The sequence below is a fragment of the Camelus dromedarius genome, chromosome 11 (genome assembly GCF_036321535.1).
Source record: "Camelus dromedarius isolate mCamDro1 chromosome 11, mCamDro1.pat, whole genome shotgun sequence".
In the NCBI taxonomy this organism is placed as follows: domain Eukaryota; kingdom Metazoa; phylum Chordata; class Mammalia; order Artiodactyla; family Camelidae; genus Camelus; species Camelus dromedarius.
Genome location: NC_087446.1, coordinates 57,617,579 through 57,736,854, shown reverse-complemented (window position 1 = coordinate 57,736,854; position 119,276 = coordinate 57,617,579). Strand labels below are relative to the sequence as shown.

Here is a 119,276-nt window from a genome sequence, read left to right as displayed (position 1 = left end):
AGTGGGATTGCTGGGTAATAGGGTAAGTCTATTTTTAGGGGTTTTTAAAGGAATCCCCATATTGTTTTCCATAGTATCTGTACCAAATTACATTACCATGAACAGTGTAGGAGAGTTCCCTTTTCTCCACACCCTCTCTAGCATTTATTTTGTGGACTTTTAAATAGCGGCCATTCTGACCAGTGTAAGGTGATACCTCATAGTAGTTTTGATTTGCATTTCTCTGATAATTAGCTGTATTGAGTATCTTTTCATGTGCCTGTTGGCCATATGTATGTCTTATTTGGAGAAATGTCTGTCTAGATCTTCTGCCTATTTTTTTGATTGGGTTGTTTTCTTGTTATTGAGTTGTATGAGCTGTTTGTATGTTCTGGAAATTAAGCCCTTGTCAGTTGCATCATTTGTGAATATTTTCTCCCAGTCCATAGGTTGTCTTTTATACTATAATTGTTAATTATTCCTACTACCAACATGATTTATCACTGTTGATGTGAGCTGTGGTACTTTTTGTTAGAGTTCTCCAAAATAAAGTTGCTGTCTCCCCAGCCTCCACTTCCCACACTGTATTCTTTGGAAGGAAGTCACCATGTGCAGCCCACACTGAAAAAGTGGGAATATGGCTCTGCCTCCTTGAAGGGGAAGTATCTATGTAAATTATTTGGGATTCCTTTATAAGATGGGTAATTTGTGTACTCTTCCTCATTTATTAATTTATTCAGTTATTTATTTATATCGGTATGGATTCATGGATATTTATTTTATACTTTGATTATATCCAGTCAGTGCTAACTTACTTTGTTGCTAAATTTTTCCAGCTTTGGCCATTGGGACCCCTTTCAGTTGGCTACTGTTTCCTTTGATATACAGCCATCACTGTGCTTTTTAAAAAATTATTTCTTTATTTTCTGGAACTCTAAGATGCTTCAGGATCATCTTGTATCTTCCTTGCCACAGACTTCTAATCAGACACTTCTCCAGTGATACCTGGTTCCTTTTATTGGAGAATGGTATTAGAAACCAAAATCTCACCTCTGGATGTGTTCATAGTTGCCGTGGTGCCATTGCTTCTGGGTCCTCTAAGAGGACAGAACCAGGAAATATATGTGAGCCAACTAACCTCTATATAAATACATATGCATAAATATTCCTCTCTATTACCTTTTGGATCATTATTAAGCTAAAAATGAACCCATACTGTTATCTCCGTTACCACATGGATTGTAGTTTCCCTCTCTTGCTTCTCTGTCATCTCCCACTGCAAAAGTGAGAATCTTGGCTCCACGATCCATTTACTTAATTGTTAAATTTTTATATACATATATAGTGTTATCAAAATCATTGACCTATACAATGATGGGAAACCACTTTATTAGCTAGAGTGCAATACTTATGTACATTTTATTTGTTTTTAATCTTACATATTTCAATCATTTCTGAAGTAATTTAGGTCAGCAACTTTCAATTCTACTCCCTTCAGTAAGATAACTGCATACATTTAAAATACAGTTATTTGGGGAGATCATAGTCTGTATTCCACTCTGTGATCCCCTGACCTCTTAAATAATTTTTTAAACATTTGTATAAATTAAGGTTTACTCTTTGTAGTGTAATGTTCTATAAATTTTGGCAAATGCATAGTACCGTGAATTCACCATTACAGTAGTACACAGAATAGTTTCTTTGCCTTAAATTCCCCATTCAGTTCACCCTTGTAAGCTTCGCTTTCTTACAGTAATCTCGGGCAACCATGGATCTTTTTATATTATATATAGTTTTGCTTTTTCTAGGATATCATAAACCAGAATCATATAGTATGTTGCCTTTTCAGATTGACTTCATTAGATTAGAAATATGGATTTAAGCTTCACCCATGTCTTTTCCTGGCTTGATAGCTCATAAATGAGAGTATCAGAGTTCCTGTTGCTCTGCTTTATCTCTGACAGTTGGTGTTGTCATTGTTTTACAATTTAGTCATTACAGTGTGTGCATAGTGGTAGCTCATTGCTGTTTTAATTTGCAATTATCTAATGACAATGATGCTGAACATCTTTCCATATGCTTATTATTTTCCTTCTATGTATCACCTTTGGGGGGATGTCTGTGGGATCTTTTGCTCATTTTTAATTGGGTTGTTCATTTTCTTATTGTTGAATTTTAAGGGTTAAACTTTTTTTTTTTTTTTGGTAAATTTTGGATAAACAGTCCTTTATCAAGTATGTCTTTTCCAATATCTTCTCCCAGTCTGTGGCTTGTCCTCAACATATTGATAGTGCCATTGCAGACCAGAAGTTTTACATTTTAATGAGACAAGCTTAACAATTACTTGTTTCATAGATTATGTATTTATTGTTGTATATAAATATCATTTGGTGTTGTATTTTATAATTAGGTCTATGATCCATTTTGAGTTAACATTTGTGGAAGGTCTGTGTCTAGGGTAGTTTTTTATATGAATATCCATTTCTACCAGTACTATTTGTGAAAAAGATTAACTTTTCTCAATTAAATTGCCTTTTCTCCTTTGTCAAAGATTTACTGACTATATGCATGTTGTTCTATTTCTAGAATCTCTATTGTTCCATTGATCCATGTGTCTATACTTTTGCCAATATCACTCTGTATTCATTAGTTTATCTTTGTTGTGAATATTGAAATTGGATATTATGAGTTTTTGACCTTTGTTTCTTTTCTTCTTAAGTATTGTGTTGACTATTCTAGGCTATTCTAGGTGTTTGCATTTCCACCTAAACTTCAGAATCAGTTTGCTGATGCCTACAAAGTAGCTTGCTGAGCTATTGACTGGTATTGTGAAGAATATACAGAATAAATTGAGGAGAATTGATATCTTAACAATATTTATTTATATCTTCGATTTCTTTCATCAGTGTTTTGTGGTTTTCTGCATATAGGTTTTATACATATTTCATTTGATTTATACCTAAGTATTTCTCTTTTTGGCATTACTGTAAATAGTTTACTTTGTTTCAAATTCTAATTTTTTTTTTGTTTCAGATTCTAAATTTTGTTAGTTGCTGATATGTAGGTAGAAAAGTGACTTTTACTGATTCTTGTGTATTAACCTATGTCCCCCAGCATTTCTATAATCACATATTAATCCCAGGAAGGTTTTTTTCCAGTCAGTTCTTCAGGATTTTGCACATAGTTTTCTCTCTTTCAAATCTGTATGTATTTTTTTTTTCTTGCCTTATTTGACTAATCAGGCTTCCAGTAGTATGTTGAATAGGAGCGATAAGAGAGGAAATAATTGCCATGTTCCTGAACTTAGGGGTAAAGCATCAAGTTCATCAATATTAAGTAGGATGTTAGCTGTATGTTTTTTTTTTCTAGATGTTCTTTTTAAGTTGAGGACTTTCTTCTCATTCTCAGTTTGCTGAAACTTTTTACGATGAATTAGTTTTGTTGTTGAAGTGCTCTTTCTAGATCATGTGATATAACATAACTTGTTTTCTTTAGCCTGTTGATATGATGGGTTACTTGTATTGATTTTTCAAATGTTGAGCCAGACCTGGATATCTGGGGTAAATCCCATGTGTTCATGATGTTTAATTCATTTTGTACATTGTTAAATGTGATTTGTTAATATTTTGTTGAGAAAGCTTTCCTCCATGTTTGTGGGAGATATTTATCAGTAGTTTTTTATTGTCATGACTTTATCTGGTTTTGGTATTAGAGTAATGCTGGCCTTGTGGAATAAGTTAGGAAGTGTCCCCTCTGCTTTTGTTTTCTGAAAAAGATTTTTAGAGAATTAACATAGCTTCTTTCTTATGTTTGGTAGAATTAACCATTGAAACTGTCTGAATCTGGGGCTGGCTTTTTGGAAAGTTGTTAATTATCAGTGTACTTTTTTTTAATGAATATAGACCTATTCAGGTTATCTCCTTTTCCTTGTGTGAGTTCCATAGTTTTCTTTCAAGGAATTGATCTTTTTCATTTAAAGGTTTCAAATTTTTGAGCCTAGAGTCATTTTTCCTTTTCCCTTTTTAAAGTCTGTTTTTAAGAGTGCCTTTACGTTCATAGCAAAATTGAGAAGATACAGAAATTTTCCACATGCCCCACCAGAGCAGTACAATTGTCACAGCTGATGAACCTATAGTAACACATAAGTCACCTAAAGTCCTTAGTGTTTACTCTTGGTGTTATAGATTCTACACTTTAGACAAAAGTAAAATGACTTGTATCTATCATTATAGTATCACACGGAATATTTTCAATGCCCTAAAAATCCTCTGTGTCCCTCCTAGTCATCCCTATCCCCAACCCTCAAACACTGATGTTTTTACCATCACCATAGTTCTACTTTTTCTAGAATGTCAGATAGTGGTAATCATAGTGTGTGGCCTTTTTGGATTGGATCTTTTACTTAGTAATGTGCATTTAATGATCCTTTATGTGTTTTCATGATTTGATAGCTCATTTTCTTTTAGTACTAAATAATATTCCATTGTCTGATGTACCACAGTTTATTCATCCATTCACCTACTGAAGAACATCTTGGTGGCTTTCCAAATTTTGGCAATTAATTAATAAAGCTGTTATAAATATTTGTATGCAGTTTTTTGTGAGGACATAATTTTCAGCAACTTTGGGTAAATACTGAGGAGTGCGATTACTGGACCATATGTAAGAAATTGCCAAACTTTCTTCCAAAGTGGCTGTCCCATTTTGCATTCCTGCCAGCAATGAATAAGAATTACTGTTGCTCCACATTCTAACCAGCATTTAGTGTAGTTGTTCTTTGGGATTTTGCCCATTTTTTTTTTTTAAACGAGTTCACTTAATCTTTTGTTTCCCCCAGTTTTATAACTGATAAATAAAACTGTAACTATTTAAAATGTACAGTGTGAAGATTTGATGCACATATACATTGTAAAATGATTATCATAGTCAAGTTAATTAACATATCCATCACTTCCAATTAATTAGTGTGTATGTAATTTGAGAAGGCTTAAGATCCACTCTCTTAGCAAATTCCAAGAATACAGTATTATTAACTATAGTCACTGTACTGTATATTAACTCCTCAGAACTTATTCCTTTTACTGAAAGTTATAACATTTTCCTATTTCCCCGACCTCTCCATCCCTGGGCAACCACCATTCTGTTCTCTCTTACTATGAGTTTGAGTTATTTATTTACTTTTTAGATTCCGGATATAAGTGATGCCATACAATATTTGTCTTTCTCTAGCTTATTTTCCTTAGCATAATGTCCTCTATGTTCATCTATGTTGTTGCAATGGCAGGCTGAATAATATTCCATTACAAATATATGTATTCTTTCTTTATCCATCTATCTGTTGATGGATAATTAGGTTGTTTCCATATCTTGTGTATTGTGAATAATAATGCTGAAATGAAAATGGCAGTACAGACTGTCTCTTCAGATACTGATTTTGTTTCTTTCAGATATATATTCAGAGGTGGAACTGCTGGGTCATATAGTAGTTCTATTTTCAATTTTTAAAGGTATCTTCATACTGTTTTCTATAGTGACTACCAGTTTACATCCCAAGGACAGAGTACAAGGTTTCCCTTTTCTCCACATCCTCACAAACACTTAACATTTGCCTTTTGATAATATTCATTCTAACAGGTATGAGAAGATATCTAATTGTGGTTTTGATTTGCATTTCTTTGATGATTAGTGACTTCGAGCACTTTTACAATCTTTTTAGTGAACAGGTAGAAAATTTGAGCCATCGATGTGCTATAAAATCTATTTGCACAGTTCCTAGTTCATAGTTTCTAATAATTATTTTCATATAGAACTTTAATAGTATGTTTGACTCCATGAATGGGGAAAACAGACCATGCTTTGTCTAATATTCTCTGAGTGTTATTTCAAATGGTGATGAATTTCATTTGAGTAGCCAACCAAATCCCGTATTCACAGCGAAGACCGATACTTTCTCTGTGCTGTTAGGCGTTCCCTCCTCTGCCTTTTCATCCACTTGTACCTCTCTTCTCATAAACGGAACTGTAATGATTTCAGTTTAAGGAGGGATTTAAGATAGAATTGTCCTTTTTAACTTTATTTTTGTTTTTGAAATTTTATATTCATTTAGAAGTAATTATCTCTTTTCACATTTAAAATGTATTTGTTTATTTTTTAGTGCGGTATAGTTGATGGAAAATATATATTTCAGGTTAACAACATAGTGATTCACAATTTTAAAAAGTTATATTCCATTTATGGTTATAAAATATTAGCTATATTTCCTGTGTTGTATTGCGTATCTTTGTGGCTGATTTATTTTAACATACTGGTTTGCATCTCTTAATCTCTCACCCCTATCTTGCCCCTTCCCCCTTTCCTCTCTTCACTGATCACCACTGGTTTATTCTCTGTATCTGTAAGTCTGTTTTCTTTGTTTTGTTATATTCACTTGCTTGTTTTATTTTTTAGAATTCACAAATAAGTGTTAACATACAGCATTTGTCTTTCTCTGTCTTATTTCACTAAGCATAATACCCTCCAGGTTCATCCATGTTGTTGCAAATGGAAAAATTTAATTCTTCAGATAAGTTTTTGTCAATGGAGAGGATCAAGTTTCCCTTACCCTGTCTCTCTGCCGCTCCTGTCTACCTACATCGCTGTCATATATGTCATATATGTAGTGTTTACTCATTTAGTTAACATTTGGATGTTGTTTTCCATACTCCTAATTTTCCCTTTTGTATTTCTGCCTGCTTGTTACAAGTTATAAAGGCAATTGTTTTATTTCTTTACAAACTTCCCCAGTAACGAATTCATAAACAAATAAAGTTATCATTTAATTTTTATTTTGTGATAGTATCATGTTAAATCTATTTGAAAAAAAAAATGTAACCCATTCTATGAAAGTACAATGGTAAGAATAGGTGAGTGCCTACAGACACTCACACCCGTCTATAAGCAATAAGAAAAAGGGTTTCTATTGTGGACTCAAAATACATAGGGCTCTTTACATTAACTTACATATCAGACCAACCTGGAAATCAAGAAGCCAAAGTCAAATCCACTTAGCCTGTACGTAGTTAGACATAATACTGTCCCAAGACAACAAATTTTCTTAATGATACACAGCAGGCGAGGGGCTCATTAGCTATAGGAACTGGGCTTGGACACATTTTTTACAGTTGTCAAATTTTTCCTCCCGGGGTCATTTTCTTGGATATGAGTGAATGATGTAGGACCTTCTGTGAAAGAGACAATGGAAAGATCAAGACAGTATTGTAGATGTGCAGATAAAGGAAAGCTAAGACGTAAATTATGCTTATGTCATCTTTTCCAAGATACTCTCTAGAATGTCACTGTCTCACACCATTTTAGATTCTGAGTTTGTCATTTTCTTCATGAGTGTAAGAAAGACCATATTTGTATGAATTGAAAGAATCTGAATATAAATATGAATTTTATCAGGGTAGCTTAATTTACCTTCATAGACCATGGCTTTCCTTTTCCAGTATAATTGGTAAAAACAGCATAACCTTCAGTTAAATCATCTATTTTTAGGAAATATTTTCAAAGGGAAACTAAGGAAAATTCAATCTCTTCTGTTGCACAGAAAGTGCAATTATTTTCCGGGAAAACTAATACAAAAGTTAATGCAGCCTCATTTCATATAGCAAGTTTAATAATTCTTAAAACATATTTTACCTGAAATGTCTATTTAATTTTGCAACACATTTTACTTATATTTTATTGATAAGTTGAAGGAGATATTTTAATCATGCTTTTAGACTGTATACCATATTTTCGTGCTGACATAGAAGAAATTTTAGAGATATTAAGATACATATTTTTATTTCACATAAATTTTATTTTTGTATGTGGATTTTAGTAAGCTTCTTATAGCAATCTCTATTTTTGTTTGAATCCATAGTCAACCTTGCTTTGATATGAGAAACAATGTAGATTACTGATATCTAAATATTTGTTACATGGATGCAAGTTGATTTTTCCCATATAACTTAAAATAAGACCTTGTTTTTAGGCTAATAAGAGAAAGGGGCATTGAAGATATATACATACGTCTAACTGAAAGAATGAATTGAGGCGCTTCAAGAATTTATGTAGCGAAACTCAGAGTTTTTCATTTAGCTGAGTTTTCAGAGGTGCTTCTTTTAAACAATCACAGTCATTTATTTAAAGAGAAGGCCATTCTCTGGACCATGTTCTTGAAGGTTTGCTTCACTTGCTGATTTCGTAGTGTGTATATAAATGGATTCAAGAGGGGAGCCACTGAGGTGTTGAGCACAGCTACTCCTTTGCTTAAAGTCACTCTTTCCCGGGCAGAAGGCTTAATGTACATGAAGATGCAGCTGCCGTAAGAGAGGGAGACAACTACCATGTGGGAGGAACACGTGGAAAAGGCTTTTTTCCTTTGACCTGTGAAGGGAAACGTCAGAATTGTCCGGATGATACAAGTGTAGGAGAGAATAACTAGTGTGAGGGTGACCATGAGTGTTACCACAGCTAAAAAAAATGCCATGAGTTCTAGAAAGCGAGTGCTTGTGCAAGAAAGCTGCAGAATTGGAGAAGAATCACAGATAAAGTGATCAATTATATTGGAGGCACAGAAATCCAACTGCAGCAGCAGGATTATTGGTGGAAAGATGATCAGGAATCCTGCGAGCCGTGAGCTAAAGACTAGAAGTATGCAGACTCTGCTGTTCATGATGGTCGTGTAGTGCAGGGGTTTGCAGATGGCCACGTAGCGGTCATAGGACATGGCGGCCAGAAGGTAAAATTCCGTCACCCCCAAGAAGATGAAGAAAAACAACTGCGGCACACAACCATTAAAAGAAATGGTTCTGTCCCCCGTCACGACAGTGACAAGGAATCTGGGAATGCAGACCGACGTGAATGATATTTCTAGGAATGAGAAGTTTCGAAGGAAGAAATACATTGGAGCCTGCAGATGGGGATCTGAAAGGGTGAGGGTGATAATGATCAGGTTCTCAGTCACACTCAGCATGTAGGTAACAAGAAGAAATATGAAAAGTGCAACCTGCCACTGTGGGTCATTTGTCAATCCAAGAAAAATAAATTCTGTTACTTCTGTGTAATTTCCTTCTTTCTAATGACATTCTTTGTTCTAGCTGTAAAATAGATGAAGATAAAAGAAAGCTATGGCACCAGCCAAGAAACACACACACATGCATGCACGCACACTTGAAAATATTGCTGCCTCGTGCTTTTAGAGAAAAATTGTTTTGTAGCACGTAGAAACAAAATACTTAAAAAACTCTGTAATTCATTATGATATATATTAATTCACTATTCTATATTTCCTTCATTGTATTCTCACACGTTTCAGTATAAATGTCTGTCTTCTGAATGTTTGAGTATATTCCTGAAAACAACAACAAAAAAATAGAGATTAAAGCCCCAAGTAAAATTCTTATTTAGAGCTTCCTTCCAACTACCACAATATTCTTGAAGATACTCTTTTGTTGCTTTCTTCTTCATACACATTGTAAATATTTCTACTTTTTGAATAAGCACTTCTCTCTCCTTACCCATATGAACTTTCATAATCCTCGGAGACAACTCTGTTGTCCATCTGATAGAGTAATGCATCCCAGAGAATAGTATATAGAGGTATTTAATGGATGAGAGGGTTTTCCCAATTATCTCAATGTCTACACTGCAAGACACTCTAGTTTTAATTACTAATCTATTATAACGGTGTCTTGTAAGACTGTAAATATACTCTTCTTGAACATATTTTTCTTAACTGCTTATCTATCATGAGTCTACAATGTCCAATATCTGAATATATTTATATGTAAATATATGTGAAAACATACAAAGTAGTACTTTTACTTAAGTCCTAATTTTATTTTTATAAACTGCCAGTGTTTTTACTTATTTCCAAAATCGTTTTGCACTTCTCCACAGTATTGCTTATTTTTTCCTTCAGGGATAATAAAAGGGAATAGTTGACATTCAAGGTAAGTTTTGGAGAGGCAAAGAGTCTTTCTTTTCTTTTTTCCCATATTTGGTATCTAATGTAATTCTTGGTAGTGTACAGGATTTATTTAATTGTTTGCTCCCGTTTTAAGTTATTCTTTTCCATTGAAGCTTTAGATGTGCTGTCATCTAAGATACTATTTTTCAACACTTACATGTCCAGAAAGCCTGCCTAAGTGTGTAAGGCCTCATTTGTTTTGTATACTCTTCAGAGGTTTAGTGATACTATTTTGTCAGTATCAGCCAATTAATAGGATAATGAACTTACAATGTTTGCCTGCGTAATTACTGAGAGGGATATTTTCCCACTTACAATCATCTGTTCTCTTTGTGGTCATAAGCTATGCATCTTCTTTTTGTCTTTTACCTTTATATGATGAATGCTAACCTTCACTATGTATGAAATTCATATTCTGCAAAAGTAAAACATAAATATCTCCTCCGGATAAAATACATCAAGAAGATTATTTTGAATATTCTACAAAAATGATTACAAGGTGTCCTAATACTAATTATATTAAAAGTGATTATGAAAAGATATATAGGCAAGAACACAAAAATCATAGACGTCCTATTAATCACAAAATATTTATATTATAATAAACAAAAATGTTGCAAAAAATTAAATTGTAGTAGCTTTAAAAGTTTCTTCATTTATATATTTCATACACATTGTGTAGTTTATTAATTCAGTGTGCATAATTGAGATTACTTGTGTAAAGCATAAATACACACTATTACAGCAAAAAATAAGTTCCTAAAAGAAACTGTCAAAAAATACTTACTCTTATAGCAAATGTGACTGGTTTAGTCAATATCATTTCTAATGTCTTCTTTAATTTCTGAAAACTAAGTGCTTTGGGATTTTTAAAAGCCTTCGCAATCTGTTTCTCCCCTGTCATCTTATATTTATAACCAAATATCCAAAATATTGATAATAAAGACTAATTCTCACAGCTCCTCTATGGCTTTTACAAAAAGGCCATTTATCAACCCATTTCTGAACAGCAATCCAAGTTTCTCTGAGGGTTTGCGTTCCCACTTATCCTGCCTGTAGGTGGGTAGGTGGTATCCTACCTATTGTCACTTGGAGAAGTATCACCTTGGTACTTGAAATAAGTTATAATTGAAAGGACAGCTGATGTAATGTCTTTCCAAGCTTCGTGGGCAAGATGATATGATCTTTTGGGCAGAAGTAAAGTTACTCAGTCTAGCCATAATTTTATCTCCATTACAATGGACTCGGGGGGATTAGCTGATGAATAAACAAAAAAGGCACGGTGGAGATTGGTGTTCTCAAGACACTAAGCATTAAACAATGGTCGGAATTAGTACACAATTTAGAACAAAATATTTAGGTGATAGTGGCCTGATATCAGAGCAGAAAAATATATAGAAAGATTTACATTTTTTATAATAATTCATAACTTCCCAAGGAGTAGAAACAGTAACCAAGTGGTATTCGAGATTAACAGTTTCTAAGTGGTGGCAGACTAAGTTGTGAAAAAGTGGGTTTTTCTCCAATCATAAGGAAAATATGAAGACTTCATTGTGATGTTTTAGACTGGGGCTGAGATCTCCATTATTCTACACCGTAAAAGATACCAGACTTGCCCTAAAGGTTTTATATCTTGCCCCTGAATGATGACATAGAAAACCTGATCGTGACTAGAATCACTATCAGTTACTCATTCCATAATTAATTTAGTATGTGTTGGGCTCCAGCTTACTTTCTGAGAATACAAAGATGACAAAGACAGCTCTTTGCATAATTTTGACTTCTTAGAAAAATTGTGAGAATTCGACATTATTTTTGAAATCTTAGATTCCCTTTCTCTTGTTCAGTACAAGCAATATTCTCTCCCAGCATTATTTTACTACTCACTACTTTGATCTGAAAAGACATATATAATATTCCACTTACATTAATTATTCAAGACATATTTTGTTGCTATTTAATCCAGGAGTTCCATAAAACATACATACAGTTTAAATTAAATGGAAATTGGGACTGTTTAATGATCTTAAAATAAAAGAAACTTTCTGAACAAAGATTTTTAAGTTATTCTTACTGTTTCTTTGGGAGACAGATGAAGTTATTCATGGTATATGATTAAGCAAAATGCAGGACATATTGAAGAAAGAGACTATTAAAAAGAACTTGACTAATGTGACATAAACATGCTCACGTTTAATTGCAAACATCGCTATTGTATTTATCTGATGTTTATCTGTAGGCCAAAATGTTATTTAAAATTATGCATCTTGGACAACATTTTATTAAATAAAGCTGCATGGAAAATTACTTTAATTAAAATAATCATCAAAAATTAACTAAACTGAGCAAATCGTCTTAACTTGATTACATTTGCAAAGACTCTATTTCCAAATAAGATCGTATCTAGAGATTCCAGGTGGACATGAATTTTTTGAAGAGCACTGTGCAAACCAGGGCAGTGCTGAAAACGAATCCTTCTAATAACAATCTTAAACAATAACATATCTCTCTTGAGCATAGCAATTCATGTGCTTTCAGTTTTTAGTAGAATCTGCTTTTATGTAAGTATATTCAATAATGGATTATAAGAACATACACGTTTTTAAGAAAGTTCTTTGAAGACCATCTTAAGCAGTAAAAACACCAATAAAAAACACAAAAATGTAAAAAATGTGACATTAAATAGGCCATGAAAAGGGCATTTGTTTAAGGTATGACAATTGAAAAAAGAAAACAGAGCATCACCTCGTCTAACCTCAGCTGAGACAGTGTATGAAGGATAACAGTTTTTTTTCTTCTCTGTGTATGTTCTCTCTGGGAAAGTGCCCCCTGTATGATTTGGGGCTTATTAATACATTTTAGAAGACACATTTGCAAATATCAGGTCCATTAATGGATCAACTTTATGTAAAATACACAAAAGTTCATATGCTACTTCTAACTTCAGTCCTTTAGTCCAGAGTTTATTGTGATACTGTTCATTTGCATTTGTATAACTTCTTACCTGATAGGGAGAAGCCTTGCTCATGTTATGAAAATATATACATTTATTTATTCAAATCTAATGAACATATAGAGTAATTTTAGAATTGCTTTAACCCATATGCCTATGAGAAGCAAATTTGTCACTAGAATTACAGTGTTTGTGATTTTCTTTAAATCAGCCTCAGATTATCAAGTTAAAGCAGTTTTCCAAAATTACTTAGGCCAATACATTTCTTACGTGCCCCCTTTAGTATTGGTCATGTCATTAATTTGTGAAACAGTGAGATTGTTAACAAACTCAGGTTTGGCAGCTCACTGCTCAAAAGCCAATAAATTCGAGAGGCAAGTGTCAGTAGAAAGGAAAGGTTTTAATCAGAAAAGCTGGCAATCTGGGGAAATGGTAGACTCATGTCGGGAGATCAGCTTGGAAGATTCTGCTCAGCCATGACAGTTTCTAAAAGGAAATATGGAGGGGAGGAATCTGAGTGAGGGGAGGAATCTGAGTGACTCATTGAGGCAGGAGGTTGGTTCTGCCTCAGTGTCCATCACATGCAGACTGGCTGACTATTCAGATGCTATCTTGCCCCGTGATCTGCCTAAGGGGGCTGCTGGGAATAGAGGGCTAATCATTCTTTAACTGCGTAGTTCCTCATTCTGACTTCTTTTTATCCAGGCAAGAATCAACAGTTTAGACAAGGTGTGGTGTGCATTGAGGAGAGTGTAAGTCAGGAGTTAGTTTCAGTTGCTTAGCGGTCACATTGCTGTAATTAGGCTCTTTTAAGGTCATAAGGGGGACAGAAATAGGAAAGGGGCAAAAAAGCTGCTTTCAAGATTTACTTGTCACAGTATGGGTTCCTCTTCAGTTTCAGCAACATCCTGGGAGATATTTTAAAAAAATTTTCACTTAGCGAAAGTCACTTCCTGTGGGCTGTTTACTGCTCTGTGTGTGTTTGAAAATGCATGGAGTCATGTTTCCACCCCCACAGAACCACACAGGAGAGCTGTAACATCTCACAAAGTCCCTCATGTTGCCCCATTGCAGTCAACCCTTCATCCCTCTCTCAACCCTGGCAACAACTGATTTGTTTTCTATCCTGATCGATTTGCTGATCCAGATTGTCACACACATAGAATCCTATAATGCTCAGCCTTTGAATGATTCTTTCACTTAGTAAAATGGACTTACGTTTCACTCATGTTGTCTGTGAATCAATAAGGGGCTCTGGTGCTAAGCTTGTTTCTGGTGGGAGGGATTTTGACTCCCAGCATTTCAGAGGCCAAAGGTAATTTTGATGTTTCTTTGTTGTTGCTGCTTTTGGTTTGGTTTGGTTTCATCATCACCACCAATGATTTTTTTTTTTAATTAGCAAAAACTTGTAAAACTTTTCATATGTAAGGCTCTTCCTTCTTAGCTTTTCCATGGCTTACCATCTCCTGGAAAATGCCAGACTTGGATACATGCTAGAGGTTTGAAAATAGTCTGTGAGCAGTGAATGCATATGTGAGAAAAATTACCTCCTTTAAGTGAGGTAATTGCAGAGTCTCTAGAAATGCATGACCAATTTCATGAAGCAGAGAAGCAGGATCCTTCTGTTGGCAAGGGAGTCTAGGTGGAGCCTCCATGTTCAGATGTTCCGAGTCATCTGAGTCCACAGATGCCTTCAATCCGATTCTCAGTCCCTACTCTTTCCCAATCAACACCTTAACATTCACCTAAGACACATGGAGAGGTTGTGAATTACATCAGTTTTACTGTTACGGAAACTGTAGGAACAGGATTTCATATTGGCTGTGCCATCTCTTTGGTTACGAGGTAATTGATACATTGAAGTTGCGTTTTCTTTCTTTAAACTGTCAAATGCATTTGGAAGCAGCCAGCCCTCTGCATAAGCCAGGCATTCATGATGCAGCCTTCTTTAATCTGTTTTAGTAGTGATTTGATCCTAGGTGAGCTCTGCCTTGCTAGTGTGTAAATGCAGACTACCAGGGTTTCATTGTCTAATGAAATCATTGCTGACTTCAGACCGCACAGGTTGATTATTGGTTAGATTCTAATTGCTTTGGGAGTCTATTACTTGGATATGCTCTCCGTATATCAAGTGCAAATTAGACTGAGTTCTGTTTTTGTAAGATGTCACATCTATTTTGATTATTCTTGAAATAGTCAATACTTGTGGTTAATGGAAGTGATTATTTTGTATAAGTCAACGTTTAGGTCCTCTATGGGATACAAAGATGAACGTAACCATTCTCAAGGGAGATGCACGACAGAGACGAGTTAGGAGGCTACTGAAAATGCCAAGGGTGACTTCCCCAAATCCCTCATGGTCTACATTATGGCAGAGATGTGCTCTGACTTTGCCTTGTTCCCAAGAGATGAATGCATGACTCTCTTCATGGGTTAAAACAACTAGACTTGAAAATTTATTAGTACAACCAGAGGGACACCAGATTTAAGAATCTGTACTCATAATACCCAATAGTGTCATATCCCTGTCAGTTCTCTCTTTAAATATGACTTTCTTAAACTTCTAGAGCAACATTATTGAAGAGGACTATAGTATATTTCCAGATCTTCTTAAGGTTTCTGACATTCCATTTTTATTTCCTAAACTATTTCCCTTGAGTGTTCATAAAATAGAGAAAGTTTAATCAAACTTAATTAATATGACTTTGCTAGTGTCTGGCAGAGAAGCAGTGATGTTCCAGTCTATTATGCACAGCAGAACTGTGGCTGTCTGAAATATGTAGAAGATAGCTGACGTGATTTTAGCAATCCAAATACAGAGAATGGTGTATCCAGCTCAGCTGGGGATGAACTGAATAGGTTAGGATGAAGGAGAGGTTTTCCTACACATTTCTGGAATATCCTTATGGATAGGGTGTCACATGTGAAAATAAATGTGAGGCAGAACTCCAAGTCAGTAAATCATTTTTTCATAAAGCTTAATAGCTGTGAATGAAGAATGTCCAGACAGAAAATGCACTGGGCTACAACCTGGGTGACAGAGCTGCTATGATCTGAGGCAAGTAGTTATTTTTCAATTTGTGCTTCAGTGCCAAATGAAAAATGAATAAATACTGCATATCCCTTTAAGCTCAAAAATAAAAATGTTTCCATATATACATTTCTTGCAAGTTATAGAAGATGTCAAACATTAATGATTTCTATGAAATTATAAAAAAATCATCAAGTGATAAGGTAATATATTCTCTGTTAAATAAATGTTAGATTATTTATTCTATTTTTTACTAAATACATACATATATTACTCTATAATATGTATGCAGTGTTTTCATTTTATCTGAAAAGCTACATCAAGAAATATTAGTATTGAAATAAAATGAGTAATTAAGTTATGTAGTAAATAAACATTTTAAGTTTATTTTATATCCTAAGAAAATCATTCATTGAGTTCTTACATCATAAAAAGTAATGGGTTGATGCCTTAGTAATCTACTTTTATTTGTATCTTTTAATGGAATTGAGATCATCTATTCCTGTCTTTAACTGGTAGTATCTTCTAATAAATACATCACATAAAAAAGGAAAAATGTGTATTTTATATGATTGTTTTGAGAAAAATGCAATGATTTGCATAAATTGGACAAAGCAAAAAGTATTGATTGAATTTGCCACCTCTCAATAATGTGACTTACTTTATGAAGATTTCCTAACTTCTACTAGATTTAAATAAGAGAACGAGTAAATAAAGCAGGACTCACAAATATGTATTAAGATATAATGCAAATAAAATAGTCAAGGGAAAATAACATCAGCATGGATTCTAGAAAATGTTTTAGAATTGTATCAATGATGATGATATTGATCATGATGAATTATATCCTCATGTCTTCCCTTTAATACACTTTCCACCTAAATGTCTTAAAGAAGGAAAAATGAGAAAGAGAGAGGGAAATGAACCACACAGGGATCACAGAGTTTGTCCTCCTAGGCCTTTCTGATGATCCTGACCTTCAGATTGTGATTTTCCTCTTTTTGTTTATCACATATGTATTAAGTGTCACTGGAAACCTCACTATCATCACCCTGACTTTGCTGGACTCCCATCTACAGACACCAATGTATTTCTTCCTCCGAAACTTCTCTTTCCTAGAAGTCTCCTTTACCACTGTATGTATCCCTAGGTTTCTGGGGACAATTATCACCAGAGATAAGACTATTTCTTATAACAGTTGTGCAGCTCAGCTATTTTTCTTTGTTTTTATGGGGGTGACAGAGTTTTATCTTCTAACTGCCATGTCCTACGACCGCTACGTTGCCATCTGCAAGCCCCTTCATTACACAGCCATCATAAGCAGGAAGGTCTGCAGCCTGCTTGTGCTGTGTGCATGGCTGGGTGGCTTTCTGACCATTTTCCCACCCGTTGTGCTTCTCCTCCAGCTGGATTTCTGTGCCTCCAATGTCATTGATCACTTTGCATGTGACTATTTTCCCCTTTTGCAATTATCTTGCTCAGATACGTGGTTCCTAGAAGTAATGGGATTTTATTTTGCTTTGGTTAGTTTGCTGTTCACCTTGGCATTAGTGATTTTGTCTTATATGTACATCATCAGGACTATTTTGAGAATCCCATCTGCCAGTCAGAGGAAAAAGGCTTTCTCCACGTGTTCCTCTCACATGATTGTCATTTCCATCTCTTATGCAAGCTGTATATTCATGTATGCTAATCCCTCGGCCAAAGAAGAGGCATCTGTCACTAAAGGGGTAGCTGTTCTCAACACGTCTGTTGCCCCCATGCTCAACCCCTTCATTTACACCCTGAGAAACCAGCAAGTAAAACAAGCCTTCAAAGACAAGGTCTATAAAGTAATATTTTCTGCCAAGAAATGAATTTTTTGACAAAAATAAAGGACACTCTGAAGAGCTATTACGTTAAATCTTGGAATTTCTGAATGTCATACAACTATGCTTGCTATTTATAGTCTCTTTAGTTGCTTTATGCCCACGGTACAGTTAATGTATTTTCCCAATCCATTTCTTCCACTTCCGTGCCTTAAGTTTCCCCAGTGCATTGTTTATTGACATTTAAAAATATATTTCTCCTACAGAATTTTCTGGGGATGAAATGTATTTCTTTAAGTCATACTTTACAGCAGGAGGTAGAAAATAATTTTAATTCTCTTAAATATCAGTCCCTAAAAGGATCCTATGATTTCACATTGTACTTCAAATATAGAGTTCCAGAATTAATGTCTAATTTGTTGTGTATTTTGAAGATGAACAGTGATAATTTCTTGAGGTGTAAAGAATCTAGATGTTCATATTATTATATATTAACTTCAGTCCAAAGAAATAATATGTACTATTCTATTACACATTAAATGGAGACATTTATACTTTGTGAAATTTGGTGCATATTTTCATGATAAATGTTGTTCATGATATTATGTTATATTTATATAATTTCTATATTTTCTGTTTTCTATCATTTTTAGAAAATAGTTATATTAGAAAATTCAAAAGAAATGCAATAAAACTTAAACACTGGCACTTTCCTGAACTCAAGGACCATCTTTATAAGTTATTTTGATTTCTTTGTCAGGTGTTCATCCATCTCCATTCCTTTAGGGTCTGTTTTTAGAAATTTATTCATTTGTTTCATTGGGACATTTTCCCCTTTCACCTGTTTCTTTATGTTTCTTATAACGTGTTGTTGTTGCTTGCAATTTGACAAAACAGCCACATCTCTCAGTTTTTTTAGACTGGATTTGTAAAGGCAAGACCTTCCCCATTCTGTCCACTAGAAATTCTGGGGACTGCTCAAATCTTTTGTGAGGATGTGTCTTCTCAGATTTGTGTTTGGAGATTTCTAATCGGAAGATTTTTGCCCATTTTATGCAGCAGTAACCTATAATCTCTTGCTCTGTTTCTGTCTGCTGTAACTCAGTTGCTTGAAGAAGTCACACAGCTCTTTTTGTTCTCAGCAGCCTCTGGGCATCTAGAGCATGTGAGGTACCATAAGGGCCCCAAGATGGGCTAGAGAGACAGCAGTCCTCCAGCAGGCCCTGAAGAGCCCAGATGTGGGGCACGTGCTCCACATTTCTTCCTTACGCTGAGGGAGAGGCCACTGAGTGTTGTTTGCCTCAGACTACTAGAAATCGGTCTGCTGGTTGTACGATTTTCAAAAGGATCCTCTTATACTATTATAAAACATACTTTCTTTAAATTAAATCATTGTAAATTACTTGAGCTTCACTTCATAGCCTAGAATATGGCCAGAGTTTTGTAAACACTTCTTGTGAATTGGAAAATTATATGTAATGGTGAGTGCAGTGTTCTATTTGAGTCCGCTCGCCTATTTGAGTCCATTAATCACGTGATTTAAATATCTACTTCTACTGTTTGTGTTATTAATGAGTTCTTTAAATCTTCCAAAGCGTCTCTGTAGTTCTTTTGTTCTCTTTGTAGTTATTTTTTCCCATTGTAGCAATGTTTTTATTTTTAAAAATATTAACTCTGTTTTTATGCAGACGCAAGTTGGAGTTGTTACTTTTTATTGGACATAACTTTTTATCATTAAGAAAAACCATTAATTCCTCTCCATGTGAAGTGTACTTTTTTCTGTAACATTTACCTTGACTAATACTGCTATAGCTCTACCAGCACTTAAAAATCTATGTTGTTTACATGGCATGTATTTTCTCTATCAGTCATTTACTTATGAGTGGATGCTAGCCTATTGAGCAGAACGTCTGTCACCAGGTGCATATCTTTGTACGTTGGTCAGCTAGTTATTAGGTACTCTCAATAGTGCCGTACGTATGGACAGAGGAAGAGGATGTAATGCAGGAGAAATCGGTTTTGAAGACGTCTGAGTCATCTGTTTCTAAGCTTTACTTCTGCCTTCTGGACCTGCTCAAGTCTGAGCTCCCAAGTACTATCTCCCTTTGATGATAGATCGCTGCTATAAATTACCAAGTTTATAAATTAGAAAGTCCAGTAACACTCTGTTGACTATGGGAACTCTAATGTAATGGTCAGTTGATGCTCTGTGGTTTGGCCTTTAGTCTCTACTAAGACCCAGTGGCAAGCTCAGGTTTGTTGTTTCAAAGGAGAATGTTTATATGTAAAAGATTTTTCCATAATCAAAGTTTGCAGTTTGAATCTCCACCTGTGGGAAAGCGGAAGTGCCTTATAGCATCCTCTTTGTCACTGAGACTTTAAATAGCACTGGAATTGCTGGGTCATTTGCCAAGGTGGAAGAGCACTAATACTAAAACCAGCACTAAATTTCATGTGGGAAACAGGCATGCAGTAATGATCAAGAGATCTTGAGAAACAAGGCCAGTATGAGAGGTTTAAGCATACAGATAAAATGTAGTATAAGGCTTGTATAGTGAAAACAGGTACTGAGGTAGGAAAAGAGAGAGAGATTATTAGAGTAAAATAAAGTAAGAGACACAATTCTCAGTATACCTATTTGCATAGTATTAACTTTTGAGATATTCTCATTGTTTCACATATTTCAAAGATGAAATTAAATGGTCAAAAATGGGGAAAAACCTTAACATTGAAAACACACAAGTGAATATAATTTTAAAATAAACATGAGCTTGTTGGGTGAAGAACAAAAAATTGATACAAGTAGGTTTCCAAGATAGCATTTTGAACAGACCATCAGTAAGACAAGGTTTGCAAAGAAGAATGACCTGTTTTAGTAGGTTTCTTTTTATAATTGTAGTGTCAGAATTCAGAAACTGTATGTGTTGTAGAATTGAGTAACTGACAGGAGAATGGGTTTGTTGGAGCCAGGTTTCTCACTGCAGAGAAAGAGACACAATGTGGTATAAGAGAGGAAGTGAAAAATCCTGTGTTATTGGACTGGAATAAGAATGTTGTGAGTCCATTCCTTTTCCGAATATATTTCCTTTCTCTATTTCCTGCAAGCTCCAGGGAATAATGATAACTCAATAGGAAGAACCACACAAAGCATCCAGATCTTGAACTCAGAGTACTATTTCTCGCTGAAAATAACTTCTGAGAACTGGAGAAATGGTTGACTCCAGGTGGATTCCAGGACTTAACATTGAAGCGACAAGAAGAGCTGAAGTATCTTATCGTTCCAAAATATAAGTGCTCTGAAAATGTAGCCACATGTCAAAAGATAAGGATTCACTTAGAAGTTGTTCTCACTGACAATATCAAGACATTTGGAGCAATGAACTGAATAATCATAAAAATAGACAATAACACATTATGTAGAAAAACACTATAAAAAGTGCATAAATTGATACTAGGATTAGAGAATAAAATGCTTTTCTTTATGGTAAAATTCTAATAAATGTAGAAAGTGTAATGGATTTAGAAAAATCACCTTTGTTTTAATGTTATACTATTATATATTGCCATCAATAAATAGGTTAGAGAACAAATAATAAGGAATGATTATAATAGATAAAAGTTTCTTAGGCAATATAATATTTATACAGTCAAAATATCCCTGCACTACAGTGTAATTTTTAATTTCTCAGGGGAGAAGGTAGCTTTACATTGGAAAACTTTACAGTAGAGAACTACATTAATAAATAATAAATATTAACATTGCTGACAATCTAAAGCTGATATGAAATACCTCTTACTATGGTGTACTGAGATGCCTCAGTCCCATTGACTATTTGACTGTCCATGGACAGCTAAGGCACTGTCTCAGCTCTGTCTGGTAATGTAATTTGCCCTCCCCTTTTCTTCAAGATTGCCTTGGCAGTATTGTCTTTGGCTCTTTACTTAAGTTATGTGCCATCAAGTAGAGTCCAGAGATAATACATGTTTAACAAATTTAATTTTATATCAAAAAATGTAAACGGAACCAACAAAAAGAACAAAAATCGATTATTATCTGATACCCAGAAACCCTAATCATGCTCCTATACTCAGAATATTTTCTGTGAATTCCTTTTTACTTAGGAGTGATACTGATTTTTAACTAAGTAATTTTTTAGTCAGAAATTTTTTCAATTCTTTGACATTTTTGATGCTTGAATTATGAACCAGTTTATGATCTGGCATATGGTTAGTTTTGGTAGCTATTAAGTGTTCCTGAAAACAAAATAATATAGTGGAAGAGTGACATCAGCAAGGTGGGAGAATAGGGGGCTCCAACCCCCAGCCTTCATATTCCAACAGAAACACCAATTTAATAACGGTCCATAGGAGAAAATACCTTTAGCAGTGCTGCAGAATCCAAGAGACAGGATAAAGCACATTGGTGGAGCACAAAGAAGCATTGACAAAGCTGTGAGAAGAATAGTTCCACTGTTTTTGTGAGGACTTGTCTTTAACTCCCTTGAGTAAATACCAAGCAGCAAGGCTGCTGGATTGAAGGGCGAGTGTGCTTACTTTTGGAAGAAACTGCCAAATTGCCTTCCAAAGTGGCTTTCCCATGTTGCATTCCTGTTAGTAGTGAATGAGACTGCCTGTTGTACCACATCCCCATCAGCACTGGATGTTGTCAGTTTTAGAATAGATTTGGCTGTTCTGATAGGTGGGCAGTGTAGTCTCCTTGTTTTAACTTGCATTTCCCTGATGACTCATGGACATCTTTTTTTTTTTCTTCCAGTTTTATTAGGTAGAATTATTACAGTTTGACTGCACATATACATTACATTGCATGTAAATACATATATACAGTATACTGCACATATTTTTTTAGTTTACATATATGTACTGATCATTGCTTCTAAGAACAGATTAGAGCTTTAGCTTTTCAAACTTAACTAGTTATCAAAGGAATAAAGCCAACCACAAAGTAAGAATCAACACAATGCAGTAATTCAGTCACAGAGGACACTCAAATGTGCTTACACATATTCAAGAAATCAATCATCTAAATTGTAAATCATTAGTTCATTTGTCATCATCTTTTTCTTCTCCTCCTCCTTCTTTTCTACATATAAGTGATATCATATGGCATTTTTCTTTCTGTTTCCAACCCACTTCTGTTAAAATGACAGTCTCCAGGGCCATCCATGTTGCTGCAAGTGGCATTATTACATTCTTTTTTATGACTGCGTAGTGTTCCATTGTGTATATGTACCACTTCTTGTTTTTCCAGTTATCTGTTGATGGACATTTGGGTTGTTTCCATGTCTTTCCTTATTGTAGATAGGATTCATGGACATCTTTTCATATGCTTATTTGCCATCTGTATATCTTCCTTGGGTAAGTGTCTGCTAAGATCTTTTGCTCCTTTGTTATTTGGGGTGTTTTGTTATTTTATTGATGAGTTTTAAGAATTCTTTGCATATTTTCGATAATAGTTCTTTATGAGATGTTTCTTTTTACAATACTTCTGTGGCTCTTCTTACAATTCTCTTGTCATTCCCTTTCACAGCAGGAGTTTTAAATTTCAATGAAGTTCATTTTATCCACTGTTTATTTTGTGGATGACACCCTTTGGTGTTGTTTCTAAGAAGTCATTGCTATCCCCAAGATCATAAAGGTTTTATCCTATGTTATCTGCTTACCTTTTTCTAGTTTCCTGTTCTTTTTCTAGTTTCCTGAGGTGGTAATTTAGATGATTAATTTTAGATTATTTGTATGTTCTAATATGTTTATTCCATGTTATAAATTTATCTTTAAGCACTGTTTTTACTGTATCCCACAAATTTTGACAAGCTGTGTTTCCACTTTTACTTACTTCAAAATATTTTAAAATTTATTCTGACACTACTTATTTGTTCCACGTATTATTTAGAAGCATGTTGTTTAATTTCCATGTATTTGGGGATTTTCTAGTTATGTTTTTGTTCTTGATTTATCGCTTAATTCCATTGCAGTTGGGAGCAGACATTGTATTATTTCTATTTTAAAATTTTGTTTGGTGTGTTTGATGGCCCAAAATGCAGTCTCTCTTGGTAAATATTCCATGTGTGCTTGAGAAAAATGTGAATTTTGCTGTTACTGGGTGAAGTACCCTATAGATGTCAATTTTAACCAGTTAGTTGATTGATGACATTGCTGAGTTTATCAATGTCCTTAACTAATTTTCTAGTTGCTGCTGGGTATGTTCATTTCTGATGGATGAATGTTGACTTCTGCAACTGTAGTAGTGTATTCATCTATTTCTTTTTGTAATTCTATTATTTTATACCTCACATAGTTTGATTATCTGCTGTTAGGTGCATAGTCATTAGGAATTTTTAGGTCTTCTTCAAAAATTGACCCTTTATCAAAGAGCCGCTTTTATAGAGACATTTTTTATATGAGAAAACAAAATATAATATTTATACATGAGATTCACTCATCCTAGGATTTTAGTCAGCAAGGAAAAAAAAAAGATCTATTCTCAGAGAAATCTTGGTTTAGGAATTTCAGGAAACCTCTTCTAAAACATTTCCATGTTTAGCTATTTCCTCATAGATAGTATGCAAATATTCCATATGCTTCTGGCCTATTTCTCACACCCTCTTGTCTCAATGGACATTGTCCCCCAAGTTTCTTGTTTCAATGTTGGTACAAATGTTGATATCATGTTTATAATCCTTAGTGTGTTTTCCTCTTGGCCCCTGTTGACAGACTGAGTTCACTGGAGTATTTCCCATGAGCCTGGGCATACAGGGTGGATAAAATAACACGTGGCTTATGCAGGTTATAATCCTTGCAGAAATCATGTCCAGAAAGGCTCAAAGTAACCGCATAACTTCCTTCTCTTCCCTATTTTTGCTCCCATGGCTATAATGGAAAACGTATCAAAGAAAATTAGCCACAGAAATAAAATAATTCCAAATGTATTGATAAACTGTGATTTTTAGAAATGCTAGATTTCTTAACCTAAAACTGAAATACTTGACAGTATTTTTTAAAAGTAATTTCAACCAGCTGCTATGATGTCTCTGTACAAATAGAGGTAAGATTATGAAGTTAAAGCCAGTGAAAACTTTGCTTTCCTTAGCTCTGATTTATTAATTCTTAGCTTAATTTTTCATCAAATTGACTCAAATAATGTGAGGTTGTTATTCCTTTCTGCATTATGAAAATTGAGCATGTTTATTTCCTGTTTGTCATAGTAATTGATTTCTTTATTAATTTTCAGAGAATTAATCTGTGAGTTTCAGCCTCCTAATTGCATGTAGGTTTGATAAGCAGCATGTGATTCAGTTTCAGGCAGGAAGAGTTTAGAATTCCAGTTTCACCATAACTAGCTGCATGATCTTGTTTATGTTATTTAACCTCTCAGTGTCAAAGTTTCTTCAAATGTAACAGTGTTATCATAATGAGTAGATGAGATAAGTATGTAAAACCTTAGCATTGTCTCTCAGATGAGTTTCTTCAAAAATCCTTATTATCATTTTATAGTGGAACTATCTGCCTCTAATGTGATAATTGACTTTATTTTTAGGAATAAAGAAGATAATGGGTTTACTGTGTGGGAGTATGTGCTATAAAATTTTTATATAATTTAATTTTACTTTATAATTAAATTAGCTCTCACAATAGTTCTGTGAAATATTCTCATTTTCACGATGGAAAAAAAAAATCCCCCCAAAACCAAAAAACAAACCTAAAACTCAGGGAGAGTTGTATTTTTAATCCATTTCTCTTGGAATGCAAAGCCTGCAGGCTGTCCCAATAATCACACACATTATAAATTAAAATTAAGTCCTGATGCCATAATTCATATGAGAATTGCTTTTCCTTTTGAAGTTATACATTATCTTCAATTATAGATACTATTTACAAACTGAGACAATCAGGAGAGAAAGAGAACATCTCTTTGAAAACCTATGGATTTTGAGAGTGATTTAGGTTACAACACTTTTTCTTTCGTTATTCTTATTCATACTGGTTGGTACTTTGATCTCACTGACTTGATCTGCCTCCCCCTTCCCATTAGGCAAAAAGCAAGGTCATTTTTTTTTTCCAGAAGACTCAGAGAAACAGAATTCTAAATTACAAGATTATTCGAAGATAATCTTAAAGTAATAATTTGAAAATACTCTAAATTGATTCTTCTGAAATTTTTTTTCATGCTGTCATAATGAAGTTCTTACATGATGAGTTCTTACTCAGCAAACAGAGTCAGAAGTAGAATAAATCATTCTAGAAAAAAAAATTAGGGTTGTTATAAAACCAAACCCAAAATATCAAAATAATCCAACACTCTGTTCTAGTCACTGACAAGTTAACCTAGCATACAGACCTAACACCAAGAAAAAGATCGTCAGGGGAAAGACAGAGAATTGGAAAACTGTATAGTAATGTTGAGGGTGAAGATTGTATTGAGGATATATGTGTTCACAAGCTCACTTATGGCTTCTTAGGAGTTTTAACATAAGAAGAGAAAATTCAGTACACATAGAGAATGTGGGAAGATAATCTAAGTTTCCAGTTATATTGTGGAATTTAGGGAGCTTCTCACAATTTATATAAAATAAGAAAAGACAATCTCTTGATCTTTGACAGACATTGAAATATAGTTGCTTTTTAAATTGAACAATTTGTAGAATGCTGTTTCTTTTCTCCTTATGATTTATTGTGAAGCCATCATTATGATTTATTATGAAGCCATAGTTATGATTTACTGTGGAATGGCAGAAGTTTCCTGAAAATCATTTCTAGTTGTTTTATTTAACACAAGGGCAAGCATTTGCTTGCTGAATAGGTTAATTTTCACTTGCAGTGAGCTACAAGCTTGATTCAATGATGAGATTTCCAAGATATGAGAATTCATTAAAAAGGAAGGAATAGAAAGGAATATGAAGCTTGTTATCATAAATCACATAGGACTAGGAAAAAATGTGAATGAATAGTTAGGAAGGAAAGTCTGAAAGGATGTCTTACTGACTTAGATATAGCATTGATTACTTTACCAGAAACATCCCAGAAATGGTTTACAGATCAAAGAGTCACACACAGCTATTAATCCCAGAAGATTGTTCATTGAGAACAATGAATTTTACATTTGTAAGTATCTATCATTCTTGAATGGCCATAAATTTATTCACAGAATATGTATTTATAATGTCTGTTTTTCTTCTAAGTGCTGTTAAGACTTTTTCTCTAGTCTCTGAGGAATAGTGAAAGAATAAGTTCATTTTCTTGTGAACTTCACATGCTCTCGCAGTAGCCTTGGCCACCATCCATTTCAACTGGAATTTTCCTTAATTTGAAAGCAGCAATACTTTTTTGCTAGAAAGTGAAGTAAGTGAAAAGAAAGCTCACGTATGTAAGGGAAGAAAACAAAGTTGAGAAATTTCATAGTATTACGATGTATCACATACCAGAAATCAACAAACGTGTATCTTGAAATTAAACATTCTATTGTAGAAAATTCTCTCCTGACATTGGAATGTAAACTTGACCATGTAATGCGAATTCACAGAATTACTGATATGAAAATGTACTGAGGAAATTTATTGAGGAAACTTAGTTTCTTTTTAAAATAAATGCATTATTATTACTACTGTTATTTAGGAAGACAAAATCAAAGGTTTTCATTGCTATTTCATGATTACTCTAATGTGCTGACAAAATAGAACTTCTATTAAGTGAATCCTGATGTAGATAAAAGGCAAAATATAAAAATATATGAGATAGTAGAATATATATAGAGTGAGAGAATACTAATATCACTTAGATGTGAGAAATTTTGGAGAAAAAATGTTTGATGGAGGGTAACATTTTATTTTAGACATTTGTACAGTTTGGTGTCCTTGACCCATAATGCAGATCCAAAACTCAGTGTCTAGTCTACATCCTTTCTCCCTTGGACTCGCTAAGTCTGAGGAAGTCATGGCAATAAATCCATTATCTGTGGCTTCAGAGGAGGAGCAGGAGGTTGGGAAAGTGACCGTGAGAGTGGAAACTCAGAAAGCTGTCACGTTGTTAAAGATTTAACTCCAATGACTTTCAGATTTGGGAGACATACCCATTTGAGTGACCTTTTTCCTGACACATCTGGCTTTTCTATATTACACTAGTAAATAATATTACAGGAATTTGGGTGACAAAAATTAGGAAATCAGATGCTTTTATTGGAGTGGAAGAAAAGACAAGGTGTTTCCCATTGGGAAGGGAGTCATTTAGGGGGAGGCTTTTAAGAAGTAAACAGGTAGCATTTGTATTCCAGTATTCCTAGGTTTTAGAAAAACCGAGGTTAAAATCCCTGCTCTTCCCATTTAGGTTCTGTGATTTGGATAGGATTTTTAAAAATCATTTTAACCTGTTTCCACTCAGTCAAATAGGGATTTTATAAAGAAACATTATATTTGAAACAGACACTGACATATGGTAAAAATCTCAGTTTATTTTTTTAATTAATTAATTAATTAATTCATTCATTCATTCATTTATTTTTTGAGAGTTATGTTTTATTTGGCAAGAGGACTCGAGCCGGGATGACAGCCCCTCAGATTGCTCTGAGGGACTGCTCTGAAGAGGTGGGGGAGGAGGTTGGATATATAGGAGCTTTACAACAAAGACCAGGTATTTTGAACAATAAAAGAGTGCTTGGTATCTAAAGAAAACCAGACATCTCAAGTTAAAGAATTTAGTGCTTTTCTATGTATGGGAGGAAGGAAACATGTGGGCTCATTTAACTCATTCCTTTGACAAGCATCTGGCTATCTAGGGCCAGTATCCTGTCCTTTCTTATTCTGAGTCCCCTCAGAGTTGCACCATTGTGAGTGGCTGCAGAGGCTGGGCTGCAGGCCTGTTCTCACTGGGGGGTGGTGGCAGCCGCTGATGACTTGGTTTCAGCATTCTTTGTTTACTGATATGATTGCAGTATTTTAGTTGACAGTGCTCCCCCTTGGTCCTAAATTCGACCAATATTTTGGGAGACATTTCATGACCAATTTTGTCTCATGGTGCTAGGAAGGCTCATTCCTATATCTGGTGAAGTATCTGTTGACATGCCACTCAAAGTGCTAGTTTTTGGATCAGGCCTGTTGATACTAAAAATTCTCTGGATCACCTGTCTTACTAGTGTATTATGATCCAGGAAATGTTTACCCCTTGTTGCTCATTCCCATACCTAGAATCACACTATTAAAATTATTCTATGCAGTTATAAATTTATAAATTTTATCGTTTTCCTCAAGATGTTTAGCCATCATCAATCTTGTTGGAGGCCTAGTTACACACTGGAAAATGTAAGAGAGAACAATCTTATAAAATAGACAGGGTATCAATAATACAGCTAGTAATGTTAATAAAGTCACGAGTAAGAATTTAATAGTCGAGAAGTTACCTTTTTGGGTTAAAATTTTCCTTGTGTTTCTGATTGAGCTTGAGTGATCTTATAAGAAAATTCATATTCATGGTCAGGCTCAGAGCAGGTATTATTAATTGGCCAGGTGAGGTCTCCCACCTTGTAATGTCAACAGTGGCCTAAACAGAACTATAATTTCTTTTTAGAATAAATTTTCTGAGGGCTATCTTGTGAGAGCCTTGGAGTAGGGAAACCCGCCAAGGTAACACAGAAGTACTAGATATAGGTAATTTACCATAAACCTAACAGTTGGATTAGTTCATAATCAAAGGTATGAACAATTATCAAAGTAATTGGTAAACAGGCCTGGTCTGGTGTCTTCGGTCAACTGTCTACCTCAGATGTTGTCGTCTTCTCATCGTGGCCTGGTAGCTTCTTCTCCATTTGAGCATTGTTTTAAGGTGAGCACTACTCTGTAGGCCAGTGCAAGGGCTCTTTCTGACTGGAAATTAATCCAAAAGTCAATTTCCTTTAGGTTTCACTGTGCATGGTCTGGTTAAGAGTACCTGATAAAGGGTCCTTCCATCCAGGTTGGAGACAGTTCTTTAAGTCATGCCTGTTCCAGTATGTATAATCCCCTGGTTGAAGGTGATGGGGCATCAGATCTTCCACCAAGGATAGATTACTGAGCTTCAGAAATAAACCTAGAGTGTCTTTAATAATTTAATTAAACTTTGCCGCAATGTAACAACAGCAAGCAATGATTTGGGAAGTGAGTCTTAGTAAATACAGACCTCAATTAACAAAACTGGAATTTAATATCCACTAAAATAAAATCTTTTTCTCTTTAATGTTACCTTCATTTTTATTAAATATAGCCAAATCAAGATTAATTTTGTTTACAGGTTAAGTTTGATTATTTGATCATATAGGCTCTTTTATAAAAATCTTACTTTAAAACATGTCATCTATGTTCATGAACTTGTTTTAAAAATCTCCTAAATTAAATTAGCATGGCATAATAGTTGACTTCCAGAGGCAAATTCCAATGCTATCTGTGGGTAATCCTCTTTTCTTTAAGTCTTCTCTTTGTGTTTCCTCTTGTAGTTGACACAAGAGAAGAGAAAAAAAAAAATGAGGAACTACACAGTAATAAGAGAGTTCATCCTCCTGGGACTGTCCGATGACCCACAGCTTCAGGCTGTCATCTTCATCTTTCTGCTCATCCCCTACATGCTCAGCATCACAGGGAACCTGACCATTATCACCCTGACCCTGCTGGACTCCCACCTCCAGACCCCCATGTATTTCTTCCTCAGAAACTTCTCCTTACTAGAGGTGTCATTCACAACTGTCACTATACCCAGGTTCCTGAGCACCATTGTTACAGGAGATAAAACCATTTCCTTTGATGACTGTATGGCTCAGTTATTTTTTTTCATTCTCCTGGGAGTCACTGAATTTTACCTGCTGGCTGCCATGTCTTATGACCGCTATGTTGCCATCTGCAAACCTCTGCATTACACAACCATCATGAACCAGAGAGTCTGCATACTGCTTGTCTTTGCTTCTTGGCTGGCTTCATTCTTAATCACATTCCCATTACTTATGATATCCATACAGCTTTATTACTGTAAGTCCAATGTCATCGACCATTTTACTTGCGATTTTTCCCCCTTATTACACCTTTCCTGTTCAGACACCAAATTCCTGGAGACAATGCTTTTTTCCTGCGCGGTGTTCACTCTAATGTTCACTTTGGCACTGATATTCCTGTCCTACATATATATCATCAGCACAATTGTGCGGATTCCTTCTACCAGTCAGAGGACAAAGGCCTTTTCCACGTGTTTTTCCCACATGATTGTCATCTCCATTTCTTATGGTAGCTGTATCTTCATGTACATTAAACCATCAGCAAAAGACAGACTGTCTTTGAGCAAGGGTGTGGCTGTGCTCAACACCTCAGTAGCCCCCATGCTGAACCCCTTTATTTACAGCCTAAGGAATCAGCAAGTGAAACGAGCCTTCATGCACATGGCAAGGAAGATTGTATTTTTCTCAAGCAAATGAAAAAACAAATGTGCTGTTCCATAAATTAGAGGCATAAAGTAGAGAAATTAAATGAAAATCAGGGTTCTCAACATCTATTAATTTCCTCACAGTCTCCCAAGAGTTATTTTTCATTGCTTATAATTTTATTGCCAGTGTGTTATCAAGAATATTTGTATATGTATATATTTTTCTTTTTTTCCTTTCAAATTCTTCATCTATATATATATTTATTCATTTTCCTTTTAAATTCTCTTCCTTCTCTCATGCACTTCCCTTCCTTTGGGCTGGTCTTTCCACTCAGTAACTATGAGACTAAACTCAGTGCATTTTTGAAATCTTTTTTAATTCCAATTTTTCAGAATAATTTTTAGAAAATGAAAGAAAGACAGAAAGAGTTGGGGCAAGAGCACACAAGAGAGAACTGCGTCTTATGGTTCACCAGGACACACCCTTTCTAGAAATTGAGGAAATATTAAATCACGTTTAACATTATTTTTAATTTAGTACCCAATGACCATAAGCAAAATCTGACAGTCTTCCTAGAATGTAACACATACTATCCCCACCACATTGTGGACCGCTTAGTAACTATGTGAAAAACAGGACAACTGAAAGAATAATGTAATTATATTTTTTGAGAAATGAAAAACATTTCTCACTACTAAGTTTAAAATTTTCTGTGCCATATAATTTATCAATGTTTTGAATACACAGTTGCTCAGGGAAAAAGTATGAAATGCCCCATTTTTTTTTGTGGAACTTCAAAATTAACTTACATATATAACAATTCTTAATAGAAGCCTGGAGAGATAAATATTACTAGATGCCAAATATGACTACATTTGCTGTGGCTCAGTAGTGCATTTAAACAAATGCCTGATGTTAAGCTGGTCTTTGGATAATCAGTAGCTAAGAGTTTTGTAACTTTCTCATATTTGTGGCTATTTTAATATAATAGCTTACACATACTATTTACGTAATTGCTTACTTAAAAGACAAGCCTAGTTAAATCGGTAGAAAATAGCTAACAATGGCAAAGTTTCACTGTATATAAAATTAAAATTAAAATTAAAAAAAAATTTATGTTCTTTTTTAAGCATCAGAATATGGCATCATATTGGAAAACATGCTAATTAGGATTTCTGTGATGATCATAGTGGATCATGCAATTCTGGCCCAAACTTTTCTTTTCCCATTTTCCATGAATTCAAAACCTGAAATAATAATAATGTTGCTCAAAATCATCCTAAATTTTTTTAACCATTTTTTCTGCAAAACAAAGGCTGTAATTGTTAATTCATTGAACCAGATTCTCCTTGATAGTCATGTAGTATATGCAGTTGACAGACTCAGGTCTATGATATGCTGAAAAACAAACAAAACAACGTATTTTAAAAAAGTGACATTTCCATTTTGCAGAGAGGTAATGGAGTTATTATTTCCTTCCTTCATACTGAAACTACAGTTCCTAAACTAAACTGGAAACATTCAGAAATAATGAAGTTTAGACTTGATTGATGATTGTAGGTTCTTAAGTACTCAATAAAAATATACCATAAAATTCAGACAAGTATAGATCTGAGAATTAAAAGAACTGTAAAACTATTACAAAAGATATGAAGGAGTTTATGCTGGTCTTAGGAGACGATGCATCCCTCTGTAACACTCTATACGGCCTCCTTAGTGGTTATTGTAAATGTTTGGAATCTGAGCATTTTGATTATCGATATGAGAGGTTAATAAACTTTCTCTGTAAAGGACAATACATTAATAATTTAGATTTTGCAGGTCATAGTGTCTCTTATGCAACTACTCAACTCTCCCTCTTTGTAGTGTGAATACAGCTATAAACAACGTGTAAATGAACGGGCTTAGGTGTGTTCTGATAAACTATTGAACACAAATATATGGTGGGCCAAATTCGGCCCGTGGACCATAGTTTTTCAACCCCTGTCTTAGATTTTTCTATAAACATTGACCCACATGTTCTCATTTAATGTAATGTAGTTTGACTAAAATGTGAAAATTCAGTAATAGATGTAAGATTTTTAAATTTAACACCAACTTTAATTTTTTTATAATGAGCGTGAACGAGAGCAATCTTATAAAACAGTTCCAGAAGAAAAGAAGAGGTAAACATTTCTAACTCATTTTTGTTCTTTTATGTCATTCTTGGTATCCAAAGATAATCTGAGAAATGAAAAATCACCAGCAACTTGACTGTTAAATTAGGAGATAAAATACTGAAGGAAATTAGCAAACTACTATTTCATGTTCCATATGATTTTATCCCAAAAGTAATTGATATTTAGAAAGCGTTCTTGAGGAATTTAAACATTAAAAAATTAAAGATTAAAAAAAGTGAAAAAAAGAAAATCACACCTCCTTTGATAAAATGTAATGGCCATTCATGATTTTTAAAAATCTCTTAATAAAATAGAACAGAACATTGTTTCAGTAGCATAAAAGACATGACTCAATCATCACAGCCAGGTAGGCTGTATGTTCCTTGTTTGGCTCTAATTTGAACAAGTCAAGTATAAAATGATATTTTGGAACGACTGGGGATATGTCAGTATGGGCAAGGTGATAAATGACAACAAAGTTTTGTGTGTGTGTGCATGTCAATTTTCCTAGCTTGGAAATTGCACTGTAGTTAAGCAAGAAAACAAGCTTGTATTTTAGGAATTTCATACTGAAAGTATACAGGAGTGAAAGATATGTTTAAGTTCTGGTTTATAATATGTCAACAAATTTTTAAGAAATTTTAAAAAGACAGTTAAAGCAAGTATTTTTAAAAATCTTCATAGTTTTTGAATCTGCTTGATCTGTACATGAGATTTACTTTTCCAGTTCTCTATCCTAGCATATGATTTAAAAATTACAGCAAATATGCCTAATTTATTTAAACAATAGTAACAGCCTTGGTAAAATCAGCTACAAGAAGAGAATGACCACTGTCACTGCTTTTATTCAGTGCTCTGCTGGAGGTTCTATTCAGGGCACTAGCATAAGAAAACAAATATATTTAAAGTTATTGGAAAGAGGGAAACAAAAAAAATCTTTCTTTGCAAATGACATGATTTTCCTCCTAAAACCTTAGTGTATTTACACTAAATGTTCTTACACTGGCAAGTCTCCTCTCCCAGGTATCTGCATGGTTAACACCAGAAGCCAACTGTGCAAGTCTCTACTCAATTTTGTGGTCAGTCAAGGGCACATTTGTAGCTTGAAATCTGCTATGGTGAGAGACCATCATAGAAACTGACAAACTCTACAAATCAGCTCCTCTTCTCCATCTGCCAACAGGCAGTTGTTAAACATTTACCAGAAGTCACTAATCCTCCTTGTGCAGAACATGCATCTACCATGTAGTAGATACTCAATAAATTTTTTTTAAATAAATAAATACTTTAAAATAATTTAGAATGGTTCCAATGTCACGGTAATCAGCAGCTTAACTAAACATTTTACCCAAAATAAACACATATAATTTATATAATAACATACACAACATTGATTTAGCTTTTAAAATAGTGTTCAAATAAATGTGTATTTTCATCATGGCTAGACAACTTAGTATGACAAAGAAATAATGAATTGGATATATTTAAGGTATTTTTTTTTAGTGTTCATTTTTCTTTTTTATTTTATATTATGCCACTTAACAACTGTTTTTATTTATTTATTTGTTTGTTTGTTTATTTATTAATGAAGGTAGGGATAGGACCTAGTACCTTGTGCATGCTAAGCACACAATCTACCACTGAGCTATACCCTCCCCTCCCTGTTTTTTGAGGTATATTTTATTTGATCATAGTAATGCCAGAATGAGAAAACCCTTTAACAGTTCTAATATTTAACATGAATTTCTATTCATAAATTGTTACAAATGAAAGTCATTGTTCAAGTGACAGTACCCCTACTAGTCTTGATTTTGATGTTAAAAAAAAAAGTAGATTTAAATTTCAGTTCAGAAAGGTATATCTCTGTGACATTGAACTCTCAACCTCAGTTTCATTCTATACACCTGTGTAGTAGGAACTGTAACACTCACTCTCTAAGAGGTTTTGCAAAATGAATATTGCATATGACGTATCTAATACTGTTCAGAATAGTATCAACAGATGCTGTTTTTCTCTGCTTCCCAAAACCCTAAAGGCATTTCTAGACTCTCAGATTAAAACTTGTTTCTCCAGAAAGCTGAACTCTCACCATTTTTCATCCATTTTACTTGACATTATTTTACATTATCTGTTCTCTGTTTTTAATTTTTTGAGATATTAGATCTACCTAAAGAAAAACACCTCTCACTGAAAGAGAATAACAATTATAGGTACCTCATAAAGTTGTTGGCAGAATTCAATGAGCCAACATGCAGAAAACAATTAGAATAGATCTGGAATATGGTAATTGCTGAAAAAATGTTATCTTCTACCCCTCTACCTCTTCCTTCTCCTCCTTCTCATTATTATCATAGATACTATTAATAGCATAAAGAACTTGAATATATATGAGTTTCTGATCTTTTAAAAATGTTTGAGTAGCTACTTATATTTTATTTCAAACCCTCTGGTGATCGTGGTTATTTGATTTCATGGAATTGCCAAATAGAATAAAAAATTCCTAATAACTTTCCTTTGTATTACCTAGTATGAATGAAAAGTTCAAAGATCCACTTCTATTCTAACACTCTTTCCATCAAACTAAATGGCCTATGTCTCGTCAAAAGCAAACCACTTCTACTCAAAACTGTAACATTAACCTGTGCTTTTCACTTCATCCAAATGCATATAAATAATACAATTTACAGAGGCAATATTTAGCTTTGTCAAATTTATTGGGTTCATAATGGGGGAGATTTTATATGGGAATAAACAAGAGGGAAAAAATACATAACCAAATATATATAATGTAAATAGTGAAGGAAAGAGAGTTTGGAGAGAGTGTGAATAATAGAATGCATTGACAAAATTTTATTCTTTTAATGCTACAAATACTTTCATTTACTAGAATAAAACATGACCTTTTGGATGGTATCCTTAAATGCTTGCTTCACTTGCTGGTTCCTCAGGGTATATATAAATGGATTCATCATAGGAGCAACAGAAGTATTCAAAATAGCTACTCCTTTTGTCAAGGATGCCTTTTCTTTTGCTGAAGGGTTGGCATACATGAAGATGCAGCTTCCATAAGAGATGGAAATGACGATCATGTGAGAGGAGCATGTAGAAAATGCCTTTTTTCTCTGACTAGCAGAAGGCAGTTTCAGAATTGTCTTAATGATGAACATGTAGGATAGAATTATTAAGGCCAAAGTGAAAAGCAGAATCACGATTGCAGAGTAGAAACCAATCACTTCTAGGAGCCACGTGTCTGAGCAGGACAATTGCAAGAGGGGGAAATAGTCACAAGCAAAGTGATCAATAATATTGGAGCCACAGTAATCTAACTGGAGAAAAAGAATAACTGGAGGGAAAATATTTAGGAATCCTGCCAGCCAAGCAAAAAAGACAAGCAATATGCAGACTCTTTTATTCATGATGGTTGTGTAATGCAGGGGTTTGCAGATAGCCACGTAGCGATCATAGGACATGGCAGTTAGAAGATAAAATTCAGTTATACCCATGAAGATAAAGAAAAACAACTGAGTGGTACAATTGTTGTATGAAATAGTTTTGTCCCTGGTGATAATTGTGCCCAGAAATCTAGGGATACAGACAGTGGTAAATGAAATTTCTAATACAGAGAAGTTCCTGAGAAAGAAATACATAGGGGTCTGTAGATGGGAGTCCACCAAGGTGAGAGCGATGATGGTCAAATTTCCAGTGACGCTTAATATATATGTGATGATTAAAAAGAGAAAAATCACAATCTGAAGCTCTGGGTCATTGGCTAGTCCTAGAAGAATGAATTCTGTGGGTACTGTGTGATTTTTCATTGCTGATCCTTCTCCCCTACTTTAGAACAGAAAATTTACCTTCCCCCTATAGAACATAAAAAAGTTAAAATAAGTCTGAGGATAGAATATAAAATTTTTAAAGTATCAATGATAATGAATAATCTATGCAATTTAAAAATGTGGGTCCCCTTCAATAACTCTTTCCAATTTCCATTCGACCTTTCATTTGAGTAATGAAGTTAACTATTGATCTCTCACCTTTGTAAATACATTATCACAGGCTGTGGATAAAATAAAAACTTGTGATAACATTTAAGCAGAAGCTATTTCTTCTAACGTTTCTTTAAAATTAAGCTTGAAATTATTCTTTAAAATATTTAGCTTCTTTTGTAAAAAAATACAAAAATATTCTCATTGATTCTTTTTCTTTCCTCAGTATTATAAAAACCAATATGGATTGCAGATAACCTAAATATAGAGTTTGAAAGTTTACAGGAAGTTGTGCAGTCCTCCCTCCACACTTTACATTTTGAGAAACTGAGGCCCACATAGTTTAGGATACTTTCACAAGTTTAAACAAGTCAACATAGTAATCATCTCACTTTAGAACTTATGTACTTATCCATGGGAATGTTTTGCTGGCATTCTTTCCTAAATTTCTTTCTTAAGGCTTTGATTGACATCAAAATTTTTTTCCTTTTCTGATAAAAAGGCCAAAAGACAAGAAAGGGCAGCTTCTAATACTAAAATAAATAGTTGCCTAGAAACAACTTAATTCATACAATGCATAATGCAGTTTTTTTTTTTTTTAAAACAACATTACTTTAGCAAATGAACAAGTAAATGGTCCAAATAACATTTACTGGGAAGCACATATTTTTCCAGTGGAGAATGTCTTTTTTATAATCCTATTTCTGTAAGAGCATGCCATTTAACTTAGAAAAAAAATTAATGACCAACCCAAGACTTATTGCTGTGCTGCCTCTTTAGGACTCCATTAATAGTCTTCTTGGGAGGAAACAAGCATTTAATTTTTAATATGAAAAGAGTTGAAAGTTCACAAACACATATGTGAATAATACTTTAAACATTTAAATGAGATAGAATAATGTATATTTTACTGAATAATAATAACAATAATAATAACAAGTTTACTTACGTCCTGGTTCTTCTTGATGATTCAGTCTCAAATTTTATTATCTGATTTGTTTCCATATTTATATAATTTCAGGGCTGGTAAATTGAGTTAGCGATGTTTTTGATTTCTGTCATACTCTCAAAGCAAGTGTGGTGGTTAACTTTGTCATAGCTCTCTAGGATTATAGTTCTCATTATTAGACTGATAATTGACCCACAATATCCTTCATTCCTGTTATTGCAAATTTTGGGGCATATTTTCTTATAATAGAATTCATACTTGCTTTTTGTCTCCTACTGAAGCTCCATGTACAAATTCATTAATACCTGAGTGAACTAGTATAGTACTCTTACATTTGACCCTTTTCATATAACACAAAACACTATTTATTAAGACATGTTTCTTTGTATTAATATAAATATTTTAAGTGAGCTTTTGCAATTCTGTGGTTATACAGGTATAAAATATAAGTAATATTTTCCTTAGGCTTCAAAAACTATTATATTTTTCCCTAAATGCTTCTTCAAAAAATAGAAAATAGGAATGTTCTCTGTGTATGTCATACATATGGAACTGGCCTTCTTTTATCTGTGTTTTTCTTGCTCGCTCAGGGGAATTCATTAAGTAAACAGAGTGCCAATGAGGCATCATTAAAAGACACAGATAAATCATTTTATAAATATGGTTAAGAAAATATAAAAAAAGCAAAATGATTGAGGTAAATGAGGCAAATTCATAAACAACCTGTGATGCTGAGTGTGTGAAAGTTCGATTTAGAATCTGACTTTTCTATGATTGTATAACAAGTCCCTATTTTTCTCCCATAAATGCTGGACTCATCCTCAGTTTCTATTTGTACGTATGACATCTCTTTATGGGAATATTTATGAACCAAGAATATAAATATTTGGAAGTCTGGCATTGGATATTGGATATTTTTAACTTGATTTCCACATTTGCTTCTATGAGAGATGGAAATTTTATTACTAAAAGAATACAATACACATCACATATACTATATAAACACATATATGTAATATAAATTTAACATTTTACAATTTATTTTCTTCACAGTTATAAATATGGATGTAAAGCACGTATGCCTTCATTGCTAAGAGTGCAGATTAGTTATAGGATTGAAAGATGAAAGTATTTGAAAGTAGGACAGAAAAAAACAGTAGGAAAGGATGAATAAAAAACTAGTTAACACACAGGGCAATACATAGATAGACATTGAGGTGGGCTGAATTTGTTTTACAAATTGATACATGTTAAAATACAGATTGAAAATATTTATTCAACACATTTCACTGAAACTGATTTCCTACTGATGAAAATTCTTATCCTTTGCCTTTATTTTTATATTCAAATAGTGATTCTTTTCATATTTTGTTTCTTAAACTCTGTAACAATAATACATGTAGCCATCAGTGTTTGAGATTTTATTGATTACCAGATACTGACTATATATCATTTATCTCATTTTTCTAAACAAACAGCAACCAAAAAACCTGTATGAGGTGAGTATTATTACTATTCAGATAAAGACTTTGAAGCAGAAAGAAGTTAAGTATTTAATCTCCAGCACATGTGTATTTGTGAGCAATGTGGTTTTTATTGATTTTAGAGAAAAAGGGAGTTGATTTCTATCTTACAAAGCTCTGCATTTCATTTGAAAAATCCTTAGTTTCTTCTCCATTATATTTTTTCTTAGCCTCCCAGGTGCTGAATTGTCTCTTTTCTTTCTTTTCCCTCCCTCCCTCCCTTCCTTCCTTCTATCCTCCCTTCTTCCTTTCTTTTTCTTTCTTTCTTCCTTTCTTCCCTCCCATCCCTTCCTTCCTTCCTATTCCTGGATCCTAATAGCTCTCTAGCTTTTCTCTAGGCCTCATATTAATTGACTTTTAATTTAGACTGATTTATCTCTATTACACTCCTATCCACAAGCTAATAGGACAGCTGCTTTTTAATAATGTGTCCAATTATTTCGAGTATTCTGAGGTTGATGAGTGATTATGTTTTAGGCTAACGAAACATACATAGTTCAGCTACCAGCTTTTACTCTCCTTAGAGAGTGGAGGAAGAATTCAATTACAAGTATATTTTGCTTTAACATGTTTAGAATCCCAAAATAACATTTAGTACATCAAAGTGTTAAAGATAAGAATATTTTAAAACTTTAAACCTGAATTGGCAGAATATTACTGAATAATCCCAATGTATGTTTCTAATTAATTCCAGTGATATTATCCTTCATAGGTAAGCCCCTCAGCATGATGTCTGATTGGCTTGCCACTTACTGAATACTATCACTTAATTGTGTTATTATTCTATCAACTGAATCTGTAATTTCAGAAGTGTATTTAACTCATAGATGATGTTGGATCACATACGACTCTGGGCATAACCCAGATAGTTAAAATAATTCTTTAGGAAACAAATAAATGTTCATTCAGATCCTTTAGAAATTCCTGCCATTAGAAAGCTTAGCTCAAAATGCAAACCATAATAAGAATTATTACTGACTTCAAAAAATGAGTATAAATAAAAAAATTGTCAAATGGCCTAATGTAAAACAAAAGAAGAAAAATGAACCCCAAATACCATAGAAAAGATGTAAATAATCACTTCTTTGTTATACAAAATTATCCAGCTATGATGAAACATGTTGTATTTGAACATTATTTAAAAAGTTAAACCAATGTTATGTACATTGTCCTATAAATTTTATGTGTTTATTCTGGATAAAATATTTAGTTAATGCTTCTGATTGATGTGACATTGGAAACATTCTAAATTATTTCAAAATATTTGTTTATTCAAAAATATTTATTGAGTACCCACTACGTGGCAGATGCATGTTCTACATGAGGAGAATTAGTGGCTTCTGGTAAATGTTGAACAACTAACTGCCTCTCAGGAGGGTGGAGTAGAGGGGCTGAGTTTGTCAATTTCTATGATTAAAGTCTTCCCCACCATGGCAGGCTTCCAGCTCCCAGTGTGCCCTTACTGACCTCAGAATTGAGGAGAGACACGCACAACTGACTACTGGGAAGTGTTCTGGGTGGGCTCCAGCACACCACTGCTGGGAGTGCATCACTTTGTGCAGGAGACAAAGATTCCTGCTTCCATGGGGTAAGGGCTGTGAGAGGTTATAGACAATAAGCATGAACATCATTGACTAGTGAATTATATGGTATTTTATACATTAATAAGTATTTTGTGAAGGAGAAGAAACTGAAGAGCCTTGGAAGTGGAGAGCTGGTATGATTTTCAATAGTGGGTGGGCATTATGGAAGTGACGTTTAGACAGAGACCTGAAGAAGGGGAGGGTGTTAACCATGCAGATATCTGGGAGAGGAGATTTGCTGGTAAAAGAAACATTTAATGTAAATATACTAAGGCCCTGGGAGAAAAATCATGTTACTTGCAGAGAAGGCTTTTTTTGTTGTTGTTTCCCCCTTTCCAATACTTTTGAATATATTGTTTTCTTGTGCTAGTGCCCTGGATAGAACCTACAGCAGAGCACTGAATAAAAGCAGAGACAGTGGTCATTCTCATTTGTAGCTGATTTTACCAAGGCTGTTGCTACTGATTAAAAAATTAAGCATGATCCTTGCTGTAATTTTTATTATGAATATTTTCAAATATACACTAAGATAGGAAAGTGGAGAAATGAATTTCTCATACAGATCAAGCAGATTCAAACAATATGAAGTTTAAAAAATTATTTATTTTAGCTGTCTTTTTAAAAGTTTATTTTTCTTTTGTTGGTGTATTTCAAAGCAAAACCTAAACATCATACTTTTTCACTCCTGTGTATTTTCAGAATGAATTCCTAAAATACATGTTTGTATTCTTGCTTAACCACAATGCAATTTTCAAGCTAGCAAAATTAACAAAAAATCTTTGGTATTATTTATCACTTTGCTCAAACTCTTATGTCCCCAATTATCCCAAAATACCATTTTATAGTTGACTTGTTCAAATTAGAGCCAATTAAGGAGCATATAGCATACCTGATTGTGATGATCTAGTCAGGTCTTTATGCTACTCAAACAATGTTTTGTTCTATTTTACTAAGAGATTTTTTTTAAATGATAAATGAGCATTTGATTTTAACAGAATGTGTGATTTTCTCTCTTTAACCATTTTTTCCCCATCTTTACTCTTTTAATGTGGTAAATACCACAAATAGACTTTTTAGAGATAAATTACCTTTGGGATAAAATTGTTCTCAACATGACATAGGAGTTTTGCTAATTTCTTTTACTATTTTATCTTCGAATTTATGAATCAAATTGCTGGTGATTTTTTCATTTCTCATATTATCATTTGACATTAAGAATTATACAAACATCCAAAAATGATTTAGAAACATTTACCTCTTTTTTTCCTCTGGACATGTTTTGTAAGATTACTTTCATTCAAGTTCAAAGTAAAAAATAAAAATTGGAGTTAAAAATGTTAACATCTTACATCTATTATTGAATTTTCGCATTTTAGTCAAATTATATTAAATGAGATAATATGTGGACCAGTGTTCACAGAAAAGTCTAAGACAAGGGTGGACAAACTATGGTCCATGGGCCAAATTTGTCCCACCACCTATTTTTCTTCAACAGTTTATCAGAAAACACTTAATCTCATTCATTTACAATTTGTTTATAGCTACAGAGATACTACAGAGGGGGAGAGCTGCATGGGAGACACTATGACCTGCAAAATCTAAATTATGAATATATTGCCCTTTACAGAAAAAGTTTGTTGACCTCTAGTATTGACAATCAAAATCCTGATACAGATTCAAAACGTGTAATAACCACTAATGAGTTTGTATAGAGTTATACAGAGGGCTGTATCATCTGAAAATACCAGCATAAACTCCTTCGTATCTTTTGTAATAGTTTTACAGTTCTTTTAATTCTCAGATCTATACTCGTCTGCATTTTATGGTATATTTTTATTGAGTACTTAAGAACCTACAATCTTCAATCAAGTCTAAACTTCATTATTTTTGAATGTTTCCAGTTAGTTTAGGAACTATAGTTTCAGTATGAAGGAAGGAAATAGTAATTCCATGACCTGCCTACAAACTGGAAGTCTCCACAGTACTTTTTCTATAAGTTGTTTTGTTTTATTTTTTTGCAAATCATAGATGTAGGTCTCTGAATTGAGTATAGTATATTAATATCAAGAAGAATTTGGCTCAATGAGTTACAATTACAGCCTTTGTTTTGAAGAAAAATGGTTAAAAAATTTAGGATGATTTTAAGTAACCATCATTATTATTTCAGCTTCTGACTTCATGGAAAACAGAAAAAAAAAAGTTCAGGTCCAGAACTGCATGATTTTGTAATGATTGTCATATAATTTCTAATCAGTAAATTGTCCAATGCGATGCTTCAAATAGACAGAACATAAGCTTTTTAACAAAAAAACTCAGTTTTAAATACAGTACAACTTTGCCATTGTCTGCGCCTTCCTTTCTATTAATTAGGTGTGTCATTTAAGCAGGCAATTAAATAAATTGTATGTGTAAGCCATTATAGCAAAAGAGCCACAAAGATGAGAAAGTTATAAAACTCTTAGCTATTGATTATTAAAAAACCAGTTTAACATTAATCATTTATTTAAATATACCACAGAGCCACAGCAAACATAGTCATACTTGGTATCCATTAATATTTATTTCTTCAGGATTTTATTAAGAATTTTTATGGTATATAAATGAATTATGGAGTTCCAAAATGGAGGGGCTATTTCATAGTTTTCCTTAAGCAATTATGAAGTCATAATTGTTTTTCGAATTGATAAATTATACGGCACAGAAAATTTAAACTTAGTAGTGAGCAATGTTTTTTGATTTCTCAAAAAAATATAATTACGTTATTCTTTCAGTTGTCCTGTTTTTCACATAGTTACTAAGCGGTCCACAATGTGGCGGGGATAGTATGTGTTACATTCTAGGAAGACTGTCAGACTTTGTTCATGGTCATTGGGTACTAAATTAAAAATAATGTTAAACGTGATTTAATATTTCCTCAATTTCTAGAAAGGGTGTGTCCTGGTGAACCATAAGACGCAGTTCTCTCTTGTGTGCTCTTGCCCTAACTCTTTCTGTCTTTCTTTCATTTTCTAAAAATTATTCTGAAAAATTGGAATTAAAAAAGATTTCAAAAATGCACTGAGTTTAGTCTCATAGTTACTGAGTGGAAAGACCAGCCCAAAGGAAGGGAAGTGCATGAGAGAAGGAAGAGAATTTAAAAGGAAAATGAATAAATATATATATAGATGAAGAATTTGAAAGGAAAAAAAGAAAAATATATACATATACAAATATTCTTGGTAACACACTGGCAATAAAATTATAAGCAATGAAAAATAACTCATGGGAGGCTATGTGGAAATTAATAGATTTTGAAAGGCCGTGATTTTCATTTAATTGCTCTCATTATGCCTCTGATTTATGAAACAGCACATTTGTTTTTTCATTTGCTTGAGAAAAATACAATCTTCCTTGCCATGTGCATGAAGGCTCGTTTCACTTGCTGATTCCTTAGGCTGTAAATAAAGGGGTTCAGCATGGGGGCTACTGAGGTGTTGAGCACAGCCACACCCTTGCTCAAAGACACTCTATCCTTTGCTGATGGATTAATGTACATGAAGATGCAGCTGCCATAGGAGATGGAGATGACAATCATGTGGGAGGAACACGTGGAAAAGGCCTTTGTCCTCTGACTGGTAGAAGGAATCCGCACAATTGTGCTGATGATATATATGTAGGACAGGAATATCAGTGCCAAAGTGAACATTAGAGTGAACACAGCACAGGAAAAACCCATTGTCTCTAGGAATTTGGTGTCTGAACAGGAAAGGTGTAATAAAGGAAAATAATCACAAGTAAAATGGTCAATGACATTGGTCTTACAGTAATCAAGCTGTATAAATAGCATGAGTGATGGGAATATAATTAAGAATGAAGCCAGCCAAGAAGCAAAGACAAGCAGTATGCAGACTCTCTGGTTCATGATGGTTGTGTAATGCAGAGGTTTGCAGATGGCAACATAGCGGTCATAAGACATGGCAGCCAGCAGGTAAAATTCAGTGACTCCCAGGAGAATGAAAAAAAATAACTGAGCCATACAGTCATCAAAGGAAATGGTTTTATCTCCTGTAACAATGGTGCTCAGGAACCTGGGTATAGTGACAGTTGTGAATGACACCTCTAGTAAGGAGAAGTTTCTGAGGAAGAAATACATGGGAGTCTGGAGGTGGGAGTCCAGCAGGGTCAGGGTGATAATGGTCAGGTTCCCAGTGATGCTGAGCATGTAGGGGATGAGCAGAAAGATGAAGATGACAGCCTGAAGCTGTGGGTCATCGGACAGTCCCAGGAGGATGAACTCTCTTATTACTGTGTAGTTCCTCATTTGTTTTCTCTTCTCTTGTGTCAACTACAAGAGGAAACACAAAGAGAAGACTTAAAGAAAAGAGGATTACCCACAGATAGAATTGGAATTTGCCTCTGGAAGTCAACTATTATGCCATGCTAATTTAATTTAGGAGATTTTTAAAACAAGTTCATGAACATAGATGACATGTTTTAAAGTAAGATTTTTACCATATGCCAGAGTCTGTTTCACATAGAATGTTTCTTTATAAAATCCCTATTTGACAGATTGTAAACAGGCTAAAACGATTTTTAAAACTCGTATCCAAATCGCAGAACCTAAATGGGAAGAGCAGGGATTTTAATCTAGTTTTTTTCTGAAACCTAAGACATACTGGAATAGAAATGCCACCCAAATTTCCCTTCCCATTGGGAAACACCTTGTCTTTTCTTCCTCAATCCCAATATAAGTATCTCATTTCCTAATTTTTATCACCCAAATTCTTGTATTATTTTTCTCTAGTGTAATTTAGAAAAGCCAGATGTGTCAGGAGAAAAGTCACTTAAATGAGTATGTCTCCCAAATCTGAAAGTCATTGGAGTTAAATCTTTAACAACGTGACAGGTTTCTGAGTTTCCACTCTCACGTTCACTTTCCAACCTCCTGCTCCTCCTCTGAAGCCACAGATAATGGATTTATTGCCATGACTTCCTCAGATATTAGCGAGTCCAGGGTAGAAAGGAGGCTGAGTGGACATTGGGTAGGTTGGATCTACATCATAGGCTAAGGACACCAAATTGTACAAATGTCTAAAATAAAACGTTATCTTCCATGAAACAACTTTTCTTCAACATTTCTCCCAGCTAAATTATTTTATTATTCTCTCCCTCTCTCTATCCCACATTATATTTTTATATTTTGCCTCTTATTTACACCAGGATTCACTTAATGGAAGCTCCATTTTGTCAGCTTATTGGAATAATCCATAAAATAGCAATGAAAGCCGTTTGCCTTCCTGAATAACAGGAATAATAACAATGCATTTATTTTAAAAGGAAGCTAAGATTTCCCTCAGTAAATTGAACCAGTTTATTCATTTTCATATCACTCATTATGTGACTTCTCATTAAATGGTGACGTTTACATTGCAATGTCAGGAGAGAAGCTTTGTAACAGAAATATTTGTAACAGAATATTTAATTTCAAGGTATATGTTTGTTTATTTGTATTATGTCATGCATCATAATGTTGTGAAATTTCTCAGGTTTTTTTTTATTTTCTTACAAGTGTGAGCCCTCTTTTCATTCATGTCTTCTGTATAGCAAAAAGTATTGCTGCTGTCAGTTTTAGGAAAATTCCAGCTGAGATGGATGGTGGCCAAGGCTACTGGGAGAGCATGTGAAGTTCACAAAAAAATGAACATTTTCTTTCACTATTCCTCAGGGGCTAGAGAAAAAAAAGGCTTAAGAGCACTTACAAGAAAAGCAGATATCAGAATTATATATTCTGTAAACAATTTATGGCAATGTAAGAATGATAGATATTTATAAATGTAAATAAAATTTGTTGTTCTTAGTGAACAATAATCTGAGATTAACAGCTGTGTATGACTCTTTGATCTGTAAACCATTTGTGTGATGTGATCTGTAAAGTATTTCTGGAATGTTTTTGGTAAAGTAATGAAGCCTATATCCAAGCCTCTAAGACATCAGTTCAGACTTTCCTTCCTAATTGCTCATCCACATTTTTCCCTAGTTCCATGTGACTTATGATAACAAGCTTCATATTCCTTTCTATTCCTTTCTTTTTAATATCTCATTGCTGAATCAGGCTTGTAGCTCACTGAAAGTAAAAATTAGCCTATTCAGTAAACAAATGCTTGCCATTGTGTTAAATAAAACAAATGGAAATGATTTTCAGGACACTTCCTCCATTCTATACTAAATTTTAAGGATGGCCTCTTTCAGAAAAGAAAAATAGTACCCCCAAAATTGCCCAATTTAAATAAACAACATATTTAAATGCACATTAAAGATTAAGATATTTTTCTCCTTATACTTTTTAATAAGTGTTGAGAAGTAGGTGGGAAGCTCCCTGAATTCCACAATATAATTGGGAGCATAATTTATCATCTCCCATTCTCTATGTGTACTAGTTCTCTCTTCTTAAATTAAAACTCTTAAAAAAGGCAATTTGCACCCTCAACATTACGACACAGTTTTTTAATTATCTTTCCCACTTACTTGACAGTCTTTTTCTTGATTGTCTTGTTAGGTCTATAGGCTAGGGTAATTTGTAAGATAAGAGAACAGAATACTGGTTCAATTTCAATACCTTCAGTAAATTTTGGTTTTATAACAACCCTAATTTTTTTTTTTCTGGAATGATTCATTCCACTCCTGACTCTGTTTGCTGACATCTAATACTGTGTAAGAACTTCATCATGACTACATGAAAAATAAATTCATTAGAAGTAACAATTTAGATTATTTTCAGATTATTATCTAAGACTGCTTTAGGATATTCTTACAATTAGTTCAGAGTTTTATTTCTCTCTGTCCCTGGGGGAAAAAAAATGACCTTGCTTTTTCCTCCAATAGAAAGGTAGAGTCAGATCAAGTCAGTCAGATTAAAGCACAAACCAGTATGAACTGGAATAATCAAGGAAAAACATTAACCACCTAAGTCACTCTCAAAATCTGTAGGTTTTCACAGACATGTTCTATTTCTCTCCTGATTGTTTCCATTTATTAACTACTATCTATATTTGAAGATAATTTTTTAACTCAAAAAGGAAAAGAAATTCTTATAAAAAGTATGGCATCAGGACTTAATTTTTTTTTATAATGTGTTAGATTATTGGGACAACATACAGGCTTTGTATCCTAAGAGAAGTGCATTAAAAAGGCAATTGTCTCCAAGTTTTTAGGTTTAAAACATTTTTCCATTCTGAAGATGAGAATAATATTTCATTGAATTATTGAGAGGGCTAATTTATATAAAAATTAAAATCAAATTAAAGTTTTATAGCATGTAGTCCCACATAGTGAGCACTGTTATCTGTATTATTTCTAAAAATAGTTATCACATTTAAGGAAGATAGTCCCACTATGAAATAATAATAACCATTTTTGAGGAAACTCATTTGAGAGACAATGCTAAGGTTTTATGTACTTAACTGATTTACTCATTACAATAGCACTATGTTAATTTTGAAAAAAATAACACTGAGAAGTTAAATAACATAAACAAGATCATACAGCTAGTTAACAATAAAACTGGAATTTTAAACTCTTTCTGCCTGAAACTGAATCATATGCTACTTATCAAACCTATAGTCAATTAGGAGTCCCAAACTCAGAGAGTAATTCTCTGAAAATTAATAAAGAAATAAATTATTACTATACACATGAAGTGTAAACATGCTCATTTTTTATAATCCTTGATGTATACAGAAAAGAATAGCAACCCCAGATTATTCCACTCAACCTGATGAAAAGTAGAACTAAAAATTAATGAATCAGTGCTAAGAAAAAGTTTCATTGGCTTTAACTTTACAATCTTACCTCTATCTGTACAAACCCATCACATCAGTGGTTCAAATTTTTAAAAAAAGAAATACATTGGCAACTGTTTCAATTTTAGGTTAAGAAATCCAGCATTTCTAAAAATATTCCATCTCAATACATTTGAAATTGTTTCATTTCTGTAGCTAATATTCTTTGATACATTTTCCATTGTAGCCATGTGAACAAAAATAGTGATGAGAAGCAAGCTATGGAGCTACTTTAGGCCTTTCTGGATATGATTTCTACATGGATTTTAACCTACATAAGTCATTGTGTTATTTTATCCACCATGTATGCCCAAGGCTCATGGGAAATACTCCAGTGAATTCAATGTGTCAACAGGGGCCAAGAGGAAAATACAATAAGGATTATAAACATGTTATCAACATTTGTACCAATATTGAAACAAGAAACGTGGCAGACAATGTCCAAAGAGATAGAAAAGCATGAGAAATAGGCTAGAAATATATGGAATATGTTGCATACTATCTAAGTGAGAAAATATCTAAATGTGCAAAGGTTTTAGAATAGGTTTCCTGAAATTCCTAAATCAGGATTTCTCTGAAGAATAGATTTTTTTTTTTTAATCTTATTGAGTGAACTATTGGGATGACTTGATCTTATGTGGAAACATTACATTTTCTTTTCTTTTATCGTAAAATGTCTCCATAAAGTGACTCTCCAACCTATTAAGTATCAAGTAAATATTCAAAACAATGAATACAGAACAATAAAATCAAGAATGAGATACAATGTGGTGTTCAGTAAGTTCCCATCAAAAGGCATGAGAAAATTTGGATTAAATACCCATTAAACTCTGCAATCTCTTCTAAGAATCTTTTCAGGTCATTTTTCCATAATAGTAATGGTGGCTAATTGTTGAGAGGGATCCACTATCCAGAGATCCCTTTCATTTGATTACTGTACTGGGTTTACCCCAGTAATTAATGGGATATACAATCTATTGCAAGAATTTACAATTTAGATTCCTTTTAATTTCATTTTAGAAATGACAAAAGAGAAGTCTTTTGACTCAATCACTATTCATTCAACAAATACTTCTTGAGAATCTTCTATATTTTGACACTTTATAAACACTAGGGATACAACATAATCAAAATAGAAATGAATCCCACCTTCTCTCAGCTTACCAAAAGACAAGGGTAAATCAATGAGAGAAAATGGCCTGAGCAGTGTCACCTAATAAAGGACAGAGTTCTGAATGGATGTAAGTAAAGCAACCTGTCTCTCAATTCAGGACTTTTACCACTATGTCAAAACACGTATTATCAGCAAACTTACGCTATTGTACTAAGTAATATACTCTATTGATCCAATTATTTTTTTGTTATTTCTTTACTATGAATTTATACTAAAATAATATTTTCACCATTTTCTAACTTGTCAGCTGAATTACATGTTCACCAAAAATTGTCCAAAAAATAATGTGTTAAAATACTTGTCAAATATTCTAAGTTACTCTGAGTCATATACAGTATTTAATAAAATTATGTTTGGAGATTAAACTAATTTGAAATTGATGATGATGCTAATTTTTTATATCACTACTAATCAGTATTACTAGCATATCTATTAAAAGAGCCATTTTTATAGATATCTTTTAAGTTTTCAGCTATAGGTAACTTTTGTTACTTTCAGGGGTCAAAAGTTTCAAAAACTATTTTTAGTGTGATATGTAAGTGCTTATGTTATTACAAGAATATTAGTGGAAGAGAGCATATCATGATTTTAAAAAGTGGAGTCTTAGATCTAAGAGAAATAGGTTCAAGCTTTGCTATTATTCGTGTTGTAACACTGGAAAACTTACGAAAAGCTTTTAGATTTCTAAATCCAAAAAAGATTTAGAAAATCCATCTTCAAATTTTGGGAACAATTAACTGAAATATAATACGTAAGTCTTCTGTTTCTATGACGTGGTGCAGCTTGAGACAGATCAGTACTCGTGCAAAGAACGTGTAGAAATGTGAGATTAAACACAAAAATAATGTGATCAAAGATATCTGATACTTCCAGTTTCCCAGTTATGGATGTAAGAACTTGGAAGCCACCACTCCGTTCTAACAAGAAGAAAATAGCTGGACAGATGGAAAAAGCAGCAACTCATTTTGGAGCCATAGAGCAGGAAGGAGGCAGGGTAGATGACTTCCTCCCGTGCGGAGAGTCAGGTGAATACATCAGGGTCCGCTGGCGCAGAGGCTCATGGGTAGACACTGTCGTAGGCACCGGTGCGAAGTGGGAAAACCTGAACCATCACTGACGAGTGGCAGTAGGGCCAGTGTGGAAAACTTGGAGAGTTAAAAGCTCTAAGGAGACCAAGATAAAGTGAGACCTCCATAGTATTGTGAGATTTGCCTCCAGAGCTTGACCAGGATGAGACAGTAAATAGCAGAGAAGTATCACCTTATGCCTCCTGCATGGGGAGGGAGAAAGGAAACATTCTGAAAAACGTCGGAACATTCTGTTCCTTAAAAAGTCCTGCCCTCAAGGAAACTAGTTAACCAGCTGGTACATTGTCAGAGCCTAACTGAACTGGGGGAAAGGAAATACCCAACTCTAGTGGCTCTTAGCCTTCCAAGTGAGAGAGGGAAATACCCAAATGAAGCGCACCCTAACTATTCTTTTCCAGCTAAGCAGGGAGAAAAAAAAAAAAAAAATGAGAACCACTTGTGAAGTTCACAGTCCAGAGGCGTGGGCTGACTAAAAGACTGAGATCTCATCATAGGACTGTAGCTCTGTAGCTGCTCCCCGTCGCTGGTTCATAACAGACCAAGCATCAAAAATTTAGAAGAAGAAAAAAATTCTGAACAGAGAAGGATTTAGTTAAAAACCAGTAGCAGCCCTAAGTAAAAAGGAGTTCAAAGAAAATAGTCCATGTGAGTACAGGCAGCATGATAGGGCTTCTGGGTAGCCGATAATAATCTGGTTTTGTTCTTCCTGTTGGTTACATATGTTTACATTTTCTGTGGATAATTAAATTTGTTATGCATTTATTATCTATGTACTTCACTTGATGGCACATAACTTAAATAAAAATCCAAAGACAATACTGCCAAGGCAATCCTGAAGAAGTGGGAGGGCAGGAAATCTGAGTAATTATAACACCAGATAAAGCTGCCATAACTGAGATTGTGTGTTGTCCATGGGCAAATAGTCAGTGGGACTGAAACATCTCAGGACATCATGTTATGAGATATTTCATGTCAGCTTTATATTATCAATGATGATAACATTTATTACTTGTGAATATGGTTCTCTATAGAAAAGTTCTCCACTGTAAAGGCACTTTCCCCCCTGACTAATTAAAAATTACATACAGTAAAAATTATGTACAGTGCAGGGATATTTTGAGACTGTATAAATATTATGTTCCCTAACAGACTTTTATCTGTTTATAATCATTCTTATTTGTTTTCTAATCTAATTAATAGAAATATATAATAGTATAACATTAATATTAACACAATGGTTATTTTCCTAAATCTGTTTCTCCTTTTACATTTATTTGTTGGAATTTTATCATAAAGAACAGCATTATCTTCTCTATTCCTATTATCAATTTATTTCATAGTGTTTTCCTACTTAGTGTGTTATTATCTACTTTTATCATTATATTTCAGTGCCCTGATATTGTCAGTGAGAGCTCCTTCTAAGAAAACTCTATCATTTGACATGTTGCTACACTTTCTGAGGACTTATTTTTTGGAACAATGAGATACTTTAGCTCATCTTGTTCTTTTAATGTTTAGTCCTGGAATCAAACATTTCTACAGTTCTCAGAGGTTAATTTTCCCAAGAAATGGTATTAGAACCCATGATGCCTTGTGTGGCCTGTGCTATTTAGTTATTGCTATTCCTTGGAACTTTCATAAAATGGAGAAAAGAAATACATTTGAAAAAGTAATAGTCTCACACTGACATTTCTTATTCCAATCTAGTAACACAGGATTTTTCAACTTCTCTTATACCACGTTGTATCTCTTTCTCTGCAGTGAGAAATCTGGTTCCAGCAAACCCGTTAAGCTATCAGTTACACAATTCTATAACACACACAAATAGTTTTTGAATTGTAACACTGCTTTTATAAAAACAAACCTACTAAATAAATTTCATTTTTTTTCAGTCCCTGTCCTACTGATGATCAGTTGTCAAAATGCTACTTGAAAAACTACTTGTATCAGTTCTTTGTTCTTCTCCCTATGTGGTAATCAATTGATTTTAAAATTATGTTCACCTGAGTGTATTCACTTGTAAGGGTTCCCCCGTTTTTGCTCATTAAATTTTATCTTTGAAATATGTGAAACAATAAGAATATTTGAAAAGTTAAAACTATGCAAATAATCTCTCTTCTCCTGCCTGAGTACATGTTTTAGTTACACAAGCCTTATGTTATATTTTTATATCTGTATGGTTAGTCCTCTTATATTGCTCTTGTTTCTCAAGATTTCTTGATTCTTATTGCATGCTTGCTTTTCCACATGAAATTTAGTATTTGTTTTAGTATTAGTCCTCTTCCACTGGGGCCAAATGACCCAGCAATTCCAGTGCTATTTGAAGTTTCAGTGACAAAGGGAATGCAATAAGGCACACCTTCTTTGCCACAAGTAGAGGTTCAAAATACAAACTGTGATTGTGGAACAACCTTTTGCAGATAAACATTCTCCTTTGGAACAACAAACCCTGGCTTGCTACTGGGTCCTAGAAGAGACTAAAGGCATCAATTGACCATTAGATTTAGCTTCCCAGAGTGAACTGTTATTGGACCTTCTGATTCATAAACCTGGTCATTTATAGCAGTGATCTGTCATCAAAGGGAGATAGTACTTGGAAGATCAGACCTGAGCAGGTTCAGAAGGCAAAATTAAAACTTATAAAGAGGTTTCTCAGAGTTTTTCAAACCAGATTTTTGGTGCTTGCATCCTCTTCATCTATCCATATGTATGGCCCTATTGAGTGTACCTAATCACTAGCTGACCAAGATATAAAAATATGTACCTGATGATACATGTCCTGCACAATACATTAGCATCCAGTCAAAGGAAAATGACAGATAGATAAAATACAAGCCCTGTAAACAACATATATTTTTCAAATGCTGGCATAACTCTATCAGTATTAGTCAACGTAGATATTACGGAGAAAAGTGTACTTCATATGGAGAGGAATTGGTGGCTTTTCATGATAGAAAGTTATGACCAAAAGAATGTAACAATCGCAAATTTCTGTCTGCATAAAAACAGTGTCAATATTTTCAAAAATAAAAACATGACATAACTACAAAGAGAAACAACTCCATCATTGTTTTATAAAATTCAAATAACTCGGGAATAATACAAACAGTAGAAGTAGATATTTAAATCATGTGATTAATGAACTCAAATAGACGAGCGGACTCAAATAGAACACTGCACTTAAATACCATTACATACAATTTTCTAATGTACAAGAAATGTTTACAAAATTCTGGCCATATTCTAGGCTATGAAGTGAAACTCAACTAATTTAGAAGGATTTAATTTAAAGAAAGTATGTTTTATAATATTATAGAGGATGCTTTTGAAAATCTGTGTACCAGTGGACCGATTTCTAATAGTCTGAGGCTAAAACAACTGAGTGGCCTCTCCCTCAGGGGAAGGGAGCAGTGTGGAGCATGTGTCCCACATCTGGGATCTTCAGGGCCTGCTGGAGGACTGCTGTCTCTCTAGCTCAACTTGGGGCCATTATGGTACCTCACATGCTCTAGATGCCCAGAGGCTGCTGAGAACAAAAAGAGCTGTGTGACTTCTTCAAGCAACTGAGTTACAGCAGACAGAAACAGAGCAAGAGATTATAGGTTACTGCTGCATAAAATGGAAATCTCCAAACACAGATCTGAGAAGATACATCCTCAGAAAAGATTTGAGCAGTCCCCAGAATTTCTAGTGGATGTAATGGGGATGGTCTTGCCTTTACAAATCCGGTTTAAAAAAACACAGATGTGGCTGTTTTGTCAAATGTGTAAGCAACAAAACCACGTTATAAGGAACATGAAGAAACAAGCAAAAGGGGAAAATGACCCAAAGAAACAAATGAATAAATTTCTAAAAACAGACCCTAAAAAAATGGAGATGTATGAACACCTGAGAAAGAAATCAAAATAACTCATAAAGATGATCTTTGAGTTTAGGAAAGTGCCAGTGTTTAAGTTTTATTGCATTTCTTTTGAAAATTTTAATATAAATATTTTCTAAAAGTGATAGAAAACAGAAAGCATGGAAATTCTGTAAATGTTACATAATATGAACAATGTTCATCTTGAAAATATGCACTAAATTTCACAAAGTATAAATGTCTACATTTAACGTGCAATACTCTAGTACATATTATTTCTGTGGATTGAACTTAATACATAATAATACAGAACATGCAGATTCTTTACACCTTAAGAAATTATTAAGGTGAATCTTGAAAATACACAAGAAATTACACACTAATTGTTAAACTCTACATTTGAACTGCAATGTGAAATCATAGGATCCTTTTAGAGACTGATATTTAAAAGAATTACAATTATTTTCTACCTAATACTGCAAAGTATGTCTTAAAGAAATACATTTCATTTCCAGAAAATTCTGTAGCAGAAATAACCTTTCCTATATTTTTAAATGTCAATGAACAATGAACTGAAGAAACTTAGGCACGGAAGTGGAAGAAATGGATTGGGAAAATACATTAACTGTACCGTGGGCATAAAGCAACTAAAGAGACTATAAACAGCAAGCATAGTTGTATGACATTCAGGAATTCCAAGATTTAATCTAATAGCTCTTTACAGTGTCCTTCATTTTTGACAAAAAATTCATTTCTTGGCAGAAAATATTACTTTATAGACCATGTCTTTGAAGGCTTGTTTTACTTGCTGGTTTCTCAGGGTGTAAATGAAGGGGTTGAGCATGGGGGCAACAGACGTGTTGAGAACAGCTACCCCTTTAGTGACAGATGCCTCTTCTTTGGCCGAGGGATTAGCATACATGAATATACAGCTTCCATAAGAGATGGAAATGACAATCATGTGAGAGGAACATGTGGAGAAAGCCTTTTTCCTCTGACTGGCAGATGGGATTCTCAAAATAGTCCTGATGATGTACATATAAGACAAAATCACTAATGCCAAGGTGAACAGCAAACTAACCAAAGCAAAATAAAATCCCATTACTTCTAGGAGCCACGTATCTGAGCAAGATAATTGCAAAAGGGGAAAATAGTCACATGCAAAGTGATCAATGACATTGGAGGCACAGAAATCCAGCTGGAGGAGAAGCACAACGGGTGGGAAAATGGTCAGAAAGCCACCCAGCCATGCACACAGCACAAGCAGGCTGCAGACCTTCCTGCTCATGATGGCTGTGTAATGAAGGGGCTTGCAGATGGCAACGTAGCGGTCGTAGGACATGGCAGTTAGAATGTAAAACTCTGTCACCCCCATGAATATAAAGAAAAATAGCTGAGCTGCACAACTGTTAAAAGAAATAGTCTTATCTCTGGTGATAATTGTCCCCAGAAACCTAGGAATACATACAGTGGTAAAGGAGACTTCTAGGAAAGAGAAGTTTCGGAGGAAGAAATACATTGGCGTCTGTAGATGGGAGTCCAGCAAAGTCAGGGTGATGATAGTGAGGTTTCCAGTGACACTTAATACATATGTGATAAACAAAAAGAGGAAAATCACAATCTGAAGGTCAGGATCATCAGAAAGGCCTAGGAGGACAAACTCTGTGATCACTGTGTGGTTCATTTCTCTCTGTCTCTCTCCTTTTCCTTCTTTCAGGATATTTAGGTGGGAAGTATATTAGAGGGAAGAGATGGAAGATAATTCATCATGATCAATATCATCACTGATACAATTCTCAAACATTTTCTAGAATCCATGCTGATGTTATATTCATCAGACTCTCTTATTTGCATTATATCTTAGTATATATTTGTGAGTCCTGCTTTATTTTAAATCTAGCAGGTGAAGTTAGAAAATCTTCATACAATAAGTCACACTATTGAGATATGTTAAATGAAATCAGTGCTTTTTTCTTTGTCTACTTTATGCAAGTCATTGCATTTTTGTTGAAATAATCACATAAGTATGCATTTTTTCTTTTTTTCTGTCATGTATTTCTTAGAAGATACTACCAACTAGAAACACAAGTGAATCACCTTAATTTCATCGAAAGATAAAAAAAGAAACATTGAAACTGAAATAATAAAGCGTTATATTTTATATGAGAAATTACTATAATTTTCTTAGGAAATGAAATAAACTTTAAAATCTTCAAATATTAATTAAATTAATTACTAATTTCATTTTGATATTAATATTTATGTATATAATTATCAAGATAATATGAGAACATTCTGTACATATTATATAGTACTCTAATAGAGAACATATTCACTTACTCATTTAATGATATTTTAAAAATAATTCAATTGAAATCACTAATTTTTGATGTCTTCTATAACTTGTTAGGAGTATATATAGCGAGAAACATTTTTGTTTCTGAGCTTAAAGTGATATGCAATATTTATTCATTTATTACTTTACACTGAAGCACAAATTGAAAAATAACTACTTGCCTCAGATGTTAGCAGCTGTGTCACGCAAATTGTTGCCCAGTGCATTTTCCATTTGGACATCCTTCTTTCACAGCTACTAAGCTTTATAGAAAAATGTTTTACTACCTTGTAGTTCTGCCTCACATTTATCTTTCAAATGAGATGACTGATCCATAAGGTTATCCAGAGATGTGTAGGAAAACCTCTCCATCCTAACCTATTCAGTTGATCCCCAGCTGCACTGGATACACCATTCTGTGTATCTGGTTTGCTAAAATCAGGACAACTAATTTCTCCATATTTCAGACAGCCACAGTTCTGCTGTGAATAATAGAATATAAAATCATTGCTTCTCTGTCAGACACTAGTAAAAGTCACACTAATCCAATTTGATTTAATATTTTCCTTATTTTATGATGACTAAAGGAAAATAGTTCAGGAAGTAAAACTGGACTGTCAGAAACCTTAAGACGATCTGGAAACATACTATAGTCCTCTTCAATAATGTTGATCTAGAAGTTTAAGAAAGTCATATTTAAAAAGAGAACTGAGAGGGATATGACAATATCAGGTCTCATGAGTATAGATTCTTAGATCTGATGTCCATCCGTTGGCATTAATAGCTCAAATTTTCAAGTCTAGTTGTTTTGAGCTATGAAGAGAGTCATGCATTCATCTCCTGGGAACAAGGCAAAGTCAGGGCGCATTTCTCCTATATTGCAGACCATGAGGGATTTCTGGAAGCCACCCTTGGCATTTTCAGTAGCCTCCTAACTCTTCTCTATCGTGAATCTCCCTCTTGAGAATGGTTATGTTCACCTTTGTATCCCATAGAGGACCTAAACGTTGACATCTACAAAATAATCTTCCATTAACCACAATTATTAGTATTTCAAGACTAATAAAAATAAATGTGAATTCTTACAAAAGCAGAACTCAATCTAATACTATTTATTCATCTTGGTATGTATAATTTTTCTACATATACACTTTTTGTTTATCTCGAGGTTTTATTGTTGGGGCTTCAAGAATTAAAGGTGTTTCATAATTCTGAGATAAATAATAACTATTATAATGCACATACTGTGCTCACAATTTTTAAAAAATGCTGTTCCATAGGTTAACTAATAATTCTCCTTATCAGTAGCAATATTTAATTACAGTGTCAATTTTGTTCATCTTTCTTTTCATCTTGGTCTTGCATTTACTTACCATGTCATTAACATACTAGTGAGAAGTATCACAAAATACAAATCTTTTGTTTATTTTAGTTCTGGTTACTGAAGTTTGGTTAATTATCTTTATTGTTGTTCTTATTTTTCTCAAATATCTTTTAGTTAAAATTATATATAATCAGTTAATAACAAGTCACACATTCATTATATAATTACATAAAATAATAATACATATCACATAATAACTACTTTATAGAATATAAATGTTATATATTTCATCCAGTTGTACTGAGGTGTAATCGACATGCAGCACTATGTATAAACGGAAGGTTTACAGCATAATGATTTGATTACAAACATCATGAAATAGGTTTATTGAACATTTGCTATCTCATATAGATATGAAATTAAAGAAATAGAAATAAATTTTCCTTTAATGGCAACTCAGGATGGACTCTTTTAACAACTTTCATACGTAACATACAGCAGTGTTCATTATCTTTATCATGTTGTACATTACACCTCAAGTATATCATGCTAGTCCCTTCTGTCATGCAAAGTTTCTGCTGAAAAAACAGCTGATTATGGAGATTGCTTTTTATGTGCCTTTTTTTCTCTCTCACTGCTTTTTTAAATTATCTCTTTATCTTGGACTTTTAACATTTTAATTAAGATATGTTTTGGTTTGAGTCTCTTTGGATTCATCTTGTTTGGGACTCTCTTTGCTTCCTGAACTTGGATATCCATTTCCTTCTTTAGGTTAGAGACGTTTTCAGCCATAATTTAACCAAATACATTTTCTGCTCCTTTCTCTCTCTCTTCTCCTTCTGGGACCCTTATAATATAAATGTTAGTGCACTTGATGTTGTCCAAGAGGTCCCTTAAACTATCTTCATTAGAAAAAAAATTTTTTTTTTCTTTTTGCTGTTCTGATTGGGTGATTTCCAGTATTCTGTCTTTTGGGTTGCTAATGAGTTTGTCTATAACTCATAATCTGTTAATTCACTTCAGTGTACATTTTATTTCAGTTATTGTATTCTCTAGCTCTGATTGGTTCACCTTTATTTTTTCAAGTACTTTGTTGAAGTTCTCACTATGTTCTTCTGTTATTTTCCCAAGTCATGGAGTGTTTTCTGTTACTATTGCTTTGAACTCTTTATTGTGTAAATTACTTATATTTATTTCATTAGTTTTTTTTTTTTCTGGGTTTTTTTCTTTCCTTGGAACATGTGCCACTGTCCTTGCATTTGATTTGATTTTCCTTGTTTGTCCTATGACATGAGGTGAAACAGTTACCTATCTCAGTCTTGAAGCCATATCCTTATGTGGGCATCTCTGTGCAGTCTGCCTGTGCACAGTGGCTTTGATAGGAGAGCTGGATCTGAAGTGAGCACTGGCCGAGTGTTCTCTTGGTGTGTGCTGGCAGCCATCTCCCTGGGAGGTGTGGCTGGAGGCAGAGTGACTAGAGCCATAGATCAGTGCAAGCCAAGCCTTCTCCCAGGATTGAGGATTGTAGCCACCTTGGCCGGGAGTGGGGATGGAGGGGTCAGGGGCCCCGAGGGGCTGGAACAGCAGTCCAGAGTGAGTTAGGCTTCTCCCTAGCACAATGACAGTCTGTGTTTGGGTTGGGGCTGGGGCTGGGCCCAAGGGGCTGGAGGATGAGCCAGCATGGGCTGGGGGACATGCTCGGGGGATCTGGCAGGCTGATCAGGGCACCAGGCATTTTCCAGTGTCCGAGATAGGGAGCAAGCAGGTCTGTTTGTCCACTCCTCAAGAGCAGAGCCTCAGTTTCTGCAGCCCTCCAGTAAGCCCCGCTGGTCTTCAGACCAGCCAAGGGGGCTTGTGCTCCAGGTGCCAGACCCCAGGGATAGGGTGCCCAAGCTGGGGGCCGAGGGTTTAGTTGCACTGAGACTCTTCAAAATTGGTAAATATAATTAATTTTTAATAAAAGTGATTGGTTTTTCCTTAGGCATGTAACACTCATCTTTTCCAACTCCTGCTACTACCTCACCTGAGGTGAGATACACTGAAGCCACTGCCATGAGGAACCTGAGATGTTAGGGGGAAAGGGAGAAAATAATGTAACTGGAAGGGCTTAAAAACTGAGTTTCCTTGCATGTGAATTCCTGGCAATGTTTCATGACAATTCAGCCTACCGATGTGTCATCATGGGCTTTATTCTAATACAATCTGTTTCCCTTTCTGTTTAAAATAATAAGTATCGTTATTATTTCAGAAGAATTTCCTTCAGTCAAAGAGATGGCTAGGTGCTTTTCAAGAAAGCAGACATTAATATGTTTATGTATTTATATGTGTTAAATAATAGTAGGTTTTAATTTTTCTATCATAGATATTTCCATAAGGAAGAGTGAATCCTGGTCATTTACTATTTTAAAAATCCCTGAATTCCTCTTGCCTGAATTACATCATCCGTAAATTCCTTTGAATACCTGTCTATCTCACAGAGTTGAGCTTTCAATGACTTCACTGTGTAAAATCTTTAGAAAAGTGCCAAGCATGTAATAAAAGTCATAGAAGGCTTTGCTCTATGAAAAATATGCTTCCTGACCATTAAATTAAAAACCTTCAGCTTAAAGATGTTATCTAATGGTAAAGGCTATGTTAGGTCTAAGTTAAAATCTGCAGTAAGAGAATCACGTAGAAATAATAAAAATTGTACATAGAAATAAAATTGTACATAAAAATAAAATTGTACTTAAAGTTGTACATAAAAATGTGCATAAAGTTTCAGTTATACATGATGGGTAAGTTCTAGAGATCTGCTACACAACACTGTGCCTGTAGTTAACAACACTGTACTGCGCCCTCAGAATTTGAAGTGGGTAGATCTCATATTAAGTGTTCTTGTCTTAAAAATATAAGCCCTACATATTCATAAATATAGCAGTTAGATATATAGAACAATATTAATATTTATTACAATTTATTGATAGCTAATTATGCTATATGCTTTATAGATTTATTTCCCTCCCTGTAGTAAGTTGTTTATACCTGATTTATCTGAACTTGTAACTTGACTTACCAATGGGGAAATATATGCTTAGAGGGTATAGAAACCTCAAGTTTGTCAACTATTTGTCTTATTTAACATAGAAATTATACTTCAGATAGGATGAAATGAATTTAATTTTCCTCTAATATTTTGAATCCCCTTCAATTTTTTTTTCTTTCTCAACAAATCCTGTGTTTTATGTCTGCAGTAAATGTAATGAGTATTAGGAATGTTGCACCACTAATTAGGCTTATTTTTCTATTACCAAAAATTGGTTTTTGTTATTTAGAATACTTTTTACTATCCATAATCGTTATTTCAGTTTATACACACACACACACACACACACACACACGCACACCCCTTTTCAAAATACTGTAGGCACTTATTAATGCCTCAAGCAGAATAAATGTTAGAGTGTTTTAAAAGATGAAATCCTAATTTTATATAAAATGGAAGATTTTGCTTTGATACGAAGATTTTATTTTCTTCAAAACTTGAATGATTTTATTTAGGTATAAAATAATCTGGATAAATGCCCTGTTTCAAAATAGTCCAAATTTTGAGAAGGTTTTATATATGAGTAATATATAAATAAATAATATAGAAATATATATTTTATATATATATATAAATATATATATATTTCAGCAAAATCAAAAAGGGGAGCTTACCTTCCATGGAATTACAGAAAGTGAATTTATCCTACATATCTAAAGTGGCTATTTCTTCACTATTTTCTAGTATGGGATTTGGAAATATGGAGCTCTATGTAGCACTATCCCTACAGAAGTACATATTGTTAAAAATCTATAGTTTTTATTTATTTATTTGTTTATTTTAGTTTTTAAATTTTTTTTCAGTGGGTAGGTAATAATGTTTATTTGTTCAGTTAGTTTTTTGCTGGAGATACTGGGGATGGAGCACAGGACCTTATGCATGTTAAGATTCACTCTACTGTTTGACCTATACCCTTCCCCTATATCTATACTTTTAAAATCAAAGAATAAGTTATTTAGACATCCTCTATTAAATTAAGGAACAAGTAATGTTTCTTTGTTTTTTTTAAGACATTTTTTGTTTTGTTTTTATATTGGTTGGGGGGAGGTAATTAGGTTTATTTATTTTTTTAATGGAGGTATGGGGATTGAACCCAGGACCTCATGCATGATAGGCAGGCACTCTACCACTGAGCTATACCTTCCCCCCAATGTTTCTTAGCTTTAAAAAAAAACTTTCAGATTTTTTCAGTAAATTACGTGGCATTTAAAAAATGTTTCCTGAGAAACTGCAAGATGGTAAAGGGAACTTCTGTCAAACATAAATGAAACTCACAAGATTATGTTTTCTGTAACTAAGTAAGTGAAATATCATAACCATCTTTATACAATGTCCTCCATTCCTGGTGATTATTTCTTTCCTAAACAAAATGCAAAATACAATTTTACTTTAAAAGTTTTTAGTTTAAGAAGTTGCAACTAACAAGTGTTCAGAAGAATGAGAGTCAGAAAGACTTAAGAAAAGTTATGCAAATTGAATGAGAAAGATACTAAACAAATATTTTTGTAAACTACTAGAAAAAAGACAGAATAAACAAGGATGGCAAGGAGGCCATTGTGATTTGAATATGCTATTGAAATTTTAAAATTTCCCAGCAATGTGTCTCTAATTCATTACACCACATCATTTCATTTGCTTTTGAAAAATAATCATCCTTGTCATGTCCATGAGGGCTCGCTTCACTTGCTGATTCCTTAGGCTGTAAATAAAGGGGTTCAGCATGGGGGCTACTGAGGTGTTGAGCACAGCCACACCCTTGCTCAAAGACACTCTCTCATTTGCTGAGGGTTTAATATACATAAAGATGCAGCTGCCATAAGAGATGGAGATGATAATCATATGGGATGAACATGTGGAAAAGGCCTTTGTCCTCTGACTGGTAGAAGGAATCCGCACAATTGTGCTGATGATATATATGTAGGACAGGAATATCAGTGCCAAAGTGATCATTAGAGTGAACACAGCACAGGAAAACCCCATTATTTCTAGGAATTTGGTGTCTGAACAAGAAAGTTGTAGGAGGGGAAAATAATCACAGGCGAAATGGTCAATAATATTAGACTTGCAGTAATCAAGGTTTAAGAGCAACATGAGTGCAGGGAATATGATTAAGAATGAAATGAGCCAAGAAGAGAAGACAAAGAGTATGCAGACTCTCTGGTTCATGATGGTTGTGTAATGCAGAGGTTTGCAGATGGCAACGTAGCGGTCATAGGACATGGCAGCTAGTAGGTAAAATTCAGTGGCTCCCAGGAGAATGAAAAAAAATAACTGAGCAATGCAATCATTAAAGGAAATGGTTTTATCTCCTGTAACAATGGTGCTCAGGAACCTGGGTATACTGACAGTTGTGAATGACACCTCTAGTAAGGAGAAGTTTCTGAGGAAGAAATACATGGGGGTCTGGAGGTGGGAGTCCAGCAGGGTCAGGGTGATAATGGTCAGGTTCCCAGTGATGCTGAGCATGTAGGTGATGAGCAGAAAGATGAAGATGACAGCCTGAAGCTGTGGGTCATCAGACAGTCCCAGGAGGATGAACTCTCTTATTACTGTGTAGTTCCTCATTTTTTTCCTCTTCTCTTGCGTCAACTACAAGAGGAAACACAAAGAGAAGACTTAAAGAAAAGAGGATTACCCACAGATAGAATTGGAATTTGCCTCTGGAAGTCAACTATTATGTCATGCTAATTTAATTTAGGAGATTTTTAAAAGAAGTTAATGAAAATAGATGACATATTTTAAAGTAAGATTTTTACCATATATGCCAGAGTCTGTTTCACATAGAATATTTCTTTATAAAATCCCTATTTGACAGATTGCAAACAGATTAAAACAATTTTTAAAACTCGTATCCAAATCACGGAACCTAAATGGGAAGTGCAGGGATTTTAACCTGGGTTTTTCTAAAACCTAGGAATACTGGAATAGAAATGCTACCTGTTTACTTCTTAAAAGCCTCCCCTAAATGATTCCCTTCCCATTGGGAAACACCTTGTCTTTTCTTCCACTCCAATAAAAGCATCTAATTTCCTAATTTTTGTCACCCAAATTCTTGTAATATTATTTACTAGTGTAATATAGAAAAGCCAGATGTGTCAGGAAAAAGGTCATTCATATGGGTATGTCTCCCAAATCTGAAAGTCATTGGAGTTAAATCTTTAACAATGTGACAGGTTTCTGAGTTTCCACTCTCACAGTCACTTTCCCAACCTCCTGCTCCTCCTCTGAAGCCACAGATAATGGATATTAGCGAGTCCAGGGGAGAAAGGAGGCAGACTAGACACTGAGTTTTGGATCTGCGTTATGGGCTAAGGACACCAAACTGTACAAATGTCTAAAATAAAACGTTATCCTCCATTAAAATTTTTTCTCCAAAATTTCTCACATCTAAGTGATATTAGTATTCTCTCTATATATATATATTCTAATTTCTATCTCATAAATTTTTATATTTTGCCTTTTATTTACTTAAAGGAAGTTCTATTTTGTCAGCATATTGTAGTAATCATGAAATAACAATGAAAACCTTTGATTTTGTCTTCCTAAATAACAGTAGTAATAATAATAATGCATTTATTTTAAAAAGAAGCTAAGTTTCCTCAATAAATTTCCTCAGTACATTTTCATATCAGTAATTCTGTGAATTCGCATTACATGGTCAAGTTTACATTCCAATGTCAGGAGAGAATTTTCTGCAATAGAATGTTTAATTTCAAGATACATGTTTGTTGATTTGTAGTATGTAATACATCGTAATACTATGAAATTTCTCAACTTTGTTTTCTTCCCTTACATACGTGAGCTTTCTTTTCACTTACTTCACTTTCTAGCAAAAAAGTATTGCTGCTTTCAAATTAAGGAAAATTCCAGTTGAAATGGATGGTGGCCAAGGCTACTGCGAGAGCATGTGAAGTTCACAAGAAAATGAACTTATTCTTTCACTATTCCTCAGAGACTAGAGAAAAAGGCTTATTAGCACTTAGAAGAAAAACAGACATTATAATTATATATTCTGTGAATAAATTTATGGCCATTGAAGAATGATAAATATTTACAAATGTAAAATTTGTTGTTCTCAATGAACAATCTTCTGAGATTCATAGCTGTGTGTGACTCTTTGATCTGTAAACCATTTCTGGGATGTTTCTGGGAAAGTAATCAAGGCTATATCCAAGTCAGTAAGACATCCTTTCAGACTTTCCTTCCTAACTACTCATTCACATTTTTCCCTAGTCCCATATGATTTATGATAACAAGCTTCATATTCCTTTCTATTCCTTCCTTTTTAATGAATTCTCATATCTTGGAAATCTCATTGTTGAATCAAGCATGTAGCTCACTGCAAGTGAAAATTAACCTGTTCAGCAAACAAATGCTTGCCCTTGTGTTAAATAAAACAACTAGAAATGATTTTCAGGACACTTCTGCCACTCCATAGTAAATCATAAGGATGGCTTCATAACAAATCATAATGATGGCTTCAGAATAAATTATAAATCATAAGAAACAGCATTCTCCAAATTGTCCAATTTAAAAAGCAACTATACTTCAATGTCTATCAAAGATCAAGAGATTGTCTTTTCTTATTTTGTATAAATTGTGAGAAGCTCCCTAAATTCCACAATATAACTGGAAACTTAGATTATCTTCCCACATTCTCTTTGTGTACTGAATTTTCTCTTCTTATGTTAAAACTCCTAAGAAGTCATAAGTGAGATTGTGAACACATATATCCTTAATACAATCTTCACCCTCAACATTACTACACAGTTTTCCAATTCTCTGTCTTTCCCCTGACGATCTTTTTCTTGGTGTTAGGTCTGTATGCTAGGTTAACTTGTCAGAGACAAGAACAGAGCATTGGATTATTTTGATATCTTGGGTAACAGTTTGGCTTTGTAACAACACTAATTCTTTTTCTAGAATGATTTATTCTACTTCTGACTCTGTTTGCTGAGTAAGAACTCATCATGAACTTCATCATGACAGCATGAAAAAAATACTTGAGATGAAGAATCGATTTAGAGTATTTTCAAATTATTACTTTAAGATTATCTTCGAATAGTCCTATAATTCATAATTCTGTTTCTCTGAGTGTTTTGAAAGAAAAAAATGACCTTGCTTTTTGCCTAATGGGAAGGGGGAGGCAGATCAAGTCAGTGAGATCAAAGTGCCAACCAGTATGAATAAGACGAATGAGAGAAAAACTGTTGTAACCTAAATCACTCTCAAAATCTGTAGGTTTTCATAGAGATGTTTTCTTTCTCTCCTGATTGTCTCAGTTTGTAAATAGTATCTACAATTGAAGATAATGTATAACTTGAAAAGGAAAAGCAATTCTTATATGAATTATGGCATCAGGACTTAATTTTAATTTATAATGTGTGTGATTATTGGGACAGCCTACAGGCTTTGCATTCCAAGAGAAATGGATTAAAAATACAACTCTCCCTGAGTTTTAGGTTTTTTTTTTTTTTTCTCACTATGGAAATGAGAATAATAATTCACAGAACTATTGTGAGGGCTAATGTAAATATAAACTAAAATTAAATTATATAACAATTTTATAGCATATACTCCCACACAGTAATCCCCATTATCTTCTTTATTCCTAAAAATAAAGTCAATTATCACATTAGAGGCAGATAGTTCCACTATAAAATGATAATAAGGATTTTTGAGGAAACTCATCTGAGAGACAATGCTAAGGTTTTACATACTTATCTCATCTACTCATTATGATAACACTGTTACATTTGAAGAAACTTTGACACTGAGAGGTTAAATAACATGAACAAGATCATGCAGCTAGTTATGGTGAAACTGGAATTCTAAACTCTTCCTGCCTGAAACTAAATCATATGCTGTTTATCAAACTGACATTCAATTAGGAGGCCCAAACTACGAGAGTAATTCTCTGAAAATTAATAAAGAAATCAATTACTATGACAAACAGGAAATAAACATGCTCAATTTTCATAATGCAGAAAGGAATAACAACCTCACATTATTCAAGTCAATTTGATGAAAAATTAAGCTAAGAATTAATAAATCAGAGCTAAGAAAAGGAAAGTTTTCACTGGCTTTAACTTTATAATCTTACCTCTATTTGTACAGAGACATCATAGCAGATGGTTGAAATTACTTTTAAAAAATGCTATCAACTATTTCAGTTTTAAGTTAAAAAATCTAGCATTTCTAAAAATCACTCTCTATCAATACATTGGAATTAATTTCTGTCTCTAATTTTCTTTGATATGTTTTCCATTATAGCCATGGGAGCAAAAATAGGGAAGAAGAAGAAATGCAGTTACTTTGAGCCTTTCTGGATACAATTTCTGCATTGATTATAACCTGCATAAGCCACGTGTTATTTTATCCACCATGTATGCCCAGGCTCATGGGAAATACTCCAGTGAACTCAGTCTGTCAACAGGGGCCAAGAGGAAAACACACTAAGGATTATAAACATGATATCAACATTTGTACCAACATTGAAACAAGAAACTTGGGGGACAATGTCCATTGAGACAAGAGGGTGTAAGAAATAGGCCAGAAGCATATGGAATATTTTGCATACTATCTATGAAGAAATAGCTAAACATGGAAATGTTTTAGAAGAGGTTTCCTAAAATTCCTAAACCAAGATTTCTCTGAGAATAGATCATTTTTTTTCCTTGCTGACTAAAATCCTTGGATGAGTGAATCTCATGTGTAAATGTTATATTTTGTTTTCTCATAAAATAAAATGTCTCTATAAAAGCGGCTCTTTGATAAAGGGTCAATTTTTGAAGAAGACCTAAAAATTCCTAATGACTATGCACCTAACAGCAGATAATCAAACTATGTGAGGTATAAAATAATAGAATTACAAAAAGAAACAGATGAATACACTACTACAGTTGCAGAAGTCAACATTCATCCATCAGAAATGAACATACCCAGCAGCAACTAGAAAATTAGTTAAGGACATTGATAAACTCAGCAATGTCATCAATCAACGGGTTAAAATTGATATCTATAGGGTACTTCACCCAATAACAGCAAAATTCACATTTTTCTCAAGCACACATGGAATATTTACCAAGAGAGACTGCATTTTGGGCCATCAAATACACCAAACAAAATTTTAAAATAGAAATAATACAATGTCTGCTCCCAAACTGCAATGGAATTAAGCGATAAATCAAGAACAAAAACATAACTAGAAAATCCCCAAATACATGGAAATTAAACAACATGCTTCTAAATAATACGTGGAACAAATAAGTAGTGTCAGAATAAATTTTAAAATATTTTGAAGTAAGTAAAAGTGGAAACACAGCTTGTCAAAATTTGTGGGATACAGTAAAAACAGTGCTTAAAGATAAATTTATAACATGGAATAAACATATTAGAATATACAAATAATCTAAAATTAATCATCTAAATTGCCACCTCAGGAAACTAGAAAAGAACAGGAAACTAGAAAAAGGTAAGCAGATAACATAGGATAAAACCTTTATGATCTTGGGGATAGCAATGACCTCTTAGAAACAACACCAATAGGTGTGATCCACAAAATAAACAGTGGATAAAATGAACTTCATTGAAATTTAAAACTCCTGCTGTGAAAGGGAATGACAAGAGAATTGTAAGAAGAGCCACAGAAGTATTGTAAAAAGAAACATCTGATAAAGGACTATTATCCAAAATATACAAAGAATTCTTAAAACTCATCAATAAAATAACAAAACACCCCAAATAACAAAGGAGCAAAAGATCTTAGCAGACACTTACCCAAGGAAGATATACAGATGGCAAATAAGCATATGAAAAGATGTCCATGAATCCTATCTACAATAAGGCAAGACATGGAAACAACCCACATGTCCATCAACAGATGACTGGAGAAGGAAGTGGTACATATACACAATGGAACACTATGCAGTCATAAAAAAGAATATAATAATGCCACTTGCAGCAACATGGATGGAACTGGAGACTGCCATTTTAACAGAAGTGGGTTGGAAACAGAAAGAAAAATGCCATATGATATCATTTGTATGTAGGAATAGGAGGAGAAGAAGAAGATGATGACAAATGAACTAATGATTTATAATTTAGATGGTTGATTTCTTGAATATGTATAAACACATTTGAGTGTCCTTTATGATTAAATTACTGCATTCTGTTGATTCTTTCTTTGTGGTTGGCTTTGTTCCTTTGATAACTAGTTAAGTTTAAAAAGCTAAAGCTCTAATCTGTTCTTAGAAGCAATGATCAGTACATATATGTAAACTAAAAAAATATGTGCAGTATATTATATATATGTATTTACATGCAATGTAATGTGTATGTGCAGTTAAACTGTAATAATTCTACCTAATAAAACTGGAAGAAAAAAAAAAGATGTCCATGAGTCATCAGGGAAATGCAAATTAAAACAAGGAGACTACACTGCCCACCTATCAGAACAGCCAAATCTATTCTAAAACTGACAACATCCAGTGCTGATGGGGATGTGGTACAACAGGCAGTCTCATTCACTACTGACAGGAATGCAACATGGGAAAGCCACTTTGGAAGGCAATTTGACAGTTTCTTCCAAAAGTAACCACACTCACCCTTCAATCCAGCAGCCATGCTCCTTGGTATTTACTCAAGGGAGTTAAAGACAAGTCCTCACAAAAACAGTGAAACTATTCTTCTCACAGCTTTGTCAATGCTTCTTTGTGCTCCACCAATGTGCTTTATCTTGTCTCTTGGATTCTGCAGCACTCCTAAAGGTATTTTCTCCTATGGACCGTTATTAAATTGGTGTTTCTGTTGGAATATGAAGGCTGGGGGTTGGAGCTCCCTATTCTGCCACCTTGCTGATGTCACTCTTCCCTACATTATTTTATTTTCAAGAACACTTAATAGCTACCAAAACTAACCATATGCCGGATCATAAACTGGTTCATAATCCAAGCATCAAAAATGTCAAAGAATTGAAAACATTTCTCACTAGAAAATTATTTAGTTAAAAATCAGTATCAGTCCTAAGTAAGAAGGAGTTCAAAGAAAATATTCCGAGTATAGGAGCATGATTAGGGCTTCTGGGTATCAGAGAATAATCGATTTTTGTTCTTTCTGTTGGTTCCATGTGTTTATATTGTTTTGATGTAAAATTAAAATTGTTACACATTTATTATCTTCGGATTTTACTTGATGGCACATAACTTAAGTAAAAAGTAAAGACAATACTGCCAAGGCAATCTTGAAGAAAAGGGGAGGGCAAATTACATTACCAGACAGAGCTGAGACAGTGCCTTAGCTGTCCATGGACAGTCAAATAGTCAGTGGGACTGAGGCATCTCAGTACACCATATTAAGAGGTACTTCACATCAGCTTTAGATTGTCAGCAATGGTAATATTTATTATTTATTAATGTGGTTCTCTACTGTAAAGTTTTCCAATGTACAGCTACTTTCCCCCCTGAGAAATTAAAAATTACTCTGTAGTGCAGGGATATTTTGACTGTATGAATATTATATTGCCTAAGAAACTTTTATTGTAATCATTCCTTATTATTTGTTCTCTAACCTATTTATTGATGGCAATATATAATAATATAACATTAAAACAAAGGTGATTTTTCTATATCTATTACTCTTTCTACATTTATTAGAATTTTACCATAAAGAAAAGCATTTTCTTTTCTTATCCTAGTATCAATTTATGCACTTTTTATATTGTTTTTCTACATAATGTGTTATTGTCTATTTTTATCATCATTCAGTTCATTGCTCCAAATGTCTTGATATTGTCAGTGAGAACAACTTCTAAGTGAATCTTTATCTTTTGACATGTGGCTACATTTTCGGAGCACTTATATTTTGGAATGATAAGATACTCCAGATCTTATTTTTTTTTTAACATTTTTTATTGATTTATAATCATTTTACAATATTGTGTCAAATTCAACTGTAGAGCACAATTTTTCAGTTATACATGAACATATATATATTCATTGTCACATTTCTTCTCTGTGAGCTACCATAAGATCTTATGTATATTTCCCTGTGCTATACAGTATAATCTTGTTTATCTGTTCTACAACTTTGAAATCCCAGTCTGTCCCTTCCAACCCTCCGCCCGCCTTGGCAACCACAAGATTGTCTTTTATGTCTATGAGTGTATTTCTGTTTTGTGTTTATGCTTTATTTTTTTGTTTTTATTTTATTATTTTTTTTTTTTTAGATTCCACAGATGAGCGATCTCATATGGTATTTTTCTTTCTCTTTCTGGCTTACTTCACTTAGAATGACATTCTCCAGGAACATCCATGTTGCTGCAAATGGCGTTATGTTGTCGGTTTTTATGGCTGAATAGTATTCCATTGTATAAATATACCACCTCTTCTTTATCCAGTCATCCGTTGATGGACATTTAGGCTGTCTCCATGTCTTGGCTATTGTAAATAGTGCTGCTATGAACATTGGGGTTCTGGTGTCATCCTGAAGTAGGGTTCCTTCTGGATATATGCCCAGGAGCGGGATTCCTGGGTCATACAGTAAGTCTATTCCTAGTCTTTTGAAGAATCTCCATACTGTTTTCCACAGTGGCTGCACCAAACTGCATTTCCACCAGCAGAGCAGGAGGGTTCCCCTTTATCCACAGCCTCTCCAGCATTTGTCATTTGTGGACTTTTGAATGATGGCCATTCTGACTGGTGTGACTCCAGCTCTTCCTGTTGCTACAATGTTGAGTCCTGGAATCCACCTGGAGTCAACCATTTCTCCAGTTCTCAGAAGTTATTTTCAGCGAGAAATAGTACTCTGAGTTCAAGATCTGGACGGTTTGTATGGTTCTTGCTATCGAGTTATCATTATTCCCTGGAGCTTGCAGGAAATAGAGAAAGGAAATATATTTGGAAAAGGAATTGACTCACACCATTCTTATTCCAGTCCAATAACACAGGATTTTTCAACTTCCTCTCTTATATCACATTGTGCCTCTTTCTCTGCAGTGAGAAACCTGGCTCCAACAAACCTATTATCCTATCAGTCACTCAATTCCACAATACACACAGTTTCTGAATTGTGACACTGCAAGTATAAAAACAAACGTACTAAAAAAGTTCATTCTTCTTTGCAAACCTTGTCCTACTGATGGTCTGTTCAAAATGCTATCTTGAAAACCTACTTGTATCAATTTTTTATTCTTCACCCAACAAGCTCATGTTTATTTTAAAATTATATTCACTTGTGTGTATTCAGTGTTAAGGTTTTTCCCCATTTTTGACCATTTAATTTTATCTTTGAAATACGTGAAACAATGAGAATATCTCAAAAGTTAATACTATGCAAATAGGTATACTGAGAATTGTGTCACTTACTTTATTTTACTCTAATAATCTCTCTCTCTTTTCCTACCTCAGTACCTGTTTTCACTATACAAGCCTTATACTACATTTTATCTGTATGCTTAAACCTCTCATACTGGCCTTGTTTCTCAAGATCTCTTGATCATTACTGCATGCCTGTTTCCCACATGAAATTTAGTGCTGGTTTTAGTATTAGTGCTCTTCCACCTTGGCAAATGACCCAGCAATTCCAGTGCTATTTGAAGTCTCAGTGACAAAGAGGATGCTATAAGGCACTTCCGCTTTCCCACAGGTGGAGATTCAAACTACAAACTTTGATTATGGAAAAATCTTTTACAGATAAACATTCTCCTTTGAAACAACAAACCTGAGCTTGCCACTGGGTCTTAGTAGAGACTAAAGGCCAAACCACAGAGCATCAACTGACCATTACATTAGAGTTCCCATAGTCAACAGAGTGTTACTGGACTTTCTAATTTATAAACTTGGTAATTTATAGCAGCGATCTATCATCAAAGGGAGATAGTACTTGGGAGCTCAGACTTGAGCAGGTCCAGAAGGCAGAAGTAAAGCTTAGAAACAGATGACTCAGACGTCTTCAAAACCAATTTCTCCTGCATTACATCCTCTTCCTCTGTCCATACGTACGGCACTATTGAGAGTACCTAATAACTAGCTGACCAACGTACAAAGATATGCACCTGGTGACAGACGTTCTGCACAATAGGCTAGCATCCACTCATAAGTAAATGACTGATAGAGAAAATATATGCCATGTAAACTACATAGATTTTTAAGTGCTAGTAGAACTATAGCAGTATTAGTCAAGGTAAATGTTACAGAAAAAAGTATACTTCACATGGAGAGGAATCAATGGTTTTTCTTAATGATAAAAAGTTATGTCCAATAAAAAGTAACAATCCCAATTTGCATCTGCATAAAAACAGAGTTAATATTTTTAAAAATAAAAACATTGCTACAAAGAGAACAAAAGAACTACAGAGACGCTTTGGAAGATTTAAAGAACTCATTAATAACACAAACAGTAGAAGTAGAGATTTAAATCATGTGATTAATGAACTCAAATAGACGAGCGGACTCAAATAGAACACTGCACTCACCATTACATATAATTTTCCAATTCACAAGAAGTGTTTACAAAACTCTGGCCATATTCTAGGCTATGAAGTGAAGCTCAAGTAATTTACAATGATTTAATTTAAAGAAAGTATGTTTTATAATAGTATAAGAGGATCCTTTTGAAAATCGTACATACCAGCAGACCAATTTCTAGTAGTCTGAGGCAAACAACACTCAGTGACCTCTCCCTCAGCGTAAGGAAGAAATGTGGAGCACGTGCCCCACATCTGGGCTCTTCAGGGCCTGCTGGAGGACTGCTGTCTCTCTAGCCCATCTTGGGGCCCTTATGGTACCTCACATGCTCTAGATGCCCAGAGGCTGCTGAGAACAAAAAGAGCTGTGTGACTTCTTCAAGCAACTGAGTTACAGCAGACAGAAACAGAGCAAGAGATTATAGGTTACTGCTGCATAAAATGGGCAAAAATCTTCCGATTAGAAATCTCCAAACACAAATCTGAGAAGACACATCCTCACAAAAGATTTGAGCAGTCCCCAGAATTTCTAGTGGACAGAATGGGGAAGGTCTTGCCTTTACAAATCCAGTCTAAAACAGCTGAGAGATGTGGCTGTTTTGTCAAATTGTAAGCAACAACACCACGTTATAAGGAACATGAAGAAACAGGTGAAAGGGGAAAATGTCCCAATGAAACAAATGAATAAATCTCTAAAAACAGACCCTAAAGGAATGGAGATGGATGAACACCTGACAAAGAAATCAAAATAACTCATAAAGATGATCCTTGACTTCAGGAAAGTGGCAGTGTTTTAAGTTTTATTGCATTTCTTTTGAATTTTTTAATATAAATATTTTATAAAAATGATAGAAAACAGAAAATACAGAAATTATATAAATATTACACAATATAATGAACAGTGTTTATCTTGAAAATAAGCACTAAATTTAACAAAGTATAAAACTCTACATTTAATGTGCAATATTATAGTACATATTATTTCTTTGGACTGAAATTAATATATAATAATACGAACATATTCAGTCTTTACTCCTCAACATATTATCAATGTTCATCTTCAAAATACACAACAAATTAGACATTAATTCTGGAACTCTACATTTGAACTACAATGTGAAATCATAGGATCCTTTTAGGGACTGATACTTAAAAGAATTAAAATTATATTCTACCTCAGACTGTAAAGTATGTTTTAAAGAAATACATTTCATTTCCAGAAAATTCTGTAGGAGAAATAACCTTTCTTATATTTTTAAATGTCAATGAACAATGCACTGGAGAAACTTAGGCACGGAAGTGGAAGAAATGGACTGGGAAAATACATTAACTGTACCGTGGGCATAAAGCAACTAAAGAGACTATAAATAGCAAGCATAGTTGTATGACATTCAGGAATTCCAAGATTTAACCTAATAGCTCTTTAGAGTGTCCTTTATTTTTGTCAAAAAATTCATTTCTTGGCAGAAAATATTACTTTATAGACCATGTCTTTGAAGGCTTGTTTTACTTGCTGGTTTCTCAGGGTGTAAATGAAGGGGTTGAGCATGGGGGCAACAGACGTGTTGAGAACAGCTACCCCTTTAGTGACAGATGCCTTTTCTTTGGCCGAGGGATTAGCATACATGAATATACAGCTTCCATAAGAGATGGAAATGACAATCATGTGAGAGGAACACGTGGAGAAAGCCTTTTTCCTCTGACTGGCAGATGGGATTCTCAAAACAGTCCTGATGATGTACATATAAGACAAAATCACTAATGCCAAGGTGAACAGCAAACTAACCAAAGCAAAATAAAATCCCATTACTTCTAGGAACCACGTATCTGAGCAAGATAATTGCAAAAGGGGAAAATAGTCACATGCAAAGTGATCAATGACATTGGAGGCACAGAAATCCAGCTGGAGGAGAAGCACAACAGGTGGGAAAACAGTCAGAAAGGAACCCAGCCATGCACATAGTGCAAGCAGGCTGCAGACTTTCCTGCTCATGATGGCTGTATAATGAAGGGGCTTGCAGATGGCAACGTAGCGGTCGTAGGACATGGCAGTTAGAATGTAAAACTCTGTCACCCCCATGAATATAAAGAAAAATAGCTGAGCTGCACAACTGTTAAAAGAAATAGTCTTATCTCTGGTGATAATTGTCCCCAGAAACCTAGGAATACATACAGTGGTAAAGGAGACTTCTAGGAAAGAGAAGTTTCGGAGGAAGAAATACATTGGCGTCTGTAGATGGGAGTCCAGCAAAGTCAGGGTGATGATAGTGAGGTTTCCAGTGACACTTAATACATATGTGATAAACAAAAAGAGGAAAATCACAATCTGAAGGTCAGGATCATCAGAAAGGCCTAGGAGGACAAACTCTGTGATCACTGTGTGGTTCATTTCTCTCTGTCTCTCTCCTTTTCCTTCTTTCAGGATATTTAGGTGGGAAGTATATTAGAGGGAAGAGATGGAAGATAATTCATCATGATCAATATCATCACTGATACAATTCTCAAACATTTTCTAGAATCCATGCTGATGTTATATTCATCAGACTCTCTTATTTGCATTATATCTTAGTATATATTTGTGAGTCCTGCTTTATTTTAAATCTAGCAGGTGAAGTTAGAAAATCTTCATACAATAAGTCACACTATTGAGATATGTTAAATGAAATCAGTGCTTTTTTCTTTGTCTACTTTATGCAAGTCATTGCATTTTTGTTGAAATAATCACATAAGTATGCATTTTTTCTTTTTTTCTGTCATGTATTTCTTAGAAGATACTACCAACTAGAAACACAAGTGAATCACCTTAATTTCATCAAAAGATAAAAAATGAAACATAGAAACTAAAATAACAATGCATTATATTTTATGATATGAGAATTTAATATAATTTTCTTAGAAAATAAAATAAACTTTAAATATTAATTAATTACTAATTTCATTTTAATGTTAATATTTATGTGTATAATTATCAAGATATATGAGAACATTCTGTACATATTATATAGTAATATATTAATATTACTCTGATAGAGAACATATTCACTTACTCATTTAATGATTTTTTAAAAATAACTCCAATGAAATCATTAATTTTGATGTCTTCTATAACTTGTTAGGAGTATATATAGTGAGAAACATTTTTATTTCTGAGCTTAAGGTGATATGCAGTATTTATTCATTTTTTACTTTACACTGAAGCACAAATTGAAAAATAACTACTTGCCTCAGATCTTAGCAGCTGTGTCACCCAGATTGTAGCCCAGTGCATTTTCCATTTGGACATCCTTCTTTCACAGCTATTAAGCTTTATGGAAAAATGTTTTACTACCTTGTAGTTCTGCCTCACATTTATCTTTCAAATAAGATGACTGATCTAGATGGTTATCCAGAAATGTGTAGGAAAACCTCTCCTTCATCCTAACCTATTCAGTTCATCCCTCGCTGTGCTGGATACACACAGTGTATCTGGTCTGCTAAAAATCAGGACAACTAATTTCTCCATATTTCAGACAGCCACAATTCTGCTGTGAATAATTGAATATAAAATCATTGCTTCTCTGTCAGACAAGTAAAAGTCAACTAATCCAGTTTGATTTAATTTTTTCCCTATTTTATTTTTATTTATTTATTTATTTATTTTTGTTAATTTTTTTTCTTAGAGGAGTTACTAGGGATTGAACCCAAGACCTTGTGCATGCTAGGTATGTGCTCTAGCACTTGAGCTATATCCTCCCATTTTCTCTATTTTATGACTAAAGGGAAATAGTTCAGGAAGTAAAACTGCACTGTCAGAAATCTTAAGATCTGGAAACATACTGCAGTCCTCTTCAATAATGTTGATCTAGAATTTTAAGAAAGTCATATTTAAAGAGAGAACTGAGAGCGATATGACAATATCAGGTCTTATGAGTATAGATTCTTAGTTCTGATGTCCGTCTGTTGGCATTAGTAGCTCTAATTTTCAAGTCTAGCTCTTTTGACCTATGAAGAGAGTCATGCATTCATCTCCTGGGAACAAGGCAAAGTCAGGGCACATCTCTCCTTACTGTAGACCATGAGGGATTTCTCGAAGCCTCCCTTGGCATTCTCAGTAGCCTCCTAACTCTTCTCTATCATGAGTCTCCCTTGAGAATGGTTATGTTCATCTTTGTATCCCATAGAGGACCTAAACGTTGACATCTACAAAATAATCTTCCATTAACCACAATTATTTAATATTTCAAGAGTTATAAAAATAAATGTGAATTCTTACAAAAAGAGAACTCAGTCTAATATTATTTATTCATCTTGGCATGTATGATTTTTCTACATGTACACTTTTTGTTTATCTCTAGGTTTTGTTATTCTTTGGGCTTCAAGAAATAAGGCTGTTTCATAATTCTGAGATAAATAATAACTATTATAATGTACATACTGTGCTCACAATTTTTTAAAAATGCTGTTCCATAGGTTAGCTAATAATCCTCCTTATCAGTAGCAATACTTAATTATAGGGTCAATTTTGTTTTCTTACTTTTCATCTTGGTCTTGCATTTACTTATCATGTCATTAACATACTAGTGAGAAGTATCACAAAATACAAATCTTTTGTTTATTTTAGTTCTGCTAACTGAATATTCTTAATTATCTTTATTGTTGCTCTTATTTTTCTCAAATATTTTGATAGTTAAAATAACATAATCAGTTAATAATAAGTCACACATTCATTATATAATTACATAAAATAATAATACAGATCACATAATAACTGCTTTATAGAATATAAATGTTATATATTTCATCCAGTTGTACTGAGGTGTAAATGACATGCAGCGCTATGTATAAATGGAAGGTTTACAGCATAATGATTTGATTACAAACATCATGAAATAGGTTTATTGAACATTTACTATCTCATATAGATATGAAATTAAACAGAAAAAATTTTCCTCATAATGGGAACTCAGGATTTACTCTTTTTACAACTTTCATATGTAACATACAGCAGTGTTAATTATCTTTATCATGTTGTACATTACATCTCAAATATATCATGCTAGTCCCTTCTGACTTGCAGAGTATCTGCTGAAAAATGAGCTGATTATGGAGATTGCTTTTTATGTGCCTTTTTCTCTCTCACTGCTTTTTAAAATTATCTCTTTATCTTGGACTTTTAACATTTTAATTAAGATATGTTTTGGTTTGAGTCTCTTTGGATTCATCTTGTTTGGGACTCTCTTTGCTTCCTGAACTTGGATATCCATTTCCTTCTTTAGGTTAGAGACGTTTTCAGCCATAATTTAACCAAATACATTTTCTGCTCCTTTCTCTCTCTCTTCTCCTTCTGGGACCCTTATAATATAAATGTTAGTGCACTTGATGTTGTCCAAGAGGTCCCTTAAACTATCTTCATTTCAAAAAAAAATTTTTTTTTCTTTTTCTTTTTCTGATTGGGTGATTTCCAGTATTCTGTCTTTTGGGTTGCTAATGAGTTTTTCTGTATCTCATAATCTTCGGTTAATTCACTTCAGTGTACATTTTATTTCATTTATTGTATTCTCTAGCTCTGATTGGTTCACCTTTATTTTTTCTAGTACTTTGTTGAAGTTCTCACTATGTTCTTCTGTTATTTTCCCAAGTCATGGAGTGTTTTCTGTTACTATTGCTTTGAACTCTTTATTGTGTAAATTACTTATATTTATTTCATTAGGTTTTTTTTGTTTTTTTTTTCTTTCTTTGGAACATGTGCCACTGTCCTTGCATTTGATTTGATTTTCCTTGTTTGTCCTATGACATGAGGTAGAAACAGTTACCTATCTCAGTCTTGAAGCCATATCCTTATGTGGGCATCTCTGTGCAGTCTGCCTGTGCACAGTGGCTTTGATAGGAGAGCTGGATCTGAATGAGCACTGGCCGAGTGTTCTCTTGGTGTGTGCTGGCAGCCGTCTCCCTGGGAGGTATGGCTGGAGGCAGAGTGACTAGAGCCATAGATCAGTGCAAGCCAAGCCTTCTCCCAGGATTGAGGATCATAGCCACCTTGGCCGGGAGTCAGGGTGGAGGGGTCAGGGGCCCCGAGGGGCTGGAACAGCAGTCCAGAGTGAGCTAGGCTTCTCCCTAGCACAATGACAGTCTGTGTTTGGGTTGGGGTTGGGGTTGGGGCTGGGCCCAAGGGGCTGGAGCATGAGCCAGCGTGGGCTGGGGGACACGCTCGGGGGATCTGGCAGGCTGATCAGGGCACCAGGCATTTTCCAGTGTCCGAGATAGGGAGCAAGCAGGTCTGTTTGTCCACTCCTCAAGAGCAGAGCCTCAGTTTCTGCAGCCCTCCAGTAAGCCCCGCTGGTCTTCAGACCAGCCAAGGGGGCTTGTGCTCCTGGTGCCAGACCCCAGGGATAGGGTGCCGATGCTGGGGGCCGAGGGTTTAGTTGCACTGAGACTCTTCAAAATTGGTAAATATAATTAATTTTTAATAAAAGTGATTGGTTTTTCCTTAGGCATGTAACACTCATCTTTTCCAACTCCTGCTACTACCTCACCTGAGGTGAGATACACTGAAGCCACTGCCATGAGGAACCTGAGATGTTAGGGAAAAGGGAGAAAATAATGTAACTGGAAGGGCTTAAAAACTGAGGTTCCTTGCATGTGAATTCCTGGCAATGTTTCATGACAATTTAGCCTACCCATGTGTCATCATTACGGGCTTTATTCTAATACAATCTGTTTCCCTTTCTCTTTAAAATAGTAAGTATCGTTATTATTTCAGAAGAATTTCCTTCAGTCAAAGAGATGACTAGGTGCTTTTCAAGAAAGCAGACATTAATATGTTTATGTATTTATATGTGTTAAATAATAGTAGGTTTTAATTTTTCTATTTTTAATAAAATGAAAAAAATGACATCATAGTTATTTCCATAAGGAAGAGTGAATCCTGGCCATTTGCTGTTTTAAAAATCCTGAACTTCTCTGTGCCTGAGTTAGTTCATCCATAAATTCCTTTGAACACCTGTCTGTCTCACAGAGTTGTGCTTTCAATGACGTCTCTGTGTGAAATCTTTAGAAAAGTGCCAAGCATGTAATAAAAGTCATAGAAGGCTTTGCTCTATGAAAAATATGCTTCCTGACCATTGAATTAAGAACCTTCAGCTTAAAGATGGTATCTAATGGTAAAGGCTATGTTAGGTCTAATTTAAAATCTGCAGTAAGAGAATCACATAGAAATAATAAAAATTGTACATAAAAATAAAATTGTACTTAAAGTTGTACATAAAAATGTGCATAAAGTTTCAGTTATACATGATGAGTAAGTTCTAGAATTCTGCTACACAACACTGTGCCTGTAGTTAACAACACTGTACTGCGCCCTCAGAATTTGAAGTGGGTAGATCTCATGTTAAGTGTTCTTGTCTTAGAAATATAAGCCCTACATTTTCATAACTGTACCAGTTAGATACGTAGAACAATATTAGTATTTATTACAATTTATTGATAGCTATTTATGAAATAAGCTTTTAGATTATTTCCCTCCCTGTGGTAAGTTGTTTATACTTGATTTACCTGAACTTATAACCTGATTTACCCATGGGAAATATGTGCTTAGAGGGTATAGAAACCTCAAGTTTGTCAACTATTTGTCTTATTTAACATACAAATTATACTTCAGATAGGATGGAATGAACGGCAGAAACCATTCTTAATTTTCCTCTAATATTTTGTATCTCTTTCAATATTCTGTCAATTTTTTTTCCTTTCTCAACAAATCCTGTGTTGTATCTCTGAAGTGAATGTATCTCATAATGATTATTAGGAAAGTTGCACCACTATTTAGGTTTATTTTTCTGTTACCAAAAATTGGTTTATATAATTTAGAATACTTCTTAATATCCATAATCATTATTTCACTTTACACACAAACACACACACGCATACGCACACGCGAGCACACACACACCCCATTCCAAAAATACTTTAGGCACTTATTAATGCATCAAGCAGATAAAATGTGAGAGTATTTTAACATATGAAATCCTAATTTTATATAAAATGGAAGATTTTGCATTCATATGAAGCTTTTATCTTCTACAAAACTTAAATGAAATTTTTTTAGGTATAAAATAATCTGGATAAATGCCCTGTTTCAAACTAGTCCAAATTTTGAGAAGGTTTTATATATACATGTAATTCAGCAAAATCGCAAAGGGGAGCTTACCTTCCATGAAATTACAGAAAGTGAATTTATCCTAAATATCTAAAATGGCTATTTCTTCACTATTTTATTCTATGTATGTATCTGCCTGCATCTACTGTGTTTTTATGGGATTTAGAAAAATGGAGCTTTATTTAGCAGTATCCCTACAGAAGTACATATTGCTAAAAATCTATACTTTTTAAATCAATGAATAAATTATTTGGACATCCTCTATTGAAGTAAGCAACAAGTAATGTTTCTTAGTTTTTTTTTTTTTAAGACTTTTTTGTTTTGTTTTCATTTTTTAGGGGGAGGCAATTAGGTTTATTTATTTAATGGAGGTAGTGGGGATTGAACCTAGGACCTCATGCATGATAGGCAGGCACTCTACCACTGAGCTATACCTTCCCCCCAATGTTTCTTAGCTTAAAAAAAAAGTTTCACATTTTTCAGTAAATTATATGGCATCAAAAAAAAAATGTTTCCTGAGAAACTGCAATATGGTAAAGGCAACTTCTGTCAAATGTAAATGAAACTCACAAGATTATGTTTTCTGTACTAAGTAAGTGAAATATCACAGACATCTTTATACAGTGTCCTCCATTCCTGGTGACTGTTTCTTTCCTAAACAAAACTCAAAATGCAATTTTAAACTTAAAAGTTTTTAGTTTAAGAAGTTGCAACTAACAAGTGTTCAGAAGAATGAAAGTCAGAAAGACTTAAGCAAAGTTATCCAAATTGAATGAGAAAGATACTAAACAAATGGGCTTGTAAACTGCTAGAAGGAAAGAGAATACACAACGATGGCATGGAGATCATTGTGTTTTGAATACCCTATTGAAAATTTTAGCTTTCCCAGCAATGTGTCTCTAATTCATTACACCACATCATTTCATTTGCTTCTGAAAAATACTCTTCCTCGCCATGTCCGTGAAGGCTCGCTTGACTTGCTGATTCCTTAGGCTGTAAATAAAGGGGTTCAGCATCGGGGCTACTGAGATGTTGAGCACAGCCACACCCTTGCTCAAAGACACTCTCTCATTTGCTGAGGGTTTAATATACATAAAGATGCAGCTGCCATAAGAGATGGAGATGACAATCACATGGGATGAACATGTGGAAAAGGCCTTTGTCCTCTGACTGGTAGAAGGAATCCGCACAATTGTGCTGATGATATATATGTAGGACAGGAATATCAGTGCCAAGGTTATCATTAGAGTGAACACAGCACAGGAAAACCCCATTATTTCTAGGAATTTGGTGTCTGAACAAGAAAGTTGTAGGAGGGGGAAATAATCACAGGTAAAATGGTCAATAAAATTAGACTTGCAGTAATCAAGGTTTAAGAGCAACATGAGTGCAGGGAATATCATTAAGAATGAAATGAGCCAAGAAGAGAAGACAAGCATTATGCAGACTCTCTGGTTCATGATGGTTGTGTAATGCAGAGGTTTGCAGATGGCAACGTAGCGGTCATAGGACATGACGGCCAGCAGGTAAAATTCAGTGGCTCCCAGGAGAATGAAAAAAAATAACTGAGCAATGCAATCATTAAAGGAAATGGTTTTATCTCCTGTAACAATGGTGCTCAGGAATCTGGGTATACTGACAGTTGTGAATGACACCTCTAGTAAGGAGAAGTTTCTGAGGAAGAAATACATGGGGGTCTGGAGGTGGGAGTCCAGCAGGGTCAGGGTGATAATGGTCAGGTTCCCAGTGATGCTGAGCATGTAGGTGATGAGCAGAAAGATGAAGATGACAGCCTGAAGCTGTGGGTCATCAGACAGTCCCAGGAGGATGAACTCTCTTATTACTGTGTAGTTCCTCATTCTTCAGTTGCTTATTTGTATCTCCTCGGCCAGACCTACAGGAGAAGGCACAAGGAACAAACCTGAAGAGTAGATTGCCAAATAGCCAAGTTTGGAGCTAGCATCTGGCTGAATAGTATGTCATCTCACTTCAGGGGACATTTGAAGCAAATAAATCACAATGATAATCACAATGATCTTTTAGTTTCCTCTCTTTTACAGGTGAAAACTCTTTGGCTAAGGCAGGTTTAAAATGGTAAATATCCCAGAATTTTAAGTCTTAGAGACGGGATTTGTGCCTAGACTTTTCTGACTCCATAGACTACCTGTGAACTTTCAGAAAGGTGCCCATAACCCATGAGGTTTCCTGAGAACCACCTTTGTGCTATTCCAATCCCTACGTATGTCTCCCATTCTCTGTAACTTGAAAGTTTGATTATATTGAGAATTCTCAAAAGTGGGAACGATGCCATAGTTTTTTTAATAAATGGAACATTTTGTCCTTAGCTATCTATCAAATTTGCTAACACTCAGTTTTTCCAACTCCTTCTATTACCTTATTGGAAGTCAGAAAAGCTAAAGTCATTGAAACAGCTGCAGATGTTAAGAGTAGAGGGGAGGAAGGTAGAAAATACTGTAAGCTGGCGCTTCATTACATCTGAAACCCTGGTAACATTTTGTAATAGTTCAGCCTAACACTGTGTCACCATTATGGACTTCATTCCTATACAACCTATTTCCCCTTCTATTTAAAATATTATTTAAAATAATACTTAAATATGATTATTAAAGAGTTAGATAAGTGCTCTTTAAGGAAGCTGAGGTTAATAGTTTGTGTCTTTGTGTGTTTTTTAAATAGTGAGTTTTAATTTTTCCTTTTTTTAAAATAAAATTTTAGTGATATTACCATAGATATTTCTATAAGGAAGAGTGAGGATATCTAGGTATGAATCCAAGCGACTTAGTAGGTCTGAAATTCATTCAGTCCCTCAGTGCTTCGTCTATAAATACATACTTTATTCCACTGCATGGAAACCTATCTCATAAAGTTATTGTGAGCATTAAATGAGTGAATATATGTGAAGTACTTAGAAAAATGCTTAGCATTTAACAATACCCATATAAGGCTTTGTTCAATGGAGAAAACACTTCCTGACCACTGAGCTGAAAACATTTGGGATTTGGATGTTGTCCTATGTAGAAAGCTATGTCTAAGATAAGTAGTAATGAATAAATTTAGCACCAAGAGAATCATATCAGAACAATAACAATAAAAACACAAATGAAGTAGAATCACATGATTGTACACTACCTGTCAGGCATTCGGGGAAAGTGACTCTTAGCCTTTGTTCTTCCCACTGTGTGTACGTGGTGACCTCTCCCACCACGGTGTATCTGCCTTCACCGCCTCATCACCACTCCCTCGCTTTCCACAAACAAGTCACTTCTCTCATCTTCAGCTGGGATTTGAGCGCCGCATTTGAGGCATATTAGATATTTGCAGCACATCAGCGTTGCTACCAGTGGCCACTTCGTTTCTCCGCTCCTCATTAGTAATCGTAATCTTTCTCAGAAAGGTGGTGAGGTTTGCATTAAATATATGCATGTGACTAGCATTATGGGTAGCAGATTTCAATGATTTTCAAATTGGCTTCTTCCTTATTCCCGAAACACCAGGTTTGATACCCATTGTAATGAGGACTATAGAACTCTTAATTCTCAATTCATCCTTTGAAACCCACCTCACAGACTACAAATCTCCTGTGAACACCTCTCTATAGTATAGTATAGTAATAGTAGGTTTGAAATAAACACTTGTCTAATTAATTGATGAATGTTGAGTTTGTTGCATGTCTCCACTTTATGCCAAATTCTAGGCTGTATATCACATCAGTTCTATCTTTGTTTTACAAGATGTATTTTGCTACTTTACCTACTTTTTTCAAGATGTATTATCTGCTTGGTTTAAATTCTCTGTATTGAGTAAATTTATAACAAAAAACATGTAAAGGAAGCTAAATTTTTTGATATATAACTTAAAAGAAAACTGTAAAATGTTATTTCAAAATTAATGTCCTTAATTTTTTACAATTCATCCTTTTAATTAAATTTACTCCCTCTCAGTAACTTCACTCTTCCTTTATAAGGGTTTGTTTTTCATGGAAAGCACTACTTTTTCATGACATCTTAAATCACAAAACGCATTCTCATCAAATAGACAAGATTTGGTTTCACTCTCTAGACTGAAATTTCTGCAGTAACTTATTGGCATTGGATATCCAGGTTTTAAAAATTATATTGTTACTATTACATGGTGAACAATGTATCAGTACACTGTATTTTAAAACATATTTCTACTTTTTTTACATTTTGTTTTTCCTCTTAAGTTTCCTGTTAATTTTAATACTCTTTTGAATAATAATATGATTTACACTTTTTGCTACTGATTAAACTTGTGACAGAATGTATGAAGAGCTATGAACAAAGGTATTAATAGATATTGGAAGAGTTCATGTGAGCATCACTGAAAATGAACACTTACATAGCCAGCGTTCCAGGACTAGAGAAAATAAGCTTAAAGGAACTCTAGCAAGACGTGATCCAATATCATAGGGTTAGGAGTGTATACTATACTTTTTATGTGAAAATGTTTATGAAAATTCAGTGGATTGCATTTATTTACCAACATCAAATAAGCCTGATAAAAATTATCAGCATTCATTCATTCATCAGCCTTTTGAGAGAAATAAACCCCATGTTTAATGAGGTCTATATGCTTCCTAGAGCCTTCAGCCATCACAAGGATGTATTCACACAGGGCGTGAAGGATATCTCCAAGCATTTAACTCATCTTCTCAGCTTTTATTTCTGAATGTAGGTCCATGTTTCCCCCTGGAAGAACATGGATTAGAGTATTTATTGTGCTTTATACTTTCTTCCACCCATTTCATCAAACTCAGTTCTTACTTGCTCCCTAAGAATCCCTGAGACAGGCTCTTTGAGCTATTCAGAATGAAAATTAACAGCGATACTTCATGTTTGTTACACGAGATGACTCTGAAGCATCTTCAAGGTGTCATTCTGAAAACACTCCTATCTCCTGCCCTTCCTAAATCCCTGCCATCAAGTTAGTGACCCTTTAAATAAACTAGATATTCATGATTTCTCGGATGCCCAAGATGAGAAGGAGACTCTGAATTAAAGGGTACATTATGTTTCAAGGACCAAAAGATGTTCCTTTGAGAGACTGAGATGAAAGCCTCAGACTAGTTCCATTGTATTTCTTGTGTGTTTTGTTGTTATTTTTGTTTGTTTGTTTTTAATAATATTTTATTTTGCACTGGGTGGAAATATCTCTTAGTAATGCAATGACTTTGAGAGTCCAGTTGTTTCAACTTTTTCTATGTCTACCAGTTCTCTCTTCTTCAGTTAAACCTCATTACAGATCACTAGAAAAATTTCACAAATCGTACCACCAAAACAATGTGTTTTATTCATTTTATCATTGTTTCTGCTACTTTGTGTGTTTAAAGAGTGTTTTAGGGTTTAGTTTAGTACATTATGAAAAGAAAAATAGTTTAATTCAATGTTGAGGGTAACATCTAATTCAGCTTCATAATTACTTTAAATTTACTTTGGGCGCTGGTCAGTCATTGTAAGCTTTGCAGCGTGACACTTAAGAACTTCTCATGGCCTGAAGGCCTGAAGGCAAGGATTCGTCTGGAGAATCCACTGAGTGGTTGGAATGATTGTTTTATTAGATACTTTTTTTTTTTCACAGTTATTTTAGATAACTATTCCCCTGGAGAAATCTGAATAATTTATATTTCTTTATTTCAGTAATGATGGGCAGATTCAGTTCACAGCATACATACCAGTGTTCATAGAGACAAAACAAGGGGAAAGAGAGATTATCAAATCACTTTTAATAGTAACTTCAGAAATAGTAACACTCATATCTGTTGGAGTGTATGGTGAATATCAGCTCCTAACCTCACATTTTCAGTCATAAGCTAGCTATCTATAATTTAGACAAGGAAGGAAAAGTAAATAAACTAATAAAAATACTATGGTATCAAAATACTATTAATTTATTACTTATGACATTCTAGGATAAATTATCACACACAGTGTACGGTCTTTACAGTTAGAACACATGGATTAAACATACAAATGGGCCACATAGACTGGTGACTTTGGATAAGTTATTTACTTTCTTTAAGCTTCGGTTATCTCTGTTTAAAATGGAGTTGAAATTTCAAGGTTTTTTTTTTAAAAGAAATAATTGCAATAATCTAAATGAAAGTACTCTAAAAATCCTGTGGCACTTAATATGTGTTAAGAAGACCTATTTTATTTACTTTATTCTTCTTTTAGTTGGAATTAATTCCTAGCTCTGGGAAGGATATTCATAGTAATTGTGATTTAGCAAAACCACTATTTATTCAAGTGAAGTACTAAGAACTTTTGTATTTTATCTCATTTAATCCTTATAACACACCTATGAAACTTTTATCTTTATTCCCAAATAAACAACTAGGGTCACTGAAGTTATACTTTAAATATATTCTTATAGTTGGCAAATAGTCTACCTGAAATTAAAGTCTGTTCTTCTAAACAAATTACTACAAAGCCTATATTAGATTAGAAACACACAGAGACAGTAATTACCTGCCTTTAGTTAATAGGGAATGAATAAATTGACATAATAAAACAAAATTAACTACCTCTTTTTACACTGTTTAATATATCCAGGTACAGAATATAACTCCAATATATCCTATTTAATTTGATTAAAAGTTGAGCTGATAAGCAATGAATCACTGATAAAGTTTTGGGAGACTTCCACTACTATCTGTATGTCCAACTTACCTCTGATTTTCATACAGCCTTATTCACATTCAGAATGGGTGGAATATAAAAAAATCTTAGCAACTGCCATTGTTGTAACCCAAGAAAATTAGCATTTCTGTAAACATTTCCTCTCTTTGGACAAATTTGCCTTTGATTGTCAATGTTTTTGTCTTTTATCTCTCATTTTATCCAGAGTGTTTCTTTGACTATAGAGAGTAAGAAAGGACCAAATATATAAAAGAGAAAAAAAAAAAAAAAACCAGAAGGTGTTTAAAAACTCTCTGGTATGGTTTCTACATAGATTTCAAAGTAGCGTAAGTTGCTTAATGTTTTATCTGTTCTCTCTCCTGCTGGCTCAAGGGGACTAATTCAGGATATCAAAATTGCCAGAACAGAAATGTTCACAAAACACTAAGGAATATAAAACATAATACACATTAGTATTGAAGTCGGAAAAGGAAGCTTGGGGGAAAGTGTCCAGTGAGACAGAGAAAAAAACAACAAGCAAACAACAACACTGTGTGAAGTCAGGTTCCCTTGGCATTGTTTTTCAGACAGGGATTAACACCTGATTGTCTGAATTCCTGATGCAGATCTCTACCCCAACCTCCAAGCCGATTTTTTTAAACTGGTAATCTACCACATTGTACCAAGTACATTCACTAACTCCATTGTTTTTAATCTGCCTTCTAATAGAAATTTTTGGTACTGTAATACCACTGATGTTTTACATGTCTTTCCTACTCCTTCTGTTGCTCAGCAACAATGGCACTTAAAGAGTTTCTCGTTTTTATCAATTAATGTTGTCATTGATATGCCAAGTGTGCTATTAGGAGTTAGTACCTTCTGAGACTAGACTGTAATAATATAATCATGCCCCAATGAGATGATGTGAGTGAAACAAAGCCAATAAAATTGTGTAGGTCTTGGCGAAAGCTGTGCAAAATTTGCAGATCCTTTTACAGAGTTTCGAATAGGTAGAAAATTGAGCAAGCACAAGTTCTTGTTTTGTTTTCTTTTGTTTTGCTTTTTTAATCAGTCTATCATGTTGTCTATAGAGCTCAAGACTTCAGGCAAGTTACCCAATCTTTCTGAGCATCAATTTGCACATTTGTAACAAAGAGATAATCATGTCTGATTTCACACAGATATGGTACAGAACATTCCTGGTTCAGCATATGGCACAGAATAAGTGCTCCTCCAGAACAGATATTATTTTCATGAAATTCCTATCCAACTTACAGGTGGCACAGGAGTAATGGTGGCTGCCTAAATATCCCTCTTTTACATATTTTTTAAAAATAATACAGATAAAAAGGAAAGTATATAAAATAAGACATAACACAGGCCTTCAGCACAACTGAGTCATGTGATATTAGGAACTTCAGATTATTTGTAATTAGGAAAGTAAATAGCCAAGAATATCAGATGAGGGGGAAGAATTGGACAGATGCAGCAGATAGTGTGCAAAAAATGTGGTTGTTGCTGATATTTAATTTATTTCACATAATTTATTTCATATAATTTTAAGAAAGAAACTTATATTAGTAACAAAAGGGAAAATTTAAGAGTAAGGTGATTATAGCAGTGTTTCCTCATTTAGACATTACATAATAAAATATGTTTATTATTCAGAATAATAGGCGAAACAGTTTATGTTCTGTAGCTACTGGCTTTCTATTCAGAAGTGCAAATCAACGATTACATGGAAGCTACAGGTAGTTTGAAAGGGAGACACAGCATAGTCGCTTTCAAGTTAAACAGAAAAACGTAGGTAAATGAGGTCAGCATAGTAGGTATCTGGGAGATGGATGGAGGCGGATATTGTAGGAGATAAAATTTCATTCTTCCTTTATCAGATCTTCATGATGACATTCATTCATGTTAATACATAATTTTATTCATTTCTAGAAAACATTACTTTATAAACCAAGTTTTTGAAAGCTTGTTTTACTTGCTGGTTCCTCAGAGTGTAAATAAAAGGGTTTAACATGGGGGCAATTGAAGTGTTAAGAATAGCTACTCCTTTGGTCAGTGAAGCTCTTTCTTTTGCTGAAGGCTTGACATACATGAATATACAACTTCCATAAGAGATGGAAATGACAATCATGTGAGAGGAACACGTGGAGAAAGCCTTTTTCCTCTGACTGGCAGACGGGATTCTCAGAATGGTGCTAATTATGCACACATAGGACAGAATCACTAAGGACAAAGTGAAGAGCAGAGTCACAAAAGCAAAGTAAAAGCCGGTCGTCTCTAAAAACCACGTATCTGAGCATGAGAGTTGTAAAATGGGGAAATAGTCACAAGAGAAGTGATCAATTACATTGGAAGCACAGAAATCTAACTGGAGGATAAGCATGAGTAGTGGGAAGATGGTAAGAAATCCTCCTAGCCACGAACTGAAGATGAGCAGGGTACAGATTTTCTTGTTCATGATGGTGGTGTAATGGAGAGGTTTGCAGATGGCAACATAACGATCATAAGACATGGCAGTTAGGAGAAAAAATTCAGACACACCCATGGAGATGAAGAAAAATAACTGAGCTAAACAATTGTTAAAGGAAATGGTCTTGACTTTAGTAATGATTGCCCCCAAAAACCTGGGGATCGAAACACTGGTGAATGTAATTTCTAAGAAGGAGAAGTTCCGAAGGAAGTAATACATAGGAGTCTTTAGATGACAGTCTGATAAAGTAAGGATGATGATGGTGAGGTTTCCAGCCACACTTAATACATAAGCCAGAAATAAAAAGATAAAAATTACAACCTGAAGCTCTGGGTTGTCTGATATGCCCAAGAGTACAAACTCTGTAATCACTGTGTGGTTTCTCATACTGATTTTTTTCTTCAGGTCAAATCTATTCATGAAAAACAAAACAAAAAGAGAGAATACATGAATAGTAAAGGAACTGAAGATTTAACTATTGGTATTATTTACTCCAGTGAAATGAAGCACTAGAACTTTTTCTGTGTAAGATTTTTTTGGCAATATCCACTCCTGTTAAAGCAGAATATTTTATACACTGTTTATTAAAAAGGAATATGCAGTCACAGGTCTATGTTAAAATTTCCCCTCATTGGTGACCTTATGTAGAATCTTTGTATGTAACTAAACTTTCTGTATGAGCAAACATCTCTTAATTGTATGTTTCTATAGCAATATGTATTAGTTATGTCCATAGTTTAGATATTGATTTTTTTCCAGTTTCCAGGGTGTTGTGGTTATAGGATTGAAATATCTAATTTTGAATTTTAATTCTAATGCCTTTTACAAACTTTATTGTCTTACAAGACTTTGGTGGAGACTGACCCTAATCACAATCCCTGAGCTTAATGATAACTATGATTATTTTTTCTTTTTTTGAAGATTATTTTATTTCATTTTTATTGAAGTATAGTCAGTTTACAGTGTTGTGTCAATTTCTGGTGTACAGCATAGTTGTTCAGTTATACATATACACACATATGTTTGTTTTCATATTCTTTTTCATTATAGGTTACTGTAAGATACCGAATATAGTTCCCTGTGCTATACAGTATAAACTTGTTCTTTATATATAGTAGTTAGTACCTGTAAATCTCGAACTCCCAATTTATCCCTTCCCACCCCTTCTCCCTTTCTGGTAACCATAAGTTTGTTTTCTATGTCTGAGTCTGTTTCTGTTTTGTAAATAAGTTCATTTGTCTTTTTTTAGATTCCTCATTTATATTTTTTCTTAATATATATTCTTTTAAATACAACTGACAGAAAGAAATGCCTTGCTTGTAAACAAGAGTAAAGTTACTTAAATTATGGGAAGATATCAGAAACCAGAGATATTAATGCTCACACAGAGCCATATCAATAATATATTTCTGTAACATGCTGATCCATGATACATTTATGTAATTTTTATGATGCTTATTTAAATTAACAATCAAACCTTTTTTTAAACTATATTCACTCTGTCTTTTTACTACTAAATTTGTCTGACACCAAGATGGACCTCAAGGGAGTTTTTTAGTGCCGAAATATCCCATTGCCTTCTTCCTGGGAGACTAAATAATCAGAATAACTAAAATTCTCTGTAAGATTTACTGTATAGAAACCAAAATTGTTAAAATGTAATCCATATGGCTTTTCATCTGTCTTGATCTCTCTTCATTCTTAGCAACCAGAATTTTAAATGTGTGTAAGCTCTTAATAATACTGTATTATTTTCTCTCTATAGTATGACCTAGACCAGCCAGCAGGTGATAAGTATCAAAGGTTGTATTGTGCCCTTTTCCTCCCTCTCTCCTTTTATTTAATTTTTTTCTGGAAGTCGGCATTCTGTTCCTTTAGGAATAAATATGTTTTTGTTATAATTTGTTAGCAAAATTAGCAGACCAAAAGGCAGAAACTGTTGCTTTGTTTGAACAATGACTAAATGATTAAAATGCAAAATTAGTAACAATGAATTTGTTAAAGTGATAATTTGATGGTCCCTGAAATTTATTTCAACAAAATAAACTTTTGAGTGGAAAAAAAGATAAAAGTACACATTGAAAAATAGGAAGTATACTTACTTTCTGATACATCTAACGATTCCAGTCAGAAAATCCCAGATTTCTCTTAATTTACTTAAAAAATGAGATATAATGTGTTCATATTACACTGCAGGAGACTTTTTTGTCATTAGCTCATCCTTGCCTCTGTCTACCGCATAAAAGCCTCTCACGTGGAGAAAAACAGGCTTGATTTCATGCATTTTTTAAAAATAACATCTGCTACAAGTTAAAGAAATTTCTCTTTATTTCTTTTATCTTGCCATATGAACATAAACATTGTTCTGACCTTAACTTTAGGAAACTACTCTTGTAATCCTGAGAGTTCTTTAAGAAAAGTTTCAGGAAATACTGCTTAATGACTGGAAGGTAAACATTTCAAAGCTGGCTGGACAAGATGAAGATTGAATGTTACCCAAAGCTAATTTTACTTTCTCTGGTCACTGTATAAATCTGAGACCAGAGTGAAGAGAGGAAGGTGCAAGGAGAAATAAGCTCAAGAGATGTAGTGATGTCATGACAGATACCTTTCCAGGAGCTAATCAGTAGAGCGAGATAAAAGCAAAAGTGCACCAACCAGCTTATACCAGCAACCTGGTTTCCCTTTGGTTGTACTTAATTTCTCTAATACGCACATGGTACTCAGTCTACACTCGGGAGATGATTCTCAATTCCTTCGGGGTTGGTTAAACACAGGTCTGAGCTACACCAAAGTGGACCCTTCATCAAGGGTAGTGCTCTTGTTTTATTCATTTACACTTTTCCAGCAGCACAAAGCAGAATGAATGAATAAAAACAGCATTTTAATATCTTTAAAAATCAGAAAAGTACTTACAAATTTAGTTTTTAATTTTAGTAGTTATATATGCTTAATGTTATGAGAATCAAATGTCAGAGAATTAAATATCAGATCAATAGCACATAGTGACATATGGAATGACCCTGTGTTTCCAACTGATACTTTCTTGGCCCTCAAAGCTTAAAATTAAACAGTGTTAAACTTTTAAAGTATGTTCTACCAGATACGTTTTCTATATATTCAGCCATAAACACAGTCACAGTCACAGACTCAGAGATACATTCTTTTCTTCACACTAATACAACTTTACTTCAGAAAATATTTTACAATTTTCCTTTTTTTTTTCAGTTAACAATACATATTGGATATTATTCCTTGTCATGTTATCTAGATGGAACTCATCCTTTTATAATGATTGCACAGAATGCCCACGGAGACTTGTTTATAACTTGGTAATTTCATTATTGATTAAGATTTAGGGAATTAGGTTGCTACCAATTTCACATCATTGGTTACAATGCTAAGTCCATTTTTATGCATTCATTTGCATATATACAAATATTGGAATTCTCTCATAAAGATGAGTACTAGACAGAAATCTTTTCTTTTTTCTAGTTTTATTGAGATATAATTGACAGCACTATATAAGTTTAATATGTACAACATAATGACTTGACTTACATGTATCATGAAATGACTTCCACAATAACTTTAGTGAACATCCATCATCTCATAAAGATTAAAGAAACAGATTTTTTTTCCCTTGGTATAAGAAGTCTTAGGATTTACTCTATTAACAAGTTTCATATTAATATAAAGCAGTGTTAAGTTTATTCATATTGTACATTACATCCTTGGTACTTATTTATCTTATAGCTAGAAGTTTGTACCTTTTAATTATCTTCATCTAGCCCCACCTTCCCTAACCCCCACCTCAGATAACCACAAACCTGATCTTTTTTTTTTTTTAATGAATTTGTTTGTTTGTTTTTTATTTTATTGAGTTATAGTCAGTTTACAATTTTGTGTCAATTTCCAGTGTAGAGTACAACTTTTCATATACTCATTGTTGCATTCTTTTTCACCATGAGCTACCACAAGATCTTGTATATATTTCCCTGTGCTATACAGTATAATCTTGTTTATCTATGGTATATATACCTGTCAGTATCTACATATTTTGAACTCCCAGTCTGTCCCTTCCCACTCCCTTTCCCCTGGCAACCACAAGTTTGTATTCTATGTCTATGAGTCTGTTTCTGTTTTGTATTTATGTTCATTTGTCTTTTTCTTTTCTTTCTTTTTTTTTTGTAGATTTCACATATGAGCGATCTCATATGGTATTTTTCTTTCTCTTTCTGGCTTACTTCACTTAGAATGATATTCTCCAGGGACATCCATGTTCCTGCAAATGGCATTATGTTGTCATTTTTTATGGCTGAATAGTATTCCATAGTATAAATATACCACATCTTCTTTATCCAGTCACCTGTTGATGGACATTTAGGCTGTTTCCATGTCTTGGCTATTGTAAAGAGTGCTGCTATGAACATTGGGGTGCATTGACCTAGAACACTGTGTTAGTTCCTGGGACACAACATGCTGACTTGATTTTTCTATATTTCAAAATGATCACCATGAAAACTCTAGTTATCATCTGTAGTTATCACCATGTAATGATATTACATAATTATTGACTATATACCCCACATGCATATTTTATACCCATGACTCATTTATTTTGTAACTGAAAGTTTGTACATACTAATCCCCCTCACTCTCTCTCCCCTACCTTTACTCCCTCCCCTCTAGCAATCACCAGTTCTCTGTATCTGTGACTCTGTTTCTGTTTAGTTATATTTGTTCATTTTTAAGGATTCCAAATATAAGTAAAATCATATATTATTTAGTTTTCTCAGTCTGACTTATTTCACTTAGCATAATACCCTCTAGGTTTGATCATGTCACAAATGGCAAGATTTCATTCTATTGCATGTTTGAGTAATAGTCCAGTGTGTGTGTGTGTGTGTGTGTGTGTGTGTGTATTATGTGTATGTATATGTGTGTGTATCTATCTATCTATCTATCTATCTATCTATCTATCTCACATCTTCTTAATCCATCATCTATTGATTGATACTTAGGTTGCTTCCATATTGTGGCTATAGTAATGTCACAAAGAACACAGGGTTCATATATCTTCTGATTGGTATTTTATTTCTCTCTGCATAGATACCCAGGGGTGGAATTGCTGGATCATATATGGCAGCTCTTTTTTCATTTTTGAGAAATCTGCATACTGTTTCCCATAGTGGCTGCACCAGTATACAATCCCGCCAACAGTGCACAAGGTTTCCCTTTCCTCCACATCCTTGCCACACTTATAATTTGTGTGTGTGTGTGTGTGTGTGTGTGTGTGTGTTTTAATATAATAGCCATTCTGCCAGGTGTGAGACTATCTCACTGTGGTTTTGATTTGCATTTCCCTGATTAATTAGTGATGTTGACCACCTTTTCATGTGCCCGCTGGCCATCTGGTTGTCTTCTTTGGTAAAATGTCTATTCAGTTCCTCTGCCCATATTATAATGGGTTGTTTATTTTTTAATGTTGAGTTGTATGAGTTCTTTGTATATTTTGGATACAACCCCTTATCAAATATATTGTTTGCAATAAACTTCTTCAATTCAGTACGTGACCCTTTTCTTTCAGTTGATAGTTTCCTTCACTGTACAAAAGCTTTTTTAGTTCAATGTTTATTTTTGCTTTTGTATACTTCACCTTAGGAGAAATATACAAATAAATATTACTAAGACCAATGTCAATGAGACCAATGCCTAGGTTTTTTCCAGAAGTTTTATTGTTTCAGGTCTTATATTTAAGTCTTTAATTCATTTTAAATTTATTTTTGTGCATGGTGAGAGAGAGTTGTTTAATTTGATTTTTTTACATGTAGCTTCTCAGTTTTCCCAACACCACTGTCTTTCCCCAATTGTATATTCTTGACAACCTTAAGGTAAATTAATTGCCCATATAAGTGCCAGACATTCTGGGTCTTGTCCTCTCAGTGCAGGACTTCCAAGCTGAGGAGCTTAAAGTGGGGCTCTGACCCCTTGCTCCTCCAGGAGAATCTCTGCAATTTGATTAATCTCCCTTTTGTGTGTCATTTACCTGGGAGTGTGGGTCTTCACTCTACCTGTCTCTGCCCCTCCTACCCATCTTGTTGTGGTTGCTTCTTTGTATCTTTCTTTGTGGAAAGTCTTTTCTGCTAGTCTTCAGGTCATTTTCACCAACAGATGCTCTGTAAATTGTTGTTATTCTAGTATATCCATGGGAGGAGGTGAGCTCAGGGTCTTCCTACTTTGCCGCCTTAGCCACTCCCCCTTAGGATTTTCTGGAGTTCACTGACTCTTTTCTCCATCATTGCCATCTGCTTTTATATCCATAAATGATTTTTTTTTTCAGATATATTTTTCACTTACAAACTTTTAAAATTTTGTTCCTTTTTTTACTTTGCATTTTTCTTCTGAAGTTTATTCATTAACTGAGCATAGTTCTATATACTCCTGTAAATCCTTTACAATTAGCTGTAGCATTGTAGCCATCTCAGGATTGATGTCTACCAGTTTTCTTTTCCCTTGTGAAGGAGTCACTTGTTCCCTTGGTTTTATATATTGGGAATTTCAGACTGTATCCTCCACATTATAAATATTATGTAATGTAGGATACAATTCCTCTGAAGATATTTTTAATTTAGCAATTAAACCATTTGGGCTTCAAAACTATAAATTCCCCCTCACCTTATAAGAGTGATGTTTCAAATCTCAGTTCAGTTTTTAAAGCCTTAACTATGCTGCTGTTTTATAGGCAAAGATTTTAAGTGTTTGTCAACTGATAAAATATTGTTAACTGAGAGATGCCACAATTCTCTTTTATTGACTTATGGATAGAATGCTCCATATTTATCTTCTCCCAATTAGAAAATTATCTTTAAGAATTTTACTATTTATTTCAACTACTGATGTTCTAAACCTGGAATCACTGATTCACTGAGAAACTTTCAAATGTTAATGGGTGCCATAAATCCTGAAATTTCACAAAAGAAATTAATGTAAAATGTCCAAGTGCAAACTTTGACAAAAAAACCTTCACTCATGCAATATCTGAAAATGCCACAGCCACAAGTTATGGGTTATGGATTTTTTGACAGTAGGAGTGCTGAAATGGTAACAGGCTATAATGAAAGAAGGGATGTTTTACTTATATGAAGTTAATCTAAATTTTTTTTGAACCAGCACAGAGATGGCCATAACCTTGTAACTATAATGCTATCAAGTCTCCTCTTGTTAACATCACATTTTTATTGGATGACATATATTTAAGAATAAAGTCAGTATTTTGTTAGAACAAATATCACCACTTTAGAAAAAGGCTCTAAGATGTAAGAATAAATTTTAAAATTTATCAGATTTAATTATTAATGAATAAGATTTAAAATTTAATGAGAAAATTATCGAAGTTTGACAAAATGTGCAATAACAATTTTCTCAGTTCTGCCAATTTTCTAAATTCACATACTAGATATGTAATACTTTATAAATATCACTTTCAACCTAGGTTAGCTGGGAGCAAAATAAATTGTTTTTAACTATATCTAATAAATGATACTCATATAGTGGTATTTTCACCAAGTTATTATTTCTCCTACTTGCTAAGAGGAATTGAGTGAGATATAACCTTTTCTTCTGTTCCATTATACTAGATTTAAATATTTGATTCACATTGATAATGAAGTTTTGTCTACTGCTAGAAAAGGTTATCATATAAGAAATGTTTCCTATCCCAAGACACATCAGTTCAGTAACTTCCTGAAGTCTCAAGAAATGTATGATTTGAACAATTTGATGATTAAAGGTTATATTAAGTATAATATAGATAAATAATCTAGAATGTAATGAGCAAATAATATGTTCTTTTCATTAAGTAGGTGGAGAGCAATCCTTAGGATCACAGATGGTGGATCCCCGCCCTCTGATGGCAGTCTGGGTTGAAACCGGGCAGCTAGTAGCTCAAAAAGAGCAGCCTCTCATTCAACACAGTAATTAAACCGAGAACTTTATGGATTTTCACCACACAAATAAATAAGGAGTCCGGGGATTTTTGGAAGTTTAGATAGTGGGTCTTTTTGCTTACTAGAAAAATTATGTCCAGTTAAAGAAAACAACTTAATCCTTAACCAACGTTAAGCAAATTTACGTAAAGAACTAATTTTATCTTGGGAAATCCTTATTTAAAAACATAATGCTTAAGGGAACTATATATATGCATGTGAATAACATTTAATAAACAAAGATTTGGAAAAGATTTCCTACCAATAATCATTAAAAAATAAAAGACTAGTAGATTGGGACAAACTTTCACTGCTTTGAAAACATCAAAGTTCTGGGGTCAAATAGAAATATTAATACCAACTCTGTGAATATTCTCCTAGTGGAATATTTAGTCATTCAATTCTCTGAAAAACAAGAATTTGCATCCATATTTATTGGCTAATGATACTAAACATTAAACCTCTAATAAAATTTAGAAAGAATATGAGTTAAGGCTATAAAATCATTACTACCATAGATAATGTTAACATAGTTTTATTTTATACTCTTGTAAATGAGAACCAGAACAATGACTATGCACAACACTAAATTATATGATATTTGCTTAATAATAACATACTTCTAATTAGCTTATATTTGAAACATTCCTCTCTACCTCTTTCATGGGTTCATTTAAAGAGCTTAATCTGTGCATAAACCATCATTAAGCATTTCCGCATCAATGGTGAAACCAACATATATTAATTTTCTCTTCTTTAGAAATGTCTTACCTCAAACACTGTGCATGCCTAGGTTCTCATATAAATAATCCTTGTAAAAAGACTAAGTTTAAGTCTGAACATTATAAAATCTGAAAATAACCAACTTTATACCAGTTCTCTAATATATTACTTAAGCTATCATTAACAAGCTAGAATAAATTTCTTTGGTGTATGTATTTAATAATTCAGTTACAAGAATAGAGATGGAAGACTATGTGGCAATGGACAAGATAAGAAAAACTCGGGTTGTAAAAAACCAAACTATTAAAAGTAATATTCCCAATTCTGACTTTCCTTAAATCTTTTCTTTAAAAGTGAGGTACATATGAGGAAAAAAGCACGCAAGCTTTAGAGAACAAACACACACACACAGAGACCTCTAAATTTTTAAGAACAGTAAAATGATGAAAAAATCAGCTAAATTAAATAAGTAGTTTTACTGTTTCAGGGTTTGGATAGGAATATTAGTAATATAATATAGAAAATATTTTAAAATTACAACAATGTGCACCTACAGCCTCCCAACATTTATTATTTGTTTTAATAATGAACCTCAGATAGTTTCAATTTTTGGAAAAAGTCGTTATCTTACTGACCATATCTTTGAAGGCTATTTTCACTTGCTTGTTCCTTAGTGTGTAGATGAAAGGGTTCAACAGAGGGGCAACTGAGGTATTTAAAACAGCCACTCCCTTGTTAAAAGTCACTGCATTCTTCACAGAGGGATTTATATACATGAAGATACAGCTTCCATAAGAAAGTGAGACCACGATCATGTGAGAGGAACATGTAGAAAAAGCTTTTTTTCTCTGCTGAACAGAAGGGATTCTCAGAATTGTCCTGATAATGTAGGTGTAGGAAAGAATCACGAGCGTCAAGGTGAAGATGAGGGTCACCGAAGCAAGGACAAACTCCATCACTTCTATGAAATGTGTGTCTGAACAGGACAGATGCACCAGTACTGTGTAGTCACATCAATAATGATTGATGACGTTGGAGGTGCAGAACGGCAGCTGGAGAGTCATCACATGCGGCACAGTGACAACCAGAAAACCAGAGAACCAGGAACATAGGACAAGGAGAATGCAGGGTCTTCTGCTCATGATAGTTGTGTAATGTAGGGGTTTGCAAATGGCAACGTAGCGATCGTAGGACATGGCAGCTAACAGGTAAAATTCGGTTGCTCCCAGAAGGATGGCAAAAAAGTACTGAGTGAAACAACCAGCAAAGGAGATAGTCTTGTCTCCAGTTCCAATATTGACTAACATTTTGGGAACAAAGACAGAAGTAAAAGATATTTCCAAGACAGAGAAATTCCGGAGGAAGAAATACATAGGGGTCTGAAGGCGATAATCCAGCAGGGTCAGTGTGATGATAGTCAAGTTTCCCGCGATACTTAACATGTAAGTTAACAGCAGAAAAAGAAAAAGCACAGCTTGAAGCTTGGGGTCACTTGTCAACCCGAGAAGAATGAACTCTATCACTGATGTTTGGTTTCCCATCATTAACTTCACACAAAAGGGAGAAAATAGTAATAATGATAAAGGTTGGTATAAAACAAACGGTTCCAGTTTTTTATTGAAATAGAAGATGAAGGTCAAAAGAATTAGAAGTAAAATGTAAAATCAGAATCTTCCTCTATCCCTCATTTTTCAAAGGACATAACCTTTTTTTTTTTTTATTATTATTGAAGTATAGTTGATTTACAGACATTTCTTTTGGTGGAAAAATTTACACATTTCCCTATCTTAATTCATAAATAACAAAGGTCCTGCTTCTTAGGGACATTTTCAACTGTTTCTTTTAAATTATATCAATATTTATTTCTCATGTTTCCCCACTTGTTTATGTTTTCCCTCTTATTCTTTCTATTCTAGTTTGACTTTATAAATTATTGTCTCCTGTCACATGCATAGATGAATCTGAAGAAATGTTTAGATAGCAGGCTTTATTTGGAATTTCTTACATTAGCCTTTTAACTCTCAGTTTATCAGCTAACAAATACAAATAATCCAAGGTATGAACTCTAGGAATAAAATTGAACTTGATTGTTTTGTTTTGTTCTGCTTTGTGTTTTTATTTTTGTTTATTTCAGTTTTCTCATTTTGAATAATAATTCTGTGCACTTACTGAAGCTCAAAACCTGGATAGTTTTTTCTTAATCCTTAAAGTGTTTGGAATTCGTGTTATTTACAGTTTCTGTGTCATGAAAAGGGCTCAGTAAATGAGATCACCATTTAACATAAATATATGGATTAACCCATCTGCGGTAAAATATTAAGTAAAAAAAAACCTCACTGATCGTGTTTCTTGCTGCATGCAGGATCTGCCCATCAACCTATTACAGTTCCTTAAGAAGTAAATCCAGGCTCAGCTCTCCATACAATTTTATCTGACACTCACAATTAACAAAATTGTTTCTTTTCTTCTTTATAAAAAATTACCTTCATGTAGCACGGGATCATAAAGTTAAATTATTTTATAGTTATATCTAGTGTGCTTTAATTCATTCAACTTTAAAATTAATCAACAGCTTACAATAATAGGCTCTATTTTTCTTTATATCTTTTTAAAAGAAAATTTTACAGATTTGGTAAAAATTTCAATGCAAAATATATTTTTGATTTCTCTTTATATTCAGACCTGTTTTACTAAATGCTATAGAGCTTTTATGCAAATAGAAACTCCAATTGAATTTATGCATACAGTTCCTCAGAATTTTCTTTTAATATTTTCCATCATCAGACATGAAGAAATATTACTAAAAGAATGAATTTTCCTAGGCAAAATTATAAAGTTTCTTTTTCATTTAGCAACTGTTTCAGTACTTATGTTCACATATTTTCATAAGGCTGTATGTAATACATTAGCAATAGTTCCACATTATATCCTTATCAAGTTAAAAGTTCCAGAAATATGTGATACAGATGAAAGGGCAATTTTGCCAGGAAGATTTACTGTATGGTAGAATTACGTCTGGAAAATTTGAGGGTTCGATCTCTTAATCTTATAACTTTAGCCAACTGGCACTTTTATAGAAAATTGTCCCTTGTTAAATACCTCTATATTAACATATTTATAAAGTTATAATATGCTATGCAGTTATGCAGTGTTATATTAAAAATTATGTTGTTAATGAATAATTAGATTAATGTATCAATGATGTAAATTTAAGTGTTAATTGATTATGACTATGTGTGTCTGAAGATATTAACTTGATTACTTTATAATAAGTACAGATAAATTAAAAATTATAATTAAAAATTTAACTTTAAAATTAAAAATTATGAATTAAAAATTTTAAATTATGCACAAATAATGAATTTTACAAAAATATTTTATATTCAGAAATATTAGGACACTTCTTCCACAATGAAAAATAGTTCATTAAATTGTAATATTGCCACAATTATTTGAAACACATTTTGGGATTTGAACAGTTGGTAATGATTTTCTGTTTCTACATGAAAATATTTAGCATCGGATAATTTGAAAATGTCAACCCTAATCTAGTTTGAGATCCTAGGTATTAAGGTTTTTGTTTGTTTTGGGGGGGTGAGGTAATTTATTTTATTTATTTATATTTATTTTGGTGGAGGTACTGGGAATTGAACCCAGGACCTCGTGCATGCTAAGTATGCACACTACCGCTTGAGCTATACCCTCCCCCATCTATTAAGTTTAAAAACTGTAACTTAGAAAGTAATGAATCAAACATTCAGTAAAGAATATTAATATTCTGAGAAAATTTTTTAAGTAGTATTTTTTGACAAAACACTTTGTAAGTGATTCCCATATAATTGAAACATTTTACTAAATAAAATATATATGTATACATTTATATATAATTATATGTATCTATGATCATATAATGAATACTTCATCCAAACAAGATTTATTTTGGCAAAAAATATATTGTCTTAAAAAGATTTATTGATAAGACATTGATTTAAAAAAAGATAAGGTTTATTTGTCACTGATAAGACATTGAAAAACTTTTCCAGTCTTTCCTGGATAACATAACTGCATAGCATATTATAACTTTATAAATATGTTAATATAGAGGTATTTAACAAGGGACAATTTTCTATAAAAGTGCCAATTGGCTAAAGTTATAAGATTAAGAGATCTGAACCCTCAAATTTTCCAGATGTAATTCTACCACACAGTAAATCTTCCTGGCAAAATTGCCCTTTCGTCTGTTTGACCTCTGTATCCTTCTGTGGTGGACCCAAAGCTTTAACAAATATCTATTTATTTATAGAGTATTGTTATAGATTACATTTAAGAGGAAATTTAAGAAAATTAAATACATGAAAAGTAGGAATGGGCATAGTGGAAAAACAGGGGAAAAAGACATGATTTGATTTATTTTACCACTTTAATTCTGAGAATAGTGTAATATTTTGTACTTGAACATACATTTCACTGCTAAAATGTAATGTTTTGAGATATTTACCTGTATTTGTTCAAGTCTATCAAAGTTTTATTAAAAAGAATGCATGTGCAGTTATGTCAGCAAGCAAACATGAAAGGTAGACAAACAAGGCAATAATGAGACTACACCATCTTTAGTTAACTGCAGCGATCGCCAGCCCTCTCCTACCTCAAGCAGGGGAATCAGTTCTGCCTTAGTTCCAAATCCAGCTCCTTTTGTGGCTGAAACGGAGTATATAAAGCTTTAGGACCCACTGGGAAATCCTCCCTGGGCCGTCAGAATTTGCTTCAAAACACCCAAGAATAGCCTGGCTTTCTCTCCCAACAAAGATGGGTCACATTCGCGAGGAAGAGGAAGAAAATGGCAGTCCTGTGGTGGAGCAGAGCAGGTTACAATCCCCTGCCACGCCTTCTGTATGTTTCCACTGCTCTTAGAATTTATCTATTACTATTTTTCAGATTCATTTGCTCTGGGTGTATATCTTGCTATTTCTTCGTCACCCAAGCACCTTGCCAACTCAAAGCCTCTGCACCTGCTGTTCCATTTTTCTGCACTGTCCTTTCTCCCTCATGACATTCAGATCTCAGAAGTGGGAATGCCTCAGGAAGTGTCCCAGACCCCACGACACAAGATAGCCCCCACTCAGTCACTGCCTAACACCTTAACTTGCTTGGTGTTTTATACAGGGTAAACTTTTTTATTGTTCACATCACTCCTAAATTCTATGATTTCTTTATTTCCTTATGTGTTTATTGTCTGTCATCCTCACTAAAATATAAGCTCCACTAAGTGAAGGATTTTCTTAATGCTGTATCTCTTAAGACTTATGAAAGTGACTAGCACATACTTAGGATACTATAAATATATGTTAATTGAATCTTTTTTTTACCTGAATCTTCTTTTATAACAATTTCTCTAGGCTTGAACTATCCCAGCATGCCATATTACCTTAATTTTTCACGAGGGATCAATACTCTGAGTGAACTCTCTCTTTTCTCCAAAGTAATCCAAAGATACTTCAATACAGAGAAAGATAAGGTTGACAAATCAAAAACAGTTTGAACAAACTGCAAATAAATATTGAATTTATATCAAGTATTTGAAATAGACTAATCTGAAAGGCCCTCTGAAGTGTTCAGTTAAGGAAATAAATTTCACTATAACATTTATCACTCAAGGAGTAACATTAAGAGAAATTTGTCATCTCCTCCTGGAAATTTATTCTGATTAATATTTCTGATTAAATCATGTGGAAATGCATGCAAATTTCACAAACAAAAGAGTTAATAGTTTTATAAGCTACAAATCTGATCTCTTTTTCTATGGGTTTGGTTTTCTTTAAATTCTACATGTAAGTGAAATCATACGGTATTTGTTTTAATCTGTCTGACTTATTTCACTTAGCATAATGTCCTCAAGTTCCATCCATGTTGCAAGTGGCAAGATTTCCTTCTTTTTTATAGCTTAATTGTGTTCTGTTGTATGTGTATATACACCACATTTTCTTTATCTATTCATCTGTAATGAACACTTGGGTTGTATCCCTGTCTTGGCTATTTTGAATAATGCTGCAATAAACATGAGAGTGAGGGTATCTCTTCAATATAGTGCTTTTGTTTCCTTTGGATAAATACACAGAAATGCAATTGCAGGATCATATAGTAGTTGTATTTTTAATTTTTTGAGGAACCTCCACACTGTTTCCATAGTGGCTATACCAATTTACAATTCCACCAACAGTGCACAAGGGGTTCCCCTTCTCCACATCCTTGCCATCACTTGTTATCTCTTGTCTTTTAGATAGTAGCCATTCTAACAGTATGAGTTGATAATTCATTGTAATTTTGATTTGCATTTCCCTAACGATCAATGACATTGAGCACCTTTCAAATGTTGACTATTTGAATATCTTTTTTTCGAAAAATGTCCGTTCACGTTCTTTGCCCATTTTTAATTGGATTGTTTGTTTTTTTGCTATTGAGTTGTATGAGTTCTTTATTTATTTTGGAAATTGACCTCTTATTAGAGAAATTGCAGATATTTTCTCCCATCCTGCAGTTGCCTTTTCATTTTGGTGATTATTTCTTTTGTTGTGCAGAAGAAGCTTTTTAGTTTGGAGAAGTCCCATTTGTTAATTTTTTATTTTGTTGTTTTTGCTTTAAGTTTTCTATCCAAAAATCATAGCCAAGACCCGCGTCAGGAGGCTTCTTCCCTGTTTTCTTCTAGGAGTTTTATGGTTTCATGTCTTACATTTAAGTCTTTAATCCATTTCAAATTAATTTTTGTGAGTGATGTAAGATAAAGGTTTAGTTTCATGTTTTACATACAAATATCTGGTTTTCCCAGCACCATTTACTGAAGAGACTGTCTTTCCTCCGTTGAGTACTTTTGTCTCTCTTGGCAAATATTAGTTGATGTATATGCACTTGGGTTTTTTAAAACTAAGATTAGTGTTTTTTTTTTTACCACACTTTGATTTTGCTTTATTCATATATGGTTTTTGTTCACATTAAGATTAAAAAGTGGATTGAAAACTGATTATCACTTTTTAAACAAAATGTAACATTTCTTCACAAATCTGCCAATGGTTGAAGTAAAAAAAGCACATTCAACTAATCTAAAAATAAAAAATACCATTGTAGTGTTTAAGGTCACATTTAAAAGCCTTATTGTTTAAATTGTTACTGTCTTCCAGATACCCAAGTAACACACACATAGAAGGTTATTCACATCTAAGTGAGGGTTCTATCTCTCCATATCTATATATACCAAATATACATATAGATGCAAAAATTTTTCCCTCTAAATTCAAGTGTTCCTTCCAAAAGGCTTCTGTATGAGCCATTTTGATGGATCTTTCAAATAAATTCAGTCAAATGACATTTGTTTCCTGATTTGTTTGATTTTTATCCATTAGCATTCTTCACTTAAAAAGAATTTTAACTGACTCAATGATTTACACAGGAAAAATATTGAAAAAATATTTAGAAGCACACCACATACACAATAGGAAGGGAAATGCAAGCATAACCAGGACCACAGTGGACATCCAAATTAACGCTCCAGAATCAGTTGTATCAACACACTGCTGTGGCCCTGCTGGACCCTGGATGCCACAGCTTAAGCTAGCACTCCGGGCATCAGGCACTGGCACCGCCATAGAGCTTCAGTCTCCGTGGTCCCTGGGCGCTGGGAGCCCCTGGCTTCATCCCCACTGCCCTCACTTCTCTGCGTGGTTAAACTGAGATTCAAAATGTGATTCCGTGAGCTTAGGTTGCACACCCATCAACTAGCTGTAAGGGAGTCTGGGTAAAATATGGTGTATCTGGCTTCACATCTTCATAGAAGATGGTTTCAGCCTTCCCCTAAGAATCATAAAATGAGGAGTCCAGAGGCTATGTGGTCTGTAAATAATCACTGTCCCTTCTTTTCTGGGTACATCAAATTGTAACAGCACAATAGAAACTCACCTGACTTTGCCACAAACACGGGAAAAAATGAAAGTTCATGGAGGATAAATAGGTTGTTACTGAGTATTGAATTCTGAATTCAAATGAGTGATTATCTGACTACCAAGTCTGTAGGTTTCATTCCACAATGAATCATCATTTTAAATAAATTTTATTCTGTCTGCTACCCAAACACCCACAGCACTCACTATCGATATTAATTTATAAATGTGCATGTATTTGTTACTGCAGCATTGATTTCGGAGAGTGAGAAGTTTGCTTTATCACTTCATTATATAATTGTATTTTTACTAGCTAATGGTTCTTTTTTTTGGGGGGGGTAGTAATTAGGTTATTTATTTATTTATTTTTTAACGGAGGTACTCCGACCCCAAGCCCAGGACCTCGTGCATGCTAAGCATGCACTTTACCACTGAGCTGTACCCTACCCCCTTAGCTAATGGTTCTTAAGTTATGTCTCCTAAACAAATCTAAAACTCCTTTAGGACAGTTTTGTTCATTTCACATTAAAATATAAATATGAAGCAATGCTATGTATTTGTTTGGATTCGTTAATTTGACTTGAGCGCTGTTCAAATAAACCAAAGACAGACTTTTTAAGCTATGCCGAAATACCAGATGCACTTGATTTTTCTTCTTACCTCGGCTCCCCTGTATGTAACAGGATTGGATAATATGTAAACTAACCAATCTAACCAATTCTTATCTTATGTGTATGAGGTTTGGCCTTTGATGACACCCTCTAACACTCAAACTTAAGGACATTTAGAGGAAATATTTCCAAAATTGCTTGTAACTACGATAAGGGAAACATATTTGGAAGTAGTCTACGGAATTGTAAACTTAGAAAGGACTCATGCAAAACGTCTTTTCACTACAACCAAAAAGTCAATTGTATCACCATAAGAACAATGATGAAAATATTTGGCCCAAAGTAAATTCTGGAATTACCGTTAGTGATGACATCACTTGTTTGGGACAACAACTTACCAAACCAATCTTTTCAATCATACCTCTAGATATCACACTGACCCTATTAACTAGGTTTTGGAACTTTAAAGATAAAAATCAACTTGTAAATTGAGGCTAAAAATTAAAAAAAAAAAAATCTCCATGAAGGTTTTGTAATTCTGTGACTTGTATCAATTTTAATAAAACTATTTGAAACATAGTAGTTATATTATAAATTCCCTACAAAAAAATCATAGTTTATAAATAACAGGATATGCAAGAGGTGCATCACTTTTTAACATTTTTGCTCGCACCTTACAGAAGAAATTAATTTACATTTCATTCAGAAGATAATGTATGCATAACTAAAACATTTGCAGAATCCTCTATATTTTGTTATTCTAACAAACACTATCAAACAATCAGATAGTGTTTACTATGTATCAAGTGCTCCCATAAGCTTTTTTCATATATTGCTTATTTTATTCTATTCTATGTTTAATTTTGCTAGTTATTAAATACATAACACATGCACTACTCAATTCATTTTACAATCTCACAATCTACTCGAGTCACATACAGCTAGCAGGAAACCATTGCAATAGTCTTACCAGATGGTCATTGAACTTAGTAACATTAATTTTAAAATATCTGAGCTAGACTTAAGAAATTAAAAGGCCATTGGAGGAGAAAGATTTAAAAGAACTGATATTTCCTACCCCAAACTCTCACCACTCTCAATGGATGCAAACCTCGGGGAATCACAATTAAATTAAAATAGTCATCAAAAGTTGGAAATTTACAATGATTTTTAAATTTTCCTGAAAATTGACAACAAATGATTAGGGAGTTATTATTGCTTAAAGAAAATTTTGTACAGTGAAGAAAAACACTGACTAATGAAGTCTTAGAGCAACTGTTACCATTATGCATAAATTACATATTCAAAGCCAATATATTTCCTTTGCTAATGGAAATACGAGATTTTCCAAAATTAAACTGACTCAGTCGCATTTGTTATAGGCAGTGACTTCATATATCATGTTGCTTCTTACTATCTTTACTCTTGCTTTTACAATATTATCAAGCAAAGTTTGTTCTTTTTTTTTTCATTTTAAATAAGGTGTGAGTTTTTTTGCCTTTAAACTTTTTTTTTTTATTGAGTTATATTCATTTTACAATGTTGTGTCAAATAAAGTTTGTTCTTTAAATTCTAAGTCACATTTGATTAATACAAATGAGTAACCAATTGATCCAATGATCAACGAAGTTCAGAATCGTGTCACCAAATATTAATACTAAGGTAATTTTATTAAATAACTTTATTTAAACCAGCCACACATATAAAGAATTTGCACCATGAATTCTTGGCAACTGCGAATCTCCACCTTTCAATACTCTCCACCTTTTAAAACTTCACTCAAAACACATTACAGATTAGTCTTTGCATCACATTAGCTGCCGAATAAATAGTGGTTTCTGGTGATATTTTCATTTACCCTTCATAAATTTTTCCATCCTGATCCATGCTCCAGAAGATGGTCCCTTGATTACTGCATCGATGGACATTCTCGCCCTCTGTCTCAGATTTGGTTTAGTCAAGAACAGACACCAGCAGTAGATTTGAGAGAGTCAGGGCAGAATCAGGCTGGGATGGCTGCCCTCCTCTTCTAAAGAAGAGAGCTCCTGGCGAGTGGCTTTTTCTTATAGTCTTAGCATTCTCCAGACTCCAGTTCATTCTCCTTCTCCTTGCCCTTCAGATCAAGGGATAAGGAAGTTCCGTCATATGAGCCGCCCCACAGTTTGTGAATAATCCCTTCATAAAGATTCTCTCAACTATCCCAATTTGAGCTGAGACTCTGACTGAAATCCTGAGACTTACCTGTCATAGTAAGTGAGCCTGACAAAGTAAGAGCAAATCTTCCACTCCTTGTAAGCTTTTATTCAAGGCTTGTGGTGCTCCTACTTTGTTCAAAACAGCTCTACCCAACAGAGCTCAAAACACATCTAACTTCTGCAAGACTTTTCGAGTGATTGTCCTCTTGACTGCCCCCTTCATTTCGTTGTTTCTTAGGCTGTAGATGATGGGGTTTAGCATAGGTGTGATGACAGTGTAGGACAACGATACTATCTTCTTGCTCTCAGACGACTGGTTGGACTTGGGCCGTAGGTAGGTCAAGCTGGCTGTTCCATAGAAAAGGGACACCACAATAAGGTGGGATGAACAAGTGGAGAACGCCTTCTGGCGGCCAGTAGCAGAGGGCATCATCAGGATGGTTTTAATAATGTGGGTGTAGGAAACCAAAATGAGGGAAAAGGGAAACATAATAAATAGTAGTGTGGAGCCAAGTGCTTGCATTTCGTACATGGTTGTATCCTGGGTGACTAGTTTCAACACTGGGGGACCATCACAGAAGAAGTGGTCTATGGTGTTTGGTCCACAGAAAGGATGGGCCATCAACCAAGCTGTCTGTAGCATAGAGACAGGAACACCAGACATCCAGGAACCCACAGCCATCCACAAGCAGAGGGACCTATTCATTACGACTGAATAACGGAGAGGGTTACAGATGGCCACAAAGCGATCGTAAGCCATCATAGAGAGAAGGAAACATTCAGAGCTGCCAAAGAAGAAAAAGAAGTACATCTGGGTACCACAGCCTACAAAAGAGATGATTTTCCTGGGGGACACTAGGTCTACCAGCATCTTCGGCACCATGACCAAGGTGAAACAGACTTCCAGAAGGGACAGGTTTCTGAGAAAGAAGTACATGGGTGTTTGAAGAGCAGGATCCACGCTGGTAACTGTGACAATAAGAAAATTGCCCAACAAAGTGACCGTATAGATGGCCAGGAACAAAACAAAGAGGGAAACTTGCATCTCAGAGTTGTTGGTAAAACCAAGAAGAATAAACTCAGTCACTTGGGTGTGATTTTCACAAATCATATCTTAGCCCAGTTTCTAAGAATCAAAGTATGCGTATCCAAGGATACTCTAAATATAGATATAATCTCAAATATATTAATAAAATCCATAAACGCATCTCTGATCTCAGTTGTCTTCCCATTCTGTTTCTCTGAAGCAGAATGTTTACAGTGAGATAAAATATGGGGAAAAGAAATACTTTGCAAGAATCCTGCTAACTGCTAATCACCTTGGTGCAGTGTTTGGCTCATCAGTGATCACAGGCTGTAGCTTGTATTCTTCATCAGAGGCATGCGATTTTTCATTACGAAGTAGAAAGAGTTTAGACAACTCATAATTAAAAGACAATCATCTATGAATTTTTAAAAAATAGATCCAGGGTGCAAAAAGATGAATTCTGGGCTAGTTTGACTTTTCCAATCTCGGATTACATAAATGACATGTTTCTACTGCATGGAGTGCCTATTACACCATACCATCCACTATGCACACACATATTTACATCCATATATACACGTACATACTCATATATGTATATATGAGAGAAACTCAGTAAATAAACATAAGCAAACAAAAACATAACATGTACTTATGATTTTGCTGCTTTTCTGCAGTCTTCATGAGACTGCTAATTTATACGAATTTTGATAGTGCCTCATAAACCATAATTTCATTCCACAGGGCCACAGTTTCTTACTATGCACACAGTCATATTATTTGAGTTGGACTTAAAAAAAGCAACCTTCTGAACAAATATGAGTCGCAATGTAGACGTCTTTCTTCTAACATTCATCTCCGTTCCTGGCCATCAAAATAGTTCTGCTTCCCACTGTGTTGTGACTTGCTAAATTAGCATCGTTGAGAGGAGCCCAGAACTGTAGGATGGTGAGCGAGGCTTCAACAAAAGATCACAAGGCAAAGTGAAATAGAGAAGTTTATTACTTTCAGGTCCTGGAGGAGGGACCACAGGGGGAAGTCAAGGCAGGATCCTGGAGAGAGAGATGCTGGATCTGCGCTACGTGCCTTTATTAGGGTCCAAGGCTGGAGTCCTTTCAGGTTCCCTGGCTAAGGCCAGAATGGTTAATTCATTAAAAAAGAGCAAGTATGCTTCCCAGGGGTTTCCTCTAAGGGGCACACAAGGGAAAGGCCTGGAAGGCAGGGGAGACTATCACAAGGGCAGTTGGCAGGGGTCATATCAGAAACTTACATTTGGGAAGGAGAGTACAGCTTAAATGGTAGAGCGCATGCTTGACATGCACAGGGTCCCGGATTCAATCCCCAGTACCTCCATTAAAAAAGAGAAAACTAGTAATAAATAAATAGACCTAATGACCTCCCCTCCCTTCAAAAATAAATTAAAAAAGAAGAAACTTAACATTTACTGATGACTCCTGGGCCGTTATCTAGGGTACGTGCTCCAGTCGCCACACAAAATGGATACTGAATGAGTAGTATTATGAAGTAATTTAGCTAAACTCTCAACAGACTGTCCGTTTTCTCCAGATCTGCATGGTCACAAGTGGGAACTAGTCCCTTACTCTTGTGTGTCCAATAAAAATCCAATCATGAAATTACTCATTCAATTATTATGATCTCAAACACTGTATCTTATTTAGAGTAGGCTATTTTGATCATAAGTACAATGATATAAATATTTTCTGTACAGATCTTCCTGAGCAATAGCATATCAAACATTAGCAATCACAAAAACATCAGTTGGAAAACAGTTATTCCTAATGCCACATTGGAGCTGAGCTGCACAATGTTTCATTTTTTTCAAATATTTGGGATTAGGTAGGTATTGGATCAATTATTTTATAAGATGTTTTTCAAATTTAATTTAAAAGAACTTAACTACTTTATTTTAAAGTCAAAAGATATTTAAAATAGATTTCCCCTCTGCATATAAGGAGTTGAAAACTCACAGTCTATAGATCTATTCTGAAACAAATGACCCTTCTGTATTCATTCTACTTCAAAGATATATGTGCTTTGGTAGTATCTCACTTATCCATTTTGTTTATGGTAAATTCTCAACCCAATATCCTCCATAGCATACGGAAAAGAACTCTGGTGATCCCAGACATCCATGCTGCTAGTGCCCCATAATAACAGGTAATAGATGTGGCGGTGATTGAGACCATTACCTTTCACCCCTATTGCAAATCCCACTTCAATACTATTCGCATCATCATTAATCGCAGCAACAACATTATTATCATTCCTGGTATATTTAGCAAAACTTAAAAATAGGTTCACATGCATTATCATGTTCACCAGCATTCTGCAACAATTCCAGACTTGTTGTGATTCTAAAAATACTCCATCATTTGTCTTAAGCAAAAAAGAAAATACATATATATATATAATATATATGAACTGATGAAGGTATCAAGATTTTGTATTAGTCCAATGATTTTTAGCATATCCCTGAAATGCCTCCACCACCACTGCCTCTCAGAATTCTGAAATTAAGGTGGTAGAAAACAATGCTAGGTTAAATGGCTGGTCCTTGAGTGACCAAGTTCTACAGTGTACCATCCATGGTCTCCACTATGAGATCTGAATAAGGTTATCCAAGAAAATTGTCAGTTTCTTTATTTGATAATTAGCACTGTACATATTCTACCTTGCATGGGCACATTTAAATTCATTAAAAGTTTGGAGAACTAGAGTTTTACAGTGTCACAGAAATGTACCTCCAAATGTCCCTCTCAGTCTCTCTATATCTTAAAAAAAAACCACCAACCAAACAAAAAAAAACCTACTGATTCCTTTGCGTATATTCTCTAAAAAACAAGATGCATTGGCAGTGATGTTGCAGTTACTACCACAGACTTATGCTGATGTCTTTTTTAAACCCTTTAAAACTATAGATGAGTTTCCATTATTGCTACACAGCTCTAGAGAATGTACCATTTTACTTGTTGCATGGAGTTTTAATAATTTAATGACATTTACTTAAGTCCACTAATTTATTGGTTATGTCCTAATGAGGCCAGAGATGTTTCTCAGGAAGTAGACCAGCTTCAAAATTTTCTAGAAAATACACTTTATCATTCATTCTAACCAGGTTTCTCACAAATGTATGTTTTCTCATAAAAATGATTACAAAACCAATGCAATTATATCGGTATTTGGAGTTACAGCCTGAAGCTGAGATCATTATTAAATTTCTCTAACTAGAACAGCATTTCTAACAACCCAAAATGTAAATTAGTAAAAACCAGAGAGCAAATAAGCCCAAAATCTGAATTTAAAATACTCTGTGAGTTTCAAATCCACAGCATTTCTTAAATACACAACCATTGTTTTCTTAATATGCTCTTCCTTAGCATTCTGTAGCTTTCTAGACAGAACAAAAGCTCTATTATTTTTTGTCTTCTTTTATTTTAGTAAAGCATCCAGTTATTCCTTTTTTCATATATAAGCAAGATCCCGTATTTATTATTCTTAAAATGTTTTTGCTATACACAGAGCACAGATAGAATTAGTTATTTTTAAATCAAGGAACAAAATAAATCATAAAGAAATATCTGGATCTATCTTACCAAATAAAATCCCGTATTTCTTCTTTAATTAGAAATTTAATGATTTTTTAAAAGATAAGTAATATTTTGTGAGAATGGTTAACTGATCTTGAAATCTGTGACTTGTCTCAAATCTTCAGAATTAAGCAAATACCTTAGACAAATTTGCCTTGCACTGGCATTAAATGGTTGATATATTCTAGTAATAATATTTAAAAATGTAACTGGCTTTGGGGAAGTGACCCCTGGGACATTATTAGAAGGGAATACTGCTAATTAAACAACTGTTTTACCTCATGGGAAAGAACATCAAATTTTCATGAACTGTTTACATTTTCTTTAAGTCATAGTGGCTGCAATTCAATATGTATTTCTTAATAATAGATATTTGTGGTGGGTCTGTAGGGCAGACTGGTCAGTCCTTTAGGATTACAATTATTAATATACCACAACTCTATTAGGAACATAGATTTTAGATTTCCCTGTAAAAGTTTTTGTATTTTTTGGTGGGATAGATTTTGGTCCAAAACTGATAGAGTAAATTTGTACCATGCCCTTGAAAGTTAATATGATTTACATGATTCTAAATTTTATTTTTTTAATTCATTTTAAAAATTTTATTATTTTAAACATATATTTTACTAATAATAATCATTTAAATGATTAAACTGAGCAAGTTAAGCTGATAATTGGCATGTATTTTATTGTAGTTTTATACCTTAAATAGGTTGGCTATTGGTTTGGTTTCTATGAAAAAGTTGTAAACGGTACCAAGAGTCACATATTTTTCCGTGAAAGCAATATCCTATATATATCTAACATGGTTAATGCTATAAAGAAATAAGCAATTTTTCTTTCTTTTTTAATCCTTAGAATATTTTATCCCTGGAATTTCAAAGGCTATTTTAATTCAGTAGGCAGAGACATAGCATTATTCTTTAAAGTGTTTTGTAATGAACTTACAAGACTGTGAGGTCCCTCTCTTTATTATATTATAATATATTTGTTGTAGAACCAACTCATAATAAAAATAAGTTTAAAACAGTTACAGATTAGCACAGCAAGAATGATTCTAAAAAATTCTAACAAAATCTCCAGGGGGCAGAAAGCCTTGAAAAGGCCCTGGGAGTTTAAGGTTAAACTAACATGAACAGGAGACACAACAAATAGCTAAACAGGAAATTTTACCACTTCTAATTTTACTTCCTTCAGCAATAGTAAAAGGAAAGCTTCCTGCATTTGTGAAAAATGAATAAAAAATTCTTAATACTTATTTTCCAAGCAAACTAAGTAACAATGGTATAATAGTTTAAAATCTTTTTTTTTTAATTTTCAGTTGGAAACATATACCTTTAAAATAAGTAAAACAAATCACTTTTCATCATTTTTGTAATCATTTCAAAGAAAAAGCTATCAAATACATTCGATCTATTTTAATTCATATCTGTACCAAATAAATAACTCTGTACCATATGAAGGATAGATTTGTAATATCAGGCAAGAAAATTCAAATAAAAATGGTGCATTATTGACTCACATATCAGGCTTTTGTTTGGTTTTCAAAACTTTTAAATAATAGTTCTTATCAGAGCTCAATAAGAAGGCCATGAGAATTCCCTTACCCAAAGAGGAAGTAAACTTCAGTGGAGTTATTTCTGCCTTATCTGTTCCTAAATAAATATCACCTGCTCCCCCCAAAATTCGGATAAAATACAGCTCCCTGTGTAGGTTTCCAAATCAGCACTCTACAGTAGTTCAGTTCCTTATCAAGTTAATTCCTAAAGTCAGTGTACAATGCAGTCACTGACTATGTATTACTGCCATCTTGTGGGCACTTCAGTAATAAATGTCGATTACCTCACAATTTCTGTGATTCTGGAATTCAGTTTATCTGGGGGAGTTTGATTCACAGCCTTTAATGAGGTTGCAGTCAAGATATGATCTCACTTATATGTGGAATCTAAAAAAGCCAAACTTAACAGAAACAGAAATAAGGGTTTCCAGAGGCAGGGTTGGGGGTGGGAGGAATGAGGAGATGTCAGTCAAAGGAATAAACTTCCAGTTATAAGATGAGTAAGTTCTGGGGATCCAGCGCACAGCATGGTGACGATACAAGCACACCTCATTTTATTGTGCTTCGCAGGTATTGGGCTTTTTACAAATTGAAGGTTTGTGGCAATTCTGTATTGAGCAAGTCTGTCAGCACCATTTTCCCGACAGCATTTGCTCACCTTGTGTCTCTGTCACATATTAGTAATTCTCACAATATCTCAGACTTTTTCATTATTATTACGTTTGTTATGGTGACCTGTGATCAGTGATCTCTGGTGTGACCATTGTAATTGTTTTGGGGCGCCACAAACCGCACCTGTATAAGATGGCAAACTTAAGAAATGTGAAATGTGACTACTCCACTGACCGACCGGCCATCCTCTCCTCTCCACAGGCCTCCCTGCTCCCCAGGACACAACAATATTGAAATTAGGCCAATTAAAACCCTAAAATTAACGTTACACTACTGTATTTTCAAAATGTAAGTACAGAGGAGACAGGGAGGGACTTTGAGATGACTCCTTCACAACGGCTATTAAATAGGCTCCTGGTTCTCTCTTGAAAACATAGTGAAGAACAACCTAAATAATCTTGTCTCATCTTCTGTTTCTCCCTAGGTATCAATCACCCTTTCTCCTCCCTTTCACGGCCAAATGTTTCCATGTTGTTTCCATCATTTTTTTCATTTCTCAACTTCTGTTTATTCATAAATAACTTGAATCTGGTTTGTCCTCTTACTGCTCTTTCAAAATTGCTTTTTCTGAGTTGTCAATAGCCACTGTATAGCTAAAAATTAACAGATAATGCAAAGCTATTTCTTCTCAACTTCTCATAAATATTTGGCACACTTAATCACGCCTTCCTTTAATGGTCTTTTCTTGCCTTAGAAACTACGGTGTTGCCATGACCCACTGTTTCATCCTAAGCCTTTGGTTTTCAAGACCACCTACAAACTCATGTTCTATGAGATTAGAGAAGGATGGAAGAAATTGTCATGAGATCTGCAAGTCACATTTTGCTGTTATTGCAGTAGGGCTCATTTTCACCTAGTCATTATTTCACCAAATATTGTGGCCTTTTACCAAGTTATTCAGGTCAAAGCAGATGTGAAGCAGCATGAGAGGACTTTTGACTTTCAAATATCCTACATCCAACCATGTACACTTGATCCTTGAACAACGCAGGGGAGAACAGTCACCGCCTCCTTCCCGCCAGCAGTCAGAAATCCTGGTATAACTACAGTCTGCCTTCCATTTCTGCTGTGGTTCTGCCTCCGTGGATTCAACCAGGCAAGGATCATGTAGGTATGTATGGGGAAAAAATGCATATAAGTGGATATGCACAGTTCAAACCTGTGTTGTTCAAGGGTCAGCTGCACTCATCT

The 119,276-nt window shown here is 34.1% G+C and overlaps 12 protein-coding genes and 2 non-coding genes across 14 annotated transcripts; 2 read left to right on the top strand and 12 right to left on the bottom strand.

The window, feature by feature from the left end:
• Nucleotides 1–8,017: 8,017 nt before the first annotated feature.
• LOC116156572 (olfactory receptor 6C75) lies at nucleotides 8,018–9,069 on the bottom strand. The gene has a single exon (XM_031463617.2). The coding sequence runs from the start codon at nucleotides 8,978–8,980 to the stop codon at nucleotides 8,141–8,143; it is 840 nt and encodes a 279-aa protein (XP_031319477.2). The 5' UTR covers nucleotides 8,981–9,069; the 3' UTR covers nucleotides 8,018–8,140.
• A 7,811-nt stretch (nucleotides 9,070–16,880) lies between these two features.
• Nucleotides 16,881–18,076, top strand: LOC116156320 (olfactory receptor 6C3-like). The gene has a single exon (XM_064491276.1). The coding sequence runs from the start codon at nucleotides 16,881–16,883 to the stop codon at nucleotides 17,814–17,816; it is 936 nt and encodes a 311-aa protein (XP_064347346.1). The 3' UTR covers nucleotides 17,817–18,076.
• A 12,192-nt stretch (nucleotides 18,077–30,268) lies between these two features.
• LOC105100978 (olfactory receptor 6C1-like) lies at nucleotides 30,269–31,300 on the top strand. Its single transcript, XM_010994065.3, has one exon. It carries the CDS (start codon nucleotides 30,271–30,273, stop codon nucleotides 31,207–31,209), a length of 939 nt encoding a protein of 312 aa, XP_010992367.3. The 5' UTR covers nucleotides 30,269–30,270; the 3' UTR covers nucleotides 31,210–31,300.
• Nucleotides 31,301–35,752: 4,452 nt separating this feature from the next.
• Nucleotides 35,753–37,172, bottom strand: LOC105100979 (olfactory receptor 6C3-like). The gene has a single exon (XM_010994066.3). The coding sequence runs from the start codon at nucleotides 37,130–37,132 to the stop codon at nucleotides 36,194–36,196; it is 939 nt and encodes a 312-aa protein (XP_010992368.2). The 5' UTR covers nucleotides 37,133–37,172; the 3' UTR covers nucleotides 35,753–36,193.
• Nucleotides 37,173–44,648: 7,476 nt separating this feature from the next.
• Nucleotides 44,649–45,742, bottom strand: LOC105100980 (olfactory receptor 6C1). The gene has a single exon (XM_031462222.2). The coding sequence runs from the start codon at nucleotides 45,656–45,658 to the stop codon at nucleotides 44,720–44,722; it is 939 nt and encodes a 312-aa protein (XP_031318082.2). The 5' UTR covers nucleotides 45,659–45,742; the 3' UTR covers nucleotides 44,649–44,719.
• Nucleotides 45,743–56,044: 10,302 nt separating this feature from the next.
• LOC135322482 (olfactory receptor 6C3) lies at nucleotides 56,045–57,166 on the bottom strand. The gene has a single exon (XM_064491275.1). It carries the CDS (start codon nucleotides 56,978–56,980, stop codon nucleotides 56,045–56,047), a length of 936 nt encoding a protein of 311 aa, XP_064347345.1. The 5' UTR covers nucleotides 56,981–57,166.
• Nucleotides 57,167–63,113: 5,947 nt separating this feature from the next.
• TRNAD-AUC (transfer RNA aspartic acid (anticodon AUC)) lies at nucleotides 63,114–63,185 on the bottom strand. The gene has a single exon. It is a non-coding gene; the product is annotated as a tRNA-Asp (tRNA).
• A 478-nt stretch (nucleotides 63,186–63,663) lies between these two features.
• On the bottom strand, nucleotides 63,664–64,605 carry LOC135322481 (olfactory receptor 6C1-like). Its single transcript, XM_064491274.1, has one exon. The coding sequence runs from the start codon at nucleotides 64,603–64,605 to the stop codon at nucleotides 63,664–63,666; it is 942 nt and encodes a 313-aa protein (XP_064347344.1).
• An 11,269-nt stretch (nucleotides 64,606–75,874) lies between these two features.
• On the bottom strand, nucleotides 75,875–77,078 carry LOC116156281 (olfactory receptor 6C3-like). The gene has a single exon (XM_064491273.1). It carries the CDS (start codon nucleotides 76,890–76,892, stop codon nucleotides 75,957–75,959), a length of 936 nt encoding a protein of 311 aa, XP_064347343.1. The 5' UTR covers nucleotides 76,893–77,078; the 3' UTR covers nucleotides 75,875–75,956.
• Nucleotides 77,079–83,000: 5,922 nt separating this feature from the next.
• On the bottom strand, nucleotides 83,001–83,073 carry TRNAD-AUC (transfer RNA aspartic acid (anticodon AUC)). The gene has a single exon. It is a non-coding gene; the product is annotated as a tRNA-Asp (tRNA).
• Nucleotides 83,074–83,551: 478 nt separating this feature from the next.
• On the bottom strand, nucleotides 83,552–84,493 carry LOC105100987 (olfactory receptor 6C1). Its single transcript, XM_010994072.3, has one exon. It carries the CDS (start codon nucleotides 84,491–84,493, stop codon nucleotides 83,552–83,554), a length of 942 nt encoding a protein of 313 aa, XP_010992374.3.
• A 6,730-nt stretch (nucleotides 84,494–91,223) lies between these two features.
• Nucleotides 91,224–92,162, bottom strand: LOC105100988 (olfactory receptor 6C3-like). The gene has a single exon (XM_010994073.3). It carries the CDS (start codon nucleotides 92,160–92,162, stop codon nucleotides 91,224–91,226), a length of 939 nt encoding a protein of 312 aa, XP_010992375.1.
• An 8,926-nt stretch (nucleotides 92,163–101,088) lies between these two features.
• Nucleotides 101,089–102,027, bottom strand: LOC105100989 (olfactory receptor 6C4-like). The gene is given in 1 exon segment (XM_010994074.2): nucleotides 101,089–102,027. A coding segment is annotated over 1 exon segment (939 nt).
• Nucleotides 102,028–111,377: 9,350 nt separating this feature from the next.
• On the bottom strand, nucleotides 111,378–112,331 carry LOC105100990 (olfactory receptor 10A7). The gene has a single exon (XM_010994075.2). It carries the CDS (start codon nucleotides 112,329–112,331, stop codon nucleotides 111,381–111,383), a length of 951 nt encoding a protein of 316 aa, XP_010992377.1. The 3' UTR covers nucleotides 111,378–111,380.
• Between the last annotated feature and the right edge of the window lie 6,945 nt (nucleotides 112,332–119,276).

Coding starts and splice junctions, on each gene's coding strand:
- LOC116156572 (XM_031463617.2), bottom strand. CDS start 8,980: ATGCTGAGTGTGACTGAGAACCTGATCATTATCACCCTCACCCTTTCA.
- LOC116156320 (XM_064491276.1), top strand. CDS start 16,881: ATGAACCACACAGGGATCACAGAGTTTGTCCTCCTAGGCCTTTCTGAT.
- LOC105100978 (XM_010994065.3), top strand. CDS start 30,271: ATGAGGAACTACACAGTAATAAGAGAGTTCATCCTCCTGGGACTGTCC.
- LOC105100979 (XM_010994066.3), bottom strand. CDS start 37,132: ATGAAAAATCACACAGTACCCACAGAATTCATTCTTCTAGGACTAGCC.
- LOC105100980 (XM_031462222.2), bottom strand. CDS start 45,658: ATGAGGAACTACACAGTAATAAGAGAGTTCATCCTCCTGGGACTGTCC.
- LOC135322482 (XM_064491275.1), bottom strand. CDS start 56,980: ATGAACCACACAGTGATCACAGAGTTTGTCCTCCTAGGCCTTTCTGAT.
- LOC135322481 (XM_064491274.1), bottom strand. CDS start 64,605: ATGAGGAACTACACAGTAATAAGAGAGTTCATCCTCCTGGGACTGTCT.
- LOC116156281 (XM_064491273.1), bottom strand. CDS start 76,892: ATGAACCACACAGTGATCACAGAGTTTGTCCTCCTAGGCCTTTCTGAT.
- LOC105100987 (XM_010994072.3), bottom strand. CDS start 84,493: ATGAGGAACTACACAGTAATAAGAGAGTTCATCCTCCTGGGACTGTCT.
- LOC105100988 (XM_010994073.3), bottom strand. CDS start 92,162: ATGAGAAACCACACAGTGATTACAGAGTTTGTACTCTTGGGCATATCA.
- LOC105100990 (XM_010994075.2), bottom strand. CDS start 112,331: ATGATTTGTGAAAATCACACCCAAGTGACTGAGTTTATTCTTCTTGGT.